Genomic DNA, 144179 nt, shown 5'->3' with positions numbered 1-144179 from the left:
TTACTGTATAAAGCGGAATGTCACGGAATTTGTCACCTTTTTGATGAATTAATAGAAAGCAGGTCAGTACAAATCAAATCGAATCACAAAAAGACTATTTAAATATGAATCCTGCGTGTCTCTAAATGAATGGCGCAGACGCGTGATTTGATTTACCACAAACACACACTGGAGTACGTGTGGCGCTTGCACTGTTTCCAGCCTAAGCCGCATCATTATATGAGGACATGATTGCATAAACGTCATCTCCAGAGTTGCTTAGTCACTTCATGAGCTTTTTAATGCTTAAACTGAGAAAAGCTATAGTCATATCATAAACGCACAGAAACTCAAAGATCTCCACCCAAACCCATCAAAATAAAAGTTTGGTTTTCATAGGGCACTAAAAATTTATTTTTTGTTAAACTGTAAATAAATTAAATAAGTTTGATGATTTCAATTAATTAGAAATGATTACTAAACGATTACTTTTTGATTATTACTAAAATGTAATTTAACCATTAAAATATAGACCTTTGGTTTTACAAAATGTTTACAGAATGCTGCTTGGTGCTCCCTGCACTTTTTAAGTTATTATTATTATTAATAGTTCTCAGATTTAAAGATATGTTTAAAATCATTTAAAGAAAGTATTTGTCAAAACCCTTTGTTATTCTTAATTTTGACATTAATTTACATTTTTACACCAGACATAGGCTATATATCGGTTCACAATATCGGCTATCGGTCTACTTGATCTGTAATAATCGGTATCGGCCCTGAAAATCACATATCGGTCGACCCCTATTCATGCTCCCTCCAAACCATTCTTTCACAATTTGACACCGATGAATCTTGGCTTTGTCATTCTGGAATATGGCCATGTGTCTTCCTACATGGTTGTTTGAGAAATGAAAAGCTACACACTCCATTAATTAGGGTTAAAAGAACTGTTGCCAAACAAATAGCATTCTAGAAACATAATCACAATAACCACAGCAATAACGATCCAATCATAGACTCTTATTTGCCTATTCAAATCCAAACAGTGACTTTTTTTGGCCGGGCAGTGTGTATATAGATAGCTTTGTAAGAGTTTTGTAAACACAAAATATTGTTAAAATAACAAGATTGTAGCAGTGCTAGATTTCAGTTTCAGCACATATTTTCTCTATGCAGAAGAAACTAGAGGTTGTTTATTCCTCACTGAGATTTGGGAGCTGTGATTCTCTGTTCTGCTCTTTAATTAGCGAAGGAAAGCTTGACGCATTCACCCAGCTACCCTGACACTCTGTGCTGCTTGTCTTTCAAAAGACCAGTCCTGAGCTAGTGTTGAACGACAGCTCGTGATTCCTGGACCTCTGAAGGAGGAACCTTCAACGCATATACAGACTTACAGAGACATATGGGGTACATTTCTTTTTTTCTGTTTTCACTGGGTCCTCTTGACAGACTACAGCGGGGATAAAGTGTCTCTCCCCAGGATCACGACAGAAATCAAACCAATTAAACATGATCAAACCGCTTTTATTGAAAAAAATGATCCTGATTAATTGCTTTAATTAGCTGTGGATTTCCAAAAATGTCAAATAAGACCCATAAAAACACCTTTCAATCAGAGCAGCTCTCTCGTTTCCCATTGGAATGCAGCAAACAAGTTACATGGTTCACTTTTAAGGTTATTTTTGGAGCTTGACAGCATCAGGCTATAGGTCCAAGAAGCAAAGCCATAAATGTTATTTAATAGATATAACAATCCATTTAGTTAGTAACAGGGGGATTGTTTGAATGCAAAACCACGGCCAGTGTTCAAAATGCATGAGAGAGTAAGCAATCTGTTGGAGAGAGACAAATCCATTTTATTTAGTAATTAGCATGTTAAATATGACCATTTAAATTGCACTTAAGTTCATTTCTGCTGCTATATGGTCTAGAAAGTAGAACTATTAAGTTATAGGCAGTGGCTCAGTGGTTCATGTAGGTTGTCTACAAACCGAAAGGTTGGTGGTTCTATCCAAGTGTCGAGGTGTCCATGAGCAAGACACCTAACCCCAACTGCTCCCGACGAGCTGGATGGCGCCTTGCATGGCTGACACCGCCATCGGTGTGTGTGTGTGAGTGAGTGAATGGGTGAATGTGAGGCAATATGTAAAGCGCTTTGGTGGCCATTGGGTCAGTGAAAGCGCTATATAAATGCAGTCCATTTACCATTTTAATTGCGGTAATAGTGGCAAGTCTTAGTGGTAGTTACTGTATTGAAGTAGTAGGCCTATTGGTGGTGTAGAGGATGTATTAAATAATGGCATGTATAATTATAAAAATAAAAGCTACACTTGTTTGCTGACCTCAAAACATTCAAATGATCATATTAATGAGCCAGGCCTGCTTTGAATTTATGTATCTATAATTATAATGTTTGGTGAAAACACACAGAAACACCTATAAGCCACCATGAAATATAGTTTGCAAGCAATGTAACTTTCATAATATGGTAATACTTATAAATTAAAGTCAACCATTTTATTTTATCAAGAATAATTTGCACTGCTGAATAGGCTAGTTCACAATAAGATCAATATATAAGAAAGCAAAGAAAGTCTGTTTTGATTTCATGTCAACTTTAAATTAAAACATGCAAGTTTGCCCACTGAAAGCGTTGATTATTTCATTAGTTCATAGTTCACCTGTAACATCAGGTTCCACAGAAGATGAAGACAAGGATGAGATAACACAAGATTTAATATAATATTAAGAACAAACAGCCAACAAGCGAGACAGTGTGCTATGCACAAACAATAACCGACCAGGAGTGCAGGTGAGGGAAAAACTTAAGAAGGAACACAAACAGAATAATTGATCACACACAGCTGACACATATGAACTGATGATAACGGTAACCAAGGTGACAAATGAGTGGTGGGAATCTGACCAAAGGCACATGACATATGAAAACAAACTTAAAGTCCATGAAAACTAAACACACTGAACATACTGTGACATCACCATGATTGACCAAAAAAATAAATAAATTCAAAAAAGCTAACAACCCAATCTTAAGATATGCCTGTTATTACACTCTTATCCAACAATAACAGCTGCTACAATCAATAGAAAATTCTTTTGAGGGTAAAGCACAAAAAAATGATGTGGCACAATTGTTTGGTGAATTCGCCCTGTTATTTCTCTCTTTAGTTGGTCCTCAATGGAGAGAGTGTTTTATATTGTCAGTTGAGGTTCACTTCCAGAACAAAGAGTTACTGTGGTTGACACACTCAGCCTGATGGTAATGAAATTCAGGAAAAATCATCTCTGAAAACACTGTATCATCTTCACTATACTTGTAGCTTAACAGTAGGCACCTGAAAATGTTTTATTTTTTTATAGAATACAGCTATTTGACTGTGAGATGTCAGCCTATCTGCCTCGTGGCATTGGCAGGCATGTTGTGATGTATCAGTGGCAAGGTCTGGATAGACAATACACATTAAAAAAAGATCATAAGTACCTTTCCCTGATGCCACGCCGACTGAAAAAGCCCAAACAGATCTTCGTTGGCAAAGGCAGCCTCCATATGTTTAAATAAACCCTCAGAAAAGTGTTTTGTACAGATAGGGTCAGGCGGAAAGAAGACGGGGGAATCGGAGTACAAACTGTTCTAGAGAAGGCAACATGTATTGTTGTTTTAAAATACTCCAAGATACATCAAACACAAACAGAAAAATCTCTCCCTCAAAATCTGTACCAAAAATGCAAAACTATAATAACCTCACTTCAGATTGAATGAACGGCCGGTAAACTGCAGTGTTTTGCTGGCTGGTTATTAAACTCAACCAAACGCGTCTTATATTTGAGATTAATCTGATATAGACAACATAAAAGTAATCTTACAACTTACATCTGCACAAAAGGACGCGAATGAGCAACTTGACCGTGCTAGTCTGATGTGTAGCTAACTCTTGTTGTGGATGCGCTCTTCCTTTAACAGCACATTTATAAACTAAAGCACAGAGAATTTACAACATTCTATTACAATCGTGTTCTCATTATAATGATAGATTGACGCTGCACATCTTGCAATTAACTGTAGTGTGCGCTTTCAAATCCAGTTTCACTTTATTTCCCCGGTCTGGCAGGCGTGCTGTCTAACACTAACAAATCAGACCTCAGGAACCGCCCCAAAAGTAGCAATAACCAATCAGAAAAACAGAGAAATATTCTTCAGGACGATCATCGTTTTCATGATCAATTGTCGCGTATGAGTACTCGAGTACTCTTGGCCATCCCTAAATCTAAATAGTAGCGCAGTCTGAATGAAAGGTTATCATGTAACCACTTGTTCAATTAAACCTATATAACCTATATTATTCAACCTATAATCACTCTTAGAAGAAAAGGTTCTGTCAGACACTTCAGAACCTTTTAGGGGTTCCCATCATGAGATAATTTTATGGATTTAGTTTTAATTAGGCCTAATTAATTTTGTTTGAATTAATTTTTTTGGAAAAAATATCACTGGAAGAAAATGAAATAACCTGTTAAAGGTGCAGGAATTGATTTCTTAGGGCGTTTTTACACCTGAAAGTCCACACCAAGGTCCGAACCAAAGTTCATGTTTTGATACATTTTGTACATTCGGTAAGTTTTGGTTTGGTTTCACATTGCATTTATGCAACGCACAAAAGAACTTTACATTAGAGGTCGACCGATAGTGGATTTTACCGATATTTAGGTTTGACCATAAATGCCGATAACCGATAATTCAACCGATATTTTTTTAAATGGATCCTGGATTAAAAACAAACATAACACTCACAAGTAAAACAGTGCTGAACTGAAATGTGCTAAATTAAATAAATATATAAATATGATATGAATATATTAAAATAAGAAGTTCTACAGAACGAACTCTATATAGAATATAATTTAAAGTTTCGTTAGCTATAACCTAGAAACATACGTAAATTTCATAGGTAACACTTTGCAAGTCGCATTTGTTAACAAGGATGTATTAGCTAGCTTTCATGAACTATATGCATTATGCAATACAATTGAACCTTTATCATTCATGTTAGTTCATAGTACATTAACTAAGGTAATAACAGATAAAATAAGAATTAAAACTCTTTATTAAACACTGAGTAAAATTAAAATTTAATAAAGACCTAATTACGTATACATAATATATCCTATGTATAGTCTCTCACTTTATTTGCTTCTATTTTCGAACACTTGATGATTATCTAATCAAAATAAAAAGATGTATTATAGTGATAAAAAAATAACTTAAATCGAACGCGTTTCTGATTTGTTTATGTTTCTGTCGGCTAACTTACATGTACATATCAATGTTGAGAAAGCAATCACGTCACTTGTTTTAAATATGCAACTCCGTCGGCTAATGAATGCATAAAAGTGACCAGCTGGATATAAAATAATGCAAATAGATGGTAACAATTGCAACATAAAACATTTGGGTCAGGTCTGCGTGTGTTTTTGTCACATTGTTTAAACCACTTGACTGAGGTAGAGTCCTCTCAGCCTCGACGGCAAACATGCTTCTGTTCTTTCTCTGCTGATGCAGCATCTAGTCAACAAATGAATTACTTTATAAAGATATGGCAATATACTTTAGTGTTATGTATTCATACCGTTTCACTGTCGGCGTTTTAAATGCGCGTCTGAAGTGTCCGCGCTCTCTGTGCTGCGTGTTCTCTCCTTGCTGCACGCAGCCTCACGTGCTAATGTAAACAACTCAGCCAGTGATAGTTTGTTATTTGTCCTCTAGAGGCCGCTCTCGCTCTGTATAATGCCAGCAGTCTCTTCTCAGCGCTCTCGTACTGTGTAATGACTCCGCACAGTTCTCAGCCGCTCCACAACGGACGCAACCCTGAAAAACTATCGGTGTGGATTTTTACCGATAACGATAGTTACACCAATCAACTATCGGTGCCGATTAATCGGCAAACCGATGATCGATCTCTTCTTTACATGACATACTTGCGTCCTGTCGTCATTATGTGGGCTGGATCTTGACATTGATTGGTTTGTAAACGGACTGCGTCTGACGTCAGCATGTTGTCAATTCGGCGGTTAACTTTGACAAGAATGAATGAACAGACTCATATCATTGCCACTACTGTTATTATTACGGCATTACTACCTGCTACAGCACCAACTATACTCGATAAGGGTGTCACTGATCGAAATTAATTCACAAACTCAAAAATCGAAATAAAAAATGGAATCGTTGATACTGCCACGCCCCCATGTCGCGCCCGTGATGGAAAGTTAGGATGGTTTTACTGACTCTATTGTTCAATCTCGTTCATCAAAATTAACTAATCTTTTTTCTAGTCATTTCAGGGGCTTTAAATTTTATACTTTTAACAGGCAAATTCCCCGAACACATCCAACGCAATCTTGATCATATTCTGAATTAAGAAATCATTATAATGCAGTCAAAAGTAATTTACAGGGAACACTAAAACTTGACCTTCCGAGTCTTTTGTTCATTTGTCGCGTGACAGAGGCAATGAACGGATCGTTCATGAACGACTCATCACGGCGCGGGAAAAAAACACACGTGTTGAAAGGCTGTGAGTCCTCTAACTTGGATTCTATGCCCGAGCCCGAACTTGGCCGATATTTCCCGTCACTATCCTCGGGCCGGGCTCTTGATCTATAGACGTGCACTCCCAACGCAATAGAGTGCGGCGCGGGACTAGATTTGATGGCCGAGTGCGAGCGCGGGCTGTAATGCACTCACTCTGTGTGTGCGGGAGAATAAAAAGACTCCCGCAAACTAGAAATATCTATGAATAAAACATATAAAACTAATACATTTTTGTCATCTGTTGCAGAAAAGCAACAAGAACAACTAAAACAAAATAGAAACGATTTACAGGCCAGAGTTTCTATTTATAACATGTTTGCAGCGTTGAGGGATTTAGCCAATCACAGACATATGTGTGAATTTCTTGAACTAATGACCAATCAGAAGCATTTAAGATAGATTCTCCTCACCGCTCAAAACGGACTTTTTGTTCAGTGCTGAATTCTGTAAGCTGGCAAATCCTCTAATTATATCAAACAAAGTGTAGGCTATATATTATGAAAGGTTCATTGTGCAGTCAGCTTCACTGATAATAACAGAGATGTGTGAGATTGCGATGAACTGATGTCAGCTTTTTAGGAGCAAAAGCAACCTGTGCTTAAAAAAAAAATCGAGAATCGAATCGAACCGTGACCTTAGAATCGAAAATGTAATTGAATCGAGGATTTGGAGAATCGTGACACCCCTAATACTCGAGGTTAGTTCAAATTCGCTAAATGAACGTCCTCGTTGTGCGAAAATTTTATCGTCGCCGGCAGGAAAAGAAGGAGAAGACTGCAAGCAATCCTGCGAGAACCACTGAAACTTCCAGTAAACGGTCTGAAAAACGAACCAAACCTTTGTTCAGTTTGATCCGGAAGGAAACTACCTCTTTTCGTTTGACCAAATTTCGTCTGTTTGGTCCGGACCGTGGTCCGGGGGAGGTTTCACACCTGTAATTTTAATTCGGATCAAACTGAAAAGTCTGAAAATCCGGACCAAACAAGGAAGGTGTTAAAGGGCCCTTAGAAATGCTGATGATACGTGTAAATCAAACCAAACAAACACACTTATTTCTTAATTGCTTCGCCCCTAAAATGCCCGAATACACAATGCAAGAGTAGCACCACGAGGCATGCGTGTGTTGCTGACGCAGTAGCCGGTGTTCTGACATAGAACCTGGAAGAGCACCTTTAACAGGTTATTTCAAAGCTTAAACAAAGGTCTTAAAGCTCGTCTGGCCATTCATAACCCTTCTTTATTTGATTCAAGACAGAACCTCCATGTCACGGGTACCACTCCACCTTGTGGTAATGCCCAAAAAAAGATGTCATGTTCACAACCAGCGTGCAAATCCAAAAGCATGGATTAAACTGATGAAAAAGCAACGACTAATTACAAAGTAAACAAGTCACCCACTCAAATAAATATCACAACTTTTTTAAATACAACTTGTAAGGAGTGAGCTGTTTTTAACAACCTCCTCAACTCAGTTAAAATACAGCTGCACCTCCAAACCTACAACATCATGACACCATCAGTGTTCTCCTAGGATATATGATGACTTCACTAATGGTCTGACTCTGAAAAGGTGACTAATCTGAAATATGCAGTTTTTGCTGTTTTATTACTGTACAGTATATTGGTTATTTTTGAAGTAATTAAAAAATGTTTAATAATGTATTACCTTGATGACTTTGATATGACTTGATTTGAATAAAAAGTATGTAAATACATACATAAAACTGTTCCATATCATTTTCACAAGGAAACATTAAATGTAAATATCATTATGTATTTATGTTTACATTAATCTGTACAGGGGACTCGCACCAAACAAGTCGACCGCATGCAAATCTTTTCACACGGTACTGTATGGTGATTTGCATATATTATCATATCATGATGCCGGTCTTTCTGCACTATTCATTTGCCTGAAAACTTCTTGGTAATATAATTCTTTTTTCAGAACTCAAATAGTATGACTAACTTGTTTTTGTAGTTCTTGCAGTGCAAGTGAAGCATGTCTTTTAATTACATTTGCAGGCTGGGAAATTACAAGTGCCAGTTCTAATCAATGCCAAATACTGCCCATTTAAAATCGTCCTGTTACTCTCATCGCCTACCACTTTGTCACCTTCAAAATTAATATGATTTTATTTCAAGTGCAAAAGATGAGTGCCTGTAGTGTAACGAACACACAAGCTATAAACACATTCTCTTAGGTTATATTTTATAATTATTGCACATATAGGGATCCAAAAGACTGAGACCCCAAGTGAGAATGCAACATTAATACAACATTCATTATAAATTATATCATTTTCAAACATATAAATATAAGTAAAATGATATCCATATAAAATGTCTTTCTTTTCTATAACCAATTAAATTAAAAAATATATATCTTTATTATTCAGTATCCATTTTCTCCACAGTTCATCTTTTATAGCGTACTTTGTTACTCTGTAGCTTTGAAAAACAATGACTTTCCAGACATTTTTCTTGAAGTAATTAAAAGTAGATTTAGACAAGCATTTGTTTTTTTTAAACAGAAATTTCCAATAAACAAAGCCTTGTGACTCACTTACGAAACTGAATAGGTATGACAACACATGCTTAGGTTCTGCTCCCCTATTATGCTCATGCATGCATAATTAATAAAAGACTGATTTAAAATGTAGATCAAACCTGAAAAATCACAGTTTATTTCACAGTTTCTTGGTTGTCATTTTCACCACACAGCACTGCAGGCAAGATTTAAACATGGCTCTCAGTTAGACAGATACACTGAGTAATTGCCCTGCTCCTTTCCTAATGTATGTGACTTTTTAAATCAGTTATCAGGTAATTACAATACCTCCTTATCAGCAAAATGGATTTCTACCCCATTAGCGCTCCACTAACTGCATGTATCTTAAGTTTGCCATGGCAGAGACGATTTATATCATCACAACACCTGCTAAATGAGTCTTCCTGCCTCATAAAGCCATTTTCCATTAAAAACATCTTTTCATTCATATTTCAGAGTGTACACACATGTTTATCTAAGACATTATCTAAATGAGGGCATACCATAGACTTCTTTTATATATATATATATATATATATATATATATATATATAAAGCCAATTAATTACTGAAGACTAACCCAAACTAAACCCCTAAGAGAAATCTTTTTTAAAAGTGCAAAACTTTTTCAAAAGGTTTTTCAACTGGTTTGCTTCAAGACACAGATGGTGATCCAACATTCTGAATTGTTAAACAATATATATGAAGACTTCAGAAGCAAAAGCCTCTAAGTCTGTCTAAAGTTTTTGTTTAATATTAACATATTTATCAGGCTCCTATGTATAGGTTTCTACCCAAGTAACGACATTTCTAAATGGGCTGAGACTGGGATTTAGTGAGTATGAAATGAAAGTATTTGATGAGCGTATAGCCTACTATTTGCGGACAGCATTCACTCAATAATCCATACAATGTACTGTTGCATTCTATTTGCATTTAGCAAAGTTTTCCCCTTTAGAGTTTTGAGTCAGACATTATTTAGCAGCTTTATGCAGTTGTATTTCAGATGGTTTACATTTACATTTATTCATTTAGCTGACGCTTTTATCCAATGGACTTACAATTGCTATATATGTCAGAGGTCGCACGCCTGTGGAGCAACAAGGGGTTAAGTGTCTTGCTCAGGGACACATTGGTGTCTCACAGCGGATTCGAACCCGGGTCTCTCAAACCAAAGGCATGTGTCTTATCCACTGCGCCACCACAGATGGTTGAATCTGTGAAATATGAATCCATTTTCCTATGATTGACTGTAAAATAGCACACGTAGCTGCATTTACCACATGCCACATTTTCATCACTCTTTCCTCGAAGCTTTCCAAACAAATATTAGCATTGAGCCAACTACACTTGGAAGATCATTGCTCTGTTTCAAAACCTAATGGACTGCCTACAGAGTGAGCATTTCAATGCGTCAAAGGGACAAAAGCTGCTACAGAAGGTAAGAAATCTTAATTATGCCTACAAAGATACCTTGCAAATTTCTACAGTAGTATTGCAAATATCCTTGGCAGAGAAAGCAATCCCAAAATGCAACAAGAAATGCGACAAGCTTTTCTGATAGAAGATATATGGAAAATAATATATATTTCAACTGATATTATTTTTGAGTAGTTAAAAATGATTGTGAGTACATTTGCATTCATCCAACACTCACTTAATCTTTAACAACATTAATAATTTAATTTACAATATTATTAAAAAAAATGTTTATATGTATAAATTCACGTATAGAATTTAAAACAATTGGTTTCATGTTTAGGTTGTCTACAGTGTCTTATTGTCACGTTGGTTGAAGCAGAGGAGGAAGCAGGATCCTCGTGCAGCAGTCTTTTATTTAATAAGCTCAAAACTTCACAAATACAGACTACTCATACTCAAGAACAAGACTCAGACTCAGAGACAAAACAACCAACATAGTACAACGTTAACAACTGACAAAGACTGAACTAGACAGGGCTTAAATACACAAATAAACCGGAGAGCTAACAAGATAAGACGAGACACACCTGAACAGGACTAACTAATCAATATGTAACTGTAGAAACAAACAGGCAGGGGCGGAGGAAGACTAAACTGAACTAATAAACAGATAACCAGACACCGACAAGAACAGAAATCAAAACAGACTGCCAATGTTACACTTATGTTATTAATTTAAAAATATATATTTTACTAATAATAGTATGCAGTATTATTTTATATTAGGATATATTATATTATATCAAATTGTTGACCTAGCAACATGCAAACATTAAGCTATTGAAATCAATCGATAGTGAATATTAGTAGCTATTTTCTGAAAAGTTCTGAATTGATCGCTTATGAGTTTCCATGACTCTTAGGATGCTGCTTTGGTAGGGAGCTGCCGATGTGAGCAATGGCGCAGCTCACTAGTTTTCAGAACAGAGCTTGTCTATGTTTATTTAATCACTTTTTTAATGATTTACTCATTCAGCAAATTGCTTCTCATCTGTTAATATCCAGCGGTGGTTTTGTTTTAACACAGCCGAGCGCAACATCAACACTCAACAGGCAGGGGACGCCGGGGCCTTGGAGTTGAGTAAATTACCACCATATGAGATACAAAAAAAAACTGCATTACAGAAGATCTGGGCATACCAAAGGGACCAATAAATGGTCTTGATCTCAACTGCCGTCTGCAATGAACTCTGAGATTTGCCTCAGAGACGCCGCCTCCGGCCCTCTGGAGGAGGAAGTTTGGCAGCGCTTCCGTAACAAGCTTCAGCGTGAGCGGAGCCACAAACCATCCCTAAAAAAGGTATGCTTTTCTTGCTTCTTCGAAAGCCATCTAGAACGCTGTCAGATGAAGTTTACATAATGACTTGTCTGCACTATAGGGTAGGGGCCAAGGCCAAATTACATTCAGGCCACTGAGTTTCTCCCACTTAACATAGTTATCCCTAACAGCATCTGTTCTAATTCATTTTACATAGAAATAAGGTGCTAAGACTGCTTCAATTGAGGCTAAACGTACAATAAGAACACAAGAGCCCCATCTTGTTAGCATGCACACAACGCACAAAACCAAAGCCTTCCAATATGCGTGCAGTGGTAAAAATGCTTAGAATTTAATCATTAGTGATGGGCACATTAAAAACACTGCTTCAGAAACCGTGTAGTATTTACCAAGTTCATACTGTTTCAAAAGAACTGGGATTTTGTGCACCTACAAAATAAGTGCTACAAAAAAGATTGTATGAGTTTTTATATGGAAACATGTATTATTTACTGATATCAGTTACGGTCCTGGACTTCTAGGGGCCACCCTAGGCAAAACTTTGTCCGAGGGCCCCGTCGGTGCGTTCATAAAAACCCCAAAATGACCCCAAACCCTCAAATCTGTTTTTTCAGAGCAGTTTCACTGTCAACCAACACTACAAATAATAATATCCTACTATACAGAAATTGAATAAAGTAATCAAAATTTAAAAAAAAAAACATTTCATAGTCTTCATTGAATTAAATGTACATTGATTCTTATTAAAGTTACTAATGTTGTTCAGAGAAGAGCAGTGAATGATTCCCTCATTTTCTTTTGTTGTTTGGTTAAAATGAAATGACAGAGAGAGTCACATGAGGGTGAGTAAATATTGACAGAACAAATGAAAATTCAGTTGTTTTTTAACCCTTTCATTCATCTTCGGAATGAACTTTCACTTTATAAATTTAACTATATTGACACAATGAAATGAAGGTGTGAAATAAAGGTGAAGAATTGTGCTGAATTGGCTTTTTTTAAACCAATAAATTAATAAAAAAAAAATTAAATTGAATAAGCAACAAAAATATTATATTTTTCAGTGCGCCTACACACGTTCTCTACTTTGTGCCCAGAGAGAAAATTTAATTTTGGATTATTGTAAAGGCCACATGGGAAAAAGGATAAATGTGGAAAAAGCTCGAGGTCAGGTTTATCCTTATTGTCTTTCTTCAGCCCGACTCCTCAGACGGAATGCCCTTGTGCACTGTTCTGTAAACAGCGACTATAACAGCAGACAGCTTTGGTGTCCATCAGATGAGGTGCACACAGGCAGCGCTCTGCCTCGGGCTTAAGTTGGGCGAATGAGGCACAACTGGTCTGAAAGGTAGGATGGCAGCATTCAAGATCTGGAGGACACTAATGGGGCGAGCCAGCTGAGTCTGTGACAAGTGCACCGGCACCTGCGGCGATAGAGCGTCACATCACATCACCACGGGTGACTGACACGTCACCTTCACCAAATCCAGGGGACCTAGATAGGAAAGAGACGGCTCTGCAGGGCACAGACACGCAAATGTCCCACTCGCCATTTGCCTCTTTTTGAATTTTTATCTCTATATCTCGCTCTCTTTGACTCACTGTCTCTCTTGCATTCGAAAATGTCTGCTGGGGGGAGGGGGGGATCATCTTTTGGAATTCACGGCAGCCCAACGTTGCTTGTCACAGCGAGGGTGGTATCAGGGATCAAACCCCGTTGTGGTGCTAAAAGAGACATTGAATTAATGTCTGATGTCTATCGCACATCACTGGCCCTCAATTGTATTTTATTCCTAAAACCGGTACAGGGAAACTATTTTTCTGTGTCTCAAAGCAGTTTATAGTGTATGTCTCACATCTCTCATGTCCCTCGGCCTCGTCCTGCTCGCTACAGTGTACTTTTTCAATGAAAAATTCTGACTTACAGCTATCGCAAGTAACAGATCATGGGTTGTGAATGTAGCGTAAATTTAAATTTATATTAAATAAATAAATATTAATATATTAAATTATAAAATTTTATGTGTGACTAATTAATAATGAAATGTATAAATAAATGCAATTAAAAAAGTAGGGGTTATATATATATATATATATATATATATATATATATATATATATATATATATACCGGTATTCATTGTATCAAAGCTATGTGTGACAAATGGAGAGTTAATATCACAAAAGTGGTTTTCATTAAATCTGACAAAAAATTAGGACAGCATCTAACACACTGAATCAAGGGATTAAACAGGCAACATAAAAAAACATCATAACTCTTCAAAATAATCCAATACTGGACCAAGTAATTTCTTCTTCAATTTTTGACAATTTTCATTCCATGTGAATATTGCCACCTATTGGGATGTTTTGTAATCATGGTTTGTTTTTGTTTGTACAATTTCTATACCAGATAATGACTGTACTAAGATACACTTTCTTGCAATTAACACATGAAGCAATACGCAGGAGAACAGGAAATAGAAAGAACAACTAAAAACTTTTCACAGTAAAAAAAAGGCCAAAACCAAAAGACACATAGGGACCCATAACGGTCACTAAAAACTCCACAACGACATTACATGGTGGGAGGCTACAAACTATTTTTCATTTACTGGGTTTCACTGGGGAAAAAACAGAAACAAGAAACAGTCAAAGATGCAATAGGAACTCTTTTTGGAGGTGGAAAGAAGTTTTACCAAAGTTCTGACATTTATCTGTTGTACTTCTTCACTGTACTGAAATCACAGTTAGATATCTTATATTAACAGCGAGCTGTCAGACCTCTGGCTCCCCTCTGTTAAACCCCAACTTTGCATGGCTACGTATTTCACAGTAAATGTCATTTTCCATTTTTCTACAGCCATTACTGATGTCCATATGCCAAACGCTAACAGAGGCTTGACTGCAGACAGCTGTGCCGGCTAAGCGACGGCTGCCAAACACACTGACAGGGCTTTGGAGGAGGAGGAGGGGGGGGGCTCAAGGTTCAAATACAACTTTAAGCGGTGGAATGAAACACGTTAACAGACACCATAATGACCTCCAGTCCTGCTCTGTGATACATTCAGAAGTCTTTCTCTTTATAATTCATATCATTTATGCATATTTCATGAGGTTTGTAATGGGAATTGCATCCATACTTAATATTCTTTGACTAATCCCTGGGTGCAGAGGACCCGTATGCATGCATTTTACCATGAAACAGATGAGGTCTGCATTCACAGTCATTGAGTTTGGATGACAAAAGCTGGACATTTTTCAGGTTAGACTATCTCTGACTGTGCTGCCTGCCATACAATATAAAATAATAGAATCGGGATGACTGTCTTAGTTTACACCATGATTTTCTTGGCACTCCCTTAAGCCCGGAACACACCAAACCGACGCCAAAGAACTAGCCCTGATGAAAGCCGACTGTGTTGTCGCCTCGCGTCGGGGGAAAAAGCTGGACTTGAACACACAGAGAGAACTACAGACGACTGTCAGAATGCGTGCTCTGTGCCTGCGTGTAAATGAGACAACTGTCTATTTCTGCAGATATATTCATCTATATTCGTCATTCAAAAAGGGAAACCGACGCTGCAGGCTGCAGATACACAAACCATAAACAAAGCAGTGTGTGCCTACTGTTTTGAATATCAATCCTGCTAAACACTTTCTTTATTCCACTCCGCTCATGTTAATATTAAAATATTCGCCAAGGAACGCTCAGGTAAGATGACGTAACATTAGCACAGCCTTCTATCTGTACCGTTTTGACTTCTTTGCTCGCTGTTTTTCTATTATTCTCGTTCACTAAGCTGAACAGCCAATCAGAGTTCCCTCTTTCACCGACGGGCCCAAAAAAACCCGACGGAGTCAGACTAGAGCCAACGGTGCTAAACACACCGGGAAAACTACGTCGGCCGACGCTCAAAAACGGTCCAACGTTGCCCAACGGCTTGGTGTGTCCCGGGCTTTAGACAACTACGCAATTTACTAAGACTGTTGTATGTATCTCTTGTGGCAAGAAGCCTCCGAAGAACTGCAGCAGACGTTCAGACAACTGGAAGTGGCTGCTGTCCAGAAGAGCGGCAGAGACACATTAGTAACCTACACACCGGGTGTGGCGGAGCTCAAGTGAGCAAGTGATTAATACAGACCTCTACTGTGACAGATTCCCCAGGAAATCTGTTCGACCCTGGATTCTGTCATGTTTCCAAACCAAAGGTTATTTATCTCCGAGTGGTCAAGAAGAGGAGTAAGTGTGGGTGAAAACATATGTTACTCACTGTCTTGGATGGATTTTATATTAAGCAGTAAACTAGAAGATTTGCCAAAAAGAGAGCAAAGAGATAATGGATGGGTGAATCTTTTAAAACCCTACCAAGAACATGCTCATACTTTACCCAAAAAATCAAAAAGATCATCATTTCAATATCTACAATAACATGACTTTTTTTTTCTCTTAACTCTTTCCCCAACAACGTTTACTAAAAAAGTTGTCAGCCAGCACCAGCATTTTTGATAATATTCGCCAAACTTTCATGCCCCTCAGAATATTTTGTTTTATGACTATTTAAACATTCAACATAGCCTCTGTTTTAAAACCAAAAAATCCATTATCTATTTTATTTAATCAACACTTGACTTGAATGTGGGTAAGTTTAATTAAAAAGCTGAGAAAGTCGCATTTTTGTCAAGGTCATTTTTTCTCTTAGTGGGTTCAACATTTTTCTTGGTAATGCTATTGAATGTTTGATCACCTTCGCTTACTTGTGCAACCTTTTATCTTCTTTTTCGCTTGTTTTTGGATCTGGAGATTTCAGAAGATCTGTAACAGCGCTCCGTAACATAACAGTGGAAACACAAATTGCTAGAAAACCTTGTCAATGGCGGGGAAAGGGTTAAAGAAAATGCCTATTTATAGATTATTCATATTTTTACAAAAATGCCAAAATGATAAATCTAATTTATTACTGTAATGCGAGTACAAGCTGAATTATGTATTATTTCAAATAGGAGTTTAGTAGTATTTGTTTAACTACCTTTAATTTCGGTTCATTAAAAAATAAACATGCATTGCAGTATTTTTTAAATAAAAAACAGTACTGTATTACAGTAATGAGAAGCTAATGTGAACAATTGGAAATACAAAAAATATATTTAAAACTCAAAAATAAAATATCTGTACACATTAGTTATTTTTGTTAGGGTTTATTTTATGTATTAATGATAATGTGAGAGGGAAATGCATTTGCCTTTTAAATGTCACAATGTAAACAAATAAAAAAAGCAAATAAACAGCAACAGTCTGTGCTTTAATAGCTGTGGTGATAAAAACATGCTACCTTTTTTATTATGCAAAGTATTAATATCACCTGGACAAGTTTTTGTGAGATTCAATTTGTTGTGATGCTGTTTAGCAAAGATTAGCCCCCACGTAGTATAAAGGTATCGATTGCAACAGGCAACACCATCTGCACAGGATGATATAAATTAGTGCATGTGGGCTGAAGGAGTGCAACAAATGTGTTTTTCACATGCAGGTTTTCCAGATGAAATGCAGTTTCAATCATTTTGAAATAGTTACTGATTCAGACACGGGCTAATGAGCCTAAATGATCCATTCAGCGACATCAATAACATTAAACACTTATTGCAGGAAAAAAGTCAATATCCTTTCTTTTGTGGTGCCTGAAATAAATGGCCCAAAGTGCACAAATGTTGATTTAAATAAACCGAGGTCTTGGTCATACAGTGAGCTCTCCCGGTAACCAAGCAACCGCTGAAATACGTCTTTGAATTATAATAAGCTAAATTAGCAGTCCTACTTCCAGAGCTCTGTAGGGCAGCCATGCTGCTCACAGCGAGGGTTAATGCGATCCCACTGAGGGAATGTCTACAGCCTGCCTACAGGAGGAGCCCGACTCCATTTAAAACCCACACAGGAACGTTTCAACCTGCAGCTAATAAGCAGTACGGTTTAAGGGACCTCTGTAATACCACTTCAATCAAGTTCTTATTCCCCTGCTGCTAATCTTAGCTGGACTTGTTATTCCTCTGTAATGAGGTGATCAGTTAGGAACACGTTCCATTGTTTGTCTGCCATATAATCTGTTTACTGTTGTTCTGCTCACAAAAAACTGCCCCCCACCCCCCCTTCTGCTGACACTGGGAAAACTCTCGGCAGTCGCATGCAATCCCATAACACACCAGGGCTTTCAAGTGCCAACAAAGCCTAATGACTATTAAAGGCTAATCTGTAGGCATTGTTTTGGACACAGGCAGTGATTGTGGCTATTGGCTGAGTTGCATTCGCAATTGGCATTTAAAAATAAGCAGCTTCTTTTGTTTGGCATAAAAAAACATTATTGAAAGACCCTGTCCTTTTCTGTACATGACGTGAATACATTTTATTTTTATATAAAGTTTTAGGGCCTCATTCAACTCGAGCAGTACAAATTACGTGTAAATTTGTAAAATCTTCATAATGTCATATTAAATGAAATGCAAGATGTAAGAATGGTAAACAGATGTTTGCATAGAACTTAAGAGTATAAAAGCAACTGTTTGCCTGTAGGTTTACTGATTAAACGAATTAAACTATTAATAGTAAATGTTTTGACTGATCTTAAAATACGAAGATGCCGTCACTAAAATCACCTTATAAGAGCTCTATGTTAAATATTCCCTTTATTACATTTCAATTGTGTAATATGTAGAATATACAAAAAATTATAATTAAATTACTAACAAACAAACTGTATTATGATCTCTTATAAGACAATACCACTCTTGTAATATTCACTCTTTGTCACACAAAGACCTCATAGAATGATGAAACACATCATGAGTAAAAAATTGACTAAATGATTATTTTAAGTAGAGGAACAAACTCATCCAGTGACATCATAAGACAAGTTACCTTGTTAAAAAAAATTAGGCTAAGTCTTGGAAATATTTTTTTCATTACTTTAAAAACAAGATTAAAAGTTATACAAGATTTAACTAGACAAGATTAAAAAATATGTTGTACAATCAATTTGATTATTCTTAATCTAAGGCAGCAACTGAACTTACGTTAAGCTGAATTTGGTGGAATTCATTATTGCACTGATGCACTGATGTGAAAATATTGACCGATACCAACAACCGATAATTCTTTATATTTGAAAGCCGATAACCGATATATTGGCCATCATGGCCGATAAATCTAAATCCAAATTTTTTGAGAGCCTGATTACAAAAACAAGTCTCATCATTAAAAGCCATGTCCCAGGCACACAATGTTGCACTTAACTGTATTTTTCATTTTTTGAAGTGATTCCACTAGTCATATTTCAATCAATTAAAACAGTGCGCATCGGAAGTGTCTTAGCTGAAGGAAATAATCCATTATTTATCAGCTTTAATATATCAGCCAAATTATCTCAGGCCGATAACGATAACATTAAAAATTAACATCGGCCGATACCGATTTGGTGGATATATTGTGCATCCCTAGAATTCATTTAGTGTAAACATGACAACAAATTGTAAACAAAACTGGCAAAGAGTCAAACATGGCAACCATAATTATCCATACCCCAGTGCATGCTGGGAAAGAAGAAGGCAAATGGGACTGAATCACAAAACCATTTTTATAGGCCTATTTAATATAAAAAGCATTAGCCCAGTTTGCATGTATGCAATGTACATTTGTCAGCTTTAAAAAAAATACATTGTGAAAGAAAAGCTACAGCATTATTTACTTAAAGGTGCACTGTGTACTTTTTAGCGGCATCTAAGGGTGAGGTTGAGAATTGCAACCAACAGAAGTTACGGTGGCCGTCAGGAAAAGATGTCGTGGTGTATGTAGATAGAAATGGCTCATTCTAAGGTAATAAAAAGATAACAGTTTATTATGTAAGGTATACACCACTGTAACCATAGTTATGTATATGATATTGCATTTCTTTCAACAGGTCCTCCTAAACATTACACAATGCAGCTTTAATCTAATAATTATTTTTTTTACAGTGTAGAAATTTGTTCTGCTCATGTTTCATGAAGTTTTGTATTGTGATTTGATCACAATTTAATATGTATTGTTAGATGACATCTGGAGATACGTGAGGCGAACGCTATAACGGATGTTATCAAGAAAAGCACATCTTGACTCAGGGGAGCCTTCTTTCACAGACCAAAAAAAAAGAAAACAAGACAACTCATTTCTTATCTCTAGTAAAAAAGCATAACCATTGTTGTTGTTTTTTGTGGGCTACTGCTTGCAAAGAAGGACATGGATGTACCCCTGCGAGAAGCAGCTTTACAGGAAATGTGTTCCTTCGTGAGAATGATCAGTCAATAAGCCTCAAAGGAAGTTTATTTGATGTGGAGCCAAAGACAGAAGGGGTCTGGCACAGAGACGAACAATATGACAACGTAAAAACAGAACTTGTGACGTTTAATACTTGTAACTCTTTTTTTATTATTAAATTTGTACTGTAGAATGTGCTGGCATCTGAAGTGCATTGCATGATGTCATATTTATGAATGCATAGGCTTTCTTTACTCCCTACTAGCTTATGATGACTCCCCTGCTTCCTCTCATACCAGAAAGGGAGACATATTGCACATTTGATCAAGCGCTTCAATTTATCTTATTTGGATGGCAAAATTTAATTGAAAATTAAACTGCTCAATTATTGCGTTTATCTCAAATAATTGCTATTAGATAGAACAACCACGACCATACAATGAATTAATAATCGAGACAGGCCTAGGATACACTATATGCATATTCAATTAATAATCTGCCATTTTGGAAATACAAAGTCGATAATTGAGAGTGAAAAGTCTACTTAAAAACATGTCCCACTCTCAAATGTACTGCCACAAGGTCGAATAATAGGCCAACTGTGCTATTCTAATTGAAGGCCTTTACCACCACTACCTGTAATCTAACAAGAAAACTGCTGAATCGGATTCATGCGTCACTGTACATCCACAGTTGTGATAAAATGGTGCACACAAACTCATCGGATTGAAAGGACATAAATAGATGGGCAGAGTGCAAATCACCAGAGATCAATTAGAAATCACACACTGTCACAAAAATCGACCTTGTTGTGGGTGACCACTTTGTTGGCACATTGATGCTTGATTTTCATTCATTTTTCAGAGGGCGTAAAAAAAACAAAACAAAGGTTGCCACTCTAAAGAGCAATTCACTGAAAAATGATGGACCAATTTTGAATGGTTTTCCTGCCTCCTGAGTCAGAAAATGACCAGCGGTGAAACAGAAATAACATCTTGAAAAACTATTTGGGCAAAGCTGACTTAGGTGAAGATAAGCAAAATTGTATTTACTGAATTCAAATGTGTGGCAAAACACACATTCTTGATTAGAACAAACACACAAAAAAATTCTAGTAAACACTGTTGATGTTTTTTTAAACATGACTGTGAACCTTTAACAGTCAAACTGACAAAAATGTACATACCGGTATTTATATTTTATGTACTTTTGAATTTGAACAGTTATAAATGTTGTGGTGGTAACAAAGTAGTAAAAAAGTACTGCAACATTATGACATAGCTGTGACACAATAAAATAATTCACAAGTTCAAAACCAGGCAAAATTGCATTAAGTTAAAAAAACATTCATTACGTTCATAAATAAATAGCTGAATGTATTTTAATGTAATTTTATCTGATAAGTATTTTTAAAGTTGGTTAATGTTTATAAGTTAAAATAAAATTGGTATCAGTATAACTTCTATGCAGAACACATTAGCCTACCTTACAACTGAAGGCTCACGTTCAGGATAACGATGTCGTACCTTATAAAATTATGTTATTCTTGTGAAGTTGTGTCGTTTGGTTCCTGTCCAACTGTCAAAGCCAATAGCGCGAATTAGTAGCGGAAGATGAATGATATCACGATAAAACTGGTTTATTGAGCAGCGCCCTCTGTTGGTCAAAATAAACAACACACTGAAGTAGCCTACTGTTTTTTGTTTAGTTTTTGAAAATGCTTTACAATAAGGTCTCATTTGTTAATTTTAGTAAATTGAACCTTATTGTAAAATGTTACCTCTTTTATTGCAACAAACCCACTTATTACATGGCTACCTACCAAATAAATCAATAATTTGACACTAAATATTGATTTAAAAAGGAGTTTATTGATTTAAAAACGATTGTATTGCTCCAGAGTGAACATAACTGTGTCCATGGCAACGCTCTGTTTTTCATGGCAACGGTGTGTTAGAATTCAACCGAGCCATGTAATAAAACGTATTATAGTATCTTATAAGAAGTCTATTACACAATAGAAGATTTACAAGCAACTCAATTCTTTATAGAATTCAAAACATCTTTCAACATCTTTTATTTTCATTTAAAAATGTAAAATTTGTCAAGGAACAGTAATAAAATAAGTATAAACTTGATATGAAAAGGGTCTGTTTTCAAAGAGTCACCGAAAAACAAATGTTTAGCTCATGCAGAAGTTTGTGGATGAATTCATTTTAACAAAATTCCAAAAGTCTATCCAAAACACTTTGAAATAAATACACTGAAGTAGGCCTACTGTTCCAATTCTCAACTACTTCTTGACGTCACCTTTGGCTGGACTTTATGAATCCCTTTCTGAGCTCAGCAGTGAAGCCTTTAATCTGATAGAGATTTGACACTCCAGCCAAAGTCATTTTGTTGTTCTCATGGTGACGTTTAGCTTTGGCTGTGCTGACTGTGTCTACGGCCACACTACTGTCCAAACAGCAGCATGTGATTGAGTCCCTGTTCCTATCACCAAATTACAGTATTTTGAATTATGGAGGAATATCAAAGAAACCCTGTTTCAAATGGTTGCTTCAGGCACAGTGCACTTAAAGGTACAATGTAACTTTTATTTCTTTTTTCCAAATTAACAAATTAATACATCATCTATCTTTCTTCCAATACGTTTTCGTCTTAACCTGATTCATGGTTACACTACTTCTCATAAAACATTCACTTCTAGGCTTAAGAGATATAACCCGTTTAGATGAAAAGCAAGCTAGCGGAAGACGTAACTCTTTACCCATTAATAGACATGGTACTTCCTTGAAAATAAATTCCAACACAGCGCTATAATGCTGGAACTATAATGAAATGACCCTTCACAATAGTTAATGCTTTACAATGAACTCTGTTAAGGCAATTTATCTGTTCAATAAAATAACTTACTCATATGTTGAGTAATACAAATAACATCTCCGCGTCGCTTCAAAAACCCTCAGTTCTCACATCTCCGAAAAGCCATTCAATTTTGATTCTTGATCAACAGCCCCTAGCGGGATTTATGGTGAGTTCTATTATAGCCAACGAACCGACTCGGACCTCGGATATGACGTCACGTTGTTTGCAGTCACGTCCGAGTCGGAGAAAAAAATGGACGCCACCCGGAAAGCTGTTGTAATGGTAGCACTGGCCGAGGACCAGGCGCTCCAAAATAAGTATGTGCTTCACCTACAGAACACCGAGGAAGAACTCCAGGAAGAGGCCATAAGACGCAGAAGGTATGCTTATATTTCAGTATGTTTGGTCAAGTTTGAGCGACTACACTCAAATAGTTATTATGACTACACCTTTTTAAAACATTTGAACTTGAAAATGTTCACTTTATTTTATGTTTTTCATGTTAATCTTCTGTTAGCAACGTTAGTAATTGCACTCACAACAACCAATTCCCATACCTACAGGGGACGCAGTAATACGAGTGATTATAATCGTCATTTAAAATACCTAAGCTGTTCAAAAACAATGAAAACAATTCATACTTACAAGTCACACACGGCGCAGCCATCTTGAATTCCGAAACTGAATTCTTGCTCGGTGTCCTCACGGTTGACCGACGTCCGAGAGGAGAAATCCGAGGAAAGGGGGCGTGTTGCTATGCAACGTCTGTCTTCCGATTCGGATCTCCGAGACGGATAAATAATAGAACGCAACATTAAACCAGGGTCTCCAGCATAGCTAACAAAGATGCTAAAGACCGCAGCCTCTAGTGTCAATCTCTAGTGCACCTCTTGAGATCAGGGGAGTGAGGTTTATGCGAACAGCTCTTACTGGCCTAAGTCCCTTACAGAAGCACAAAAAACAACCAAAACAATGTTCTTACGCAAAATGCCTGCAGTTTTGTTTTTTAACTGCTAGAGGGCCAAAAGTTACTAAGGCTATTTTCAGACTGCCAGAAAAAAATCAGATTTTTTAAATATCCAAATTTTATCCAAATGGGTTTTTAAAAGGCTGGTGAGTGTGATTATATGCACTTTCATTTTTCCTGCATCTGTTTTAAAAGCCTTGTCGCATACATGGGTATGCCTACGTCATTACCAAAGCAACCCATGCAGATGGGTTGGTTATGTCTGGACCATAGACTGTAGAAAAACACAAAAGGTGCATCCCAAATCGCATACTTGTGAACTATTCTACGTCATTTTGTAGTATTCATAGATGCCACCTACGTCACTACCAAATAGAACGGCGCCATATTTACGACCGATCTTGCCCGGTATGGCCGCCCAAACTGCCCATTTGAATGGAAGAGAGAGACAGAGATACCTGGAGAAAATTTTAATTTAAGGTTCCGATCCATATTTGTTACACCCAGTTTTCTTTTGTCCATTATTATCTTGCCCCAATTTGCCTTCCATAATACTGTATCAGGTCCTTCTCAAAACATTAGCATATTGTGATAGATTTCATTATTTTCCATAATGTAATGATAAAAATTAAACTTTCATATATTATAGATTCATTGCACACCAACTGAAATATTTCAGGTCTTTTATTGTTTTAATACTGATGATTTTGGCATACAGCTCATGAAACCCCAAAATTCCTATCTCAAAAAATTAGCATATTTCATCAGACCAATAAAAGAAGTGTTTTTAATACAAAAAAGTCAACCTTCAAATAATTATGTTCAGTTATGCACTCAATACTTGGTCGGGAATCCTTTTGCAGAAATGACTGCTTCAATGCGGCGTGGCATGGAGGTAATCAGCCTGTGGCACTGCTGAGGTGTTATGGAGGCCCAGGATGCTTCGATAGCGGCCTTAAGCTCATCCAGAGTGTTGGGTCTTGCGTCTCTCAACTTTCTCTTCACAATATCCCACAGATTCTCTATGGGGTTCAGGTCAGGAGAGTTGGCAGGCCAATTGAGCACAGTAATACCATGGTCAGTAAACCATTTACCAGTGGTTTTGGCACTGTGAGCAGGTGCCAGGTCGTGCTGAAAAATGAAATCTTCATCTCCATAAACTTTTTCAGCAGATGGAAGCATGAAGTGCTCCAAAATCTCCTGATAGCTAGTTGCATTGACCCTGCCCTTGATAAAACACAGTGGACCAACACCAGCAGCTGACATGGCACCCCAGACCATCACTGACTGTGGGTACTTGACACTGGACTTCAGGCATTTTGGCATTTCCTTCTCCCCATTCTTCCTCCAGACTCTGGCATCTTGATTTCCGAATGACATGCAAAATTTGCTTTCATCCGAAAAAAGTACTTAGGACCACTGAGCAACAGTCCTGTGCTGCTTCTCTGTAACCCAGGTCAGGCGCTTCTGCCGCTGTTTCTGGTTCAAAAGTGGCTTGACCTGGGGAATGCGGCACCTGTAGCCCATTTCCTGCACACGCCTGTGCACGGTGGCTCTGGATGTTTCTACTCCAGACTCAGTCCACTACTTCCGCAGGTCCCCCAAGGTCTGGAATCGGTCCTTCTCCACAATCTTCCTCAGGGTCCGTTTTTTGCCACACTTTTTCCTTCCCACAGACTTCTCACTGAGGTGCCTTGATACAGCACTCTGGGAACAGCCTATTTGTTCAGAAATTTCTTTCTGTGTCTTAACCTCTTGCTTGAGGGTGTCAATGATGGCCTTCTGGACAGCAGTCAGGTCGGCAGTCTTACCCATGATTGTGGTTTTGGTGAAACAGGCTGGTTTTTCTTAAAAGCCTCAGGAATCTTTTGCAGGTGTTTAGAGTTAATAAGTTGATTCAGATGATTAGGTAAATAGCTCGTTTAGAGACCCTTTTCATGATATGCTAATTTTTTGAGATAGGAATTTTGGGTTTTCATGAGCTGTATGCCAAAATCATCAGTATTAAAACAATAAAAGACCTGAAATATTTCAGTTGGTGTGCAATGAATCTAAAATATATGAAAGTTTAATTTTTATCATTACATTATGGAAAATAATTAACTTTATCACAATATGCAAATTTTTTGAGAAGGACCTGTATATATATATATATATATATAACATCCATTGATATGCATCGGTACTCTTGAAAGCCTTCAAGCGATCCCCACTGTATGGGGAGGGGTTATGCACAAGATATATATATATATATATATATATATATCAAGATATATATATATATATATATATATATATATATATATATATCAAGATATATATATATATATATATATATATATATATATATATATATATACTGTATATATCTTGTGCATAACCCCTCCCCATACAGTGGGGATCGCTTGAAGGCTTTCAAGAGTACCGATGCATATCAATATGCTGTGGCTGGATGGGTAAAAGACGTAAAAGTGGGGCACCTGGCCACCAAGGATTTATATTTAATCATGGGAAATGTAGGTATTTTTAAAAAAAATTCAAAGGTATGATTTTTGTGGTAGTTTGCTCTGACTAGGTCGCGAGTTGTTAGCTAGCTAAGTGGCTAACAGCTGGTAGCTTGCCAGCTGTTAGCCACGGCTCACGGCTAGCTGTCATTAATCTGGATTAGGCCTGTCGCGATAGTCAATAAATCAATTAATCGCACGATAAAAAAAATGAGCTCGATAATTTCCATTTGCATGCTTTTTTGTTATCCTCTTCTCTCTCTCTCTTCCAAAGAGACTGGATGACAACTCTGTTTAAGACATAACCGACATATTTTACGTGAATACTCACCAAAACGGACATTTAAACATAATGTTGTGTGTATTTGTCCATTCAGACACGAAACAGAGCTCAATCCATTACACAAGCACAGTATAGGGGTCTATGGCTGCACGGTTCGGGTCGGGTGTGTGCGCAAAAGAAAGAGACCATCGGTCGTAAAGATGGCGGCGCAAAGCTACAGTGACGTCATGTGACCCAAACGAATAAATAGTGCGAGTAGTGCGTTCACACTGAAAATTCTAAAAAGAAAAAGTGCACTTTAATGGCGCTTTTCCACTGCATGGTACGGTACGGTTCGGTTCGGTACGGCACGCTTTGGCGCTTTGGCACGGCTCACTTGTGGCGCTTTTCCACTGCATGGTACGGTACGGGTCGCTTCGACTCGCTTTAAATGGTACCATCTCTGTTGAGGTTCCAAGCGCACCGTACCGATACTAAAATGTGACGTGGAAGAACTGTAGATCACTGATTGGTCAGACAGACAGAATCGTCACTACCAGCGTCATTGTATTTGCGAGACATCAAACCCGCTAGATTTAAATAGCCAGTAACAGCCTCCAATGTTTTAAAACTACTTGCTTGACTTGCTTGAAGAAACAAGAAAGAAGCGAAAGAAGCGCAGATGTTCCTCTTGTTAGTTGCCGAGGAGCGGATAAACTATAACGATCAGTCATAATCCCACCCACTTTGAAGCGGTACTAACTGCAGTGGAAAAGCAACTGAGCTAAAGCGAACCGAGCCGTGCCGTGCCGAGCCGAGTCGTACCACGCAGTGGAAAAGCGAAGCGAGCCGAGCCGTGCCGCGCCGAGCCGAACCGTACTGAGCCTTACCATGCAGTGGAAAAGTGCCATAAGTACCCGGATAATGCACTTATTTCACCGAAAAAACGAAGTGTGGAACGTTGGACACTTCATGCACTCAGCTATCGCAGCTTATGTAGCTTACGTACAATTATGTAACGGAGGGGGAGGGGCTATCAGACTCCAATGTTGAAAGACAAAATAAACGTAGAAAGTTCCAACACTACATGGTTGAGTACATAAGTGCATAAGAACATAGTGCATAAGTGCATAGTGTATAGTGCGTCATTTGGGACGCAGCTATAATCTTATTTGGTCACTTGCAATTATTCAGATTTGCCTGCAGTCTGAACATAGTGTACCTTTAAAACTTTTTAAAACTTGAACTGAGGGGGCACAAATCAGATCCGAGGGGTCAATGTCCCCTTTTGCATGTTATATTGATCAGTGGCGTTCATGTTTTTTGAAGCACTCGGAAGGGAAGGTGGGATCTCTTGCTTTCAAAGCTTGCTATTGCTAGCCTCTCCAGAATTGCCTACCCTACCTATAAACGATTAAATACAAATCAGGCAGGAGTTTGGAGCTGTGGCACAAAGATAGATTTGTTGGAAACCGCTGTGATTAGGTGAAGATGTGATGCATGGGCTCAGTTAATGCAATTAATCTTAAAGGGGCTTGTTTTTGTAAAAAACAGACAAACAAAAAAACACCAGTTCATCATTAATAAAATATATAGTATTTAATTATGTAAAGATATATTTCATATATATATTTATATAAATATATAAATATGGGAATCATTAGTGTGTGGATTTGAAATAATTTCATTGGCCCATTGCTTTGAGTGGATGTTGCTTTTTTAACATGTTATGCAGTAAATTTGAATATTTAAAAAACTGTCAGTTTGTGTATGTGTGCATATTGTTTTTGACCAATTTTGGTCTGTTTTCACACAAAGCTATTATAAGGCTTCATAAAACTTGGAATATAGTCCATGAGTCATATGTCATACTTTTGTAGGTAAGGTGCTTTTGTGCACTTTGAAGCTTGAAACCTTCAGTTGTCATTCATTGTAATTGCTTGGAAAAGAGCAACCAGTACAATTCTTTAGAATTTGTTCCAATTGTGTTCCTCAGAAAAAAAATGGGATCAAAATGATGACAGAATTTTCATTTTAACCCCTTATGTGTATGAGGAAAAAGAGGGACTGAATAAAACAGCCATCTTGAACCAAGCCTGTCATTTTACTGCTTAATTTCTTATGATATATGTGATATTCTTATAATAATCTTAATAGGATAATTGTGCCACATCCAACAGTAGTTTCAGTTCTGATTATCTAAATTAATTTAGAAATGGCATTTTAATAACAACAGTTCATGGTAAATTTACCAGCACTGTCTATTATTTGATGTAGGAGCGCCAGAGACTATAATCTCTGTGTATGGAGCGCCATCAAGTGGCCATATTTAAAACACACACTATGCAGTAACTGAGCTGTTGAATCCGATTTCTTGTGCAAAGCTCTGGGCACAGGTTGATGGAGGTGTTAATAGGTCTCTGCTGCACGGTAAAGCTGTTTATTTGGTATGCAGGCTCTTGTTAAGTTAGACTACATCATGGCCTTTGCTGGAAGAACAAAGTTCAATTAAGGCCAGTGTTGCTGCTCACACAGGTCTTGCCAAAGAGACCAACATACGCATTAAGCTGCCAGTGACAATCAACACAAGATAGGAGATGTAGCCAGAGATGAAAGAAATAAAGTATTTTAGAACAGTCCATACAGTATATTTGCAGTTTTGTGCTTGTGGAAACCACAGTTGTTACAAAACAAATGGTTCAGTGAATATTGCATGAGAACGACTCGATGCCTGAGAGTGTGAAAGGCAGGACAGACAGCTGACAAAATGTTTTTACTTTTTATGAAGTGCTCTACTCATCAACTGCACTCACAATATGACAACTTTGTCTTTATTTGTATATGTACATATGATGAAAGTGATATTTTCAATTTCATTACAATATTCTAAAAATTAAAAAGAACAATTATTTACAAAGAAATACATCTATTTATTATTTATAAACACAATAACACTATATTTACAGCATAAACAGTTTGTCATAAACATCATAAAACATCATCAAAATGCACCGAATGATGTCTGCAGATATTTGAATATGGCAAAATCTATTGTACATAAAGTGTTTTGTCGTTTTTCTGTACAGCACGCCAATATATATCATTCACTGACTCTGTCCTCGTGTCTTTGGAGCTCAGGTAGCCAAGAATGGAGTTAACAGCCCAGAGACTGACCCCTAGGCAGAAACAGAGATGTGGGGTTTTCCATGCCGATGTGGTGAGCTGGGTGTGAATCAAGAAGACGACAACTGCCAAAGTCCCCTATATGGATACACATTCATACGTGTTTAAAGTCACCATGAAATCAAAATTGACAATTCTTTCTTTCTATTTTTTACAGAATGTTGGAGAGTTTATTATTAAAGTCCCCCTGTAGTAAATAATTGTATCCTTTAAAACAAATCTTTGATCACCAAAATTATATATTTAATTGCTTTTTTCCTGTGAAAAATTTCTTCATGCCTTAAAGTAGCTTGAATGTAACTCTATGGCCTTGCCTCATTTAGTATACGCGCAACCATAATTATTTAAATTAGCCCCGCCTCCATTCACTCGCACCAGCTCAGAGATCCACTCGGTCAACTTTTACTCAAGTTACTGTAGTAAACGCTGCACAAATGTATCGCTCTTTACAACGTCGGACACATAATGGTTATTAAGATGATTAGCATTTTGCTTGACTACGTTATCAAACGGATAATAATGTGTTGCTAATGTTACACAAACCATGTTCCTGTTCGCCATCTCAGTCTGCCTTCTAAAAATCAATCAGCATCCTTAGAAACGCTTTGAACATCATAGATTGTCAGTGGAGAAAGGCATATAGTTCATCATAACATCATATACATAATTCACCCGTTATATTGCTAAATGTCCAAGATTTTTCATATCAACAGAAAAATATACCTGGATAACCTGACTTCTCTTGAGACTCCCCTGCTTCGCCGCATAATTAATGATATGCTAAAGCCCGTCCACACGTTGGTAACGTGAAGGTAAATTTCACTTCAGTTTTAAGGAGAAAAATACTGATCATTGCTGTTGACTGATGAATTTGCACAAGGTTTGTCTTAAAGCATATTAAAAACACCACATAGACATATAGAAACATTAAAAACGTAGTTTTCACCAAAGGGTAATGATTTAACATTAAAAAAAAATTATTCATTTGCACTCGAAATCTTTAATCACAAACGTTAACCTCCCCTCCCCCTCGAAACGATTTCTGACTCTGTTCTCTTCATCACATATGTCTCGGCCGGTAGACTAAATATCCTCCACTGCAAACTGGCATTCAGATCTGCATCCATTTAGTTTGCAACTCCCAAAGATCCAATCAATTTCCGAAGGACAAAATGGTAACCCTTTACAATAAGGTTTCATTTGGTAACATTGGTTAATTGTATTAACTAACCATGAGCAATACATTTATTACTGTATTTGTAAATCTTTTTTAATGTTAGTTAATAAAAATCCACTTCTTAATTGTTTGTTTATGTTGGTTCACAGTGCATTAACTAATGTTAAAGACCCCCTGTGGTGAAAATCAAGCTTTTAATGTTGTTTATATGTCTATGTGGTGTTTTTAAAATGCTTTAAGACAAACCATGTGCAAATTCATAAGTCAACACCATTGCTGAGTATTTTCTCCATAAAACTGCAGTGAACAAAGACAGTCTCAAAAACATGGTTTGAAATCGCTGGTGTTTCTGACGTCATAAACTACCTTGTAACCAATCAAGTCAACGTGTGATCGTCAACCAGTGGATCTCTGAGCTGGTGTGAGTTAGAGGAGGTGGGGCTAATTTGCATATTCATAGAACTGCATAAACTTAATGAAGCAAGGGTGTAGAGTTACATTCAAACTATTTTAAGGCATGAATAAAAAAAATTTTTTTGATGATCAAAGTTGAGTTTTAAGAGATAAATTTATTGACTACAGGGGGACTTATACATTATTAAATCCAAAAGTTGTATTTGTCATAGTAAATGTTGAAATTAACATTAACAAAGATTATTACATAGCTGTAGAAGTGCAGTTCATTATTAGTTCATGTTAACTAATGTAGTCAACTAATTAATCAAAATCAAATCCCGCCCTACACTTTTCTCATCCCAGAAGCCATTTCACTCGGATATAGAGTACGTCACATCAGGGAAGAAAATACTATCGCAATTTAAATCCAAACCTTAACAAGTCCGCAATATGTTTAGAAATCATTCTAATATGCTGATTTGGTGCTCAAGAACATTGGTTATCAATGTTGAAAACAGCTGTGCTGCTCAGTATTTTTGTAAAAAACATAATAGATTTTTAGCAGAACTTTGAAATAGATTTGTTTTTGTAAGATTATAACTGTCCTTCCTATCACTTTTGATCGATTGAATGCATCCTTGATTAATAAAAGTATTCATTTCTTTTAAACTTTTGAATGTTATAGTGTATTTTTGAAGAATAAATTATTTGTCTGATTTTATTATTAATAAAACACACCTGGCAATATATACTGAACTGTAAAAATGTACTTAATGTTAAAAAATATATATATGACAGAATTAAGCTGACTGCATTAAATTGCACCAACACCGGTCATTTTAAGTTTTATATGAAGTACAAATATTTCACTTTTTGCAGTTGTTACAATTTGCTTAATCGTGTGAAATCATCTTGGAGCAAATTTAAGTCCTAATGTTAACAAGTCTGCAAAATGTTCAGACAATATGACTTACCACAGCTCGGCAGCGGAAGAACGATACTTCATTGGTTGCCATTTGTTTCTGAGTGGTAAAAGAAACAAAGCTGTCTCCAACCATCATGGCTCCAAATGCACGTGTGAGATGAAGATTATCCTCAGATCCACTAATCTACAATGAATTGATACACAAAGGATTAATATCTATGGATAATAGCACCTATGAACTTTAGCTTCCTAACAACATGAACTTTGTGCTATACTTGATGACATCACTGTTATCTCCAGAGCTGCTTTACAGATTTTCGGAACTCATTTCATATTTTATGAACTTTACCCAGTTATTGAACGCAACTGAATCAATACTGAACTGACCTCAGCTAAATAATGTCACTATTTTCTTTTTAGAGCTGCTTTACAGCAGAATTGAACACTGTTTGCGTCGCAAAATCATTATGTTAATGTTTATCACTTTGAAACAATCTGTATTATATAAAGCACTATATGAATAAAGGTGACTTGACTTGACTTCAATCAAACATAAAACCTCCATCAAACATAGTCCAAGGTTTTTTACCTGTGACCCAAGTAGCCATCCTGGAAAAACCAACCAGATGAGGCCAAAAATGAAGTTGGCAAAAAAATCCATTTGAAAGAAAAACCTCTGGGGCTTACTGAGCCGTTCAGACCGTTTCAAAGAGCCTTGCAACTGATTGTGATCCAAGATCAAAAGAATCAAACTGCTTAGAAGAAAGAACAAGAGCACCGCCACATCCACCATGGGAAGCTGGAGAGTATGAAAGAACAGAAAAAGTCAAGAGCACTGCATTTTACATTTGTCTTCAGATGCATACCATACCAAAGTGACTTGTTATAATTAAATGCTCACATTAGGTTTTCATTTACATACCTGTCTATGATCTCTTCCTTGAATGCGTCCCTCTCTGCAGACTCCCAACAATGAAAGGAAAGCCTGTATAAAAGACATTTAAAAAATTTATTTAATTCATTTTTGGAAAATTAAGTTAAATGTAACAATAAATACTAAATTGATGCACCATTTAAATATATACACTACAGTTCAAAAGTTTGGGTTGCATTTGCTTAATCGGAAAAACAGTAAGAATAGTAATACTTGAAATATTATTACAATGTAAGAAAACTGTTTTCTATTTTAATATAGTTTGAAATGTTTTCAGTATTCTTTGATGAATAGAAAGTTCAAAAGAATTTATTTGAAATATAATTGTTTTAATAACTGCCCTTACAATCCCTTTTGATCAATATAATGCATCGTTGATGAATAAAAGTATTGAAACTAAGTATTAGGCCTAATTTATAAAAAATAAAATAAAAACTTAGGCTACTGACCCCAAACATTTGAAGGCTAATGTATGAAGAATACATTATTTGTCTGATTTTGTTATAAACATAACACACCTGGCAATATATACTACAAAAATACACTGTAAAAAATGTTTACTATAATTACATAATATGGCATATGACGGAATTAACCTGACTGAATTAAATTACACCAACAAAGGTAAATCTAAGTGTTAGGCTATATCAAGTACAAATATCTCATTAAGACAACAACTACTTGCATCCACTTTTGCAGTTGTTACAATTTTAAAGGGGCATCCTCCCCTAACCCTTAAAATATATGTTGGTTTAATCTAATATATAGAGGGAATGCATTAACGTCACTTTCCCGCTGGAACACGCCCCCTCAGCCGGACTGAGTGGCAGAAGAACAGCTGCGTGACTGGATTTAATAGGGGAAACTGCGAAAACGCAAGTAAAACAAACGATTATCAGTTTAAACTAAAGATTGGACTCAATATAGTGTTCCTTACAACTTACTAAAGATCAGTGATCCATGGATATTAACATGCAGCCAGGAATCGTGTTTCCTGACATTTATATGTGCCTTATTTCGACACCAGGGAAATACATACAGCAAATTTGCCTGTGAATGCTTTACATAAATACAAAATAGGCAGGTCTAAATCCAGGTGATCACTTATCAATGTTATATATATCATCATATCTTCTAGAGACTTAAAACTTGTATAGTTTTTTGTCAGTGTTTATTTAAAAATGTCAAATTATACAGAATATACAGTGGTAAATATTTGATTGATGAGTTGTCACTGCAATATATAACAATACAATATATAGAAAATGATTTTACCACTAAATTCAGCATATTGACACAAAAAGGATAACTGCAAATCCACCTTTCGCTGCCTGGAGTCCAGTTGTTTCTATGAATTGCAGCGATCTATTTGCTTCTCTGTTCTGTAGCTTTAGGTAGTCTGTAAAAATATTCCTCATATTTCTTGTCAAATCTAGTTGTACAGTCAGTCTCAAAGCTCTTTCCCGTTTTAGACGCGTTTTGTGTGTTTTTCCACAGCATTCACACTGAAAACCAATGCTGCCGCTCAGTCTTTTTGCCACTTGTGGGCGTAACTGCAGTAACTCCGGCCAACGGTGACGTCACGTGCATTCCCTCTATAGTCATCATACCACATTAGGTAGCCTATAGCCTATTTTTAGATTAGGCTTGTCAGGGTTTGTTTTACTAGCCATGTGCTTGTGTTTTTGTCATGTTTGGTGTGAGCACATGGCTTGTCATGTATGTTTCCTTGTGCCATGTGCTTTCCTGTCAATTGTCTAGCCCCTCCCATCTTGTTACCTGATTATTGATTAATTTGCCTCACCTGTCCTCCCTCGTTACCCTCTTTTGTTTGCTTCCGTTATTCACCGTTATACGCGTCTGCCAAGAATTTATTATGCACCTGCCACTCAACCCAAAATGCAGCGTTTATCCCCTGTAGCTTGTGGGCAAGATTGGTACGCACAATAGGTCAGTATTCACCATTAACAAAACGCTTTTCACCAGCCTATAAGATGGCAAACAAGAGCAGTATTTTACAGTCTGTTTGCACACGTGCATCAAATTGAGTGTCTGGTAGATTTAAACAGTGAGAGATCTTGAGGCAGGTGCGATGCTAGGTTGTGGCTGGCGCGACGCTGAGTAGGTGTGAAGACTTGCTCCTCGAATTAAAACGATAAAATATAAAGTACCCTAAGGTGGCAAATAGGTAGGCTAAATAAGAGTAGAAGTAAATGCGGGATGCATGTCTATTTGATCATATGCATCAGTCGGAGTGTCTGGTAGCAGTAAGTTGAAAAAAGTTTAGTTAATGGTGACTACTGACCAATTGTGCATACCGTTCTTGCCCGCAAGCTACAGGGGATATGCCCTGCATTTTGTTTAAAAAACACCTTCTATATTGAGTAAGGTCCCAGGCAGGCGCATATATCCGTGACGGGTCGAGTGCCAGCTGCCCCTAGCGGTGACGGGTTGACTGACAGCAGCCCCTGCCACGCAGAGATTTTACCCCCTCTCCAAGGCTACCTGAGGCTGACAAACAATATTTTTCTTAAAAATGTATATTGAGCTTGTACATTGCACTTACCACAAGTCTTGATATGGAATGAGCAGAAAGTGGATGGTTGTTGTTTTTAAAGAAAATGAACTTAACATTACTGGCAACCCACACACACACGAGTGAGCGCGTTACTTCAAACTGCGCGCTTCCGTCACTGACGCTTTCCTGCAACACACGAGCGTAAAGCTTTACAAAAATATTACCATAGTAACAATGATTTCAGCAAAGATGCACAATAAGTGACTTAATTGTAATACAATTGAACGAAAAAAATCTGGACTGCCAAGCGGCGTACACAGAAACTGTTCTTGTGTTTAGACAAGGAGCGTTGCGTTTTTACAACGCGTGTCAATTAATGACGCGTCTGCGTTCTGTTTCATTAATTGTTTTGCGTGAACTTGCCCTTATGACTTCAACTATTAATTTGTTCCAGTTTCAAAACTGCAGTAGGTATTTTATTGGATATTAACTACCATGGCATTCTAAAGAAAACATATGTTTGCCATTTTGCAGGAATTTTCATACAAAACGATTACTTAATGTTCGCTTATTAACATTTACAAACACATTAGGCTACTGTATATACTTAGGCTACATGATTTCACTCACACCGCAAGTAAAGACCCACCTCTGAAGAAAAAGCCAAACTGGAACAAATCCGATACGCAATGCTGAGTACCAGTCCTACCACAAGTTCGGCTGAAATAACTTGACTTCCAATTACTTTCACCCTGCTATTTTTCATGTTTGGTTCACTGTCCGAGTTGAGGTGTTAAAACAATGTTTTCAGTGCGACGAGGAACTGCATTTGTAGCCCACTGGCTTCTAAAGCCCTCACATGCCCTTACGTCAGCATGCCCTTACAAAACCTAATTATGAAACTCAAAGGAGGGCTTCCTCAGTTCTCTTAACACGGTGCTGATGGCTGGCGACTTCATGTTCTTCTGGCTGCAGACACTTAGGCTGTGTTACGTAAATATCAACGAGAATAAAAACGTGCCCGCGAGCTGCATTTAAGCCAGGACAACATCAGATAAGGAAGATTGAATTTCACGAGATTTTAGATTCTATAACATCGCCTTGTATTAGACTGTTAAACCATAAAAGATATACGTTTCACAATTAATTGCAATGTTTCCTCAGACTACTATGGATAAATAAATAAGCTAAATAAATAAAATCCACACATTCATAAATAAATAAATAAATAAATAAATAAATAAATTATACGATCGATATATAAGTAGCCTAAGTAATAAGTCATAATGCTTTGACAGGTCTGGCCCTTCCTGATTGTGTAATGTATAAGGTTAAACACCCTTAAGTAGCCTATCACATTTTTTGGCAACCCTTCACTCATTGGAAACCAATAAAGCAGCTTAAAGCCATGCAAACATTCATCACATGATCTTTCCTTTAAAACATTTTTTTGAACATGTAAACATATACCTCTTGGATACGAGCCAGTGAGAATTAGGCTATCTTACACGCTGGGATACTGCAGATCAAATTATCTTAATTCACTTTTTTTATTTCCAAATAATTAACAGGTATAACATTCTTCTTCTTCTTTTTAAATACAATTTGACTTTAAAATGTAACAATATGATATTATTATATTGTTTGTGGTTAAATCTGCCATTCATTGGTATTGGTCAGTTTCAGAGATTGAGAACAGGAATGACCTACATAAGCCTTTCAGATCATGCAGTGCTGACCACCTGTAGGCGTTCTGACAGATTTTTAGCCTTCACAGATGTAGTATGTGGTGCATAACACATAGTTGGTGTTGATTGACAGGAAGCACCATATCATCAGCAGAAAGAGGAATCATTAAAGCTGCCAATGAGAAGAAACGTCTGTTTTCTCTAAAACAAAAAGCTTTTGTTTGAAAAATATGCTCCCTAAAAAAAACTGATCTATTTAAATAATTGGGAAAGAATATATTAACTTCAGTGATAATCAAATAATATTAACAACAAAAATCTTTATTCATATATCAGCACATGACCAAGGCCAGTAGAATTTACATATATATATATATAAAATAATGCATATATATATATATATATATATTGCTCAAGTCTAGCTGTGGTCCACACCCATCTGGATGAATCATACTTTCTCTCTGTACTATTTTACTTTTGTTCCTGGACAAACCGATTTTGTGCAATAGGTTTAGGTCACACTGATGGAAACAAATGCGGAACAGTGAAAGGGAGGTGCAGCGTCCAGTCACATGATCTTGTCATTTAGAAACTGTGAGACTAGATTTAATCTTTAACATACATATTAAGTATATACAGCCTTTTTAAGAGAAATTATTGTATTTACATCATGGATCATTCAGACAGATAAACATAACAGTTACACACTGAATTGTTAATTAAAAGAAAATTTCCTATTTTTCATATTTCCCATTCATTGGGGGTCATTCAAAATTATTATTTACTATTTTTATTACAACCCAATAAACTCCTTGAATCCACTCAAATTATTGTTGTGTATTCCAAGTTCTAGTGCGACAAATCTCCCACACACACATAGCATAAATGGGCATTTTAAGGATCAAGAATGGTGAAGGTTCGGCCAGTCCTGAAATAGTTCTCAATTTCCTCCAGAGTTCGGCCTTTAGTTTCTGGCACACATTTAGCAGTGAAAATTATATTCACTACAGAGACGACACAGAAGAACAGGAAAGGTGCAAAAAGTCCATAGGCTTCCTATATGAAAAGATGTGAAAAGTTTACCTTTTACAGTTATACTGTTAAAAATTTAAAATCAGATAAGAAACAAAGAACCATGTATAATATGAGTAAATTACCAAGAGCAGCTTGTATTATCTTTTAATGACATTGAACAAGAATGTTGTTAAGTTCAAATAAGTATCAGATAAAAGAATGAATAAAAATATATTTTATGTGTGTAAAATTTATCTCACCACCACATGCATGAAGAGTTGCGTCAGAACAAAGGCTGTGATCCAGCTAATACCAACACACAAACCAGATGCTACACCACGCGCACCCAAGGGTAAGATCTCTGACATTAGCAGCCATGTGATTGGGCCCCAACCCATAGCATAACCTGCATGGCAAAGTAATCAGTAATGTTATGCTGCATGTTACAAATGCATGTTCCTACATAAGGAAATAGAACTAGAACTAATTATATGGGCCAATTCACACTGGAGCAACAGATGCCACACATGCAGACAATCCAAGACCATGACATTCCATGAAATGAATGTTCAAACAGCAAAAACAAGCGGCGACCAAATCGACATGGGTATCACACCAAACCGGATGAAGTGTCTGTTGCCGTTGGTTGGCATTTGTCGGTTCACTGTGAATTGGCATTAAAAGTAAAAACTTATAATTTTGAAAATGATGTAATTCAGTTCCATTGCCAAAACGGTGGCTTCTCTGAAAAAAAGTCCCTTTTAAGCCATTTCAAAATTATAATGTTGAACTATAACATCTCTAACTAAAGTGTCATAATAATCAATGGGTTCATTATCTGTGATCAACAAAAAGATTATACAGTAAGTAGAAGCACAACTGGTTACACTGTATGAACAAACTACCTTAAACTAAGCAAACTCACCAAATATGATGACCATAGTGCTAATGAGAGGAATTACAGTCATTGGATCGAAGGCAGGGCCCATTGAGCCTCCATAGGCGCTCTTCAAACCCTCTGTTAAAGTAAGATTGCCATGGCTGCATGGTGTTCTGTGGGTGTACATGGTCATTGAAAGCGTGGCTATATACATCAAAAATCCTAAAGAAAGAAAATAAGATATTTTATTCATTGGTCTGTTTCCAATTAATTAAATTGACCAAGTATAATACTTTATTTTATTCTACACAAACCTGAAGTGAAGAGCAAAGCTTTTCGACCAGCTTTGTCCATCAAACTTGCTGCAATAGTGACGGAGACCAATCTTACAGCTCCCACTAATGCTGCATCATATTTCGGTTCCTGAATGACAATTTTGTTTTAAACTTTTTTTTGTGAGTAAATCTCTTTCATGTTTTTTTTCATGGTAATAAATGGGTAAATATACTCTATGTGACATACCAGTGAAATAGCTGTCATGTGAAAGATGGGCTCCAAATATACCAGAATTGGGGTTATACCAGTCATCTGCTGCAGAAATCTCATGAAGACTGAGATTAGGATTGGTTTATAGTATAAAGGGGTTTTGAGATCACTCCATTATGCGCCCTGTTGGTGAAAAGATGCAAGTAATTTAAAACTGTATTTTTCTATAATGCATATTTTTTTATTTCTTTACAAGCATAAGTTTTAAATCAAACAATGATTGTCAGACCCCCTTTTGAAGAACATTAAATCTTTCAATTCAGTCATAGAAAGCAGCTTTTATACCTTAAAGGATTAGTTCAATTCAGAATAAAAATTTTGTGATAATTTACTCACCCGCTCGTCATCCAAGATGTTTGTGTCTTTCTTTCTTCAGTCGAAAAGAAATTAAGGTTTTTGAGGAAAACATTGCAGGGTTTTTCTCGGTTTGAAGGTCCAAATTGTAGTTTCAATGCAGCTTCAAAGGCTCTACAATCCCAGCCGAAAAATAAGGGTCTTATCTAGTGAAACGATTGGTCATTTAAAAAAAAAAAAAAAAAAAAATTTATATATACTTTTTAACCACAAATGCTCGTCTTGCACTAGCTGTGATGCGCCACGCATTATGTAATCATGTTGAAAGGTCACGCGTGAGATAGGCGGAAGTACCGACCTAGTGTTTACAAAGCGAACGTGCAAAGTCTCAAACGCCATTTACAAAAAAAAACCTACCCTACCTTTTTGGACCAGAAACCGGAACACGCGTGACCTTAACGTAATTACGTATGCGTGGCGCATCGCAGAGCTAGTACCAGATGAGCATTTGAGGTTAAAAAAGTATATTATTATTATTATTTTTTTTTTTTTTAATGACCGATCGTTTCGCTAGATAAGACCCTTATTCCTTGTCTGAGATCAAGTAGAGCCTTTTAAGCTGCATTGAAAATGCAATTTGGACCTTTAAACAGTTGGACCCCATTGAAGTCCACTATATGGAGAAAGATCCTGGAACGTTTTCCTCAAAAACCTTCATTTCTTTTTGACTGAAGAAAAAAAGACATGAACATCTTGGATGACGTGGGGGTGAGTAAATTATCAGGAAATTTTAATTCCGAAGTGAACTAATCCTGTAAGATGTCTTATTATTGAAGTTTCTGATTAATCAAAAGGAACAATATGAATGACCCCATTCTCCCTAATTAACTCTATTTACATGTCCTTTAATTTTCTTTTCCACCCTGATAACATGATGTAATCGACTGCAATGTGTGCTCTACCTGAGAGCTGATACTGCGCTCGATCTTACTGAACTCAGTCAAGTAATCAGAATTGGGGCCCCTGAGCCATTCTAGCGATTTAACTGCTTTTGCTCTGTTTCCTTTCATGGTAAGGTAACGTGGGGAGGTTGGCATGAAGCAAAGCAAAATCATCATGATAATCACAGGGACCTCCCCAGCCACAGCCAACCATCTCCACGGCAAAATCAAGCCTGGAGAGAGACCATAAAACAGCATAATTCATAAAGGACGTACAGGACAGTGCTATGAAATCCTTGAAAGTGTTGGAGAAAGTGTGTTTCATCATACAGCCAAAACAACCCCGAGAAATATGAGCTCTCTTACCAAGAGCGTATAGCGCTAGACTTCCAAAGACAGCTGTGATCTGAGGACATGAACCCAGCGCACCTCTCACAGATGGGTGTGAAATCTCTGACACATACACCTGTTTGAAAAAAACATCAGCTGATGTCAATGAGACCCATAAAGACATTTCATTAATTAAAATTCCATATGTAACAGTTAAACTCTAATGTCTTATATTTAAAATGATCATGACATGGATTTTTTTTAAATTATTTTTATATGTTCCTTGAGGTTCACTCATAATGTTAATAAAGAATTTTCCACAAAAAAGAACAAATATGTGGAAAATAGATTATTTCCAGCTCTCATTCTGACCCTCTGTTTGAAATGATCCGTTTTTAAGGGGCGTCTCCTTTAAGGCTTGTCAGTTTAAGGCTATACTGTTTTGATTGGCTAACGGCATTGCATATAGGAAACAGGATAGGAAACTATTTCACCCAAGTAAGTGTTTTTAAACATTATCCATATGAAACCGTCATTTACAGACAGAGCATTATGAAATGATTTACTAACGATTTGTGATGCAGCCGCTATCAGATCCAGAACAGTGGATGCTGCTGCTTTATCAAAAGTGTCTTTGCAAACTCTCCATTACGCTGTGCCTCGTTTACAAAACAATCTGCAGTCAAACGCTCTGAACGCTTTGCTAGTTTAACGACGGGAAAAATGGTCGGCGGACCCTGCGCATGGTCTAAAACTGTTGTCCTTACTCTCTTAATGAGTAATGGGTGTGTTTTGGGTGTAACGTGCAATAAACAAATCAGAGTCTCATCTCCCATTCCCTTTAAAAGCCAGTTGCGCTCGCGCCATGGCGGATTCGCTATTTACATGGGGGAATTTCCAAGAAGACCATCCACGGGACAAAGTGTACGCGCGTTGTGGACCCGTCTATAAGCGCACATTACTAACACGCTCTTTAAATTACAAAAAACATATTGCGCCATTGACTTTAGAACATGTTTTTGTTGGTTAATGGTGCAGTCTATTTCAGTTGCCTCAAAATAGCAACGAGCCAACAATGCACCTGATCACACCTCGTTTTCAGACCAGCACGCCCATGGGCGAACAAATGGGCGCAAATGGATTTGCTATTTAAACAACGTGGCGCAGGATTTGAAAAGGATAACTGCGTCGGGCTGAAACTAGCAGAAAAACTTTTACTTCATGCCTGGCGCTGCATTGGCACCAGGTGTATGATAGGGCCCATAATCCTCCGACGCAATCTGGGAAACCATTAAAAATAAACCATCTTGTTTATGATTCTGAGGTCCTTTTGAAGTCTGTACAGAGACACAAACAAACTTTTTACACAGGATGCGTCAAAGCGAACGTTCTTTCACTCTTCCATTTATCCTGTTGGCATCACACTCAAGTGCCTGGACAATGTCAGAAACTGAATGTGCATCTGTGTACTGTATCCAGTGTAGACAGAGTCAGTGATTATAATGTGTTCTATTTGCATTTGACGTGACGTGACGTTCACATCCAGTGTCGGCAAACGACTGAACGTCAGTGGGCGGGGCCTATGGTGCGATGATTTATAACTATTCATTGATGTCTTGCTCTGGAGGCAGTCATATGCAAATGTATTTGTCTGTTTGACGTCACAAATCCCACAATATCCAAACGAACCAGTTTCGGATCTGTTTTAAATAAATGCTTTGTTTATAATGAGGAGGTCATTTTAAGCTAAGAAACTTGCAGGATGTTACACAGCCGTCTTATGTGTCAAAAGATCAAAGCAAATTGGATTTGTCATGTCATGACCCCTTTAACAACATGTGGTCATACAAACATCCAATCAGTAAGCAGTCTCTACAACCGATTCATTAAAAAAAGCCATTTATTTGTGAATCAATGGTTGCACTGTGTTTTTGAGTGAAGCCAGGAGACATGTTAAATATTTCATGTCTGAGTATTATTTCTTGCTACCCAGTAATTTTATCTCATCAGATTCAAATCAGACTGCACACACTTACTAAAAAACACAAACAAAAACAATTTTTACATTTTAAATTTTACTGTGGCACTGTAGATTTACTAGAGGTGTGTTCATCAATTAGATTAACAAGATGGACTAAAACAGATAACTTACAGGAATGGAGCCAGAGGTGATACCACCAGCGATTCCAGTCAGAAATCTACCCCATAATAACATCCAGAAATTTTGTGCGGACCCCATCACAAGGAGACCTGCAGCAGATGGTACTCCAGACAACATGATGCTCATCTTTCTCCCAACTCGGTCATTGAGCACCATGGCACTAAGACCCCCTACGGCTGCTCCAAGGGTGAAAATTGACTAAACGAAAGAAGAGAAACTAGCTAGACAGGATTCTGTATTCTCTGTATGTACCTGAAAACATCTTCTATATACATAAATTAACTTACACCAAACCATGATATCTGATGGATGTCCATTTGGAGCCGAGGGTCATCACCCTTTTGAAGCTGGGGGATGACAGGGGAGGGGAACACTAAGGCAAATCCAAAATTGAAATTGCCCAAAACAGCTGAAAACACAGCAAGGTAGAGCCTTCCATGTCTGAAAAGTACAAACAATCAAATGAATACAATACATTGTTTTTTTAACAATATATAAAACAAAACAAAACAAAACAAAAAAAGTCACCTAATTTGGGTGGGGTTGTTTCTTATTAATCTGGTGGTTTCATCCGGACAGTCTGCCATCTCTCCTCCGTCTCACTCTGCAGACTGAATCACTTTAATTCTTGAATGGGTATTACTGAAAGTAAGTGAAAGCAAAAGCATATTTTGCAATACTGGGATTTCTTTAGGTATGGGTGGACAACGAATTAAGGAAGCAAACGTCAGAACTTCCTCTCAACACAGATAAGAGTACAGTGTTACACAACCAGAACTTTTCCGTGTGCAGCCACAAGGTCATTCAGAAAGAGAACTTTTCAATGTAGACCAATTTGGCGCCAGAACCTGCTACTGTCAGATTTGGTATAGCGATGTGGATTTTGATTCATCTCAGTGACTCGAATCATTTGAATCAGTTCACAAACACTCGCTTCAATGATTCATTCAAAATTGTTTAAAAATCCACTAGCCTATATATATTTAAATTAATTAAAATGAAAAATCATTCTGACGACCGAAATAAGTCTTATTAATCCTATTAAAAATGTGTGTGTCTACCACTACAAAAGAAACTCTGAGAACATAGAGCAAGCATCATAAACACTTTCCTCACATATGACAACGTAACGCAACCTTGACTACATGATAACCTGATCGATATAGACCTTATTCCTCGTTCCCAGTACTTCAATTCTTAAGTTTGTTTAGTTTATTTACTTATTTAATAATTTGTTTTTCATAAACGTGCTTATCTTATCGACCAAATAGAATCAGTAAAGTTAAACAAATTCAAACCATTGTGCATTGACATTAACCCCATTTTCTTTGCCCTTTTCTCCTTTTTGTTTTAAGTGACTTTATATGAAATACTAAAACATGAAGAAACAACAAATGAACTTAAAAGGGAATTATTCCCATCCTCTCCTCGGGTCATTTTGACCCGTAATTCATCTTTGTTTGAGTTTTAGAAATTTAGTGTTCACTGGAGTGGTCCAAGACATTAGGAGATTTGTCGCTCTTGAACTTGGAATACACAAAACTAATTTGAGTGGATTCGAGGAGTTTATGTGGTTGTAATAAAAATAGTAACAAATTATTCATGGGTCATTTTGAATGATGCCCAATGAATGGGGAATGTGAAAAATGGGGAATTTTCTTCTAATTTGTCAAAAATATATAAAAAAGCTTATACGATCCAGAACAAACACACACACACACACACACACCCACACACACACTCACACACACACACAAATGAATGCATGAAAACACACACACACACACACACACACACACACACAAATGAAGGCATGAAAACACACACACACGCACACACACACACACACACACACACACACACACACACACACACACACACACAATTAAAGTGAATGGGCAGGTCATATAGCCTAAACATGGGCAAATAAAAATCAATCAGTCAGGACTGCAGTATGAAGTGGAAATGCAGAACAATCCCAAATAACAAAATATCTCAAACAATTGCCTTAAAAAATAGATAAAATTATTTTAAAAAAGAAGCAAACGATGTAAGACTTCTGGACAAAAAAATAATAATAAGGAGAGAAGGATTTGTTACAAGTATTTATTTTTTGATATGTGGAATATATATTTTTTCTCACCTGATTAGGTATATCTCCAAACTAAGTTCAATTTGACTACTTTCATTAAACACATTTTTATTTTTGCCACACAGCAACCTTCCCGCTTCCACTGGTTGCTAAGGTTACATTACTGTCCGATAGCAAACCTCCAGCTGCTTTTAGCCAATCCTAGTGCAGGAGGCGGGACTTGTGGGTAAAAAAAACACGCAAGTCGGACGTACGTACGCCGCGCACGCGCCCTGTACTCTCTCTCCCTTTATGTCTCGCGCCGTGGCCGCCTCCCGGTTTTGAGCAACACGGAACAACAAATGTGAAAAATTCAAGCACAAACACTGTTTTTAGTTCCCACACGCCCGTCTATCTGACTATTCCCATCGCCCCGTTAATGAGCCATGGCGGCGACCTTCGGCAAGATCGTCGTGGGGATTTTTGTGGAGATAAAGCGCAGCGATGGTGAGTTCATATTTGGGTCGCTTGTAACCGTCCGTTAAAGTCGTTGCCCCGGTTCGGCTAACGGATGCTAACGTTACCTCACAAATACACATGACAGAAACGACAGTTTAGGTGGTTGAGCCTGGTATAAATCGATATATGGCGTTAAGTTTGGTCTGTTGCTGCTGGTTGCCGGGTAGTTAACGAGCTTGTGTCAATCAACAGTGCAACTGTCGGTTGACGTTAGGTTAGCCACCTGCTAAACCGGGTGGAGTTTGTTTAGTTATTCGTAATGTGTGCGATTGTATTTGATTTGAGCTCAACAACTGGCTTACATGGTGTAGATTATTGGGGAATTATTTATGTCTTATATTGGTAACGTTAGGGAATATAATCATGGAAGTCCTGGTGATTCTGGATTTATGTGGGTTAGCCATCTTAAGTCGTTTGCAAATGAATGTTTCGTTTTACAGATTGGGTGTAAATAAGTGTGGAGAGAGGGAGGTTGCTGGGTTTACACAAACCAGCTGGTTTGGCTTGGTAGTTTTGAGCCTTAAACTCACTGTAAGTTTTGATTCAGCTCACTTAAGTTCACATCAGTCACTGATTTGAAGTTATGATGACATCTGAGAGTTTACATATTCATAATAATATGGACGGATGACTCAGTAAGTGTCATGATTTGAAGATGACAAGCAAGTTCCCTCTAATTTATGTAATGTGGGCTCATAGATTGATCTCATCCTACTGGCCAAAAGAAATGCTGACAGCAGAATCTTGGGACTGGTTGCATTATAGACAGACAGATGATTAGTGACTGATTATATATATATATATATATATATATATATATATATATATATATATATATATATATATATATATTACCAATATTCACAGTTCAATCTCTTATAAATAGAACCAAAAAAAAGGCTTTTGCATGTGAAGAAGCCTATTTAATGTATTGTTTGGATATCTACTCAACTTTTTAAATAACAGCAATTTATTTTAAGGTTAAAAATGTGGCCAAAGACAGATAAAAACTATTTTTCCCCTTTACAACTTTGCATAGATAACAACAATAGTAATAATACTACTGTTGCAATATTTTAATATTAATTTTATTAATTATTAATTTATATTTAATATTAATTTAATGTTGTGTCAAAACCAAACACAAATTGTTCTGAATATTTGTTATGAACGCTTAAAAAACAATCTGTATCTTATTAGTCATAAAAAGACAATACATTTAAGATGTTTAATTAAGATTAAGACAGTAAATCTGCAATGACAATCAAATTAATTTCTGCTGATGTCTCAGTACAGAAATGTAGATAGATTTAGTAAAAACTAGTTGTTTGTGTCTTGTGAGCATTCAGTGGCATTTCATTTGTAATAGCATCAAATACAATGTTGAAGACTGTCAGACCAGATTATGGTTTTATCTCTTTGAGAAGGCTGTGTTATATTTAACTTCAGTTTGTAGCAAAGAAACAAATGAGCCTGGATCTGTTGACCTGTTAAACAAACCACTCCTGTCTCTTTGGGAAGTTTTGTGTGTTGCGTAATAGAGATGACTGTTGACATGCTCTCTGAAGACGAGCAGTGCTTGTGACATTTTAAACAGAGGAGGTCTCTAGTGCCTTTTACTTAAAGCAGGGTCTTGACTTTTCTTTTGGCCTGATGTTGCAAGCTGGGGTTTAAATAGCTTGTTTTATGGCAGGATAATATGTGCTTTTTCCTGCTGATGCGGCTGTTGAATAATTGCAGGGATGGAGACGTGCGAGTAGGAATCGCTCTGAATAAAAGATACGGAAACATGGCTGTTTGTTTTCGGTGATGCCCTGAGACTTTTCAGTAGTTGATAAGCACAACTTCTGATGCAGGTTTTTGCGTTCATGCCATCTTGTACATGACCTCTTCAAGATCCACTCAAACTTGTTTAAAATTTCAAAACATATGAATGAATGTTTTTCATTTGTCTTTCTCACTTAGAGCTGTTGGATTTCTTACAGGGCGAATACACCAGGCCATGGTGACCTCTTTGAATGAAGATAATGACAGTGTTACTGTGGAATGGATAGAAAATGGAGACACCAAAGGGAAAGAGGTAAGTCTAGTAGCCTCTCAGCTGCCTTTGTTATTAATTATGGATGGAACAACATTCTGGTGTTGTTAGGGTGCAGTTCGCCCTCAGTCAATGACCACGTGCTGTTCCTTTTACATATGAATTCTAAAATCATACCCTGGCCTTTTTTAATATTAGGACATTCTGTATGCTTTGGTATGATCAGTGTTATTTTAGTTGTGAGATGCTATTATAGTTTTTATTAATATTTTGAATCAGTTTTTATTTTTCAGTTTTTTATATTTTATTTTAGTTAACATATATTTTATTTCAAAAATGTATTTTTAGGGTTTCAGTTTTTAGCTAACTATAATAACCCTGTTTTGGATAGAAGTGATCCGAAAAAAATGTTTTATTCTTGTAATTTTCACTTTTTGTTTTTGTAACAGATTGATTTGGAGTGCATATTCTCACTAAATCCAGATGTTGCTGCAGAGGAAGAGATTTCCTTGAGCCCTGTTACACCACCGCCTCCTACACCCAGCTCTGTGAAAGTCAACAAAATCCCTAAGGTTTGTACAAGATCACAGTTAAATGTTGAGTTTACACTCTAATTTTTCGCATCTTTTTAACCTTTTTGTATGCTTTTGTTTGTGTGCAGAATCGTAGAACTATTGCACCGGGAAGAAGTGAAATCCCATCCAGGGACAACAGAGGTAGTTTTGCTATATGACTCTTGATTAGGGCTGCACAATAAATCAAAATAATTTCTGAATTTCAGTATCCCCATGTGCGATTATTAATCGGCTAAAGACTGTGATTTAATTAAATATTTAGTGTGCATGTGCTGGGTGCTTCAAAATGAAGGGGTGACACGTGCATGTGTCAGGCTCAGTGTGCTCAGTCTGCGCCTGTGTAGTTTTCAAAGATTGCACACTCCACAAGCACTCTATCTTGACAGGGTACTCTTGTATAACAGAATTCTAATATTCAGTCCTATGATTATTCTTTGAACCTTTAGACAAAATATTTGTAAAAATCGAAATAAATATAAAAGTTTGCATATGTTTTTTGTTAAGTATAATTGTTGATGCATCAGGCTTTTATAGAAAAGAATATGGAGCCCATATTTGAGGGAAAAAATACTTTAGTTTTATTTAGAGGCCAAGAAATGTGCAATTTGGAAAGGTTTTTTATATGGGCAAATAGGAATATGAAATTCTGATAACTTGTAATGTAAATCAATGTGATCTTTATAACAGTATAGCAGACTACTACATAAAATGCATATACATAATTTGTCACACCTTATTTTTTCCAATAATATGTCTTAGTAAGATGATATTAAAATTTTTAGTTTTATGATCAATGCTGTGTAGTTTTTATTGTGGGGGGTAAAACAACCTGGTGTGTACAATAGGTTTTTCAGGAAAGTTTTAATCATATTGAGAATTAGGGTGACCACAGTCCCGAAATTGGGAGCTTACAATACCACAATAGGTAATATAATACTAAAATACTAAGGTATATAATACTAAAATGCGATTGGTGTTTAAAAATCAATTTTCGCAGCCGTCATGTTCTAGCTAGAGCGGGAAAAATCCCAACCATACGTAGATAAGTATTTTGCTTATGTTGACTGGACAGAGCAAAAGAATCAGTGTGGACCTCATGAAAGTCGTTAAATACAGCTACACCAGCCGGGACTTCATCTAGACACATTCTGGATAAGAAAATCAAACCTGCCAGATCCAACTAAAAAAAAGTTAAAAATGCATTAAATCCGTTAAAAAAACGCCTTTAATTTTTGCATAGATTAATAAAGTAAAATATACTAGATGCTATGAGGAAATGTATTTTTTATAAAATGAGATTTTACCTACTAATGTAAATCAATATTTACATAGTATTATTTTTATTTAAATTTTAAACTTTATTTTTATAGTTATCACTCTTGGTTTGAACGATTTTTAATAGTAGAAAATGTATCTCTCACTCACGTGTTCCCGCATTGTCCCACAAAATCACATCTACTGTCCTGCAACAGAGCAATAACCAGGTGGTCACCCCATTAGCTGTAGAAATATGATATGGCAGGCTTTATAGTGTTAAAGTCGGCATGAAATTTACATTCACCCTATCTATTTTCTAAATACATTTTATTGCTCTTATTGTGAATGATTAAAAAAAAAGTAAAATCAACACAATTTTGACCTCAGCTACTTGTCTCAGCATACTACCATACTACGCCGGCTGGGCTGTTTCTCAAAATGTGGAAAGCTGTCTACCCGAGTGCCATTTTTGTGCATCATAGCCATGTTTGAGTGTTTTCAGACATAGTTTGACTGTGATTTGCTGACTCTTATGTGTTCTGTTGTAAAGTTGGCTCGACTCGGGCACGGCCGGCCCAACAGCAGCAGCAGCAGCCAGAATCAGCACCCCCTCCACCTGCACAGCAACCCTCTCAGCCCACACAGAGCCAGACCCAAAGTCAGCTAATTCAGCAACAGAACGGTAATATGACACTCCTCAGTGCTTTTCAGTCCGTTCATGTCAACCCCCTTTTCCCCATAGGAAAACTCTGAAAGCCAAACTGAGGCCTCCTGCAGAGGATGCATGTCATGCATAAAGACAAAGCATCCTTTTGGAGTCTTTATTTTGCAGTAAACCTAACCTTGATCATCTGTTTGTATCTTGGCTCAAATCTCGTGGGGTGTGGTTTGGACACCCCAGCCGGCCCTCTGAATATCTGTGACCGGGCAGCCTTGACATGACTCTAAACTGTCCTGATTAATCCTCTTGCTTTGAATTTATGAAGCTTACTAGAGTCTGTCTGCCGAATTAATCTGGAATCAAAATGCTCAACCTGTTTTCTGTGTGTCGCACGATACTGCACATCCTTTGGGGAGAACTACAAGCTTTCTTGACTGATTTGCTTGTTTATTGCAGAGGATGAGGGCAAAATTGATTCACAGATGTGTTGTGATTCTTTCTCAAACAATTCTGAATTGATCTGATCCGTGCAGTGTCTATTGTCAGGTTATTTCAGCCATATTTTAGTATATTTATGCCCCTATGCTGTTGATACAAAATTGAGATGCTTAGAGAATAATTTTGGAATTAGATCATAACTCTCGGAATTTCTATTAAGTCAAATCATCAGGTGTATAAAAATTCCTACCCTTAGTTTAGTGTTGCAATATGAGTCATTGTTCAAATTGCACACTGTTTTTGCGTAGATGAAATTAGAGTCTGAATGAATATTAATGACTGTTATGTGGCCTAATCTTTTATTCCATGTTTTACTGATACTATTGTTTGCAAGTAATAGCAGTCATTTCAGATATGTTGTAGACAGCAAGAGCGCATAGATAAATGACTTTGGAAAAGGCCTGCTCATAGAATAGAACTCTTTAAGATGGAGAGGGCTGTTGGCGCTACCATGTGCCAGCTGCCAGAGGCTCTGGCTTGCCTCTATAGCCACTCTGTCTACACAAATACACACTTATATTAGAGGGAGATACAGTGGGAGGAGGGGGCGGGTTGTAAGAGAGGAAGCAATTGTTGCCTTTTTTAAAATGGAGTTGTGCTCTCTAACAGCAAGGAGGAAGTCAAACTGTGTGAAGGAAGTGGAAAAATTGCAGGAGAAGAGGGAGCGGCGCAGGATACAGCAACAGGAACTGAGAGAGAAGCGAGCACAGGTGAGACTTCTCATCTTTCTGTCATTATATCTCTCTGCCTTGCCTCTAAGCTTCTAATTGTAATGTGTTTCTCAGGTTTGACTAATAGATTAGTTCACCTAATTGTGTTCCTATTGTGAATGTGCTTTTGTTTTGAAGGAGACTGATACAACGGTTCCAAACTATGAAATACTTCAGATGATCAGAGACTTCAGAGCAAGTTTGGACTATCGACCACTAACCACGACAGATTTGGTAGGTATTATAAAGAAATATCTGGGTATCTATTTTATATCTATTTAACTTTTTTTTAATAATAATTGAGCTTAAATGAAATTGAATACAAAAAATACCAAATATTACCATCTTTAAATTATTTAATTTATTATTCATTGTTTTATTTTTATTATGATGATTATTTATTCCGCAAATTTTCTCTATTTGAGTTTGGGGTGGAATACTACCCGGACAAGCTGTATTTGAGATTCACATTTTAATGATGATGATTATTATAACAGTAATACTAAAAACAAAATTACTATGTTCCATATCATTATGAAAATCTATTAATAAGAAAAAAACTATAACCTGCCATAATTTATAATTCAGTTTTGGATGTTAAGTACAACATTTTACTTTGAGAAGTAAAACGTATTTCATGTTTCGACAGATTGAAGAGCACAGAATATGTGTTTGTGTTAGAAAACGACCCCTCAATAAAAAAGGTAATGCCTCAGAAAGGACAATTGGCGTACTAATTTTTAAAAAAATGAAATATACCTTTTTTTTATTTTTGATTGACTTATGTATTTTGTAATTTATTTCTCATTTGTGTTGTAGAGTTGACAGTAAAGGACTTAGATGTGATCACTATTCCAAGTAAAGATGTTGTCATGGTTCATGAACCAAAACAGAAGGTGGACCTGACTCGATACCTAGAGAACCAAACATTCCGCTTCGATTATGCCTTTGATGACAGCACAACAAATGAAATGGTTTACAGGTAGAGGATCATTCATTGCTCATTAAACAAGAATATTTCTCTAAAAAGGAAGCCAGGAATTGATCATTGTCAGAGGAAAATAACTTCTATCTGCTCTCTCCAAAGGTTTACTGCAAGACCTCTTGTGGAAACCATATTTGATAGAGGAATGGCCACATGCTTTGCTTATGGCCAAACAGGAAGTGGAAAAACTCATGTAAGAAGTGTTTATTTAATATAATTGGGAGATTTTCAAAAATCCTGTTTGGATAGTTTATTAGTTTTTGTACTTAAAAAAAATACCACAATACCTGTACTGCTCATTTTATATATATATATTTGTATAATTGGACGTAAAGCTCATCGATTGCTTTTTGTTTTAGACCATGGGTGGAGATTTTTCAGGAAAGAACCAGGATTGCTCTAAAGGAATCTATGCATTAACTGGTAATTGATGTTTATTTGGACCTGTAATTTATTTAATCTTATTTCATTCAAACAACTCATTTATATATGTGTCGTACACACAGCTCGAGATGTTTTTCTCATGCTGAAGAAACCAAACTATAAGAAGCTGGATCTTCAGGTTTACGCAACGTTCTTTGAAATTTACAGTGGAAAGGCAAGTGGCTCTGAGTTACATTCGCTTTCTGTTAATTGAAGATGTGGTGTACCATTTGAAGAATTTTACGCATTTGCTAATGACTGGATTATTTTCATTTCTTCATTTCACAAAATATGTCCATTCATTGATTTTGTTTTTGATTATCAGGAGTGTTATTTTAGAGAGCTGATGACTTATGGCTGTGATGTGATCTATAGCCTATTTCTTAAAAAGGACAATTCGTTGACAAAGTCTTTGTCGTCTTAGGTATTTGATCTGTTGAATCGGAAGGCTAAGCTGCGTGTGCTAGAAGATGGAAAGCAGCAGGTGCAAGTGGTTGGGCTTCAGGAACGTGAGGTCAAATGCACTGAGGACGTTCTCAAACTCATTGAAATGGGAAACAGCTGCAGGTAATACTCGTGGGTAAAGCAATTAACATGTACACTGAATTATTTGCTGCTGTATAAAATATGCACATCTCTAAATCGTTTCCAAAAAATGATTCATGATCTTCGGTGTGTAATTGGTCCTGAATTTCCTTCCTATTTATAATTTCAGGACATCAGGTCAGACCTCAGCCAATGCCCACTCATCCCGTAGCCACGCCGTCTTTCAAATCATACTACGAAGGAAGGGCAAGATGCATGGCAAATTCTCACTGATTGATCTGGCGGGTAACGAGCGTGGAGCGGACACGTCCAGCGCTGATCGGCAGACTCGTTTAGAGGGAGCCGAAATCAACAAGAGTCTGTTGGCTCTAAAGGTCAGTGCCTTAAAAATACCACCCCAAGGCAAACTCTTGAGCATGGGTTGGCAACCTTTTGGTCAAGAGGTGCCATTTTGAATTTTCAAGTTAATCATTGTGATCTTGCATGTCCCAAATATTAGGAATGTATCAGAGCTCTGGGCCGTAATAAGCCTCACACCCCATTCAGAGCGAGCAAGCTAACACAGGTCCTCAGAGACTCATTTATCGGTGAGAACTCCAGGACATGCATGGTAAGTTTGATTAAGCCCTCTTTCTCATACATTGGGATTTGGCTAAGTTTACTTTTGCCTGGTTGCACAGCTCAAATTGTGACTGTTGCCTGCTCAGATCGCCACCATCTCTCCTGGTATGGCCTCTTGTGAGAACACGCTGAACACTCTGAGATATGCCAACAGGTGAGGAAATTGCACTGTTGTGCGTTCATGAAAAATAACACTCTCGCCAATGAAGCTTTTAGCTGTTTTTTTCTTTTTCAACTGTTTTGAAGATATTTTAAATATCACTGAACATGTTGCCTTTAGTGTCTTTAAAAAAGTATTTTTGTATTTACCGATGATTTAACATGCTGATGGGAAAAAGTCTTGTCATAACTTGTCTCTCCTGATTGGCTATGCTCTTCTCTTTCTCTCTTGCTGTTTTTCTCTGTTCTTTCTTGACTGTCTTCAGAGTAAAGGAGTTTGGGATTAGCCCCTCTGACATTCCCTTCTCTCAAGGGGGAGGAAGTCGCTCTGAACCGTCTCCTACCTATGAGTATGAGCACATGTCTATGCAGCTTCCCACCTTGTTCTCAGTCAGACACACTGCAGCAGTGTTGGGGAGTAACTAAAAAAAAAGAAGGAAAAAAAAGCATTTTTTTCCATCTCAAGTAGTGAAAAATTGCAAACAACTATACAAATCCCTAAATCATTTTTTTTTTTTTTTATATTGTATTCCAGTCTTATAACTAAAACTCAAAACCATAATTAGTTGATCACTCAAATGACATTTCATTTTATTGAATCACTGTGTTCTGTGTAGGGATGTCAAAAGTATCACAACCTCAAAATTGGTACCAAGTATTGTCAGTTAACTGGTATTGCTATCGACGACAACTACTATAATTTTGTTTCATGAGAACCTTAGATCAGATTGTTCATTTCAGTGACTACTTCAAAAAAAATGATTTACCGATTCAATTGACCCGCTCAGTAGTATCTACATAGAATTTTACAGCTTGTTTGTATCGATATATTTAGTTAAATGCTGTTTATCAATGTTTTGTGTAAATGAGGGTGATTTATTAGTTGTTAGTGTAATTTTTTTTTACAGTAAATACTTGTCAGAAATAATACTGTTCTGATTCAAAATAATATAATATAATAGATGTATTATAATTAAAGTAATTTAATTATAAATACAATCTTAAGTTTATTACATTACGAGTGTAGCTTGTCTGGCAATTTCAAAGTAGCTATCCCAGCACTGCTCAGTAGATAACCAACATCCCATGTTGGCTTGTAACTGATGCATGGAAAATAAATATTCATGCACAGCAATGTGTATAACCACAGTCTGTTTCAATTTTAGACACATTGGCTGCACTCACGTCTCCCACACTAATGGTTGTGCTTGGTGTAAACATTTTTCATTTCCCCTTTGATGATCTGCTGTCATTTAATTTCTCTAACCCTGGGAATGTCTGGCATTTCTGTGGTGCTTTTGTCCTTCCTTCTCCTTTAGTAATAACACCTATATTAATGTTAATGCACATAAACACTGTACACAATTAGAAAAAATTAGATGACACCATAAACAGTTGGCGTTAACTGGACAAATGGCTACAAGTTGTATGACACAATACAATAAAAAAAACTATTGTTCCTGTTTGTAGATTTTGTCATACCATGCTTGTTAAAAGTATAAAGCTTTAAACTTTTTGTACTAAATAATGTAAGGTTCTGTTTTAAATAAGTAAGAGTACACAGTGTGACTTCAGGTTACACTTTGTTAACTGTTCTCTGTAGTAAGTACCCAGATTATATTGAAGCTTTTCGGACCTGTGCATGGTGTCATTTAGGTCAGCATGATTGCTCTAAAAACATCATCATAAATGCTGTCAATCTGTGCGTTCAGAGTGAAGGAGCTGACCGTGGATCCTAATGCTGTGATGGAGGGAATCCGCCCCAATGTCAACGCCGTCAATGCCATCAACCAGCTGGATCTCATGGATGAGGATTGGGAGTTGGGTAACTCCCCTCAGAGAGATGACCTCAAACTGCTCTGTGAACAGAATGTAAAAACACATCTTTTCTTATTACTTACTTCACTTTAAAAATGCATGCTTGATGACAATATGATAACTGCTTATGCGCCAGAGAAACAAGTGCGCAGCCATGTTTAGAATTTATTTCTTTGAACTTCCGTTTTTGTGGTTGCTGTATATTTCTGTGGAATTGCTGTCCAAGAGTAATTAGCTGGTGAAGTGGATTTACTGTAGTTACCAAAAGTTATCATGAGCTCCATAATGTTTGAAGCAGATTTCGTAACAAATGTCAGTTGACCGGTAAGATTTTAAAACGAGCTGTTCATTCATAAATCCGTAAAATCTTATCTCCATGCTGTGGAAATTCAAACCGGAAGACAGAACACAACGAGCACAGAAAGGGGGTGGGGCTAAAAGGACTATAGGTGATAAACCCTGCCATCTCAACTAAAAAGATTCAATTACACCTCAAATAATTTTTATTTCAATTTTAGTATATTTTTTTTATGAGTTTATAATGGCTGTATTTGTCATCAATGTATTCATGCTTTATAAAGATAAATATTGCTAATCATTTGTAAGCATAAAACAAACCATAAACAGGAAAATTAGACAGCCAATCGATTGGTTGCCTCAGTCTCCTTTTAGATGCTGTGGATCATACTCTTCATTATTGGTGGGATTAAATCTTGTGTTTGAATATTGACAGGAAGAGGAAGTCTCCCCACAGCTATTCACGTTCCATGAGGCAGTGTCTCAGCTGGTGGAGATGGAGGAGCAGGTTTTGGAGGACCACAGGGCTGTGTTTCAGGTGTTTCTTTTGTTTTTAACTGTGCTTTCACTCTATAGCTTTTTAGGCTATTTTATGTCAGCATTTGGTTTGCTGTGCTTGCTTTTTTCTGTTTATTTATACTCCGATAAGCTTCTGCCCCAAAACTGAAAAAGGGAAATGCTAATGATGATGTTCATACTGTGTGTGCTGACAGGAGTCCATCAGGTGGCTTGAGGACGAGAAGGTTCTCCTGGAGATGACTGAGGAGGTGGACTATGATGTGGACACCTACTCCTCTCAGCTCGAGCAGATTCTTGACCAGAAGATTGAGATCTTTATTGAGCTCCGAGGTAATGCGTCCTCTACAATGAATTTTTAGTTTTTCCTTTAATCAGAAGAGTTTGATGTTTTCCAGATGCAATGGAGTATTAATGGATGTGTGTCTGCTTGCATAATCAGATAAAGTGAGGTCATTCCGTTCTACGCTCCAAGAAGAGGAGCAAGCCAGCAAGCAGATTAACCCCAAGCGGCCCCGCGCGCTGTAACCTGGAACTTGCTTGCGGAGGAACAACAAATACAAGAGTCTTGTAGGCTTCATGATAGTATTCAGAAGTATTCTGAAGAAACTCTTTCCTACTTTCACATGTGAAATAACGCATTAGGAGATTCTCTTACAAATCAGCAGAGGATAAAGAAGGGGATTTTGCTCATCATTAAACCCCTTGATGAATGATTAAGATTCTGAGGAAAGTTTAAGATTTTTTTTTATTATTATTATTAGTATCGATTTTATTTATTTACTTTTTCATTGTAGGTTAAGGGTACAGATTTGTATCAGCTGATACTCACATTTTCTACCCTTTTTTTTTGTACCACTAAAATCCTTCCTTCGAAGTTGTTCTTAATTGTATGCATGAACACTCAGCAACTGATTATCACTCCGTTTCCAGCATGACTGACTTGGTTCATCTGCACTTTAAATAACCTTGTTTTTTGGGGGTCCGTTTACCGTACTCGGCACAGTGAAGGTTTCTTTTGATTGGCTGTTGCAGCATTTTACTCCGTTTCACATTGACATTTCCTGAAGGCATACTAATTGAAGTTTAAGATGTTCTCAAAGTAGCATTTAATGCACTGGGGGGAAAAATGTTGAGGTTATGTGAATGAATGTGAGAATATTCACCAGTCGTGTCAGTTCGTTGGTTTCTCAAAGACCGCTATTCCTTTTCCACATGATATTCTCTTTGCCGTCTCTCTCATCTGTTTATCTGTAGAATGCTTTTGTGCCATATCATGTTTCCTTGTGCAAAGGAAGTTAATAGTCCACCAAAACACTCATCCCTTGGTGTTTTACTTTGAAAACTTCCCAACATTCTCACATTGCCTATTAAAATGTGTAAGTGTATTAAATTACAGCAAGGTTTTCATAACAAATAGGGAATACCACTTATTCGCTGCTGATGTTTTCAGTGTTGGCCTCACCTCAACTCGGTGGCTAAATAAAGAATTATTCAACAAAATTCTGCCTTTTTATTCTGATTCCTTACTTTCCTTTTGATTACTGTTTTTAAGAGTACTTAAACTGATTTCTTGCCTTTGTAAAAATAGTTTTATTCAAGAGATTGGGACGACTTTGTCCAATAAGGTTGAGAACGAAAGTGACTCAAGGCTAGTAAGTAGTGTAAAGATTAAGTTCATTGTTAAAATTAAAAGGCATAGATAAATGCATGGATAAATTGATAGATACCATCAGAGAGACGGGCTCTGATACCATTTCACTGGATGCAGTTAAGACGTTATTGTCCTAGGGGGCGCTGTTTTATAATTTGGTCCTGTTCCAGTGAGCTTAAAGGAAAGAAAGTTTCTTTTTGTAATTTAGTTTTTGTACATAAACAAACAGAACAATAAGGACATTATGAAAAGCAATAATAGACCAAACTGTATACGTACCGTCACATTTCACTATTAGTTTCTATTACCCTTTCATTTCAAGTTTTGTACGCATTGCTGACAACTAAAGTTATAAGAAACCTAACTAACACTTTTTTAGTTCTGTACGAATTAATGCCTGTTCATTTTTTAATTCCACATTTAAATAATGAAATTTAAAAATGAACAGATCTGATTAACGTAATTTAAATTATATTTTTCTTTTATTTTGAAATGCCTACTTCCGGAAGGTGTTTTCGTTTCTTTATTGAAGCGTTTTTCACGCCTATGCGTCTCATCCACGCCGTTTGCGCTGCCGTCGGTTAACGATCCTTCACCAAAGCCTCTCCCCCTTCATGCGAACGGTTGCTCGTCTTGGCATTTCCTCATCATTTATCATTTATTTAAGAATTCAACTTTTATCATCACACGGGCATCTCCAGGGTAATGCTGCGAGGAGAGAAGACATCTTCACCACGTAAACAAAGGTAACGTTACTGTTGTTCACAACTTTACGCTGCCTCTAAAAATGTGTTAAATGTAATTACAATTATAAAAATATATCACATTTCTAATATTTCCTGACACGTTTGACAGATCGCCATCAAGTTGACGACGTCACTCATACTGTTATCAAGCTGACGTCATCATCCAGTAGAAGGATTTTAATGGGCCGTTACAGATCTCATAAATATAGTCAACTGGTGAGTACTTCATAAAACATACAAGACAGATCAATGCCACATTGCATGGGTTTGGTTTTATTAGATCCCAATGAATCATTTCTCTTATCTTTCTGTCTTGCCCTTTTTCTTTAGTATCAGGTCTATTTTGGGGTGGCATGTAATGTTGAGTTCAGCCGAATTTTATTAATCACACTGACTCTAAAATGTGTTTACTGTTTAATTATTTATATCACATTTATAACATTGCCTGAAATAAAAATGTATGTAAAATTTGATAGGGAATTTGACTATATAAAAGCAGTAAATTTTGGCAGTTTGCTGGTCTGGTGCATTCAGGTGTGTGTTAATACAATGCCAAGGAGGAAAGACAACAGCAATGATCTTAGAGAAGCAATTGTTGCTGCCCATCAATCTGGGAAGGGTTATAAGACCATTTCTAAACCATTTGAAGTCCATCCTTCTACAGTGAGGATTATTCACAAGTGGAAAACATTCAACACAGTTGACAATCCTCCCAGGAGTGGACTTCCCAGCAAATTCACCCCGAGGTCAATGCTCAGAGAAATCACAAAACACCCAAGAGCTATATCTCAAACTCTACAGGCCTCAATTAACATGTTAAATGTTAAAGTTCATGACAGAGCAATTAGAAAAAGACTTGACAAGTTTGGCATCTTTGAAAGGATTGCCAAGAGAAACCCTCCAATTTCCTTTGGACAGACGAGATTTAGTTTAGTTTTCGCCATATTTGGCGAAAACTAAACGCAGCATATCAGCACAAACACCTCATACCAACTGTCAAGCACTGTAGTGGAGGGGTGATGATTTGAGATTGTTTTGCAGCCACAGGACCTGCTGTGCACCTCGCAGTCATTCTGTCGACCATGAACTCCTCTATATAATGTATATAAATTATTTTTGAGATCCGTTTTAAAGGTCTGGAGTGAGCAGACAGCACTGAGGTTTTGTGTGGGAGTTTGTTTAGGAGCTAAAGTGCTGAATGCCCTACCACCATCAGTAGATAAAAACTGATGAGATTAAACTTAAAAAACTAAAAAAGATTAAACTTAGGTACTGCAAGCAAGTTCTCAGAACTCGATCTCAGAGTATGGGCAGAGACATGAGGGTGTATTAATTCTGAAAATTAAGCAGGTGCTAAACCACAACAAGCCTTGAAAACTAGGACAAGCATTTTAAACTGAAAGTGAAAGATAACAGGGAGCCAATCAGCTGTACAATGAGAGTGATGTGAGCTGTTTTTTTTGTTAAATTTAAGGGCATGAGCAGCTGAGTTTTGAATTAGTTGCAAACAATCAAGGGCTTTAGTGGGGAGGCCGTAAAACAAAGAGTTACAATAGTCCAGACGTGAGATTATAAAAGCATGGACAACAGTTTCAGCATCTCTGAGATTAATCTGATTGATGTATAAATGAAGGATAAACCATAACACTGTCAATATGAATTGAGAAGTCATGTTGGGAGGAGACCATGGATTTAGGGCCTACTAACAGGATTTTTTTTCTTCTTTTTTTTCAGTATTCAGTTTTAAGAAGTTTTGAGCCATTATACTTTGAGATTATATAGCCAAGATGTAATTGAAGGGTGAGGAAAAACAGAATTAGGCTGAGCAGTCAGATATATTTGTGTATCATCAGCATAACTGTGGAACTTAAGACCATGACGCCAGATGATTTGACCCAGAGAAAGCATGTAGATTAAAAATAGAAGTGGACCAAGAACAGATCCTTGATGCACTCCACGGGAAACAGTGAAAGAACAAGATTTGTCTGTTAATGCTAATCAATTGTTGCATGTCTGAAAGATATGAGCTTAGCCACTGGAGAACAGTTCCAGTAATACCGATACTAGTTAGATGAGATAGGAGTACAGAAGGGCAAACCGTATCAAAAGCTGCACTCAGGTCCAAGAGGACCAGAAGGCTGAGGACACCAGTATCAGAGGCGAGGAGTAGTCATTCACTACTCTTAGAAGAGAAGTCTTCGTACTGTGGAGAGGACAAAAGCCAGACTGAAATGGTTCATGCAGATTGTTTTTGTCCTAATGGATATCTCTGTTGTCCCTGAGTAATACATTTAACTATAGATCTTTTTAGATCTTAGTGCACTTGTTCTTTTTTTGGAAATCATTTACTAAATAGCAGTTAACTATTACTCCACCCCACAAAAACATTTGGTTAAATATCAGTTCCTGTTTTCCAGTGATGTCAGAGTTGTTCCATATTAATTTCTTCATGCAAATGGTTGTGTTCCCATAGATCTAATCCCATAAACTCATTGTGGATTAGGCACTCACCACATCCACACAGATCCTCAGAGAAGCATGAGCTCACACAAGAGACCTGTACGGGCTCAGCCCGATTCTGAAACCAGTTCCTCTGTGGCCCGTGACCTGACCGTGGCAGGTGGAGAAGAGTGCTCCGGTTTCCTGACCAAGCTGATGGAGCTTCCCATATCCCGTCTGTCCCGGCAGCAGCTGAAACGGCTGGAGGATCATCAGTACAGCAGTGCGGGACGGTCCCTCATGGAGTCCTTAATGCAGGGATACTGGTGCTGGCTGGTGAGCAAAGTGCCTCTCTGGATGGCTCCGAACCTCATCACTATAGTGGGACTTGCTACCAATATTATCACCACTCTGATACTGGTATACTACTGCCCTACTGCCACCGAACAGGTATGCTTTACTTAAATTATCACTGTTTCAGTATGTTGCATTATTGGTTTAGATGAATCAACTACAAATCACCTCCTAATTAATTTTATTTTCACCTACTAACAGTGGTATAATGCAGACTATCATCATATAGTTCAGTTTAAAGGAGTTTAGCAGAATTTTTAGCAGTTATTTTAATTATTATTAATTATTTTAATATAAGTTTGTCTAATTATTAATATTTAGCAGCATTTGCAGTGGTCACCATTAGGTCTTAGTAATTTTTGTTGATTTTAATATCAGTTATGAATATTTAGTAGGTGTTACAGTAGTCACCAGTAGCTTTTGGGCTTTTTTGTTTTAATATCAGTTTTAGTCTTAATTCTTAATATTTACTAGTGATTGCAGTTGTCATTATCAGGACAGTGTCTTTTTGTTTATTTTAAAGTAGATTTTAATCTAATTATCAATATTTAGTAGCTGTTGCAGTGGTCCCCATTTGTTGTTGTTGTTCAGTCTACTAATGAATATTAAGTAGCTTTTATTGTAGTCAGCTTAAGAATGTGGACTTTTTCAATTTATTTCAACCGGTTTTATTTTAATTATAAGTATTGAACAACACGCTAATATTACATTATTGCATTAGGAAATGTTTTTTGTAATATAGTTTTTAGTCTAATAATTATGAATATTGAATAATTATTGCTGTGGTCATCATTAGGATATTGTCTTTTTGTTGATTTTAATATCAGTTCAGTCCACTTATGAATATTTAGAAGCTATTGTTGTAGTCACCATAAGAATATGGTATTTTTAGTTTGTTTAGATCGATTTTAATCGACTATGATTTAGTGGCTATTTCAGTGGTTACCATTAGGACATGACCATTTTGATGATTTATAATCAGTTTTACTTAATTATGAATATTTAACTTCTGTTACAGTGGTCACCATTAGAACACTGTCTTTCTTTTTTGTCCTTCTATGTCAGTTTTAGTTTCATTATACATTTTTAATTGTTTTAGGGGTCACAATTAGGACATGAAACTTTTGTTAGGTCAGTTTACTCAGTTTAATTCCACGTATGAATATTTAATAGCTATTGAAATAGCCACTAATAGGATGTGGTCTTTTAATATCAGTTCTAATGTAATTATGAATATGAAGTAGTGATTGCAATAAAGTCTTGGCTTTACATCTTTCCCTGCCTCACATGTAGTGTATGAAGGCCATAATTTATTATATTCTGAGCTCTACTGAGGAGATAATTGCTGTGGTCTTTTTAATCAGCGTGATAAGATACTGTGTATTGTCAGACTGGAACAGTCTCTGATTATCAGATATAACGGTCTTATGAGTCCTGCTGCTATGGAAAACAACCACATTGCTAAAGTCTGCAATACGACACACTCTCTCCTCTCTCCATGTACCATTCGAATTTATTAGGGATAAAAGAGCAACTTAATGTCCACCTTTGTGGCTTATAGAATGAAGTTGAATGTTGGTCATTGGCTCACAAAATCTGTGAAAAGCATCCAAGTCGACAGCAATTTAAGCCCGTTTTATTTAAATTTGTCTGTCTTTTTCAGGCACCAACGTGGGCATATTTAGCCTGTGCTTTGGGTCTGTTCATCTACCAATCGCTGGATGCCATAGATGGGAAGCAGGCACGACGGACCAATAGCAGCACGCCACTCGGCGAGCTGTTTGACCACGGCTGTGACTCCCTTTCTACAGGTCGGCTCACGTTTGTGTATCCAAATACAGTCGGCTACTATTATAATAAATTTCTTTGCATTACTAAAATAACATCTTAATTTAAAAAAAAAAAAAACTTTGCTAATTCTTTTACATCAGATATTTCTATTAGATCCAGTTCAATTCACATTTATTTGAATAGCGCTTTTCACATATCACATTACATATCGTCTCAAAGCAGCTTTACAGAAAATGCATGTTTCTACATTACAAATAAGAGTAATCTGTTATCAGAGGTGACCGTTTCAATGTAATGTCCATATGACAGAAAGGTACAGTTCTAAGATTATACAAATCATGGCGTTAGCTAATATTATGTATTAATTTAAGCAGAAACAGTGAGTATGTTAAGGCAATGATTCCATGGATCTGATCTACACTGCTTTGTTTTGTACAATGTACAATCTGTTATACAATGTTAAAGTAAGTTTTTGGTCATATTTTTGGGTAAGATTTCTGTGCATCCCTAAATAGATGACCATATGTACATGTCTTACTGGAGCCTGTATTATTTTTTTCTGTCTTTCTCTAAATGCAGTGTTTGTGATCCTGGGCACATGTATAGCAGTTCAGATGGGTACTCACCCTGACTGGATGTTTTTCTGTTGTTTTGTGGGCATGTTCATGTTTTATTGTGCCCACTGGCAGACGTATGTTTCTGGAACACTGCGCTTTGGCATGTGAGTGAAAACTCGCCTTTTAATCATAATAGCTCCTGTACTTTACTTTCAGTCCACAAAGATTTAGATTAGGGGACACTATTCACTGTTACCTAGTTGCTTATAAGCATGCATTTTACTAGAATATTGGCTGTTTATTTGTACTTGTAAAGCACATAATATGCCTTTTTCTGCATGATCATATTCTACACCCCTTAATCCTACCCCATACCTAAACTACAACAACTTACTATCAATAAGCAGTAATTAGGAGTTTATTGAGGGGAAAACTCCTAGTTAATAGTGAAAATGTGTTCCCTAATCTAAAGTGTTACCCAAATATTATATTTGAATGGTCTGGTCTACTCATGGGAAACCGTCAGTTTTCAGACTGCTGTTGTACTGTTATTTAAAGCACTACAGATAGAAAGAATGAGATTAAAACATAACTAACTTTCTTTCTTCTTTTAATCTCTCTTTGCTCTCTGCTTGTGCAGAATTGATGTGACTGAAGTACAAATCTTCATTATAATCATGTACTTACTGGCTGCCATTGGAGGAACTGCTTTGTGGCAATCTGTGGTAATTTAATTCTTTCACATTTTTGTCAGTTGATTAAAGCATATGCTCAAGGACAAATGTGCTTAATCTATATATCATGATCAGGAGATCTCTAGCATGCTGCATGTGTTGAGATGCAGAATCCCCTACATTTTAAACATTTATGGCCCGGTCACACCAAGAATGATAGACTATAGTGTCCACGCCAGCGGATGATATCATTCTGTTTATTAGCACATGCTGAAGTATATGCTGCTATATATAATGAAACAGGACATCAAAGATTTGTTTTTAATCTTTCAGATCCCTGTGATGAATATCCAGGCTAAAATAATACCAGCCCTTTTCACTCTTCTGGGTGCCATTTTCTCCTGCACAAACTACTTCCGGGTTATTTTCACTGGTGGAATGGGCAAAAATGGATCAACTATTGCGGTAAGTTAAAGCTAAAGTGTGTGGAAAAAAATGCAAAAATGACATGTCTTTTAATAATTTTCTGTTATTTAATTAAATTTTAATTCTTTTTAATTCTACAAGTAACCTGTTTTTATTTAATTAACATTTGATAATTATTAATTTTTTGAAATGGTATATATCAGGCATTTGCATTGTTTCTTATAAATGCATGAGTTGCACTAAATAAAAAATAAAAAAGATGCTTGTTACTCTATGAAGTCTAAATTAGTGGCACAACCTTTTTTCTTTTTTTTTTATTAGGGAACAAGCGTTTTGTCTCCATCCTTCCATATTGGAGTGGTCATCACACTTGCTCTAATGATCTATAAGAAGTCATCGGTGCAGCTCTTTGAGAGACATCCCTGTCTATACATCTTAGCTTTTGGGTTTGTCTCGGCCAAAATCACCAACAGACTGGTGGTAAGTTTATGGCATCAGTATACTGTATTTATTTCAGCTTCACTAAATAAGTACTATAATAAATTGCTCCTTACACATGAATACTACTGGCAGATCATTGATATACCTCTACCCAGGGCTCGACATTAACACCCGCCAAATGCTGGTTTATTACAGCAGTGGTGTGTACGCAGTCACTCCAACTAGCCCCTTTGGCGGGTTGAATTTGATATGTAATATAGAAATGTTTTATTTGTAGTCTTTTAAAAAGGCAACATTAACAATAAACAAAGTGCAATGTACTGTTGTCAAAAATATCAATACTGAAATATCTGAAACCCTTCCAATACTAATTTTCCACTGAATAGATACACAATGGCAGATGCGTTTTCTCGCGCTCTCATCTCTCAGATGACACACAAACCCGCCTCCACTTAGTCACTCGTTTCTAAGATTTCATTTGTTCCAGCTTAAACAGTCAAACGCACACAATGCCATAATGTCTAAATGCCATTCTTGGCAAGTATTCATGTAAACACAGTCATTTATATATTTAAGTGAACGTAAACAGTTGAGAAAGAAAACGCATGCGTAACCGTATAATGGATCCTTGTGTCAGGTCTTAAACTGACAGCAGCCTAATATCCTTGCTGCCAAATTATGAGATAATATTAAAAATATCTATATGGCCATTTTTCCCCATTGTATCGATGCTAAAATTGTGGCTTGTAACTTTGGAAAACCACTAGCCACACTGGCTGGTGAGCAAAAAAGTTAATGTCAGGCCCTGCCTCTTCCTGAACTTTTGGACTTAGCTTGCTTTTTATAAATGGTAGGAAGAATTATGCCTTGAGCTGCACGCAAGCATAAAATTGCTGTTAGTAAGATTTTCTGCACATTTTTAGCATAAATAATTGACATTGTTGTCTGTAGTTCATATCTTTTAAATATCTGTCAGCCTCGAGCTGCATTAGTATCAGTTAATGTAAATGTCACTAAAATCACATCTGGTTTGTTTTCCAGGTTGCTCATATGACAAAAAGTGAAATGCCGCGTAATGACCTGGCCTTCACCGGACCAGCGCTGCTGTTTCTGAATCAGTACTTCAACAGTTTCATTAATGAGTACTGTCTTCTGTGGGTCGCTCTGGTACGTCCAGGATCTGTCTGAAAACATTGATTCTCCTTGCTCTTTTGAAATAAAGAGCTCAGTGTAGTATGCAGACATACTTTAATTTTCATATCGCAAAGCGACTTCCATGGTCTCCTGAGACTGGTTATTGAAACTAAGTTGGAAAACAAGGTCATTCAGATACCATCAATTAAAATCAGATTTTAAAAAAAAAAACATGAAATTTAATTTGACACTATTTACTTTCTTAATAAATGTCTCCCGGATGACATAATTAAATAACTTTACACAAAACATTGATTTGAGTTTAAATATTTTATTAGCTCACCAAACGCAAAACTTCCACCTCTCATTGAACATCCTGTTCCACCTAGGAATATGTCTGAATACTGAAGCAAAAATTTGAGTGCCCCTATTATGCTTTTTCAGATATTGCCTTTCATGTAGTGTTAAATATAGCTGTTTGTGAATCTAAAGGGTCTGCAAAATTTCTAAGATCAAAGTGCATGACAAATGGAGTTATTGTCTCCAGAAGAAAGATCTGATTCTGATCTGCCTGAAACGAGTCTTAAGGAAATCTGGTCTCACTTCCTGTTACATATGTATGTAACAATGTATTAAATTTGCATAATGCCAGCCCATGGTCTTCATTGGCTCCCCGCATATAATGTCTACTTTGACCCGCCCCCAAACACTGTAGTTGTAGCTGAGCCTGGTAGATCATGGCTCTTTAACTTTAGGAAGCGAAGTTTTTCATCTTGCAGTATCAAAATGCATTTGCCATGCTTGAACGTTTTCCTTTTTGTTCGTAGGTGCTGTCAGCGTTTGATCTGGTGCGGTACTGCGTGAGTGTCTGTAACCAGATCGCCACACACTTAAACATCCGTGTCTTCAGCATCCAGCCTCCATCTCCATCCAGAGTTCAGGCAGACAGCAAAAATCACCATTAACCCCTGCTCCTCAAACACCTCCAGTAGGTCACGCACTTCAGTGAATGTAAAACACAACTCACAGAGACCGAGCCCAAATGGCTGCAGTTACAAACTTTGTTCTCATAATAAAGAGAGCATTTTTGAAGGCTGAAAGGGAATGTTAAAAGAATAGGCATCCAACGGTTATAACACCATTCAGTTTTCAGTATTGCAATGTTAGATGACCAGTTTTGTTTTGCCATAGTTAGTTTGTAAGTCGAAGAATAGAAGATCTGCCACAGAGGCCACAACTATGAATGTCCAAAGTTGTTATATATTTTAATGTTTGTTTGTTTTTGGTTTTGGTTTTTTTGCCCAGCAGTGTATAATTTATTATGTTTACGACCAACGATACATCTGAATGTAATTATGTAATAATTACAGAATGCCATAGGTATTAATTGTGAAATTTGTGGCCATTCACTTCTAAATGAAATTTGAACCAATTTAAACTTACACACCAGTACACATCACTGTTGCCAATACAAAGCTGTGCTGATGTCTGAGAGGAGCAGAGAGCTTTCAGAGAGGTAAGAGTAACATTAACATGAAAAACAAGCCACAGGTGTTTCCATCAATATTGCAGAAACATCAAGATTTTCACATAATGCTAATTCAGCGTCTCTGATGTCATTCGGTTAACTCATTTATACAGTATGTATAGATACAGTTTTTCTTTCTATGCATGTTTCTTTGTGTTTGTTGTGTTTTGGAGGGAATTATTATTACTTGGGTATGCCCATGTCACTAAATAATAAAAACTGTATTAGAAACAGTATTTTGATAGTGCCATATTTTCCTAATAATAACTGGGGCCAAGAAAGACATCTAGAATGGTTATGAGCTACACTGTACATATGTGAGCCTTTAATAATAGATTATTAAAACCTAATAATCATGTTTGTGGTCTAAATACTTTAGTTAATGTGATAACCTGTGCTAAATTATTTTTGTGCCTTTTATTTGTCACTGTCGTTATACTCCTATGCACAGTAAAAGTTGGACTCAGCGATTTTTATATTTTTTTAGCCTCGTGTAAATCGCATTTTGTTTGTAAGTAAATTATGTTCACAGCATCCAACTCAACAAAGATGCAATTTCATATTCCTGCTTGTTTCATTGAGTTCTTATAGCTAAATCAGTAATTATATATATATTTTTTTTACCTTCATTCCAATTTGTTTCAGCGGAAACTGGATTTTTGAGACCTTTATTTTGCAAAGCAATGGAGGTAAACCCTGCAGTTCTGTATCGGATGCTTCCAAGGGCAGAATATGAACAGAGTGGCCAAGCTCAATGTAAATTTCTCAAAGCGCGTTATTGTTTTGCATCTACCTCTGAGCAGTTGCTTGTACATGTTATTTTAGTTTATCGGTACGAGTCTTTGATTGAAAATGTTTTAATCCTGTTGTGAATCTTATGTCAGTGGGTTTCTGTGTATTTGTGCTTCTCCCTTTTTTAAGCATCATCCGTTCACCGGGGCCGCGCTGAGGTCAACCAAAGTTGCAAGACACATAGTTGAAGAAATTGATGTCTGTCGCTGCAACTGCATTTGCATATTTGTATTAATTTGTACTTTGACCAGGATTTTGTTGTTTTGTTGATTTACTGCAAAATACCTTTCTTTTCAATAGATTAATGGTCATGAAATAAAGAGTGTTATTTATGTTAGCAGATTTCTTGATCACTGCCTCAGTTTGTTTTAGTATAATTTTTATACTAGCAAAAACATGCCATGGTTTTTGTACTATAGTAGTACTGTGGTATTCTTTGAAGTACCTTGAAATGCAATGCAAATGTTTTTTGAGCATCACAGTGTGAAAATAAATGGTAAAACATTAAAATCACGTGAATATAAAAACAGCTAGTGGGAAGTATGTCTTCTGTGAGGGCTGTAGTGATATGGCAAGTAACATAGCAAGATTGTAATGTGCGTAGTGCAGATTTAAGGCTCGTTAACGCCAACGACGATAACTATAACCGTAACCATAAAGACATAGTTTTAAAAGTGGTTCTAAATATAAAATAATATCAGAGTTCACACCACAACTACAACAGTAACGGCACAGAGAAACGGTATGGCTGGAATCACTTTTAGAAAGATTTCTTTTCCAAATGAGTGATGAACGTTAAAAACATTAACAACCAATCAGAATCCGTCCTGGATTCAGCGAGCATTTAAAGAGGCAGACGACATATCCGTAGCGCGCGCTTATAGAACGATACCGTCTGCTGGTGTCAACGCTAGTCGTCGTTATAGCTATCTTTATAGTTGTCGTTATTTGTGTGAACGGGCCTTTATTCTAAATAACCAGTTAATATTCTCTTTATTAAGTCATGCATGTATTTGGAATTTCATAACCACTTGGGAATTTTAAAACTCCCAACTGTGTATTCGCCTACTCTGCTTTTTGTAAATGAACAGTGTTTATCTTTCAGCTAGTCATTCAGTATTTCACAAATGAATCTTCTGCATTGTGGATCAGTTATTGCCCCTAACCAGCCTATAGTGTTCTGTGAGGCCTTTCTCACCACAGTGGCTCTTTCCAAGTGGAAGACTTTTTAATACAAAATAAAATCCCTGCACTACAATACTATAAAACTGTTTATAAAATAACCTTCAACAAAACTTAAATTATTTTTTACTGTATTTTTCATCAAATAGATTAAGCAGAGACTTCTTTCACAAATATTAAATTTGTTTAATTATTCCAAACTTAAGACCGTCCTACATGTGCTATATTCAGTGTGGTTTACATACTGGCCTGCAGAGGTGACCGTGTGCAGAGGAAACAGTTAGTCTGTGTCAGTGTTCATTTCTCTGAGTGCAGAAAGTGAAATCACGCTGAATGAGTGTCAGCTGACTTTGGTCACAGGACTTTAGGGAGAGCATCTCACAAAAACACACCCGATCAGTGCAAGACTTCAGATTCCACAGGCACTAACCCACATGTTTCTTCTTTATGTTTCTGTTTTTGTGCACAATAATTTCTGTGTAATTCAGCTTCATCAGATGATGTTCATCTCCTTTTCATTTGGTAATGCTGAGCCTCAGTCGACCTGCCGTCCCCTGATTTCTTGTGTTTGTGTATCCTGTCCTCAATGTGTGTAACTTTCTCTGTTTATCTGTTGGGTTGATTTGATCTTTAAGCTCCATGTTTCATGTGTTAGTGATTCTTCTTCATGTTGGTGACCTCAGTAAGTGAATTTCCTCTGACCGGCCCTATGTGAGGGCAGTATGTGGTGGTTTCAGCGGGGGCTTTGTGCTCTACCGGTGGCTCTGGTTACCTGGTCATCTTCTACGTTCCTCATCTCTTATGCCACAGCGGTCGTGTTGGGCCATGCTGACTTGCTCTTTCCATACATTAGGTAAGATCCTGAAAGATTACTTCTTTTTCAGTTTTATTTGTACCAGATGTCTATGAGGAGTCATTCGTCATTTTAAGGGATAGTTCACTAAAAAAAGAAAATGATGTAATCATTGACTTTCTTCTGCTGATATTTTGAAGAATGTCAGTAACCAAACAGTCAATAGTGTTGACTTCCATAATATGGGGAAAAAATCTATGGAAGTCAATGGCTACCGTAAACTGTCTGGTTGTCAACATTCTTCAAAATATCTTCTTTTGTGTACAGCAGAAGAAATAAATTCATAGATGTTTGGAACAACTGGAGGGTCAGTAAATGACTGACAAAAATGTACATTGGCTGAACTGTCCCTTTAAGATTTAAAAATGGTCAGTGAGAAACATTTTAATGGAGAGCAACCTTATTGAATGAATTAGGGTTGTCAAGTATCTGTACTTCAGTACCAAGTCTATACGAAAATGTTACAATTACAGCCTTTTAATGTATTATTTACTAATTTCATTTAGTTAATATACATTATTTTCAAGTTGTTAAATGTTTTAAAAAGATTATTAAAACAAAACAGTTACATTTGTTTTTTCTACAAAAAAAATATGGACAAACCCAATCCTTGATTGCAAGGTTTTAACTATATTTTTTAACCCAACGGTTGGGTTTGTACTTATTTACAACCTAGCATTTTTTTAAAAGAAAAATTAGTACCAAAAAAGAAACCCATGAAATGTGGCTGGTATTAGTACTTACTACTGAAATGTTGGTAACGTGACAATCCTAGAATGAATACCTGGAATGTATAGAGTGAAAAACTTTGCATTTTATAGTATTGGGTGTATTCACTATTACTATATACTATATAGTATAGTATTCACTTTTAAGAGTTTGATGGCTGTACATCAGAAACATTCTGTGAAACCACCTTTTCCTTTCAGATTTAGTTGACTGATTCAAAATCTGTTTTTATTTCCATCTGTCATACTTTGCATTTCTCACTTTGCTTGTAGTGACACAGGCACTGAGGTTCCTGAACGCTGTGTGTTTGGCTTTATGCTGTCAATCTCAGCTTTCTTAGGTAATGCCGTGATTCTTTCTACTAGAGTTCTGAATTTTTGCTTCAAAATGCTACCAAAGGGTTTTAGTTCAATAATGATAACTTGTTTTTGTTTTAGTTTTTACCTTTTGAAATAACTTTCAATAGTGTTCCTATAGTTGAAGTGTTGTTGTTTGCAGCGCAATATGTGACCAGAAGGGTAAAAATGATGGTTAGTTTTGTCGTTTACTGGTTAGATTAACTTTCTGCCTGCTTTTAATCAGACACAGAGATAAAGTAGTGCGTAAGATTACATTTATTTTAATGAATGAATTATATTTATTTGAAATCATTGAATCATTATTACTTAAAAACCAAAACCCCATCGTCACTGAGAAATATAATGTAGCGATACAGTAGCAAAGCTATTTTGTTACACTTTATTTTGATGGTCCACTTTAGACATTCTACTAACTAGAACTTGTCAAATAACTCTCATTATAGTATGTGTATGTGAACAGTGATTAAACTACCTGTGCATTAAACGGTTTTATTGCACATCTTCCAGTCAATCAGCATCGAGTATTCAGACAGACCATGGAATAAATAACTTTTAATATATCTTTATGCATTTTATTTTATGTTTTAGTATAGTACAGTCCAATGAGTATAGGCTATAAGAGAGAGCAGGGATAATTGTAATATTTTTAGGTTATTACTAATTTATTCAGAAAATGATCCACCTAAAACTTTGAAATGTTGCCTCAAACATCTTTGACATATTAACGATTATAACTTAATGGAGTCGGATAAAAATAAACTAGAATTTATTAAGGGAGATGTATTCATTGCACCCATGCTTTGTAAATGAAAAATCTCAACAAAATGATTACAAAATTAAATGTTTTGTTTAAAAATGGAGACAAAATGATTAGTATTACAACTTTTTTGTAATACTCCAACCAAATCAGGCCACATAAAACATACAGTATGTAACTTCTAAAGGGGAGATAACTTGAGAATTATGTATGTTTGATTTATTTTAGTCAAAAACTAAAAAAACAAAGATATTTTAAAAAAAAATGTCAGTGTGGATATTTTGGGAGGATGTAGAGAACTCTCTCCCATTTGTTTGTTTGCAGGATTGGGCACCATGTATGTACGATATAAACAAGTTCAGGCTTTAATTTCGGCCTCCGAGTCGGGTTTACAGCTGCTGAACTTCACAGGTCTCCGTATGGGCATCTTCAGCACTGTAGGGATGTGTGTTGTGGCCAACTTCCAGGTGAAACCCACACTTTTGATTCTATGATCTGTTTGTTTAATATTTTTTTCTCTGAAATTTTCAGTGTAATGTTTTTTTTTATTCTTTCAGAAAACAGATATGATATCCATCCACCTTTTCGGGGCGGGGTTGACCTTCGGCCCTGGGACATTGTATATCCTGGTTCAGACCGGCATGTCATACCGCATGCAGCCGCGTTTCCATGGCAGAAAAATTCTATGGGCACGCATGGCTGTGGGAATGTGGACGCTCATTAGCATAATTACACGTATCCTTTTCCTCAATATATGATTTTCTATATTTATTATTAGCCAGTTGTGCCAGTACTTATACCTGTTCTGCTTCTTTGACTAAATCTGTCAGTTTTCATATCCTCTGTAATAATGTATGATGACCTGCCTGGTGTGGATGTCACTAATAAGTTACACTGGGAGAGAGTAAGACAAATGATGTGCTTTACTTTTAATATTTCAAATATAATTCCCCTATCACAATAAAACACAAATTGTATGAGGCATAAAACAATTTTTGTTTGGTTCCGGTTTCCGACTGACCCTGTCAATTTATGTGCGACCCAAATTTATTTTATGAGCTTGGGGAAGAAATAATACAAATTAAATAAATACACAAATCAAAAACTTTGAGGCGAACTATACTTTATGTTTTTGTACAGCACCGTATTTGTATAGCCTGTTGTCCTCCAGCAATGCTAACAAACGAGGCAGCCACGGGCGTTCACACATCTTTGTTGTCATGTAGATGCTCTGCTGCGCTCGTGACAGGGCGCATGAACTGAACGAGATAGAGCCCCGGTCGCGCGCACGCACTCTCTCTGCGGAGCCAGGCGAAATAGGCTTCACTTCACCATCTCAAAACTAAGCACTGTGTTGCTCTCTCTCCCTCGCAAATATTAATGAAAATAAATCGACACGATGGCAAGGTCGGAAGACTAAAGTTTAATGTGGAGCATTCGGAGATTTATTTTTTCGGGAATTACTGCTGGGTGGGAATTGTGCTAAAATACGTTGCCTTAACTTCTCTGAAAAACGTTCCACACATTCAGCTGACATATAAACCACACTTTAAATAAACGAAAAAACTATCCAGTGATGAAATGTTTTCTGTGATGACACAAATCTTGTGGGATGTCCTAACACAACGCGCACACGTCCGATAATGACACGTCTAATTCGCGAACTAATGACTCATTTGAACCGATTCGTTTTAATCAATGGTTAAAACAACTGATCTTTCCAACACTGAACTCACGAGAAGTCTGAATCGGTGTATAACTAATCGGTAACACTTTACAATGAGGCAACCCCGTTTGACCCCGCGCACACATTTAAAATCAGCGTGTGTGTGTAACATGCTGGGACACACAAGGTGGTAGAGTACATGTACATATAGGCTATGTTATGAAAAAATAGAATAGCTTATCAATCGCTACTGTAAATAAATTTTTTTAAAAAATAATAATTTCCTTCCTATCCCTTGCTGCCACTGAAAAAAAAAGTCCCTACCGACCCATGACCTCATCTGACAACCAACCGGAACCAAACTTTTTTTTTTTTTACGCCTGATGACGCTTCAGAGCGGTGTCTTCGAAATCCTGGTGAGAAATATAATAATAAATGCATCTCTAGCACAGTGAAGAATAGAGGAAGAGGAGTCATTGTGTGGGAGCCTTTTTAGCTGCTGGTATTGGTGAGCTACTTCACTGTGAAGTTATTTAATGCTTTGGAGTACAGGAGAATATTGTAGAATGGCTTGCTTCCAAGAAATGAAAAGTTATCTAAAGAGGAATGATCAGATGTTATTTTTCAACAAAACAGTGCTCCTGCCCAAATTGCAAAGACAACCAAGAAGTGGCTTGAGAACAAGCCCATCAGACTCATGTTTTGGCCTGGTTAGAGTCTAGACTTGAACCGTATAGTGAATATTTGGTCGCTCACATTAAACTCAAAAGAACTGGGTCGGGAGACATTTTTCAACTACTCATGAACTGTCTATTTGAAGGCGTTAAAATTGGAACAACACTGTTGAACAACTTCCTGTTCAAAGCTGTCTGCAAGTTTACCCACACAGCTTAAACAGGAAGAAAAGGGGAAGGCTACTCCATGCCAAGTTCATTTATCTACAGTAAGCCTACAGTATTTGGGCAATTCTTGTTCATTTCCTGATCAGTGATTAAAATGGTTAGTACCATTAAAAGACCACTAAATATTTTGCAATATTTTTTCTTCAGGAGTGTATAAAACTGCAACTCTGCAGCATTGCTAATGTATATTGGTAAACTGTACTGTATTTTAGGGTTTTATACCGCACCAGGTCAGTGCTTCAGCAGAGTGGTCTCTGGCATTCTCCTTCATCTGCTTTTTCTTCACGTACATGCGTGATTTCCAGGTATGATCACCAGTTCATAAGTCTTTTTATGTCATTTGTGAAGTCATCTTCTCATACAATTTAAACACATACACACAAATTCTGTATATTTTTGTCTATATATAATCGTAGTTTAGCATAAAGTTTGAACAAACTGTGTTTTTGACCAGAAAATCACTCTGAGGGTTCAGCCTGTACTTCAGAGTAACCATCTCTACGATTATCCTCACTATGAAGAGCGAGAGCATGTGCATCATGAAGAACGCTCTCCTCTACTGGCTGGTACCATTTAAAGGGTAACTAAACACTAAGACAACTTTTTTTAGTTAATGATCTGTAAGAATGGAGCTTCATAAATGCTGTTCATTGATTCCAGTAAATTTTTTGACATTTGGGTTTAAAGTGTTCTAATTCTACAATATAAGGTTTAAAAACGTCTGAGTGCTGCCCTCTTCAGGTTGAACGGTGGCTACTGCAGTTTAAATTTCCTATTGGTGGTTGCGGTGGTTCGTGACGCAGCGGTTGTTGGTGACGTAGGCAGGTTCCATACAAAGAGATGCATCTCAGGTGCACGCCCCCCTCCGCTGGGCTCTGCCCACTTTTCCAGCATTTTTCAAATATTGCCAGTGGGTGGAGTCAGGCTCTGACCAGGAGTTTAGTTACCCTTTAAAGGAGAACTCCGGGCAATTTTTAAGTTAATCTTGATCATTAGAGCTTTGTGAGTACTGACTATAGAAAAAAAAAAACGAACCGGATTGGTGATTGCTACGCGGAGCTGCGACCGTGAATGCCCAGAGCTCCCACCCAGCTAAAACGGCAGCTATGGGGGCATGGACATAAAGAGCATTTTTGAGCCTATTAACAGACACAAAATGCAATTAAAATGTCTGTCCAACATGAACAGGGACCCTACATGTGAACAAGATGCGTTTAGCAACTTAGCCATTGTTTCAACTCACCTAAATAGTCTTTTAGACGGCAAGCTGTAGTCTCGCGCTGCAGTCCCGTGCTGTAGCCGGAAAAGGTCAACAATGTCCAGGTGGGAGGAGCGTTGATCATGTGCGACGAGTCTTCGTACATGGAATGGCATTTTTCTTCAAACGGCCCCGCTGTGTTGAGTGTGTGTAGTCATCCTTGTCAAAGTGTTCACTGCAAATGCGGTAATCTTTAGCGCGTAGTACTTCTACGGGAGTTTGGACATCAAGTTGAAGTACAACTAGCCACAACTGCAGAATCTCGAGGTCATGGAAAGGAAGACGATGAAAATTTAAGCTCTTATATTTTCGCATTCGGTTGCCACAATTCGGAAAGGCACAAACACGAACCATTTCTTCTTCACTTGTAAGCAACTCTGATCATAACTCGTCGCACATGATCAACGCTCCTCCCACCTGGATATTGTTTACCTTTTCCGGCTACAGCACGGGACTGCAGCGCGAGACTACAGCTTGCCGTCTAAAAGACTATTTAGGTGAGTTGAAACAATGGCTAAGTTGCTAAACGCATCTTGTTCACATGTAGGGTCCCTGTTCATGTTGGACAGACATTTTAATTGCATTTTGTGTCTGTTAAGAGGCTCAAAAACGCTCTTTATGTCCATGCCCCCATAGCTGCCGTTTTAGCTGAGTGGGAGCTCTGGGCATTCGCGGTCGCAGCTCCGCGTAGCAAGCACCAATCCGGTTCGTTTTTTTTTCAATAGTCAGTACTCACAAAGGTCTAACGATCAAGATTAACTTAAAAATTGCCCGGAGTTCTCCTTTAACAGACACTCTGCCACCTTGCGTCTGACATCGAACACTGCAGCCCACATTCAGTGGAGGTCTTCTTCACAAATCTGAATATTCCCAGAGAAACGTTGCATGTTCACAAGAAGCTTCTATAATGTTACATTTTCTTGCCATGCTTTTATGTAATATTTTGAAAATATCAAGGGGACTTTTTCCATGTATAAATATTTGACAAGTTTTATCAGCATAGTTACATCACAAATGTTAATAATGCGAAATAATCACTTTAAAGTGAGTGTTTTTTTCTTTTTAATTTTAGAATAAACACATTGCAAATTTTGACATCTTTCAGTGCTTTTACATTCATTTGTGATGATCTATATGGAGATGAAATGTTCAATTTAATTTCATAGACTGAATCTTTGGTTTTCATTTAAAATGCAGTTAGAAATGTATGTTTTTCAATTCAGCATGTGTCCACTGGCTCAGTTTCTGTAACATTGAACCTTCTAGTCAAAACATTTCTAGCTAAAACAAGCCTTACATACATAAATACAGCAGCTTATCACAAAATAATTACCCCCCAAACAGCTGTAAAAGTCTGACAAACCACACACGAGAACATAAATAAAAAATAATCGGACATTTAATTCTATCTACATACCTTAAAATTATTTTACTACAAACTGATGTATTTCACACAAGATTTACAAGCCGGTACTTTGGTGAGTGCTTCCACTAGTGTTTCTTGGCTTTCTCTCTCATCTTTTTCTGGTATTCAGCAATCTTTTTGTCAAAAAATCCTGGAAGAAAAGGAAAGAAAACTAGTAAGTTAATAGTTTTATCATTAAATATTTTATTACCATTCAAGATCATTTTATATTTGAACCATCCTCTTCTCAAGCAAAATAACCTTTTTCACCTTATTGCCTCCACAGTTCATTCATAGTCTCGCAGTTAGAGCTGCACGATGAATCATTAAAAGATCTCGATTCAAACACCCATGCAAGCTCATTCTTAAAATGGCAACAATTCGCCTGTGTCTATTAAAAATTTGACAAAACCACATCAGAACATTCAAATCTGTTTTTGCGCTGCCGCTGAGCCAGAGAATGTATAGGTATGACCCATGTATTAGTATGAAACAGCTTCACAGTCTTTTCAACCACACAGTATCGTTATTTCTGTTACAAATATTCATATTATCACAGAAGTACTGGGATAAACGTTTGTAGTTCGGACATAAACACTGATGTCTACGAAAACGATAAATTTACAGCAAATCACCTTTTGAAAGTAACTTGGCACTTCAAATACTGATTGTATCCATTAGGCTACATTGTTTCACCAGTAGGTGGCGACAAGTGACTGTTAAAAAATGTATTCGTCACTAAATCATTCATTCAAGAGATTCGTTCAAAAAGGCTGATTCTTCCAGTATTGAAACAAGTGAAGTATTTACTAGGTGTGGAACGGTACATGTATTCGTATTGAACCGAATCGGTACGGGCGTCACGGTTCGGTGCACGAATTTACACGTAGAATACACGGTATAAAAATAAATAAAACTCTAAATAGCGATAAAATTCGCTCAATTGGCGTTTGGACTGAACGCAGCATAAAGAACAGACTGCGATGTCAATATTGCAATGCTGAAGTGTGTGTGTGCGCGCGCGAGAGAGGGAGAGGCGCGGGCACGATCGAACTGTGTGTGTGTGTGAGAGAGAGAGAGGTGCGGGCGCGATCGAACTGTGTGTGTGTGAGAGAGAGAGAGAGAGAGAGAGAGAGAGGCGCGGGCGCGATCGAACTGTGTGCGTGTGTGTGTGTGTGTGTGTGAGAGAGAGGCGCGGGCGCGATCGAACTGTGTGTGTGTGTGTGTGTGTGTGAGAGAGAGAGAGGCGCGGGCGCGATCGAACAGTGGAAACAAAAACATACTCCGTAAACATATCATTCAAACTGCAAAGTGTTTACATATATTTGTGTACACTCGCAATAAAACATAACATTGTGTTTTTGTCACACTCTCTTGTCAAACTGTAACCTACAACTGTCACCAACCAAAATCGCACACACACACACACACACACACACACACACACACACACACACACACACACACACACACACACACACGCACACACACACACACACACACAGAGTTTTACTTTTAAATTACACATTCTACATTGATTAAAAAAGAAAATCAAATGTGGTTTTTAATGGTAGCCTAGTATTATTTTATACGGAAATCAATTATTTATAATTCAGTTGAGAATAAAGTTAGTGTTAATTAAAATTAAGAAAAACAAATATATTGATCTGAAATATAGCAAATTATTTTTAAATTCATTCAAACATACCAAACATATCGCAAGTTCTTTTTGTCTTTTTATTAATTTAATTAATAAACTAATTCAATTATATAAAACTATTGTCAGTGCACTACAAATAAACTGGTTCAATGCCTTTATTAATAAAACTTATTTAAAAAATACAAGGCTTAAGACATTCATAAAAATGCCTTCTACATTTTTGTTTTGCTTTTCACTCCATTGTACCGAAATCGTACCGAACCGTGATGACTGAACCGAGGTATGAACCGAACCGTGACTTCTGTGTACCGTGTCATTGAATCATTCATTCAACCCATTTTAATTAATAATTAATTCAGATTAATTAAACATTTTAAATAGAATGCAGCAATTAACATTTTGTCAGGACCTCTAGAAAATTACATATTTTTTTTAGTTGTCTGTTCAGAATCGTGGGAGAATCATGATCTCTGTTTCAAATAGTGATGTTCAATTTATCCAGAATCGCGCAGCTCTACGTGCGACAAATTTTCCTTGTGGACTCTTAATTAATAGGTCATAAAAAGTATAATAATTATAATAATAATAATTTCAAAAGAACTATCAATAAAATGTCATGCATGTCAAACTACTAATTTACTGATTTACCCTTACTGAAGCCAAAGGGGTCTCACCTGTGCCGTCCTGAGAGACGGGTCTCTGTTCCATTTCCTGAACGAAGAGGTCAAACATCTGCGTCTGTACGAACTTCTTTACAAACCGTCGCGTGCCCTTGGATTCTATAGCTTTACAGAAATTTGTTTGCTGAAACTCGCCCCGCTTGTCTTTGCCATTCCGCACAATGTATTTAGCAAAGTGGCCGACAGTCTTGATAAAGAAAGGCAGGAAAGCTTCTGGGACCACTCGGTTCAACTCCTCAAGACCTGAAGTGATGAATGACACAAATACATAGACTATTAGTTTTAAATAACCGTGTGAGAAAAATAAACCAGATTTATACATTGTTATGAGTGGATTATATGCAGTTTCTAGTGTGCAATTGCAATGATTTACATAGGGATAACCATAAAGCAACATTTTGTCATCTCTTGCGACTGTGTGAGTATGCAACTATAAGTTTAATCCTTTTGGTGTCCGCTATTTTCAGAAGTAAAATTAGAGTCTGGAAATTTCCAATAAGCAAAGACAACAGAGGTGCTGCGTTTTGTTTTTCGCTCGTAACATTTTGTCACATTTTTGTCATAACAAAATCACAGGTTGTGGATTACGTTTTTAGACTTATTTACAAAAGGCTTATTTGGGATAACTTAAGGTGATGATACACCTGGCAATATGATACACAGGGCAACTTTTTGAGCAATGTTGCTGGGCAATCTTGCCGAGCGATTGTTGCTTGGGCACTTTCCCATTGAAATTACGCAACAGTGTATATAGTGTATTTATAGTGGTTTATAGAACCACTATAAAACCAAACCAATCTCTGTTACCTTAAATTATATGTTTATCTCTGTAAAGCTGCTTTGAAACAATCTACATTGTTAAAAGCGCTTTATAAATGAGGATGACTTGACTTGACTAACAGATTTCTATCAGGATAATTTAGATCGGTTGTGGGCCCTGTGTCTCATCTGGCTGCCCGTTGACGGCAACATTGCTCAAAAAGTTGCCCTGTATATAATCACCTTTAGGCTTGTTTGATGTGTTAAGTAACTTATTTTGAGCTTATTTGTTACACTTGGGTGCTGGGTTTTCTAGTGAGATCTGGCAACACTCTTTAGACCGTAATGTATTTGGTAAGATTTTGTAATTCATGTCTGTAGCACAAACGATGTGGGTCAAATTTACGCGCCACCATCCACGCTGATTTGTTTATTGCGTCTGTCACATGACAAGCGAACGAAGAACTCGTCTGAAATCGAACACTTCCCTTCTATATAGTATGCGGAAAACAGTACGGCAACTGAGCGTTATATCCTAATACATAGGCTGTGCACGAAATTGTATACTCTCTTGAGTAGGTACTTATTTTAAGTAATTACTTCACAACCGCTAAAAAAGTATGAATATGTGTAGTATGAATGTAATCTGGACATACTACATCCTCCATGTTGTCCACATAAGCATGTGACCTACCAGCTTCAGTTACGTCGCTTCACTGCCATTCATAAATCCTCTCCCATGGCCTTATGGAATAGTAAAGTGTTCACTGTATGCACACTTCAGAATCTCGCTGGAAGAAGTACATTAGGTCATCCGGGTACTTTTTTGCTTACTCTTTTATGAGTGAATTCGAACATACTGCTCTTGTCACATACTGTTTTTTGCCTGCTATATAGTAGGGAAGTATATGATTTCGGACGCACCGTTAGGGTTGAACTAATCACACATGTTTTTCATAATTTATCTTTAGCTGCTTTATAATGATTTCCTAACTTGAAATATGATCAAAGATTGCGTATTTGGACATGTTCAGAGAAATTTTATATTGAAAATATAACATAAATGAATGAAATTACTTGAATAAAGATCAGTTTATTTGGCTGAATGAGATTCAAAAATCAAGTTAGTAAAATCATCCAGTCTTCCCATCGCATGTACGAGTGTTTGAGCACTTGAACGGTCCACTAGATTTCCAATTTTCATCTGAGCTAATGGTCAATGTCTTATTAGGGTTTCATCCAAATACTTATCTGACAAAGTCGGCATGAAACAAATGTTGTGAGTCTTTTCTTCCCTATTGTGATGTAAATCAGAAAAAAATGTAGGGTGGGACTTATGTCCATCGGGAATTGATTGGATCATTGAATGGTTGTGGTTTGCTATTGCTGTGATGTCATGTTAGTGACAGGTCCACCCGTCCTTACACCAGTAAGAGGGAGGGGAAGTTATTTTGATTAAAGATTATGAAGGCACATGAATGAATAATAATAATAAAGATGTGCACAGATAAATCATTTATAATAAATAATGCAATATTCTATAAAAAATAAGAATTGTCAATTTTGGAAACAGAAAAGTTGCTTACTTGATTTCTCATTTTTGGCACTGAGGGCCTGCTTGATTTCCTCTTTGAGTTTGTGAGGTAATATTGTGTCCTCATCTCCCATCTGTTTGGAGAAACATTTCAGACACAGTCACCCACACTATATTCATCAGTCACATTTCATGGCAACAAAATAAAAGATGTCCTCTATGATGTACACATGAACTTACACACTTGATAAATGTCTCCTTCCTGCCTTCTGATAAGTCAACAACAAGCAGCTGGGTGAGTAGATGAATTCAGATGTCAGCTTGCAGGATTGGAAATGTAATGTTTTACCAGTGTTAGGAGTCTGGTCACTCACCTCAGTCTGGTCAGTGACCTGATCTGCAAAGCGTTTCTGGACACCCAGCAAATATGGTGTGGGTGCCATGATGACGTCAATTAGGATCTCTGGAACGATGGAAATGAGCGTGTGCTGCCAGATGAATGGATGCAGGAGAACAGCAACTGCATGGATGACCTGAGACAATGTCCTGCAGACATATCGTATGGGTTTGATCAATGTTATACATATAAATCAAAGCAATACCTAAAACTTGTGTGTGCATGTATGTTTGTTTTTGTACCCAAGCTCCTCGGCGATGAAGATGATCCTCCGCTCAAGTACAGCAGCAGCAAAGACCTTGAGTACCGCCTCATCAGACAGGCATCTGAACAATGTGCTGAAATCTACATGCTCCAGCCAGGAGTCTGTCGGACGAGTCAAACTGATGATCTATAGAGAGATCAATTTATACTTTATTATAGGTAGATGTTTTATATATAACTGCACTTACTTAAAAGTATATTTTTCAAAAATAAACTTAAGTGAGTGTGCAGTTATATTTTTTATTTATAAAGTATTCTCCCTTAACTTGCACCTCCAAATGGTGTTTCCTTCAATACTTTAAAGTTTTTGTTTTTATTATAAAAACCGTGTTGAGGGATAACTTAAAGTAGTGATGCAACTAAATTAAGCATTTTTTGTGACATTGTATTTGTGACTTGAGGCAAAAAGAATCAGATTCGTCTTCAGCAAATTTGTTTTGATGGTTTACCCCAATGAACTGGTACAAAATGATCTACTGATTCATTTGAATCATTGCTAAACAATGTTTTCAATACAGTTATATCAATTGGGTTAGTTTAGTTGTATACAGGTATCGTGTTAACTGTTCACATTTGATGTTTTCAGCCTAACTGTTTTTGTTCTGCTAAATACAAAGTTGATTATTTTTTAAATAAACCATAGTCTAATGTTTGTCTGATATGCTTAATTTAAAGAAAATTGCTTTAATGAAGCTAACTACCTTTTCAAATGATGAGTACTCTGAATATTTTCAAGTTAGTATCTTGCAGATGGATGGAATGAGATAGATAGATACATAGATAGATATATATAGATAGATAGATAGATAGATAGATAGATAGATAGATAGATAGATAGATAGATAGATAGATAGATAGATAAAATGACTTGAATGGAATGTTACATAGAAAATGTGCTGGAGGAGAAATTCAAGCATAACCAAGTCAAGTTTGTACAAGGCATGAGGGCATGCCTGCATGAAACAACTCATCTTTAACCCGTTCCCCTGAGCTATTACTTCACTTACTCTCATTTCCTGCAGCTTTGACAGAGCAGAGGAGGTGTGTGTTTGTGGATAGCATGTCTCTGCCTGCCTCTTTGCTTGTTTGGAATTAGAGATGCATTACTTTACTCCTCTTTTAATGTACTGTAATTAACGCTCAATGGTTTATAATTACTGGGAAAAAACATGGAAAACCAACTTTTATTCTCTTGCACAATTTTACACCCTCATTTAATTTCAACTTCCTTTTTGGTTGGAAATGCAAATACCAAATTTTTGAAACAAATACGAAAAGTTTTTCAGTCTTTGCTGTTGACTCAACTGCTGTAAATACAGCGGAAATGGAAAGTGTAGCAGCAGCTGGTTTGCCCAACTTCGCCTCGATATATAATTTCTTGCAAATAAACATATTTGTTGTGTGAGTCATTGTTCAGTCAACGATTTCAGGACTAAAAGTGTGGCAAGAAATAGTGTTTGTGTACAATAGAGTGCAGCAGTGATTCCATATTTTTGTAGGCCAACGCTGAAGTTAGCATCACCCTGGTTTCCTCGACAAAAAACCAATTGGATTTTTCCATTTGCTTTTGGGATACTGCAAGAAAATAAGGTCTGTCACAAACAAAAGCTTCTGATTCTTGCACATTTTATTCATTGTGATAATTTTCACAATGAATTTTAAAGCATGAATACAATTGGAAGAAGTCAAACATTAAACGTAGGCTATAAACCAGGGATGGGCAACTCCGGTCCTCGAGGGCCACTGTCCTGCAGAGTTTAGCTCCAACCCTAATTAAACACACCTGAACAAGCTAATCAATGTTTTCAGGATTACTAAAAAATAATTTTTGTCAGGGTTGGAGCTAAACTCTGCAGGACAGTGGCCCTCGAGGACCGGAGTTGCCCATCCCTGCTATAAACTAACTAAACCACAGTCACATGACTTCAACGCCATCACTAAGCATCCGCCGACTCTTCCAGTCTTAGTTAAAAAACATTTTCCCTGAAAATGTTCGAGTTTATAACAGTTTGCAAGAGCACGATTATAAACACGTAACAACAAGGCTGTAAAAGTGAATGAGTTTTCCTGTTCGGCTGATGACGTTTAATTTTCCTGACAGCCTCTGTAGTCCCATTTATCCACTTGTTACCAACTGCCTTTTTCAAGACACGTAAATGCTTTTAAAAAAAAACATTAATTATATGGTATTACTGATGTAATTTATATCGTAGAATGAACCGTGAAAATATCTTGAGCTTGTGTTCACCACAGACCTTATTTCAAGCATTTAACCAAAAGAAATGGATGAATATACGCAAGGATACCTTTCTATCCAGCTATTTTTCTATGCAAGAACATCCCATCGGAAACATGCAGGATGGGCATGACTATATAGGGTTTCTTGAGACTAGTAGCCATTCAGACAAATTGTAGTTTTATCTCTAGTCCTCACCTCAGTGCCTCTTTCTGGAATAAAGCTTTTGATATTAACAGTGTGTCCAGGGGCAGGAAAAGCCGCCTCCCTCAGGCTCTGCATAAATGGGTAAATCATTGCCATGGAGATCTTTCTGCGTTGCTCCACCTCATCAAAAATCTAAAATATTAGGCAGACAGATTAAACAATGCAGAGAATGCAGAATTCTAGAAAAAGACAAAAAAATATAATATCACTGAGAGAAATCAGTTGTCACTGAAAAAAAACAGGTGAAAAACTGAAACATACACTACGTTTGGGGTCATTATGATTTAAAAAAAAAATACATGAACCTAATTAAAAGTGACAGAAATATTTTGTAACTTTATCAATTTCGTTACTATTTTACAAAAACAGTACGCAGTTAGACTGTTTTCAACTGATAATAATAAGAAACAAAATATTTTTACATTTATTGAGCACTAAAATCCTCATTAAAAATTCAGCTTTTCCATCACAGGAATAAATTAAATTTTAAAACTATCAAATTGTAATAATATTTCACAATATTATTGTTTTAGTGTATTTATGATCCAATATATATATATATACAAAATATATGCTTTACAAAAACCCAAATTTTGAATGTCCAATTCTTTAAGATCACATTAGCTTGTCTTTGATGTTTGTCCTGAACAAACTAATTTCCAGTCATGAGAGAGCATTCACCTCGAAAAAAGTACCTGCACAAAGTTCAACTTAAACAAACAAAACATTCGTTAAGCTCAATGAACAACTCAACATGTTGACAACCCATTTTCAGACTCTGAATTGATACATAGTCAGAACAACAAATGGCAAATTTCTAAAATACAGATCAAAACAATATAGTACAAAGACATTTACATTGACTGTGCAGTAAATTATGCTGTCTTACCTTGGAAAAGAGTCCGAAGCAGGCTACATTACTGATGATACAGTAGGCCTCAGGCAGGCGAGCACCCTTCCCATAAGGCTAAACAAGAAAAGACCAACAACAAGTGAAGTGAGAACACACTTAAATTGCAAATGACATTTCTTGACCTTATTTGTACGTCTTCTCATGCATTACACACAAAAAAATGGTGATTTCCCTGTTGCTATGTTGCTAGAGTGATGTGGGTGGTTGTTAGCAGCTTGTTATGCAGATTTAATACTAACAGGGTTACACGGATTTGTTCAAATCACTTACTGTAAGTATGAGAAAGTATTATAAATAAGACCAGTCAACATTTACCAGCAGCCTCCTACAGTATCCGTTCTTCCTCGACCCATCAACATCTGTAAGCACGAAAGAGAATGTTTCACTGTGAAATAGAGAAAAGGAGAGAAAATGAAAGATGCAGTTTCGGCATGCTGGGAGAAATAATGTGTGTTGTCACAGTACCTGGGATATTCTGTTAGGGGTGCCCAGTTAACACCCTCAGGAAAGCAAAAGAGTGTTAGCGCCTTTAACGTCTTCTCCTCCTCCTCCCTCTGAAATCGCACCATTCCATCCTTCTGCGCTCATTACAAAGTGAAAAACACTAAATTAATATGCATCAGGGACAGAAAATGAAAGGATTTCCCACGTCTACATGATCATCTCTTTCATTAATTCATATAGATCTGATTAATATCAGAATGACAATGAATGAGCTATTTAAACATATTATTTTCACACATTTCTGCCTGACGTTGTCATTTAATCTTAAAATATATATATATATATATATATATATATATATAGTAATGTCTAATGGCAGTGTCTACACTATAATATATATATTTTTTAAAGAGCTAGCCCTATATTAAATAAAGAAGGGTGTGTGTGTGTGTGTCTGGTATATAAATATATACAATAAAAATAGATATATGGTCTTTTTTTATTTAAACATTCCATAATATAATTCCCATTAGGTTATGAAATGTTATTTCTGAAAACATTTAAAATGTCCCGTTAATGTTTTTCTGGTTATGTGAACGTTAAGGGAATATTCAATTTTATAATTTTGCAAACATGTTATATTTGAATGTCCTGAACATTCAGAAACATTGAAAAAAAAACATTAGACAACAGTCCAACTGAAAAGTTTTAAACAAAAATGTTCCATGAACGATGTATAAATAATTTTCTGTGCTAACATTTTGAGAACATTATTAATGACCACATAAATTTGAAGGAACGTTCTATTAATGTTACTGGAAGAATGTTTGATCATAACTTTGCGAAAACCTTGCCAGAACGTTAACCAAAGTTCTGGGAACATTCCCTGTTAGCTGGGAATGTGGATCATGATCTGTTGTAACATTCCTCATTTGTATGATTTAAATCTTTAGAAAAACAATAAATGTAATACAAACATAACAAATGTATCGAATTGTTATTGAATGGAAATAGTTGCTACTACAATGCTGTGAAAGTACTGAAGAGTAAGAAAGCTCAGAAAAGTTCCAAGAAATGCACTGATAACTAATCACGGTTGCTTATTCACTTTCTTAACCAGAGGGGTTAGATTTAACAGCTGATGTGTGAATTGTTCTTTCAGGCATTATATACATGTGTCTGCATGCAGAGCACTCGGTTTGTCTGAGTCACCTTAGGGAACTGATAGATGATCTGTGGCTCATATATCCCATCTATGGTCTTCTTAGGCCGAACCACCACCAGATATTCAAAGAAGAATTGCCCACTAGCGTAGCGCTGCTCCTTTGCCTTTTCTTCCACGGGAGAGAGCTCTGTGCTAGCAGGTAGATCTGGTTCCTTACTAGTTCCTGCAAAAACAAACGTACGTTAGCTTCGGTGATGTATTTACTGAGACTGTTTTCATGTCAACGCAGAGAAAATACTACAGAAACCAACTGTTTATAAGTGTCCGATTTCTGAACGATCAAAAAAAATGCAGCTCTTCAGAAACAGCACTTGAAACGCTGAACCAAACAAATTAAGAGATGAGAATGAAGGAGGTCTTCTGTGACTTTCCTCAACATTTCCTTTTGAGCCTGCTTTTTGGCAGCCTCCCCCAACAGAGAGCAAACAAAGCTGACAGGAATACCTTAGGAGTCCACTAAGTCAGAAAGTCTTGTTCCAGCTTGATTTGCCTCACCATAGAAACCCCCAATGTGCCTTTCTATACACAACAGAACAATAACTGCAGCTCGTAACTGAAAAGACAAGAAGTGCACTAAGGAACAGATGCAAATTGTGTGCTCTGACTGACTTTGTGAACTTCCTCGTGACTTCATAAATTAATTTCAAATGAAGAACACATTGCAAGCAAATCAAGTCAAAACTAGTTCGAAAGACTTTAATTATTTGAGCCATTTTGCCCTACTTACACTACGAGACCAGAGAATGAGTCATGGTGAAATGTTTTGACAAGGTTAACTACTCTTACATGCAATATAAAGCCAATGACCACAGCTAAAGATAACAACGTTTGTTGTGCATTCATTAAAACTGCTTTTTGGCACTTAAAACATTCATAGAGTAAGATTCAACTAAATGTATACAAATAAAAGGAGCAAGATATGTGTTTGTAAAGATTATAAAGCAATACATAAATAACATTTCCTCACTGTCTTTGTTGACTTTCCCACGGAAAGACGTAAATAAGGTACTGAACCTCTTCATGGCTCCCATGTCTTGTTGATCTTCACCTGGAAGAAAGACACCTGAGAAACGACAGTACAAAACACAACAATTAATCAATTGCAAACACACAAAATTGTTCAGGAAAGCTCAGATATGTACCCAGAAATGCACTGATAACTAACCACATTTGCTTATTCACTTTTTAAGCCAAATATGTTAGTCTTCCCAGCTGCAGTGTAAATTGTAATTTCAACAAATGTAATTTATTCTTTCCCACATTACTCTTTTTAGAAGTTCTTCACCAGAAGATAGATAGATAGATAGATAGATAGATAGATAGATAGATAGATAGATAGATAGATAGATAGATAGATAGATAAAAGCAAGAGAAAATAGGATAAAAAAGGCTATAGAAAAATGTGGCAACCTTCTATCGGACCATTATGTGGATTAAAAGAACATAATTTAAACAATTCTTAAAATTTTCATTATACAGAATCACTAAAACATAGTTTGATTGAACTTACTCCGGTGTTTACGCAAGTTTGCCTTCGTTCCTCTTCTTTTGACATTAATTCCGTTCATTTTCGAATTTCTTTGCGTAAATATTTATGTCGTGGTCTCACGGCAGTCTTTCCCACGGACGGTGTAAGAACACGGTGGCTAATGTTACTACTGAGTGAGTGAGCGGCACGAAGCCTGCATGTGTGCTTGCTGTTGATTCGTGAATTGCGAATCAATTGTTCTTTTTTAAAAACGGATGTTCATTCGAACCTATTCGCAAAGCATTCGTGAATCCCACGACTGTAAGAGAGACGTACAAACAAGACTAATTTAACGTAATCGGAAACATAGTGATAAGTAGCTTAATTTAAACAAATACCAGGAAGAAAAAAAAAAGAATACCGCGCGGGGATGTATGTGTAAAAGCTACAGAAAACTCAAACTAAAGTGTGAATCATTTTAAGATTTATTGAACTGAACTGTTTGAACGAACCGATTCAGTGAACTGATGTCAAGGGCAGATCGGAATCACTGACGATTCAAGAGTTCTGAAATTTAGTGGGAGTTGCTTCTTTTCTCTGCTCTTAATAGGTTGATTATACAGTTCTTTAAAGTGTATAAATGTGCAGTGTTTTTTCTCAAACTGTTTCTTATAAACATATAGGCCTACTGAGTCTGACTATAGTACATTCAAAATTATTTTATAATTTTCTTAGTCCTTATGAAATATCATTAGCCTATATTTTATGTGGAGGATCATTTTAACATTTAACTGGGCGACATTGGTGTGACATAATGACAGCGGTCATCATTCAAATGACATTTGCTGCCTTCTTGCCCAGATTTTCCTTTCAGTGAGTCTTTTACTTGGTTAAATAAAGGTTGCTAACTAAGTTAATAATAGGCTACTTGTCTTATCTGATGGCTTCATTTAGATTGATACTTTGGTATAGTAATCCACAAAAAAAACATTCTTAGAGGCATGTTTTTCCATCCCCTCATTAGGAGTTGTAGACTCATTTTATGTACTATTGACCACAAGTGCTTATAAAGAGCCTTAATGAACATCAGTTCTGAAAACAGATTTATTGCACATATCAAAAGTAGGCAGATCCCTTTACCCCAAAATGACAAGATGAAACAAATGCATTTGCATGAAAGTCAAACAACTTCAAAAGGTGAAAGTTTTACCTTTATTGGTCTCAAGTCCTCCATCTGAGAAACTTCGTCTCTTATCTATTTCGACACCATCTTCTTCTTCAGACCTTTCTGTTGGCATACAGACAGACCGCCGAACTTTGTGCTAGTGTCTACAAGTGTGTTAATTCATCTGTACGCTTCTCTTTTAGCCTTGCAGTCTATTTACAAAGCAAAGAGCATTTAGGTAAAGAAAGGTGTGTAAACTGAGCGACTCACGTTCACGTCGATCGCCTCTGAAAGAAGAAAATAATCTCCTCCTGAAAGGATTTTCCCCTTCATCCAGTCTAGCTATAATATTCAAACGAACAAATGAAAAGATCAGGAGTCTTTTCTTGACCTTGTAATGCGAGAATATTTGGAGCACCTTATACTCCTCATACCACATGTTATGAAAAAAATGAAGAATATTATGATTTATTAAAATGTATTTAAATTCATAAACTCTACTTACTCTTAGAACGCACAGAGGAGAACATCCATCTATTGGATGTCATTGTGTCACCTATACAAAAGAAAAACGTACACATCATAGTCATCAAGTTCCTTCCTCATTACCACAGTGCAATAGCTATTTATTATCTCAATTAAAATTTGTTTCAATTTGGCTAACAATATTTCATAGAGAACCGTGCCTTATGTTAATGTCGTCGTTCCTTAAATGTGAGAAACTTCCATTGTATTTTCCCAAGGACTAAGGTCATAGTCCTTTGGGTCCTTCAGTAAATATTAACTTTTAGTGCAGGTTTGCAGAGATCACAGACATGATTAACCTCATACCTAAACCCATCGCAACGACAAAAGATATTCCATTTTCCTATTTTATGAAAAGCTCACTTCAAATGCATCATGAACATGCACCGGTTGTAGACGAGAAAGCTTAACAAAATGAAATGACATTAAAGTTTTACCAGCTTTTTCTACTGCAACCCTTTCACACTTCTAGACCATGTTACCACAGGAAGAACCAGACTTGTGGTGGTGGCTTTATGTTATAGCGCTTTCTGTATACATGCATGCTATGAAGCCGCTTGCACTTCTTAAAACAATCTGCATAAGAGTAGTTTTTAATTTTGTTTGTACACCAATGCAATGTAACAGAAAAATCAGAAAAACCTACTTTGGGGGAAATACATCAGTAAAAACCTGTTAAATTGTTAATTGTCAGTGAAAATAATTTTGCATTTAATCAGGCAATAAATGTAAGTTTACTGAAATACTCTAAAAATTAATTACTTTTTACTTATACATTCAATCAGAGGTGGACAGTAACAAAGTACATTTACTGTACTCACTACATTTGAAAGACAAATGTCGTACTTTTTACTCCACTACATTTCTGTCAAGGTCCTTGAGTAGAAAATAGTAACGTCGGTCAGGGGATGATTTTGGTTGCAGGGGTTGCATTTTGGTCAGAAAATAAAGTCGAGTTGACTTCAGAACCCGACTGATGTTGGTTTCTGATGTCAACACGGTTTTCAAATCAACATTGGGTTTGGTCTTCTAAATGCAAATTGTGTCGTTGTTTTGGAGCACACTAGCTTATAGATAACAGTAAGGAGACTTATGGCACTATTTGAGTGAACAGCCATTTGGGTGTCCAAAAGCATTGTGGACTTATTCAATCTCACATTCAATCCCACGACTGGAACTGTGTTCTAGAAATAAATTTGATATTAATATGAAGGGCGATTTCAGACACAACCAATATCTGATTATCTGAAACGTGAATGCTATTGCTAGTCTTCTCGACTAGATGTCATCTTTTTTTTTTTACCTTGATGTTACAACAGGCTCCCTGTCAATTGATCAAAAGGGACAGTAAAGACATACATTAATGTTAGAAAATATTTATATTTCAAACTAATGTTGTTTATTCGAACTTTCATTAAAGAATCCTGAAAAAAGAAAATATATCACATTTCACCACATCAGCATATTAGAATGATTTTTGAAGAATCACGTGACACTGAATACTGGAGAAATTATGATTATATTATATGCAGCAATAAATTACATTTTTAAATATATTAAAGCAAACTAATATTTCACAATGTTACAATTTTTACTGTATTTTTGTTCAGATACATCTAAACTTTTGAACAGTGGTATATAATTTATCATCAATATTGTTAATATTGATTTTAAAAATGTATAAAAATATACAGTCACAAAACTGCCTGAAACATTGTCACTGCAATAATATTAATGTTAAAAATGTAATTGACTAATTCATAAATAGTTCATTAGCTTTGAATAACGTTCTGTCCTGGTGAAGCTCGAGTTTATTTCCAAAAAGAATCCCCATCCTCTCCCATACATGTATTGCCATGTTTTCATGCAAGACGTGGTCGTTAGTATACTCAGGGTCTTTTTATAGTTTACTGTATTCCCCACAGGATGACCTCAGGTCAGCAGTAGGTCTTCCTGTTGCCCCAATGACTCCGTCTCAGCGGTTATGTGGGAATATTTTGAGGATGCACTTCATGACTTTTATATGTGGCGGTTGTTCAAACATAGTGTAGATTTGGACTTTAGATTTATCTTATTTCAGAATCAGATAGCGCCGCTGTTGTTGTGTGCCATAATTTCAGTGTAGTTCAGGAATGTTTCTCTATTCACCTTTTTGTCCAAGATCTCCTATTATAATTGAACTTTGTCAAATCTCTTTTGGCCTAATAATGATGCTTGGATAAATTAAGGTGTCAGAGAATCCTGGTTTTCTCTCCATTATGGCTCAGAGCTGAATATACAGGGGTTGTGCTGATTGCTGGGAAAGCGATCCTATCCTCTTCCTTGACTCCTCCTTTAAACACCAATCAATCATTCACTCATCCACTCATTCTCTCTCTCTCATTATTCAAAATTAAAGGCCATTCATCATGTAAAGAATGTGGTGGGACAGTAGATGACATTTGAACTTTTCACACTACACAGCTGTTTTCATCCTTCCCCAGCTAACAGGGAAAGTTCTCAGAACTTTGGCAAGGATCTCTAAAAATTCTGAACAAACATTCTTCCTGTAACGTTAATAGAATGTTTGTTAAAAGTTATCTGGTATTTAATAACTTTCTCAAAACGTTAGCACAAAAACCCTACTCATACAGTATGTTCATGGAACGTTTTTCTGAAACATTTTAGTTGGACATTCGTTACAGATGGTTTCAGAGAACATTCAGAAATAACGTTTTCATGAATTCATAGCATTACATTCTTAGAAGATATATTTGTCAGCTATTCAAAATTGATCAAAAACCACCTCTATACCTTTTGTCCAGTTGTTTGTCTCTTTATCAACGTAAAAATCCGATTGCACCGCAATAATTATAAGATCTGACCTCAGATCAGGCTGACCAAACATTCAAATCATCTTGTGAAAGGTAATGTTTACTCAAGAATACTTACCATGCAGCTTTCTGGTGTAGTCTTGATTTAAATGATTCCCCTGCCCACCATAGCAGCCATAGGCAAGGCAAGGCAAGGCAAGAACTATGACAACAGTTTGAAATCCTTTGCAGTCATTGGCTCTAAATTCCAGAGGGGCTGGGACCCCCAAACCTTAAATGGCCCGTTTACCTGATGGCCCATTTTACCTATTATCACCCTATATGATTAATTTATGAAATTCACCTGTGCAAAATAGTCTAATATCATATGTAGTCATAGAGACAGAGCGCAACGCATCATAAAATGAAGACCACGCCCACCGGGGGGAGAAACAATCTAACCGTCTCCACTGACGTTGCATTGCGAGAGGCTGCCTCCTTGTCAAAAGACAGAAAAATGCCCTAAAGCTGCTGTGTGACAAGCTAAAACAAACAAGCTTAAAAACCCAGAAATAAATTTTTATAAGCTTCCAAATCGTAAAAGCCAGCCTTTTAGGAGACAAAAGTGGATACAGGCAAGACGTGAAGCATCAGCAGGAAGAATAGGTAAATTGTGGAATCCTGACACTCAGTATGGCTACGTGTGCACAGTATATCTCCTCTCAGGTTCACATAGGGTGGTGAAATAAGCAATCGACATGGTTAAAATTATGATATTTTTTCGCGTTCCAGTGGGCGTAGTTCTCAGAGTAGCCTAGTTCGAGAGCTATTGCGCTCTGTCTCAATTGATCCACTTTTATGTCCTTTTTTGGGGACGACAGCTTATAAAAAATTATATCTGGGGTATTTAGCTTGTTTGCTGTACACCTTGTCACACAGCAGCTTTTAAATAAATACGCTGTCTCGTATTTTTTTTTTGCCGCGACAAATCAATCACTCCTTTAGGCTACGACTGGCTGCCTGCACATTCATTCACTGAGCTCGCGGCTGCTGCAACTTGCTATCTCTTCACGACTCAACCTCCACGGACAGTTTTTAATGTTTTAGCAGACGTTAACTAGGCTACTCAAGATTTGCTTTAGTATAATTTTCGGGACAATTAGGGCCGGATTCGGGATTCGGGACAACAGCTTAGATTTCGGGACTGTCCCGAATTTTTCGGGACTTCTGGTCACCCTATCTTAACAAATGTAACATTTATTTTTTCCACAGTTTCGTCTGTTGCACTGTAGGTTATACAAAAAAAGTGAATTATTAAAATTAAAATGTATTTTTTAATTTAAATTGGAAAAAAGCTTGCAGAAAAAGTGGATCATCCTCAAACTTAATCCGGATTTCTGAACATGCGCAAGGCGAGTTACTAGAATACCAGTGTAAATTCTAGCCTGTTTACAAAACAGACTAGTAGGCTACAGACTGGTACGATTTAGGTCTGACTACATAGGCTAATTGCCTTAGTCCGACTGATATCGAGTTTTTAGAGTGCATGTAAATGTACATACATATTTTACTCGGCACAGAACTAAACCGACACAAACTGAATTGGAATTTGAGAAGTGCTTTAGATGGACTGTGGTACAGCGGTAGCTACAGACAAGCATCGACACGTGTGCGGTACACACCCTAACAAGCAGGGCATTAGCCTATTTAATTATACTTTCTCCTTTCTGCTGGAGGGATGTTGTTCAGCACGGCAATGACAAAGGCATGTAACATTTGGCGCTGTGTGTAAAGATCCTGCTTGTAACAGGACATAATTCTTACATTAGCCTACACCCCAGGCTCTTTTTCTTTTGGCACACGTCATAAAATGACCAGGGCAGTTTATTCTTTTACAATAACCTCTGACTTTTCAGATCTAGAAGGGGGACTACCATTTTGTACACAAATTCCCTAAACAATACCAACACAGAACCTATATTGCCCCAACCTCTAGAGGGCAATATAAGTAGGCCTAGCCTACTATATGAAAGTTACTGAATGTTTATTTCTTCTTTTCCATGGTTTTTTTGAATACTGTAAAGTAACAAACCCTCATAGATATGAAGCAAGAACATTGTTGAAAAATGTTAATGGGATCATGCAACAATGTAAATGATCCAGTGAGCTTCCAGTACATCAACGCTAAAATGTGTTCTTAAAGGGATAGTTCACCCAAAAATAAAAGTCTGTCTTTACTCACCCTCAAGTCGTCCTAAACCTCCATGAAGTTCTTTTTCTGTTGAACATAGAAAGATATTATGAAGAATGTGGGTAACCAAATAGTTTCTAGACCCCCCTGATTTTAAATCGTATGGGGGGGATATAAATGGGGACCAGGAACTGTCTGGTTACCCACATTCTTCAAAATATCTTCTTTTGTGTTCAGCACAAGAAAGAAATTCATACAGATTTAGAACAACTTGAGGGTGAATAAATAATTTCAGAATTTTCATTTTTGGGTGAACTATCCCTTTAAGAGGAAGTTGTTGAATATGAGCTGTTCTCGCCATAGGAAATTCAAAAAATCTTGTGGTATAAGTAAAACTCAGTTTTAAATCTTTATATATATATATATATATATATACATCTATATGTATATGTTTTAATAAATCCGTTGCATCAGTCACTTTGTTTGTTTGACTTTACTTGTTCTTCCTGTAACTCAGGAAACTCTTTCAGCAGACTGTTTCTCCATAAATGCAACATAGGCAAATATTTAATTTTGCATGTGAAATTTTCATAAATTGTCTTTAATCTGAGTTTTTGTGCAGATAAAAACTTTTTCAGACTGCCAAGAACACACACACACACACACACACACACACACACACACACACACACACACACACACACACACACACACACACACACACACACACACACACACACACTAAACAACATTTGAAGTGGATCAAGACCTTTCATAAAAGTTATACATGAATTAGAAAAATACCTGTTCTTGCTAAGGACAACTTTGATGAACTTTTTTGATCCACTTTAAATGTTGACTACTGTATATATATGAACACTTACTGCCTCTACATTTTTTGGTATTTCAGTAGAGGTCTGCTATGCATTTCCATTTAATGTTTCCTGTTTATTAATTTCAAACACATCTTTCTAACTTAAAATAGCTTTCATGCTGTGAACTGACGTCTAACAGGTGTTTCTACGAAATGAAAGCAAGCATTGTGGGACATCAAAGGATATCACGCTCATGTGGCTTGTAGGACAGAAACACAATGTGTTCAAGGTGACTTACCTTGCAAACTCGCTCCTGTGCCTCCGATTTGTAGCTTGAGAAGGTTGGAAATCCTCGGTTAGATTTGATTAAATATTTACCACATCACCTCAGTGTGTTAGCAAACAGGTCCACAGAAAAATACGTTTCATGCTGTTCTACCAGCTGAACCAGTTTCTTCTATTTCAATTTTTTTCTTTTATTTACTTTCTCTAGACCCACCTGGAACTAGTCATCTCAATACAAGCCTTTGTCCTCTCTCAGTCACTATACAACTGCTTTGTGTGTGTGTGTTTGCGTGGTGTATGAGTCTTGAATCACTTTGCCGCTTCTGCTTTCATTTAGAGGAAGTGTTCTTACAACAGAAGAACCGAAGCGGACTGACTTACAGCAGTGAGGGGATTTCCTTGTTTCAAACACTGATGCTTATCAGGCCTTTCTGCTACAGGTGTATCATTTACAGAAATAATGTTTTACCACATAAAGTTTGTCCACTGAGTCTGAGATTATAAAAAAATATTGCCATCACTGAAAGGTGATCATTTGTGATTTTAATTGCAATTTTAAAATGAGCACATCTTCATGAGCACACAGACTTGTTTACAAAGCTGAGCAAGTGCAGTTTTTATGTGACATCTGCTAAATCATTCGTTATCACATGTAGCTTACTAAGAGTTTCCGTGCACACCCATTTAATGACAGTAAATAATTCAATCTTAAAAATGAAAATATATCACTTTTGAATACAAACATTCAAAATAAATCTCTTAAAAATATGAGATATACTGAAATAAGTTAAAATGTCAGGATGAACTTCAAGCAGCTTTATTTTACTTTTTATTATAGGTTTTCATTAATAATTTGAATTATCTTTTTACATTTTTAGTTTTCACAATTTTAGTTTAATTTGTAGTAATTTCATTATATGCCTTTGTGATTCTAATGGTTAGGTTTAATTTATTCTTGTTTCAGTTTTACTTTTTATTTATTTCCAGTTAATAATTTTAGTGCTTCAACTTAAACATTTCATTTTATTACCAAGGCAACATTTAAAATTTTTGTAAATATTGCAAATTTTTTGAGTACATATTTTACGTCAAAGGGGTTTGACTGGCAAACAAGTTTGGGAATCCCTGCTCTAAATAAACAATATTTAAAAATAAAAAATTATAAAGACAATCAGATAAAATGATTACGATTAAATATTCATATGGTGGTACTAGCCTCATCTGTAAAGAGTGCAGTTTCCTTCAGCTCAGGGTGAAAGTATGGAGTAACAATATGGTGTCTGAGTGCGTTACGGTGTCTTTTCTGCTCCTGAAGTTCTTGCCTGCAGGTTGGACAAACAAAACATCTATGCATCACCTGCTTTGAGCTTCTAAAACCAAAACCGTTCAAACAGAATAACTTTTTACCTGTTTTGATTAACCCTGTTTTTCCACACTGACTTTTGCTTCGTTTTACTGCCACTGTTAAAGCAGAAGTTGAAAGCAAACCGTACAAGTCTACTTAGTCACCACACACTTTCCCACGTTCAGTCGCATTTGATCTGTGCTCTATTCCTATCTATGAATTTTAACCCATTGGCTTAGCAAATTTACCCACTAAAATGTTGAGTGATAAGCATGTTTTTATAATAACTCTCATTCTGGTCTAGATTTACAGAAATTACATTTGTAGATAAGATGAGTGAATACTGAACAATACAACTTACAACAAAACTTTCTGTTCTGTCTTTTCCTGTAGCTTGTGGGGATGTTGAGCCGCTCGCACTGCTTGAGTATAGAGAGACACCACATCAGCTGGAACAGGAACAAAAACCAGTGACAGAGCTTATCAGAGATAAAAATCATATATTTACTTTTTTATTGCCATTTAATATTGCAGAGCCACCAGCATCTTTAACACTCCAAACTCATAATTTAAACAAAATTGTGGATTATTTTTGATGATTATTATTTTTGATATAAAAATTAATTTTAAAATATTGTAATTCAATAATCCGTGCATCGATGGGTTAAACCATAAATGAATGATTAAATAATCATTTACTGACTCTCATGTTGTTCCAAACCTGTATGAAGTTCTTTCTTCTGTTGAACATAAATAAAGACAGTTGCTGGTCCCCATTGACTTCCATAGTATAGAGAAAAAATACTATGGAAGTCAATGGGGACCAGGAACTATTTGGATATCAGCATTCTTCAAAATATTTTCTTTTGTGTTAAACAGAAGAAGGAAGCTCAAACAGGTTTAGAACAAATTAGGGTTGAATAAATGATGTTGGGTGGACTATACCTTTAACCTCTTTTTTAAACAATAAATATTATTTTATAATAAAATATTTAGAATGTATGTTCTAATAAATAAATGTTCTCACCTGAAAGAGGCTTTATCTCCATTTCAACCTGAGGATCTACAGCATCAGACAGGGACTAAAACAAGCATAAAGTTTAAATGTATTTAAGCCAGACTAGCATACAGACATGTGAATTTCAGTAATTAATTTAAGAATATGACGTTGGATCTTGTCTGACCAGTACACGCTGCAGTAGATCATTCTGATGAACCTTTTCCTCTGCTGTCCGAAGGTCCTTCAACTGCATCTTCTCCCATTCATTCTCTCTCTGTAGCAGCTGCTCCAAATATGCCTGTTTGATTAAACCCACAGAGCAAATATATTTACAGTATATATATGAAATATATTTCAAAATAGCCAAAACTATATTTTTTAAATATATTTTTTATATATTGTCAGTTTAAATATATTAAAATTGTTCAATATATATATATATATATATATATATATAAACATTTTGCATTTACCCTGAATGTATTTTAAGATTGGAAATGGTATTTTCTTGACCCTTAAAGTACATTTTATAAAATATTTTGGCATTTGAAGGTTTGACCAAAACCGATTTTATTTAGCCACACTGTTTTCAACATATTTAGGTCAGTTTTTTATTTCTACCATCTGGGAAAATAGTAATGTATAAATAGGTATGGTTATAAATGTTTAAATCAAACCACTGCGTACATTGTTTTTTAAAATTACATTTAGTAACTGGTCAGTTGACGAACAAAGTAGGTTGAAGGGAAGTGAAAAGAGAACACCACTGAGGTCTGGTAATATTGTGGTTTTAACGACACACTATATTAACACAGGAAGGTTAAAAAGGGTTAACTTTGTGACAGGAATTCGAGCACCTTGACTTTGTCTTGTAGTTTCCTGCGCAGTGGTTCAGTGACAGGTGGGTGCTGGGTAATCTGACGCACCAGCAGCACGTCAGGGCACTCCAAAACCGGTTGAATGCGGATGGAACAAGACTTCAAGGATTTCTCCTTTAACTCGAGACTACAACCGAGAGTGGTCCCAAAAGGGGGGCCTGGAGTCTTCTTCTAAGCACCAGAGATGGAAACAAATCATCAAGGCATCATAAATGATTCAAACTAAACTGCATATTTAAACACATAGGCATTTCCAAATAGGTTTGGGAGCTGAAAAAAAGGGATATTTAATATGGATTTGTTTTGACAATATAAAACATACTGGTTGTTTGTGCCAAAGTTAACACTGAAAGAAGATGTCTTCTTCCATCTAAGATGGAACACCTAAAGATTACGAATTACCTCAGATGCAGGGAATGACTCCCATTTCCTGGATTTGAGGTTGGTGGGAATGATGTCATCATCTTGGTTGGATGAGAGCCAATGAGTGCTGATCTCTGGGCAGGGCCTTAGTAGTGTGATGCCAAATGATTCTGAAGAGATATCAATGCAGAAGAACAATAATTGAGATATTTTACTTGCTGCGTTAATGCAAACTTGCTTTAAACAACATTTCAAATGGATTGATGTTAAAAATACAGGCTCTACAGGCAACATCATGCACAGGAAGAATGGAAACTGTCCTCACGTGGTGGGTCTGGTAGTGGGTCAGTGAGAACGGCGATAGAAGAGTCACAGTAAGCCTTCTGTAGGAGATCTTCCATATCTTGTGCTCTCAGCAGCTCTGAGGCTGAACCGTTCTCATGTACCACAAACAACCTCAAAATGACACCCGAAGAAAAAGTAACAAGTCGGTTTTTCATTCTTCACTTGAAATGCAAATAAAATGCAATGTAATTTGTTTAAGTAAATACACTACTGTTCAAAAGTTTGAATACGGTAAGACTCAAAACAACTCTCGTATGCTCAACAAGGCTGCATTTATTTAAACAAAATATAGTAAAAACCGTAATATTGTGAAATATTACCTCCAATATTACCAAAATATATTTTTGAATGTAATTTATTCCTGTGATGGCAAAGCTGAATTTTCAGCATCATTACACCAGTCTTCAGTGTCACATGATCCGTCAGAAATCATTCTAATAGGCTGATTTGATTTGATTACATTCTTATTAACTTTAAGGAAAAGGGTACTTAATATTTTTGTGGAATGTGTGAATACTTTTTCAGTATTCTTTGATGAAGGTTCAAAAGAACAGCGTTTATTTGAAATAGAAATGTATTTGAAATGATAAATGTCTTTACTGTCACTTTGGGCCAATTTAAAGCATCCTTGCTGAATAAAAGTGATCATTTCTTTTCAAAAAAATCTTACTGTTTTAAATATATTTTTCTTGTGGCCTAAACATTTGTACGGTACTGTTTATGGACACAGAGAAAAGCCAATGATCGCACAACAGATCTGTGAGTGACAACATAAGCATTACATAAAATAACTACATTGGGGTCCTTCATTTCAGAGTCACACTCAGGACCTTCGGGTCCAAATGGGCCGGAAGGGTGGGATTCATATTTATTAAAAGAAAATCATATTTTTTTTTTACTTGTTTTTTATAATATTTTTTCTTTTCTTTGTTGGTGTTTTGAGAATTTTATGATTTATAATTAATATTTATGCAATAAATATGACCCATTTCCCCCCAATTGAATATAATAGAAAATTATTTAAAAAAAAATTTTTTTTTTTAAAGCTGTATTTCATTTTAGAGTCAAGCCTAGACCTCATGAAAGCAATTTTTGAAATGAGATGGATGCCATCTGGCCATCTGGTGGACAAACTGAGCATTTTAAAAATGCAAAACACATAGGTAATCTGAATTTATTGGTTTGTTTATGTACAAAAGTGTGTTTGTGTGTGTCTGTGTGTGGATGTGTCTGTTTTGCACTCTTGATGTTTTATAGATTCACCCCTTCACTGTTGTATACTTTTTTTCTGGATCGTGGCTGATTTGTAGATTGTACGCACAAAAAAACTCGGTATTTTCACATTTTTGCCAATTTGCCATTGATTTCCTATCCGGGTCCATTTGGACCCGAAGGTCCTGAGTGTGACAATTTTTTTTACAACCACTTAGATTATTCAAATCCTGTCCCCAATTTTTTTGGATGTTCATATACCAAGTACCAAAAAATTCACCAAATTTCAGACCATTCCGATGAAGCTATGATTTAAAAAAAAAAAATTATTTAAATGCGTCGGGTCCATTTGGACCGAAAGACCCCAGAGGGAAAAGTCAACATTAGATAAAATAACAAATACCCAATTCTGACTGGTCGGTACGTCACTGCATTCTACAGCCAATATTTTTCTAAAATTACCTCAAACTGTAGTTCCTGATTTCCAACACAGCTGTTCTAGTTTCATGTCTAGTCTTTAGCCATTAATAATCTCTTAAGAAAATCTGCTGATCTTTAATGGGGTAGTTCACCAAAAAAATGAAAATCCTGTCGTAATTTACACACTCTCAAGTTGCTCTAAACCTGTATGAAGTTCCAAAATTTATGTTGGTAACCAAACAGTTGCTGGTCCACATTGTTTTCCATAGTATAGGAATGGAGACCATAAAATGTTTGGTTACCAATGTAATTTTTGGGTGGACTATCCCTTTAATTTGAAGTGACCTTGGGTGTGTTTTCTGAGGGACTTACCTGGGTGGATGTGTTCTAGAGCCAGCATTCTGTTGGAGCTCGGTTTCTGTCTCTCTCATTTCTGATCTGTTACTCGTGACGGTGATCTGACTATCTGCATGCACCTGTGCACAGCATTAACATGTTCTGGGTTTTTATTTAGAATGACTAGGATACAAGAGTCTGTTAAAAATATAAAAAATTGTTTCCCATTATTAAAAATGAAGCTGAAATAAAGAAAAAAAAACATAAATAGTAGATGAAATACTTTAACTTGAAAACCTTAATGAAAGTTAAAAATGTTGTCTTGGCAAGAACTAAAATGACTAAAACTGATTTAAAATAAATTACAATACTATAGAGGGAATGCATTAACGTCACTTTCCCGCCGGAACACGCCCCCTCAGCCGGACTGAGTGGCAGAAGAACAGCTGCGTGACTGGATTTAATAGGGGAAACTGCGAAAACGCAAGTAAAACAAACGATTATCAGTTTAAACTAAAGATTGGACTCAATATAGTGTTCCTTACAACTTACTAAAGATCAGTGATCCATGGATATTGACATGCAGCCAGGAATCGTGTTTCCTGACATTTATATGTGCCTGATTTTGACACCGGGGAAATACATAACGTTACAGCAAATTTGCCTGTGAACGCTTTATATAAATACAATATAGGCAGGTCTAAATCCAGGTTATCACTTATATCAATGTTATATATATCATATCGTCTAGACTTAAAACTTGTATAGTTTTTTGTCAGTGTTTATTTAAAAATGTCAAATTATACAGAATATACAGTGGTAAATATTTGATTGATGAGTTGTCACTGCAATATATAACAATACAATATATAGAGAATGATTTTACCACTAAATTCAGCATATTGACACAAAAATGATAACTGCAAATCCACCTTTCCCTGCCTGTTGTCCAGTTGTTTCTATGAATTGCAGCGATCTATTTGCTTCTCTGTTCTGTAGCTTTCGGCAGTCTGTAAAAATATACCTCAGATTTCTTGTCAAATGTAGTTGTACAGTCAATCGCAAAGCTCGTTCCCGTTTTAGATGTGTTTTTTGTGTTTTTCACGGCATTCACGCTGAAAACCAATGCTGTCGCTCAGTCTTTTTGCCACTCAGTTCGCGTGGCCTCAATCACTCCAGCTGACGGTGACGTCATGCGCATTCCCTCTATATAGAATACTAGAAAAGCGCATAACAAAATTTAAAAATAAAAGCCAACTCAAAATATTTAACACCTTGTCACTTTTTTTGATGTGTTTTCCATGATCATGCGTAACCTAAAATGATTAATATCGTATCAAATAAAAAATGTGAGACATTTGCCCCACGGTTTCCTGACTAAAATGCATGTTTGAGCTGTGAAAGCAACTTGCACTGGCACATCTTAAAATATGTCAGTGCCATTGTTTTGTCTCAAGATGCATACCAGTAATGTCTTATATTGGGCATGTTTATAAAAGCTACTTAAATGCCCTAACTAATCTAAGGCCTAATCCTGTTTAAATCTAAGCCCTGCCTGTGAAACCGGGCTTTTATGTTTACTATAAGTATTAATATGACATTATCATGGAAAGTACTTGAAAGTAGTTCCCCTTGGGGTCCGTCACGTGACAGAGGACATCTGCTCCGTGGTTCATTACATATTGGCCTGGTGGGTCTTTCTCCGGTCCCCCTTTAGGCTGATGAGATGTGTACACTGCTCCACCATCCTTATCAATATGGAGGACACCACCATCACGAGGAGAAATCTACATTAAAGTGACAGAGAGAGGATTTACAAATGATGTTCACACATATATATAATCTCACAGATATTCTTCCATCCATCTTCTTACTTTATATGATCCATTAGCAGTTGCGCTGATTGAAGAGCCATCCCCGAAAAAAACATCACATGTTCTTCTCTCACAGTTCATTATTACCGTTGCAAAATCAGCTTTCTCCACCCTAACCAGGGTTTCTCCTGAAATCAGATTTTAAACTCTTACTTACTGACGAGACTGTATGAACTATTTGTGATAGTACAGCATGACGACTCTTGCACCTGGGAGCAGTTGTTGTTGTTGTTGTTGTAGCTCCCCCTGCTGGTAGAAAGTGGTTATACGTGTTCCATCTGCGTGATCTACTATCATGGTTCCATCTTTCTTCAACACAGACAACATTTTGTCCTCTCTTGTGACCACAACCTATACATGAAACATTTGTATATACTGTATGAATACATACTGTATTCTATTGACACAGAAGATGTTAGTTTTAATTGACGTGGCACTCACTGTCCCACTAAAGGGATCTGTAGCATGATAGGCCAGTATCGGCTGTACTTGGACTTCCTTCCCTGCCACAGAGGCAACTCTAAGGCCAGAGGGGGTGGTGGTGGTCCAAGAGCCTCCAGTAATCTCAACAGAGTTTTTCGGTTTTTCATTTTCTATAGAGATGTGTTGCTTATCCTCTATATTTACCTTAGAATCAGCCTTGCCTGTGAACCACAAAAGACATTGTACAGTGTATGGTTTAAGAGGACATTTCATTCATGTACACCGTTCAAATGTTTGGGGTCAGTAATATTCTTTCTTTTTTAAAGCAATTGACACTTTTATTTAGCAAGGATGCATTAAATTTATCAAAAGTGACAGTAAAGACATTTATAAATAAACATACAAATAAATGCTGTTCTTTTTCAGCTTTCTGCTCATTACTATATAAAATGCATCATGGTTTACAGAAAACTATTAAGCCGCACAACTGTTTTCAACAATGATAATAATAAGAAATGTTTCTTGAGCAGCAAATCAGCATTTTAGAATGATTTCTGAAGGATCGTTTTACACTGAACACTGTTGTAATGATGCTGAATATTCAGCTTTGTCAACACAGAAATAAGTTACATTTTAAAATATATTAAAATATAAAACAGTTAGCTTAACTTGTAATCATATTTAACATTACTGTTTTTAATATTTTGATAAAATAAATGGCAACCACCAACCACAAACTTTTGAATGGTAGTGGATACATAGTGTGAATAAATAATTCAGTATCCATAGAGGTTTACAGTATTCGAAGAGGTGTGTACATGTGTTTGCTAATTGTTACCTTTCTTGTCTTTAGTGTCTTTGGTGTCCACTGTCAGCTCTTTGATAGGCTCTGCCTCCTTTAAGGTCCTGTGTAGAACCAGCACACACACTGGTCGAGAGTCTGGACTCATACTGACTGTTCCGTCGGCAAACAGGACCTGAAACATACACACATACTGTATATACTGTATACTTCCACTGAGGTCATGACTTCATTAGGAGAGTGCTTTTTGTGCTATATTATCTGTATTATATAGCAAAAAAGTGCATTTTGACGTGTAATCGTGTGTTTATGTGAAAACCTCAGTAGATCCATCTCTCTTGTGTTTGATGACAGTCCCTGTGCCCGTGATGACCCTGGAGACCTCAGTGTGTGTGCTGAAGTCTGGGGTCATGTCTGAACTAGACCCAGCATTATAAAATCTCTGTCGTATCAGAAGAGATCTGACACTACTAGATTCCCCATCTAAAAAAACACAGATATGACCTTACAGCGGCTCTCTGTGCTTAAAACAGGGTAGGCCTATTCTTCAATCTTAAAGGCAGGTTCTACATTTATAGACAGTTTACAAAATATATTTTCATGACAAGTCACAAAAGTTCCTTTTATTAAGTTATTTAAAATTGTATTTTATGATAAAAGAAAACTAATATAAATGCCTTCTTTTATTCATTATATTAAGAAATAATTTAGAGACATGAAAATGTACTGCATCGAAAGAACCTTATGGTGCAATTTTATGTACTCAAGCTTTTTATCTATAAAAATTGAAAATATCTCACCTGCTGAGTCCTCAAAATCAAAATGTAGGATAAGTCCATTGGGAAGAGATACATGTAGATTCAGAAATGGTGGAGGAGAGGAATCGTCCATCGGCTCACAACGTACCTCAGATACCTAGGAAACATTAGTAAGAGAGAAAATCGCTATTTAGTTATAATAATCAGCCTAAAATAAATTGCATGGTAAACTAACTTACACCTAACTAATGTAAATCCTTACTAACCAACATTTTTCCATTATTATTGTTTGTCCAATCACCTGTTCCTGTTGGTCTGTACAGAAGGCACTAGGCACAGTGAGCTGGAGAGCTTGAATTTTTGTTTTATTCGGGCTGCTCTGACAGCAGGAGAGTCGAATGCCATTGGCCAGTACAGCATAAAAAGAGCCATATTTCTCCGTCTCACAATCTGGTTTGACTCCTGGTTTAACTGAATTGGGCAAAACAATATGTGTAAATATTAAAAAATATATATAAGTGATTTTACATAATGAAATTGGCTAAATTACGTTACATTACATTTGCGACACTTACCTTGTTTAGTGAACATGTCAAAATCCTTTAGTTTGTCCTCTTTTTTTCTCTCTGAAATGTTTGTGTAGAACTGATGGCCATCCTTCTTCACACAAACCTTCACTTGTGTCATTCCTTAAGATGGAAACCAATCATATAATTAAGGTATAAAAGATCTAAAATAACAAAACTTACGTACAAGAAGCTCTAAAAAAAGCAAATGTATATTGTGCATGTATATTTGATTTCTCAAACCTTGTGTGAAGTGAAAACTCTCCACATCTATTTGTCCTCCATCACAGGGATAGAGAGACTGAACTTTGCCAGTGACCTGCACCAGTTTCCCATTTAAACTGTAGCCTGTGAATACCTATGTGAAATACACAAACATTTAGCCAATTAATTTCAAACTGAGCACCATCAATTCTAAACTATAAGCATTTTATGTGGTTATATATATTTTCAGACATCTGTTTTTCTCTCATTTGCTGGTTCTTCAGGCGCCTCTGGAACATCTCTAGTTTTGTCTTTAGTAGCTGAGCTAGGTGTTTTGGACATGTTGTCTCTACTCTTTCTTGAGGACACTGAAGTCTTCTTGTTCTCCTTTACAGAGTCAATTCTCTCTTCTACTTTTGGTGTTGCTTTTCCTCCTTTTTCTTTCTTTGTCTTTTTGGATTGCTCGTCCTCCCTTAATCTCTCCTGGTCCATTTTCCATGCCTAAAGTAAATACATCAGAAAAAAGGACCAGTGTAAGAATCATGAAATCTGAAAATGTGTATAACTAAAATATTTATATGTTACGATCAACATCTCAGCTCACTTTGAGAGAATCCTCTCTTATATATGGTTCTAAGGTGTCTGAGATTGGGGACTTCACTGGAGAGTCTAATAGAAAGAAATTACATTTTAAACATGCACATCATTATATCCATAGTAACATATTTGCATATACTGTATGATATGTTGATGTTATCTACATGATCCTGCTCATAGACGTGCCTGTATTTCTGTCAGCCTCTGAAGGGGTTTGGATGGGAGTTCTTTCCGCCTCTTTCTTCTCCTGCTCCATCTGCCATTTTTCCTCTTCCTGTCTGGTCCATTCACTGATTGAGTCTGCCACATATTCCAAATAATCCCTACAAGAATAATATAATATAATATAATATAATATAATATAATATAATATAATATAATATAATATAATATAATATAATATAATATAATATAATATAATATAATATAATATAATATAATGTAATATAATATAATATAATATAATAAAACTATTTTATATTATATCAAAATATAATTCTTTTTAAATATAATTATTTCACTGTTCTTAGTTCATTCCAGTACTGTCAACATATAGGAAAACATGAAATTCATAAGTAAATCTTTTACATTTTGATAATGTAAAAATGTTTATTAAAAAAAATGTTAAGCAAATAAATGTTGAAATAAATTGACTTGGGTAATTGTACCTGAAGCCCACATCTGTGTGAAGTGATGTATCCCAGAATTCCTTGCAACTCCTCTGAGGGCTCATGGGATTGTGGCAGATGATATATGTGGCATTGTCTCTGGCACAGTGAAATGTGTCCACACATCTATAAGTCTCAGATGCAGACTGGAGGACCTGAATATGAGAAGAGATTACTCATTTGTCTTTTTTATTATTATTAACATTCTCATAGATTTTCAAAATATTATATTGAAAGAATTATATATTATATTATAATTATATTGCAAAAAATATTATAAGCTGAGATTTGAAGGTGGGTACCTGGGGAAAAACAGAAGTACTGTGCTTCTCTACAAAGTTCCAGTGTCCCAGCTGACGAATCAAGGTCTTCTGGAGATCTGTGACAGTTACTTTATTATCCTATATAAGTTATTAGGGTATTAAAAACCAATCACTTGTTAATGATAGTGTCAAGATAAATGTTTAATTTACTTGTATAACGTTAAAATTTCAGCTTTTTTATTTCAAAACTTCAATCATACCGTTGGTTTGTCAGTCCCAGCATTGTTTTTTGCTGATCCTTTAAAAATAAAACAACTGATGTGTACAATTAAAGGCTTCAACGCTGCTTTAAAAATATAGGTTTGAAATTGAAGGGATTTGCAATGAATGAACTTGTGCTGGTTTCACACCTGGTGTCCTGCTGTTGCTCCAATACAGGTGTTTGGTGAATTCAACAGGGTTGCCCCATGGTGTGGGGTTTGAAAGGTTCGATTGAGATCTTTTAATACAGCCATTCTCATCCACTGTTGTCAAAAGCATGCTCTCAAACACAAACAGCTGGAGAAGCCTCTGTAGCTCAGACCAGCTCAGTGACTCTGGAGATACACATTAAGTCATTACATTAGGAAGAAAACTGGACTATAGGTCCAGTTAAAACAGCAAGTCATTGTCCTTGTTTCTCACCATCAGTGCAGAAGTGCATTAGCTCCTGTGATCTGGCCAGTCTAACAGTGGTGCTCTCAGACTGTCTGAACATCAGGTTGGTCCACACAAGGCTTTGCTTCATGATGTCTGCTTCAATTTTGACGACATCAAAACCATCCAGGATCTGCAACATATGAATAAGGATTTTATTTATATAACAGTTGTTTGCATTTACATACTGTTTATAGGTTAAATGTGCTTGTTTGAAACATGATCAATGTATCCAAGATGGCAAATGTACAGAATAAAACATTTGTGTGTGCTTTCAAGCATTTATGGGAAACAGTTTGCATATTCACATGCTTACAGGAAGCTGAAGGAGTCTCCTTGCTCTCTCATCATGGTGATTGAGCAAGAGAGGGTGTTTCTGATCTGCATTCATTGGGCTTTTCTGCATCCCAAGATCCTCCATGAGTTCCTGCCATCAAACAAACAGAGATTATGGCAACAATAGATTGATTTTGATTTAGAAACCCAGTGACTTTTGTTGTTGTACCATTGGTGTGAGCAGGCATTTTACCTTCTTGTCTTCTTCATCCTGTGGCAGACTCAACACAGATGAAAGCATATAACTGATTAGATCTTGGTCTATTCTCTCAAAGTGCTCCTCTGAATCAACTGATCCTGCATTGACTTCCTGTTCTGAGGCCACCACCTATCACACAGGAAGAGACGAGACAAATTTAGCAGCCAAATTTTAAAAGAACTTAACAGCTTGTTTACAGAAATGTCAATTTTTGTCTCTTTAGTCTGTTCACTCATGTTGCGAATACAGTTTAAGGATAACAGTCTTCTATCTCTTTAAATTAAAGGTTATATTGAATCCTACAAAGTTCCCTCACCTGCTCCAGCATGCAATGCAATAAAAGAGATACAGATGTGATTTCAGAAGGAATCCTGTCCAGTAGGTCACAGTAGTATCTCATATCAACCTCTGTGCTTTGAACAGGAGACTCTGGCTCTGCTGAGGAAACTCAAAGAGTCAGTTTAAGACGTCAGTTTTGGAGCACACACTGACACAACAGAGAACTATATATGTGATTGAGCACAGGATTTTGTGCTCTTATTTTGAATATATATTTTCCTAGTGTTAGTCCCGCTCATTTGCAGGGTCCGCTTCATCTGAATTATTTGCACACACACATTGGATTTGGCACAGCTTTTACACCGGATGCCCTTTCTGACTTCCATCACTGAGAATGCTGGGACAGTCACACACACTCATAGGGCCAATTTGGTTCAATCTACCTAACCTGCATGTCTTTGGACTGTGTAGGGAAAACTGGAGCACCCGGAAGAAACCCAAACTCACACAGGGAAAACATGCAAACTCCACACCGTCCTTTCTTAGCCAGTGCTAAGTTGGTCCCCGTGAGGAAACCAGTGTTTTGAAAATGAAAATATGCAGAAAGTTTTCTGTAATAGGCAGGTTTTGTGTAAGTGGATAGAATATACAGTTTGTACAGTATAAAAACCATTATGTCTATGGAAAGTCCCCATAAACATGAAAACACAACATATGAGTGTGTGTGTGTGTGTGTGTGTGTGTGTGTGTGTGTGTGTGTGTGTGTGTGTGTGTGTGTGTGCGTGCGTGCGTGCGTGCGTGCGTGCGTGCGTGCGTGCGTGCGTGCGTGCGTGCGTGCGTGCGTGTGTGTGTGTGTGTGTGTGTGTGTGTGTGTGTGTGTGTGTAAAGGATGTAATGGTAAAACCAAAGCTAAGAATCAGTGAAACATGTCTTGTACCAGGGTCTTCCTCTGGCACTACTTTCTTCCTTGGAGTTTGTACAACCTAAAACACAAACCATGATAAATATCAGCACCAAGAAACCAACATGCACATCCTGCCACAATACACTTCTGAAATTAAAGTCCCCCTGTGGTGAAAATCAAGCTTTTAATGTTGTTTATGTCAAGTCAACACCATTGCTGAGTATTTTCTCCTTAAAACAGCAGTGAACCAACGACAGTCCCAAAAAACATGGTTTGAAATCGAGTTTCTGACGTCACAAACTACCTGTTAACCAATCAAGACAACATGTGATCGTCAACCAGTGGATCTCTGAGCTGGTGTGAACAAGTGGAGGCGGGGTGAGGCGAGGGTGTAGAGTTACATTCAAGCTAATTTAAGGCATGAAGAATTTTTTTCAAGGATTTTTTTTTTTAAAGTAGTAATATTACTGATCAAAGATTAGTTTTATTGAGATAAAATGATTGACTACAGGGGAACTTTTTTTTTAAAATCACTGGCTAGTTTATTTAGCATATAATCAGCACTACTATTAGTAAAGGCAGTCGTGTACCTCAGTGGAGCTCTGCGGTCGGGACTGTGAGATGGATCTGCAGGCCAAAGGCACCTGGATCAACCTCATGCAGCTGAGATAATGGCTGTACTGTCTCCTCCAGTCCAGGCTGTCGTACACCAGACACGCCACACTCTCAAATAAAGCAGCTCCAAACGCCAGCTACAGACAGTAGTGGATGATAGTACTATAATGTAATATGTAAACTTCTGCAGACAAATGGCACTGACATATTTTAAGATATGTCAGTGCATGTTGCTTTCAGTTAAAACAGCTCAAACATGCATTTTAGTCTGGGACTAGCTTAAACCATGTCTGTGAAACTGAGGGTAAGCACACTAAATAAAAGCTGAATCACGTGTCTTATGTGCACCTTTACTTGAGAAGCATAATGACATCAGATATTTAGTTTTGTTTTCTGAAAAAAAATCAAAATTTAGTTTTTGCTTAAAACAACAACAACAAAAATATCTGCAAATGGGGTAAGAAAAATAATCTTGTTTTCCCTTCGAATTAAGTTTATTTTTTAACCTATCAGCAGATTTTTTTTTCTTGTTTTAAGCATAAACTCATTTCATTTGGATACATTTTTCAGAAAGTAAGATTTAATATCTTAAGTAATTTTGCTTCTCCAGTGTATCTTGATTTAAGAATGTTTAGAAATTTGTACTAAAAAACAAGACAAAATTTCTGAGTAAAGTGCAGTGTGGTATAAGAAATTGTACGTTCACCATTTCTTCAGCATTGTCTTTGTCCTGCGGCAGCAAATGGTTCTTCACGCTATAGTTCAACCTGGCCACATCACTGAGTCTGGATCCCATATTCCCACTGTTCAAGACTTGATCCAACTGCTCCCAGAACACATCTAGCTCCTGCTGCCTTCTTTGCTTAAGAATCTCAACTTCTGAACACAGGACAAGTTAAAAATTGGTGATTTTAAATCCTGATTTTGTATGTATACAAATGTAACTTCAGCCTTCTAATTTGAGTGCAAATACAACTACATCTCAAACATCAAATCCAGCAAATTCTGCATACACTATTTAATATAATTTGAAAGAAATAAATTCAATTAAATTCTTAGTAACTTGCCCTGATCTTCAGGTGATTGATGGTTCTCATCTGCCGCTGTTTCCGTTGTTGCCTCTGATTCGTCTTCTCTCTCTAAGTTCAGTTTTATAACATTGGACACATGGATACCCAGAGAGTCCAGTGCATAGATCAGATGAGGTTGGTAGAATCCCACTATCAGGATGTAGTGCTCTGGCCCGTCATCAGGCTCATCATCTGGACAGATATGTTTAAACTCCATATTAAAACACTATTTGCAACCCATATCACTTTCAAATCTGATCTATTTCCAGGATATTCAACCAGAAGCAATGTTTTTTTTGGTAACTGGATTCCTAGTTTTAACCTGTAAAGTAACTGTGATCAGGCCTCACCTATGTATTTGATTGTATTTTCCTCTTCCCCTCTGCGTTTGAGTTTGGTGTCTTTGGTTGGAACTGGAGGCTCAGCAGCTTTTTTCCCCTTTGCTGCTCCTTTACCCCCCTGATCCTTGCTGGCAGAATTCAGGCCCGCTTTAACATGAGCATTCTCCTCTACAGCCTTAAATATACACACTCTGTGTTACTGTTTATCAGAAAACATAGGTATGATAAAATGTTTGCATAGTATATTTGATTAGAATTTTGCAGAATAAATCTGTGTCATCACATATTACGTGTAAATGTAATTCTCCGCTGCATAATATAGTATTTTTTCCATAAATGATTGTTCACAATCTGGTTATCAGTCTTAAAAGCTTTCAGTTGTATACCATATTAGAAAAATAAAGTGTCAATCTGTTTATTATAAAGAGAAATAATAGAATAACCATGACATGAGTCAACATATATTGCAATACATGCTTCAGGTGATGGTGAAAAGCTCTCACCTTCTGCTCAGCAGCCCGTCTTGCAATGTCATTGTTTTTTATGGTCAGAAGTTGGAACTTTATTAATTTTGCCATCAGGTCCACAGTAATTTCCTCTCCATCATCCATCATAGACTTTGCAAGTTCAGTCACCTACAGAAGCACAAATTACAAATTACTGAAACCATAAATGGACAACATAATTTGACATTATTTTGTCATTTTAACTTTCTAACTGGTTAAAGGTCTCAAAAGACATTATGAAAATTATGATTATGAATCTAAAATAAAAATCTATACATTCTTTTGAATGCTATACTGAGATTACAATCTGTCATGGTAATAACAATACCCACCTCAAAAAACATGGGACCATCTTTAGTCTTCCTGGTCTTTGGATTTCCCAGTTCATTGATCTGTGTCACAGAAGATTGGTTTATTTACGACAACTGATTCTAATATTTCTTTTCTTTATTTCTTATTTCAATTATATTTCATCACTTCATTAATGAAATATAATTTGATCAGGAACCTTTTCCAGAGTGTCCTCCCAGGACAGCACGCTGAAAAGCTTGCGCAGGGGCCGTTGGACGGCCTGCAGGAGGGCGTTTATGAGCTGTTCGTCCTCGGCTCTCTCTGCCTGCACCATAGACAGACTGGCCCTCCAGTCATTCTAGTCACAGATGATTCAGATGAGGAAAAAAATACCTTTTTTTTGTCTGATGATGCAATTCTATATTCTGCAGTGTTTAAGCTGTGCACTGGCTGGTTGGCTATTGCTATAAGATTGAGCATTTCTTTGTTTAAAGGGATACACGAAAACAGATGGACATCTATCACTGAGAGCATCAGTCTCTATTCACTTTCATTGAACCTTTTTGAAATACAATGAAAGTGAATACGTGACTGTCATTCTGCCTAACAACATAATGGCGAGTAAATGATGAGAAAGGACAGAGTTGACGTTTTATAAGAAAAAGAACAGAAGAAGAAGAACAACAACAACATTAAGGTGAGCAAAGTTAAGTAACGTTAACGTTAGAAATTTCAAACACGTTTTAACATGACAGTTTATTAAGCGTCATTCATATGTAAACGTTACCTCCTCAAATACAACATCAGTAAGGGCCGTTTCCCAGCTTTTGTTAGCAACAGCTGTCCCAGTTGGAGTTACTCCAGACGGAGTAATACTTTTATTCCGTTTGGGGGGCATATCAACTTAAAATTCATTAAACTGACTAACGTTAATTACACTATGATGAATATAGCGCCTCTTGTCAAAAATACTGTAAATAAGTATTTCATTAGTTATTGTTCTATTATTTTTACAGTGTAAATTCTACCAAAAGTTTGCATGTCTGATCAAAGGTTTTAAAGCGTCGTTGTAACCTATGGAAACCAAACAGGCTTGCGTTTTCTACGCGACGCGAGTTTCGAAACGCCGAGCGTGCGCAGATGAAATATAGCCCACAACGTCACTGATATGCGCCAGCGATGAACATGGCGAGCAGTAAAAGAAGTGCGCTTCTCTCTTCACTAGCTGCTTATGGGGATGATTCAGAGCAGGATTCAGATCCAGACACAGATGATCAAGGTATAACATCTAATGAATGTTAGGAAAAGCATGTAAATACTGGGGGTTTGTAACACTGATGGCTTTGTTATTGTGGTTAGGTTACGTATACCCCGCTACAAATGACAGCGAATCCGATGAAATAGACAATATTTACATGTAAATAGCTTTTTTTGTGAAATATATTACTGTCATGAGCTGAACTACCTACTTCTTGATGGTTGGCTAGTAAGAAATTATTATTACGACGAACACTTGCCCGTGGAGTGCTGTAGAGGGCACTACGCATAAAGAGACTCGTTCCCTATTTTATTTACTTCATGAGAAAGAATTTTTTTTAAAGCTATGTTCTTCTGGTACTTTATGTAATATTTAGTGCTGGGCAACGATTAATCGGATTCGCATCCAAAATAAAAGTTTGTGTTTAACTTGCATATTATGTGTGTGTGTGTGTGTAGTACTGTGTATTATTATTTTGAAATACAGACATATATATGCATGTATATGTTAAAGAATTTTTTGCAGGCATATACTATATATATATATATATATATATATATATATACACACATATTTTATATATAAATATTTTTTTAAATGTATACATGTGTGTATTTATATATATATATATATATATATATATATATATATATATATATATACAAAATAATTATACACAGTACACACACACACACACACACACACACATATTATGTAAACACAAACTTTTATTTTGTCTGTGTGATTAATCGTTGCCCAGCACTAGTAATTTTATGCTTGTGACGTTCTTTGTTACGACTGTAAAACGACTGTAACTTGGTTTTAACCTATACTGTCATCAGAAAGATCTCATATCGTTACTTTTTGTTCTGCAGAATCAGAATCTCACGGTGGATTGGTGTCGGCTAGTTACGGAGAGGATGACGTGAGTCGTGTGGAAGAGGCAGATGAGAAGCCCTCGGAAAATGAGGAAAGTGATGAGGACAGCACTAGAAATTCGGTCAGTTTTCACCGTATCTTTTTCAGTATAGGTTTTTCTAGTGTCAGACCATTACATTCACATGGAATCCTATTCCTCAAAATGATCCTTCACATTTTTATATTTTATATACCTTTTTTATTATTATTTTTTTAACTAGAGGAGACTAGAGCCAATTGTAACAAAAGGAAATTGTGGCAAAAATTACTAACACACACACACACACACACACACACACACACACACACACACACACACACACACACACACACACACACACACACACACACATACACACACACACATACACACATATATATATATATATATATACATATAAAATGGATGAATAATTCCAATGTAGGCATACCATTTGTTCTTAATGCACATTATTCCTGACAAGTAATAGAATTAATGCCATATACAGGTTAGAAACTATTTCATAATACACAATAAAACACACTGACATGTTGTATTAAATTAAATATTTTGATCTAGTTTTTCTCATTATTAGTCATTAAGACATGGTTTCACAGACAGGGCTTAGGTTAAGCCAGGAGTAGGCCTTTGATAAATTAAGTACCTTTTATAAACTCACCTTAGAAGAAAAAAACGTTGCTTGTGTGCATCAGTCAGTCAGCATCAAGTCAGTGCAAATTGCTTTCAGTTAAGACAGTTCAAACATGCATTTTAGGACTAGGTTTAAGCCTTGTTGTGAAACTGACATATGTACTTGTGGCACATATATGCTTTTTATATTAAAATCTCAAAGTAAATTTACTATTGCCCCTCTTCTGTTAATTTTGATTTATTTCCCTCCAATTCAACTCTGATTATTACTGAATTCCCAGTTAGAACTGAATTCCCAGTCATTCTCTGAGAACCATGTTTGTAACTTTGCACACCTGAAGGGGGCGCTCTTGAATATGGTTTGGTAATATGGTTATGTGACTTTGGTGACCCTGTTTTTTTTTTTGTTTTCATAGGAAGAGGAGGAGTCGGACTCAGGGCGGACCCAAGATGATGTGAAGGTATTTGACCCTACCTAAATTCCCTATTCTGGGTATCAAACTCAAAACACACCCTTCCTAAATTTACTGCAGTGTTATGATTGGTCTCAAACCAAGAGAACACCGCATCACTCCATCTGAGGAACATGTGTGTTTGAACTTGCAGAGAAGGGTCGTATGAGTAGTACAGCATGTCCTTAAACATCAGGTTTATGCACACTGCAGGTACTTATGTTATACAATCATTTTGAAATTGTGTGTCAATTTAATATATCCTTGCTGAATAAAAGTATTCATTAAAAAAAAAAATTACATGGTGCTTTCATGATAGTTTTTGAAAACGCATTAATGTTGCTGTTTTATGAACAGTATTTCTTATTATTAGTTTGAATACCTAGAATCTAAATTCTAAAGTAACCTTAAAGGAATTCAGATGTGCAAAGCACTGCAGTGGCAAGTTATTTCATGCACTGAAATTACTTTTTCACAATAGTAGCCGGTGATGTTGCATCAATTTAGAGCCACACCCCAGAGAGAGAACACTGTTCTTCACAATCACTAAATGATATAAGACATGTTTTGTAATGAGCTGTTTAAATTATGATGGTTTAATAAGAACGTTTTCAAATGTAAGAGTTGTAGTGCTTTTTCTTTTTATGTGGGTTCAGTTCATCTTTGTCCTTGACTGTTTTTCACCCCAAAAATGACTATTCTCATTTACTCGCACTCTTGTTGTTCCAAACTCATATGGTGTTGTTTTTCATCAGGGCCCAAAAAGGGGAATAGTTTTGTTACAACTATTTTTCACAGAAAAAAAGAAAAGAAAATAAAGCAGCATTTGTGTTTGGAATGGCATGAAGGTAACAATTCCTTTTAAGCGCAGGCTATAATCTTCACTTGCTTAAGTGTCTTATAACTTTATTATTCAGACATTTTTTTGTCTTCAGTGTTGTTAAAGTGTATGCGGGGGCATGACAATGAAATAGCGAGGGGTATCTCCTTTAACCCGTAGTCCCATTTTTGGGCTAATCTAAATGAAAAAGACCCCTTTTTAGGCAGGCCCCCTGCCTCAGTGGAGATGGATGGGTCCTTTTTTTGTGTCTAGAATTGTTTTGCCTTAGTGAGTTTTCGAGTGAAAGGACTGTTGTTAGGATTTGCGCTTTTGGCTACTAGAGATTCATCTCTCAGTGAGTCAAATCTTTCTCTCTGTGCTGTCCTAGACACATTTTCTACTTGGGCGCTTTTACGAGACGATTCTTCCATCTGCACATGCTGTTGCTGAGTGACTGTATCTGAGATTGTGTAAAGGAGGACAGTGAATAGAGACCCGGTGTATTTTTCAGCCTAGTTTTACTACTCAGGGCTTTTGCACTTTGGTGCAGATTTCATCACGCCTTGGTTTTTAAGCTTCCCAGGAGAGACATTTTGTGTTTTAAAAGCTACAGCAAAGGATTAAACCTATTCTCTTTCGAATAGTTAGTAGTTTATAAAGATATGCGTTAATGAACACTTATATTACGATATATTTACGTAAAAATATTTGAAAATAAAAAACTGTTTATCCTTTGTCTCTTCTGTTGGAAGTTTTTGGAGCTTACACAAGGGGGTGCTAATACTTTTGTTAAATCAACAAGCAGTCACAGTTATTATTTGATGTTGATATTGCCAAAATGGCCAAATATCATCTGATTAAATGGTTTTAAAAATATATCACTTGGTTTATCATAATGTGGATGGATGTAGAAGCTTACTTGAAAGCGGTTACGAAATCAAATGTTTCATTGATTTTCAATATGTGTGTTTTACCCTTTCTTCTATTATAGGATGTCCTGGAAGTGGAGATTAAAGACCCCAATGAGCTTGTTGGTAAGTATCAAATTAATCAAGTATTCCCTCATCTTCAAGTAAAATATCTTTCCAAAGAGATGGTAGAAAGCATTGATGTGTGCTCCAGCCAACATGGTGCAAGAAAGTTGCTGAGGTGTGTGTTTATGTACTTTGGCCATACCCAGGAAATGAGTGATCCAGGTTGGATTGCTTCAGTTCTGTATAATGGCAACTCTGTGTGATATTAGTTTGATTATAGTGAGACCTCAGGATCGTTACTTTCTAAAGTCATCTATCATATATTTTGACGAAAATGAATAGCATTAGCAACTGAAGACGCAAAAAGCACTTCAATTTTAATGTTTGTTCATCAAAGTCATGATTTTTCCTTACATTTCTATGAGTGTATTTTTATTTTTCCACTTAAGGCCCAACATTAGACAATGTAATACATGCAGCCTGCACTAGAAGTTTGGGCCCCTAAACTTTTATGTATAAAAACTGTATTTATAATGCCACATATCTTTCTGATGCGCTCAGAGCCAGAATATTCAACTTTTACAATTGTTGGGAGTTACAGGAAACAAGACATTTGGACGAGTAACTGAACGTTCCACTTTGTCTTGTTTTTCTTCACATTAAAATGTGAAAAGATCAGAATAGACCGTAGAAAGGAAGGTCTTGCTGGAGACTCAAAGATTTGCTTTGTGGTTGGGAGACAGAAGATCTTTACATTCGGCTCTAATTTTCCCTCCTTCTCTTTTTTGGAGTCTTTCTGAGACGGTAGTTGGTGTATGGGCTTTGTGTGTGATGGTGCCACTTGTTTGGGTGAACACTGAGCTCTGAAGATGCCTGAGAAATGAGTCATGTACAGTTAACGCGTGATTACTCTGATGGAGAGGAAATGACAAATGGGGAGAGATCTACTGCTCAAAAATCAGCTAAAATCGCACTAAATCATATCTGGAATAAGAAAGCTGGCTTGAGAGCAACGGTGGGGGGTTTTAGGGGTTTTATAGAAGATCCCTGTCTTGCCAACATTCCTGTGCACACTTGCTGCCTGCTGCTACCACATTTACTCTAATCACACTGTAATTAAGACATGTGTGAATGCTTTATAAAACACAGCTTTCAGACCAACTACAGTTGACAGCCATAAATACAATCGCAAAGTAAATTGACAATATTATATCAAAGTGTTTACACTTTCTAAGAAAGTATTAGTTGTGTTTGCCTTTGTACTAGTTAGCTGCCATGGTGGTTGCTAATAGGTTTGGGAAGAAAATAAAATTCTCGATTTTAATCGATTCTCATTTTTATGAACCGAAATCGATTCTTAAATTCCGAAGAATCGATAATTTAGTCTATGCTGTTTTCAGAACATTGTAGCTCACCTACAGTACCATTCAATAAATCGCAATAAGCTTTGTTACTTTTGATGTGAAACAAAGTCTCAGATTTCAAATTCTGTCCATTTTATTTATGAAATTAAAACAATACCATTTTGGCACTCTTTAATATGGCGCGGAAGATCGCAGATCAAGCGAAGCATCAGCACGAACTTAAGTGCACGTGCCACGGACGGATCATCTCTTCCGCTTTACTACAACAGCGCGAAATAAACATGAATGAACATCAGAAGGTATGTTAAAAGAAACAGTACAACTTAGCGAAATCTGTATCATATCTCATGTAATCGCTTAATCAGGTTTCAACCATGGAAAGATGTCAATAAAATGGCTTATAAACAATATCCAGAATAATCAAAATCAAATTGAATAGGAATCAAATCGCAGGATTGTGAATTGAAGTTTAATTGAATCCTGAAATTTGTGTCAATACCCAGCCCTAGTTGCTAGGTTTCTTGGTGGTTGCTATATATATTGCAAGGAACATAAAATACATTGTTACTATATATAATCAGCCATCAATAGTTTTATATTTATCCATTATGTCGTTCACAATGCTTCATGGGAGTGTAGTTCTTTCCATCATTAAAGCCAGTAAGTAGATGGCCTCCTATCTTTGTCCTGTTGTACTTTTGTCCGATTTTGCTTTAAATCAAAGGTTATAATGTTGTTATTCACCTTAAAAGACCAGGGAAAAATACCAAGGTCACTGAATAACCCATAATTGCACTGTTGAACAGGTTCTTCTTAAATGTAAGCTTATGGGACTTATTTTTCCTTTTTTAACATCCGCCAGGTGAAAAATGGCAAATCTGATCATCTTGAGAAACTGCGCAATTTGAGGTTTCATTTATGTAGCAGTTATGAATCGACTTCTAATACTTATGGTTAGGAATTTAGAAACTCCTAATCCTAAGTATGAGGAATAATAATAGTGAATCTGTTTATTTTAAATGCTATCGGTGTGTTATATTCTTTCCTACCTCTTTCTCTTTAGAGTAGCTCTACAGGTGTGCATGACCTGTTTTGCCAAATGGTTGTTCTCAAATGTTCATTTTGCGTAAGGCAACTCTGATGAAAAATTATTTTACCTTTCCGAAATTCCGAATAGGTTTCCATCGCTAGAGGGCCTGTTTCTACATGTTTATGTCTGTGTGTCTATGCATTGCTTTGGGAAGTGTGCCACTTCTAGAGTGCTCCACCCAGCCCTTCCCTGCTTCTGTGTGTGTGTGTGTCTGTTATGTGTTTTAACAAACGGAGGCATGTTTTGGCCCACAGTCGTTGCCTCAGACCTGCCCAGAACAGCGGCCAGGGGGTGTGAGAGAGGCAGATGGGGGAGGGAGGGTGTGTGGGATTGAGAAGAGAAGAGGTGAGGTGAAAGGGAATTCGGCTGTAGCCTGTTCCAACCAGTATGGTTTGAATAGTGTTCACTGCTGCATGTGTACGCAACCACAAATTCCATTTCTTCGTAATTTGCTCCAGAGATGTCTGACAGACTGCTGATAGACACTTCTTGTTTGAAGGAATAAAGAAAAAATACAGAAATCAGTTCTTGCAAATGCTTGCGAAATTGTAGTAGATTAGTGTCATTTTAAAAATGTGAAAATGAAAAATTAGCTTGAGGTTAAAGTCATACGGAATCCAGAATATTTGTGTGTTTGGAAACTTTATACCGCTGATGGAAGAAGGATTTTCTTCATGATTTAGTTCTTTTATTTATTTATAGTTTTATCTCTAGTATGTGCTCACTTTTTAAGTTGGCAATAATTTTCGTTTGTATGAAATCTGTAAAAATCTAAATCAAAGAAAAATTTAACTGCACAACATACAAGCCTATTGAAATATATTTTATTTTAAAAATAAACCAAAGAAAAATTGTAACTTAAATTATTATAAATAAGCTTGCACTCTATATATATATATATATATATATAAAATACAGTATATACAGTATATACATCACTCAATATACCTTACCAACTTGCTAGATATAACATGCACAGCAATGCCCTGGCATCCTAGCAGAGAGTTTGAATGGGCAAGCACAACTATATTTTCTTGAAAAAATGTAGTTTGTGTTTATGAGCATATGATTGTCATTACTCTATTGCAGCGCACCTGTTTAAAGTAAATTGTAATATTCATGCATTTAATTCTTCAAATGAGTATTTTCTTCTTCTTTATAGCACAGTTTTCAGAGAAGGTTCGGAACATGTCTCCTGACGAGATCAGAATTCCTCCTGAACCTGCCGGGCGTTGTTCCAGTCATCTGCAGGTGAGATTGTTGCTCTGTTCTGTTTGAGATGTTCTTGACCTGCTGCCATTGGGTTCAATGAGAGTCCTTGTTTTTGATAGATGTTAGTCTCAGCTGCAATCAGATAGCTTGTCCGCTGACCATTCACAGGCTTATGCATATTGCACAAACAAATAACAAGACTGGGCCAAAAACAATTCTAATCTGATTGGTTGGCTGCTATGCAATTTCCGGGAGTCACACGCAAAGCTGTGTTAAAGATTGCTGCACTGATCACATGTTATTGAGGTCCTTTTAGTTATAAATTAGATCCCAAAGGACACTTACATTTGTGAAAAATTTGAACTTAACCAATGATTTTTTAACATCATTTTTAACAGATTTTTTTCAACACATCTTCCACTCCTTTTGTGGAAATTGTTGCATGATTATTTGAATGAGCGCTTATTGACTTTGATAATAGACTGCTGTATAATAATTTCAAATTTGTATGTAAACATGATGTATGTAAACAAATGTCAGTCAGATGGCCTCTTCTGTAACACTTTACAATAACGTCTCATTTGTTAACATGAACTACATTAGTTAACATGACTACAGAATTTTTAGGCTAGTCTTAGTTAAAGGTCAATTCATCGTACTAATAAATGTTTTAAAATAAAAGGGTGTTTCTGTTAAAATTAGTCAAAGCACTGTGAACTAACATGAACAATACTGTTTTTATTAACTAATATTAACAATTATGCATGCTGTAAAAAATATTTTGCTCGTTAGTTTAGGATGTATGCTGCAAAGTAGACTTTATGCCGATTGTATTCTCATGCTGAAATAGGGTTTAATTAAGTCATCATCCATATATACAAACAGTGTCTGCTACTTTTATTTGCATAAATACTTGAAGCTAAAGTCTGGATTATTATAGTTAACTAAAACTAAAACCATAAATTCCATTACTTCAAATAAAATAAACATTTTAAATGTTTTTTATTTTATTTTCAGCTGTTTGCCAAGACAACATTTCTCATTTTCATTTAGTTTAAAATAACTAAAATGACTTTTAAGTACTAAAATAACAAACAGAAATATAGTATAATGCAAAATATATAGACAAACAGTTTTATTATATAAAATGAATAAAACTGACAAAAATGCACAGCAAAATTACTAAACCTTTAACTAAAATTAAAATGAAAACATGAAATACAAAAATAAATACAAAATACTGGTTGAAAACTAATAATAGTATCTTAAATAAAGGGATAGTTCACCCAAAAATGAAAATACTTACCCTCATGTCATTCAAAACCCTTAAGACCTTTGTTCATCTTTGGAACACAAACTAAGATCATCATCATCTTCCGCTTATCCGGGGCCGGGTCGCGGGGGCAGCAGTCTAAGCAGAGATGCCCAGACTTCCCTCTCCCCAGACACCTCCCCCACGTCGCTCCTTCAGGCTGAGCCAGGCCGGGCCCCATGGAGGGAGGCTCGCCCCCCAGGCGCTCGCATTCGAGCCCCAACCCCGGGCCTGGCTCCAGGGTAGGGCCCCGGCTGCACCATGCCGGGCAACATCATGGTCCTTGTTTTTAATTCTAGCATAAAGGGTTTATGAACCGCTCTTAGTCTGACCTGTCACCTAGGACCTGTTTGTCTTGGGAGACCCTACCAGGGGCATATAGCCCGGGACAACATAGCTCCTAGGATCATTCCGGTACTCAAACCCCTCCACCACGGTAAGGTGGTAGTTCAAGGAGGGGACAAATAAAGATAATTGATTCAATCTAAAGAGCTTTCTGCCTCCATATACATACAGCAACTCAATTTCCACTTTCAAGCCCCAGAAAGGTAGTAAAGACAATGTTAACATAATCCATTTGACTACAGTGGTTCAACCTTAATTGTATGAAACTATGAGAATATTTTGTTCGCAGAAAATAAAACAAAACCTTTCTAGGCCTTGAAAAGTGGTAGTTGCGTTGCTGTATGTATATGGAGGCACTGAAAGCTCTTAGATTTCATCAAAAAATATCTTCATTTCTGTTCTGAAGATGAACAAATGTCTTACAGGTTTGGAACAACATTAGGGTGAGTAATTAATGACAGAAATTTCATTTTGGGTGAACTAACCCTTTAAATTAAAATTACACTGGCTAAAACAACATAGACTGTGCATGCAAATAAACAATATGATAGGTGCTTCTCATTCTTGGTGAATTCTGAATTTTCCAAAGAATTAGATTTTTTCTTTTTCGTATACCAGCTGAAAAACATTCTCTCAGCTGCTCTATTTTTGTTGGACTGCTCCACTTTGTCAACAGTCATAAAAGAGATCATATGAGTTCATTGTTTTATTTCTTGGCAATGTCTTTAAAACCACATGTTCAGATCCTGGCTGGCATGTTTTATCTCAGGGTGTGGCACTGGGAGGCTCAAGGGGGTGGAAGGTTGTGGGTGTCAGTCTTTCAGGTGTTTTGCCTCACCCGGGGGTAAGGACTGGGAGTTTGCCCTAAATCATGCAACTTGCATCCTGTCAGAACATGCACAGGGATTTAAACATTTGAGGTCAGTGATGTCAAAACCATGTTGATGCTGAGGTCACATTTGAACATATTTCTTTAGAATAATGTGATTTGTTAATATTTATTCATATCTCATTGTCAAATTCTTATTAATCATACCACTTCCTGTTGTCGCTCTGTCTCTCGTGAACTGTTGGGGCAGGTGTGCACGGGTGTGGTTTTCACACTTACAGCCTAGTACTGATAGATGGGCTGTGCTTTTCCACGTCATGATTAATATCCTGTCCTTGTGGCTATGCTTTTATCACTGCTCAGACATGATCCTCATTCCCTTATACACCTCATTTGGTCTTCCTGCTAACTTTCTTGTAGTACATTTTGTACAAATGAAGATCAGTGTCTTAACTGTCAACAAAGGACTTTTACTTTTATTTGTCTTCTTGGAATGTGAAGGAAAACTAAAAATGGCACATCTCCAAGTGCTTCTTGGAGTCCGGTTGTCAAAAATCACCCTCTAGTTCTAGAAACTCACAGTTGTACAAAGACTTTATTCATTCCTAGTGTCTCAAAACACTTTGAGAGAGGATACAGTACTTTACTTGTTTCGTAGTGCACATTTTACATAAACTTGCATTAAAAAATTTAAAATAGACAATTTGTTTATTTAGCAAGATCATGCATGCTCTTGATCTCAATAATGATAGGAAAAATAATTAGATAATGAGACTGTTGTACCTTTTCTGTTTGTAGGAAAAGATCTTTAAACTTTACGAGCGGAAGCTTCATGGAGACTTTGATACAAACAGCCATATTCAAATGAAGAAAGAGTTTCGCAACCCAAGGTCTGGAGATAACAAGTTTTAATGACCCACCAGACATAACCTGATGCATGCAGATTATATTTTGATAATTTTATTTGTTTGCAAACTAACCATGTGTTTGTTTATAGTATTTATGAGAAGCTAATCCAGTTCTGTGGAATTGATGAACTTGGAACCAATTATCCAAAGGTATGTAATGCAAACTTTTAATACCATGTAAACACACATTGCTGTTTTATAAACCTTTTTGTGTTTACTTCTCCATAGGACATGTTTGACCCCCATGGCTGGTCAGAGGATTCGTATTATGAGGCACTAGGTAAATTTTGCTTGAAATTAAATTTGACATTTCAACTCATGAATTAAATTGGTTACCATCTGTTAACCATTTGTGTGCTATTCTCTCCACAGCCAAAGCTCAGAAGGTGGAGATGGATAAGCTGGAAAAAGCCAAAAAGGAAAAGACCAAGGTTAAAACCTTGAGGCACTCCACTTATTCTTATTATTCTTATTATTATTTTTATTTTTTTTAATATTATAAAAGTTTTCTTTCTTCTATATGGGCCAAAACATCACTGACGGTTACAATGTTTTACTCATGTGTCTTTAGATTGAATTTGTGACGGGCACTAAAAAAGGCACCACTTCTAATGCAGCAGCTCTGGCCACAAACGCAACAACTGCCTCATCCACAGGTACAATGCATGATTGAGTGTTTGATGCAAAAAGAAGGGCTTTAAAAATGTAAAGTGATGAAATTGCAACATAAATGGGCAATGTTATTGTTGTATAATAACAGCCTATTATACTTATTATTATTATTATTAATAAAAATATATATTACCAAAAATATAATAAAAAAATAGTTTTTAGGTCAAACAAAGTCAGTATGGTCTTTTTTTTTTTGAAAGACCTCAAGGTTTTAAGGCTTTTACCATTTAAAAAAATAAATATTATGCTTTTTTTCAACTGTATTATTCAGCATTTATAAAAGAGTTTATATAAAATAAATGTACGCTCATGTCACTATTCGATACATATCACGGTACTGAAGTCACGATACGATATTATAGCGATACTGCAAGACATGATAAAATGTTCAAGCAACACTTAGTACGATTTTTTACCTTAAAATAATGTTTCCAAAATCGTTTCAGTGGTTCATCAAGTTGTGACATGGTGAAATGCACTAATGCCACAGCTTTGCGGTCCTTTATCTGATATATCCACGCTATGTAAGATTGCCAGATTGGGTCGCGTTTCTGTAGTTCTAATGAGACCTAAGAAAACTACTAATTTGACTTGCTTTATGGAAAGCGTTACAATTGCTCGTTTGTGATGTCGCAATACATCATACTTTCATAAAATCATGAATCATACTCTACCTTTTCTGTGGCCATTGTTGATTCCAAAGGCGGTGCTGGATAAACAGGGCATGCGTGCGACAGTAGGCTGTGGTAGGCTAAATTATTTACGACAGCGGTAATGGACAATTCCGCTTCCAACCTGTAGGGCGACCGCAGAAGAAAGTTACTTGGTGCTGCTTTAACAAAAAATTTACTGCTAAATTTGATACATTGTGTGTGTAAATGAATAGGCTCGGACTTGGTGCTGGAAACCCAAAGCACAGGACAATAGAGACACCAGAATAACAATAATCATGATTCTGAAGCTGAAAATACTGAATTATTTTAGATGAATATGCTTGTGCTCTGTCACTGATTAGATATATATATATTTTTTTTTTACTGGTAACAGAAGACATTTGGCATTATCAGGACCCATAAATATTCCCCCATTGGTTCAAACAAAGTATCGAAAAGCAATCATATTTGTTGTATTGAACAACAGTGATAAAATACATAAAATACACAACTTATGTTCATCATGTAGTATAATAAATGCCTCCAGAGGACACCAACGCTTTGGTGATTGTTGTTGTTACACTTTACAACATGATCAAATAATTTTTTAATATTGGCCTAACAAGATTTAATTGAGGCCAAACAAGATTTAATTAAAATCTCCACTTAATCTTTGATATTTGGCATCTTCTTTACGATAGACATGCTACACACTGTAATTTCTTGAACAAGAACATGTGGACATTAAAACATGCAAACTCCGAGCGAGGGTTTGAACTTTTATTTGAAATCACGATGAACAACAGTTTGCTTATTAAGAAACGTATTGATGTATTCTCCTGTGTTGGCTAAGGTTTATAAATTATTTAAGCATTCCCAGATGAACGTTATAGCAGCATTTACTGTGAACGGAGCCACTCTGAGATGCTGGAAGAAACTCGTAACTTGCTTGCATGTAAATAATTAAAGCGCCACGCTTCACCCTGAAACCCAGAGCGCATATATTTATTTAACCAAATCCCAGCCTTTGTGATTTCACAATAGCACTATGCTATATTATGATTTTTAAAGGTGCATTGTGTAATATTTAGGAGGATCTGTTGATCTATAAAGACCTTACATAATGAACCGTCATGTTTTTATTACCTTAGAATGAGCCATTTCTATCTACATACACCGTGGGTCCCCTTACATCGAAATAGCCATCTTGCGCTATTTCTACAGTATCCATAAATGGACAATGTTTCGTCACTATGTTGTTCTTCGTGCAAAGAAGCAAGCTAAAGTCAGCGAATAAAACACTGAAACAATGATGAACAAGTAACAATGATATTTGCAGTAACATAATTTTACTTAATTAAGTAAACATAATTTCTTAATTTATCTTTGTAAAGAAACCTCATTGCTTAACTGGCTACTTTCTGCTGTCTCAGACGACATATTTTCCTGTCGGCCACCGTAACTTCTGTTGGTTGCAATTTTCAACCTCACCACTAGATGCCGCTGAAAATCACACACTGCACCTTTAAATGGTTTTGATATATCATGCAGCCTTTGAAAAGGTCTAATAATGCCGTTCATGGATTCTCGTCCGTGGAATGCACAACTTCCATGTTTTGACAGTTAATCGACAAGGACAAATTGCAATCGAGGATTTTTTTAAATCAAGTACTCTAATTTTATTGAGAAATTGTGACAGCCCAACATATGTTGAATTATAATTCAGTCTTTGTTGGTTAGTTTTACTGCAAACAAACCTACCATTAATTCTAGTTGAATTAAACCTAAGTGCTATGACCCAGCAGATGCTCAGAAGAGGAAGAGCAAGTGGGATTCAGCAGTGCCAGTGACCCTGGCACAACCCGCCCTCCTCACCACCACTGCCACCCTCCCTGGAGTCGTCTCTGTGACCACAACAGCCAGCGGCACCAAGACCACTGTCATCTCTGCAGTGGGAACCATTCTTAAAAAAGCTAAGCAATGACATGAAAAAAAGTGTTGAAAATTAGTTTGCCAGATTGATAGTCAATGGCAGTTTCACATGGAAAAGTAACAGGTTCTGCTGTTTTACTTGAGCAACAGCCAGTTTTAACTGTCTTGCAACTGGAATAAATGGTCTTTATCTCATTTTCAGAAAGAGAATATTTTGGATATATCTTCATAACGGCATAATTGTTCCTGACGTTTGTGTTCAACTTTGACTAGCATTCATCCGACGGTTGATACTTTTTTTGTATTTAAACTTCTTGGTTGTCTATGCCCAGATGTTTTCCATTTATTTCATGTATGTAAAATTATCCTGCAGCTGTCATTCATTGCAAGTCATCTGCACTTAATGTCCAACATATGAAAACTCTTTCAAACTTGCAACAATTTGTCGAGTAATTTTGCATTTTATTTTTCCTTTTAGTAATCATTCATTGTTTGATAGATGACCAGTCAGGTTTGCCTTCTATCTGTTGCCATGTTCATGTTTTGAATAGGTCACATCTCACAGAACACCAATTAAACATCACTGGAGTATTCATACAGTTTTTTTTTATTACAACTGATCAGGACTAATTGACTATTATTGCATTTGTTGTGTAGACAGAAGGTGGTCTTATAATTTGGTGCAAGGTCATTTTTAAACTTTTTTTTGTCATTTCTGTCTTTTATTTAATTTTAGCAATGCAAGTAGGGTTTGTATTAAACATGTAAATATTAAAACAACCCTGTGGCTTCTCTGTAGCTCAGCAGTGTAAAAAATAAATGTTTTTTTGTATTCTTGCAAAGCTGTTGAATTTATAAAACTCTGCTGTGTTTAATCCAAATCTGGGAGGATCTGCCTCTGGGATGAAGAAACAGAAATGGGATGTCAGGTAGTGTTAAAGAACTTTTTGTGGATGAGGAATGTGTTTTTGGGTTCTGAAATTGAAAGATGGTGTGCATTTACTAGATGGATTACTGATTTATGTCTAAGCGATACCTTTTCCATTCTGAACTTGAGCCATCCAAGCTTCTGTTCAAGCTAAAAAATACTGTGCAATGAGATGATTTTCTGGCACTTTTCCTTGGTCATATTTAAAACCTTCTGCTTGAGAATGTGTGGGTACAGCCTAGTTAAAGATCTGGGGTGGATAATCAGAAGGTTGTGGGTGTAAACTTATGTCCCTTGATCTAGACACTTTACTCTAATGCTTTCTGTACACCTAAAGACTTTGAAAAGATTTAGAAAAGACTTTATAAGATTACCAGCTCACATCTAAAGACTTGGGTTCACAGTTTTTAGTCTCAGACTAAAGACTTGCGATAATATCAAACATGTTTGATGTGAAAGACTAGAGAAAGACTGGCATAAATCTTGTCGCCGACTGCAGATTATCACCTCACATTTAACGATCGAGAGGACGGGAGCGCGCCGAGAATCCAGTAAGATTCCTAAAGACTGCCGGTCTTTAGTCTGGGACTGTGAAAATCCTTTGGTGTACGCCCGGCATAAGTTGTGGTTACTTCAAAGCCCCTTTCACAGAGATTCCAGAAAATACAGTGATAATGTGTCCCGGGATTGTTCGATTTTGGTTCATTCACACTTCCAGTGATTTTCCGGAATCCGTGTGTGCGTTCACACACATCCCATAAAGGTCCTGTAAAGACACATGACATTGATGTGTCTCTGCAGCTTTTTAAGTTTGCTTATGATCTGAGTTCAGAACCAGCGTTGAGAACCACTGCTCTAAGTGGAGTATTCTTTCGGATAAAACCTTGTGCAAATGATCAAATTAGTATGTTACATTCAAACCTATGACATGTTAATTTCTTGTTAAACCGTAAAATGGTTAACTTGCACTACTATTCAATAGTTTGGGGTCTATTCTAATTTAAAAAAAATGTTTTTAGAGAAGTGACATGTTCACCAGGACTGCATTTATTTTGTCAATTTATTTTGACCAAAAATGTATGCACCTCTTGATGAAAATAAATGTGATGTTATTTCCATCAAGAGGTTCATATATTTTTGGTCTAAGATCTTGTATTGTATTCTTCATGCTCCCTCTAAACCATTCTTTCACAATTTCACCCTGATGAATCTTGGCTTGGTCATTCTGGAATATGGCCATGTGTCTTCCTACATGGTTGTTTAAAGGGGTAGTAAAACACGATTTCATTTTTCTAACTTTAGCTAGTGTGAAATGTTGCTGTTTGAGCATAAACAACATCTGCAAAGTTACAATGCTCAAAGTTCAAAGCAAAGGGAGATATTTGCTTTTAAAGTAAAGGACTACAATAAACGGCTGGTAGGGACTACATGACATTCCTCCCGGGTTAGTGACATCAGCAACCCTAAAATATACATAAAGCCCCGGGACACGCAGTTCATGTTGAGAAGAGGAGAAGTTGTTGTATAGGAGTACATTTGTGAGTCAGCTCAAACTTTAGCATCCTTCTTTTCACATGCAATAAAAAGTCACTATGTGTGTGTTACGTCCCCAGAGCACTGGGTACGTATTATAGTGATTATTTTCTGGCATTGCTGGTGGTTTGTGTGTTTGTATTTCTTCTAACAGGTAAGATGGCTTCTGTAACAGTTCCGGCAGCTGATTGGTGGTTCAACGGCTGATTGGATCTTGGAACTCCTCCCGCCCGTCAGTGGCTGCAGCTGGCTGGGCTCTTTAAAAAGCCTAGTTTGAATCAGTTCACTCTCTGCTCTGTTCTCTGCTTTCTGCTCCTGCTGTTGGTGTGGTTGGTATCCCTCTGTGGTTTTTTAGATAACTTTATTGTTCTCTATTGAGATTATGATTGGAACGTTTGACAATGTTTTAATCTGATTTGCTAGCTAGTAAATCTAGCTTTGTGTTCCACTTTTGGAACTTGTGAACAGCAGGACTGAGCATTTGATGTTTGTGTATTGTTATTGTTTGTTAACAACTTTTTCTTTATTGTTTATAGGGAGTTGGGGGAGTAGATTTAGAGCTACCCCGGGGTATACATCACCCGTAGGCATTATTCTCTGTCTAGAAACACCAGCTAGACCTGGGCGGACCACCATCTGTAAGTTTGGTTAGGGCGCCTTGATCGTGTGCCAGATAGGTGATGTTTATAATTAGAATAGGTTAGCGGTGGCAAATTACCGTGGCAAAAATAAAAGTTTAGTTTGTACGGTATCTGGAAATTGTGTCCTTTTCTCGCACCACGACTCCATAGCTCCTTTACTGGCATTTGTGGGCCCGAGCGGTGGTTTATCAAGTTCCCCTCCCTTTTTGGGGGCTGGAACGTAACAGTGTGCATCTCACAACAGTTCCTATACGAGTGATTTATAGATTATCCTGACAGAATAAGGTAATTCAAGATAGTTAACTCCACATCAGCAACATAAATTCATCAACTAACCATTCAGAGACGTCCTGTTGCATTCTACATGTCACTTCTTCTTGAGTCTGTCCATCTTTGTCTGACTCTGTTTTAACATTAAAGGCAGAACAGTTTCTGTCATTTTAGTGTGTCTGCATGAGGTAATCGCAGCTGCTAACACACAAGAGCTCTTGAAACCCCGCCCTCTGAGGCAGCTCATTTGCATTTAAGGGCCAGGCACAAAACGGTGCGTTTTTGCTAACCCTCAAAAAGTGACAACTTTAACATGCTATATAAAAATATCTGTGGGGTATTTTGTGCTAAAACTTCACACACACACTCTGGGGACATTTGAGATTTATTTTACATCTTGTGAAAAGGGCATTTTACCACCCCTTTAAGAAATGAAAAGCTACACACTCCGTCAATTAAGGTTAAAAGAAATTTTGACAAACATATAAAATGCTAGAAACATAATAATCACAGCAATAATGATCCAGTCATAGACAAGTAATTGCTTATTTAAATCCAAACTGTGATTTATAACCTCATCAAAACGTTTAATCCAGTCAATTCACATTTATTTATATAACGCTTTTTACAATACAGATTTTTTCAAAGTAGCTTTACAGATATGTGTCTTTAGGGATGCGTTGTGGTCGTGTCTAGGCATATTGCATTGTATTAAAAATGCTTTCTTCTCATTTCAATTGTTTAGCAGACATTCAGAAATATAATTAATTGCCTTTGTTTTTGCTAATTCTTAATACTTCCTGGCTGAAGAAAAGCAAATTCTGGTGGCAAATCTTACCCCACTCTCCTATTGGCCTGTCAAACTTTATTTCTGTTCAAATGCAAGGCTTTATGGTTGTAACAAAGGGTGTTTTTTTAATTATTATTTGACTTTTCATGGCCCCAGGTAAATGAGTTGACGCACAGGAGTAAGTTTGCCAGCTGAGATTGAGCGATGGGGATTGAGCGAGTGCTGTATGTGCTAACTGTGCTAACTGTGCGTCAGGTTGACTCAGATTGAAGACACACCCGGTACAGGCCCTGACTCCACTGATCTACAGTTGAATCCCACCAAGAAGGTTTACTCATGCAGTGCACATAATTCTAATGTTGTTACCAACTATTTAAACATGCATAGTGATTCATTGATTGAACTAGAACTTGACCATTTTTTTACCGTTACTGTAGTGAGAGCTAGTAATTTAATTCTACCCCCTAGTCATATGTTTTTGCCAATATTGTGAACCCATACATAGTACTTATTCAAATATAGGCCTATATTCATTTTCAAAAGGCAAGTAGAATATAGGGGGAGGGGTGTTGGATCATGAATATAGGCAGAATGAACACACAGATATTCACATATCTCACATATTGTACTATTGTTGCATTTTTTTTTGTTGGACGATCCCAGCATGCATCATGGCATTTAATAAATTACAGTTACTATTTTTAGTATTAGCTTGACACCTTTTTAAAAGTATATGGTGTTGGTTTTTAATGTTTGTGAAATAAGTCTCTTATTCTCACCAAGACTAATCGATCAAAAATACATTAAAAACAGTAATGTTGTGAAATGATATTTCCAATTTAAAAAGCAATTGATTAGCATCATTACTGCAGTCTTCATTGTCACATGATCCTTCTGAAATCATTATAATAGGCTATGCTGATTTGCTGCTCAAGAAACATTTATTATTATTATCAAGATTTGAATCCTTTGATGAACAAAATATATATAAAATTGAAATATTTTGTGATATAAATTTATTGTAAATGAAAATTATTTTTTCCTTTTAAAAAATCTTACTGACCTTGCACTTTTGAACGGTTATATATATCTGTGAAATCATGCATCTCACAAACAGGACGTAGGCCTACTGGACTTTTCCAATTTTGTGATGCGTAATAGGACAATAAACTTGTTTTCTTTTTTTTCTTCTTTTTTTTGCGGGGCCAAGTGTAGAATTTTGCTCTTTGGAGTCTGACTCTTCTGAGTTGCTACTTTTTTGTCTGCTTTCAATGACACAGCTAGCTAGCCGTTTTCATTTGTCCAGCCTGATTACAAATAACAAAAGAAAGTAATAAATTCTGAGGGAATCTTTTGTCATGTAAATGATGGAGACGCAAAGAAGTGGTTGCCAAAAATGTGCGTAATGCAGTCCAGGGCGTTTGTAAGTGCAAGGAAAATGTGAATTTATAAATGCATGAATGTTTGTGTGATATGTGAGCTGACTCGGAACCCGCCAATGATGCCCACAGATGTTTTAGGAGCTCCTGAGTTTTGACACTGACTGAAGCGACAGCGGTGAAGAAGTGAGTTAAATTTACTTTTGTAAATGAGTTAAATTTACTTTTGTAAGTCATGATCGTGTTGAATATAGTAAGTGTTATGTTTAAACTGTTTGCACAAGTTGTGTGCTTCATGGATCGTCGGATCCAGAGAGAAAAGTTTGTGACCGTTGAGGGGGAAACAATATTTGTGCTTGTGGAATGTGGTATAATAAATAAAACACATGCTCAAGGGCTGAAAGATACATATCCTGCTATGAAATATTATCGTGGTAACCACGAGTTACCTCTCTTTTACTATATTGTTAGGCTACTTCAGTAAAACTGTGTTAAATTGATATTAGTCACCAATGTCGTCAGCAATAGAAATGAAACAATGACAAATATTCTGAAAGGCTCTTACACTTAAGGCATGTGTGTGTTTTCTTTTAAAAATGCATGGATCCTATGTTGATGTTTTTTTTTTAATTATTATTTTTGGTTAGCAAGAGAGACCAACTTGATATGTTTGATAAACATTACCTTTAGCAGATATTATTTTTAGTGTTAAAATAGTAACAGTAACTGTAAACTATAAACTATGGTTACCATGATTTTTTTTTCGCGGGGAAGGGAAATCCTGAGAGGGATGCTCTTGACCTCCAAGGAGGAAAACAATATTTATTTTGGAAATTGTGTCCGAAATCGTTAGAAGATGCAGACATAAGACATGTTCCAAGGTTAATAAACAAGACTTACAAAATATTTGGTAGGTAATTAATTGCCCTTTTCAACTGATTAATTTGTATCTTTGTACCAATTTCTTTTGAATGCAAACATGATATGAATTCAGTGTTTATAAACAAAAGGAGTTCTGATTTTCCCTTCAGGCCATAAATTTTGCTTAATGTACTTTGATGTTTAAAAATAATAATATTCCAAGGGAAACATTCAAGCATGTGAGGAAATGCACTTGGAACTTTTCTTGATGTCCGGCAGTCAGAAATGGCAATAACAGCTTAGGTTTTCCACAGGTCATCCCCGAGGGACAGCTGTACCACACACATCCCTTTCTAACGTTTCACTGAGTGCCAGGCAGTCTGATTGTTACTTAGGGAAGGACACACCTTGTTTCTGACTCATTGTGTGTTTGGTGTTATGCATCTGCCCTGCGGGAATGTGGTTCCCATGATTTCTCGTTGCCATGGTTTGTCCATGTGCTTTTACTGTGTGTTTTCAGCTTGTGAATTTAGTAAGCCTTAGATTGAGTAATTGACACCTGGACTGTTTATGCATGATGCATAGTTCTATCGGTCTCAGCATTTATCTTTCCCTTTATATAATTTTCTATCTATCTATCTATCTATCTATCTATCTATCTATCTATCTATCTATCTATCTATCTATCTATCTATCTATCTATCTATCTATCTATCATCTATCTATCTATCTATCTATCTTTCTATCATTTTATCGAATATTGGAAGGGAGCGTGATCATATAATAATATAGGAAGAACTTATGAACTCACAATTTCAATTGGATGTATTATTGTTTGGTTTGCTAGATTTATCATGTCATTAAATAAATTACAGTTACTGTTTTAGGATTAGTTTGGTGTTTGTTGGCTTTATATTGTAGTTTTTTGTAATTGTTGTTGAGTTTTTTTTTTTATTAAGTTAGCTGTCATAATTTTTGAGATTTGTGTTTGTCTATCTGTCTGTCTGTCTACTCTCTCGCTGTCTCACTCTAAGCTGATCTGGACGAGGTCACTGACCTGGCCAGGTTGTAAATGGAAAACTGTTGCTTTGTTCCTGCTGCACAGGAATGCTTGTTTTCACCACTTACTCTCTGTCTCCCCGTTTCGAATGCTGTCCGTGTATGTCTCGCCTCCTCTCTCGCTGTCTGACTTTCTCTTTTACCTCTTGAATTAGGGGACATTTTTGTGGCAGTGACATTTGCAAGACTTCAAAGGCAATGCTCAGTAAGAGCTGTTGAGTTCATTTGAGTGTGTGAAGCCTATCGGATTGTTTTTCGAGCATGCCTCAGGGTTTAGTTGGTTGCTTTCAAAACTATCCACACCTTGAAGTGTGATAGGGAATGTGTTTGTGTGTGTACCACTGTATCCATGTGCAGAAATGAGTGCGGCAATGATTCTTTGTACCCGGCAGGCAATATATCTGCCTGCCACTCCCTGTGCAAAGTCAGGGCAGGGTTTCTTCACTCTTTCCCTCTATTGCTCTCTCACTCTCTTTTCCTCTCCCCCTTGGGGAGGAGCTCTGACCTGTCATTCTCAAGTCCACACAGGTGAGGGTGCTGCTAAAGGAATTTTCAGAGAGCAAGCAAGCAAAGGACAGGGAAAGGTGGAGCAACCTTGTTACCTCACAAAGGCAGAGAAAGAAAGGAAGGGTGTTGCCTGCAACCCACCTGAACAACTTGAGCAAAAGAGGAGGGACCAGACACACATTCACTCTTAAACACGAGTCGTATCTGGAGGAATATTCAGTCGATTTTGCACAACACAAAGAGGGATAGGAGGGGGACTTTTTCCTGCAAGCACAAGAGGATTGCCTGTTGCTTGGATTTGGGAAGACACAGGTGGAAAACAGGTTATTTTCCCCTTTTTGTTAATCATTGGACAACAGGGAGAGTATTAAGGATTTACTTTTAGAGAACTTTGCTGTTTCTGTGCGGACTCTGGGCTTGGATTGGGAAACAACAAACTAAGAGGTTTGTGAGATCAACAATCTTTTTGTAAAGCCTCACAGTCCTGCCAATATTTTGTAAGGGTCTTTTTTTATCTCTCTACTTCCCCTTTATTCTTTGCTTGCTTGTGTCTTTTTGTTTGCTGATGTTTGTGGCTGGCAATATGAAGAAGAGAAATCTTTGAATCAGTTTGTTTTAGTTCTTTGAAGTTTGCACACTACTGATCAGCTCTTTTTGTTCTTGATCTTTTCTTTAATCTTTTTCCAACTTAATTTTAATGTTGTTGTGCAATTGTGACCATCAAATCACATTTGTGTCTGGATATATGTATTGTATATATTGTGACCATGTTTGTTTATGGTATTATAATGTCATTATTGTTCTCAGATAACATTAATAGAATTAGTTTTTATCTTGGAAAGGATTTGCCTTGGATTTGCTGGTTGGAAAAGTTTCGATGACATATATCATAGTACACAAAATATCTAATATTTTTGTATTGGGTACTTCTGGGTTATGTTGTTTTCCTCTGTTAGCACAGCACAGATCTAGTTCACAATAGCATGTTAAGGTGTATTTAGGTCTCAGGCACAGTGATATTTATATGAGATTGAGTTTTCTCTCATCCTGGAGTGAAATTCCAGCGATGTTGGTCAAAATATGAACTCAGAGCAGATATACGTGAATGTAAAGTTGATTGATGTGCCAACACCAGTTTTTTGGGGGGTAAAATAACTGATTTGTGTATTTGGGGTTTTTCATAGATAAAAATGCCAAGGCTTTCAATTTAACATGATTATTTAGTATCATCATTTATATAAAAGTAAAAACATGTCATTAAATGACATTTAATCATGCTCCCTGACTTATATGTAAATATTTATTGATTTCCGTACCATTGGAGATATTGAACTTGAAGAACCACCTTGATGTTTTTTGGAGGTCTGCAGTCTTTGCAGCACCAGCTGCTACTACAGGCAACATGTTTTACTAAATTCACCACATTTAGAGAGAGCATGCAGCACGGGATGAGTACAGAGGTGTTAAGACGTGTTCAAGAACACCTAGAGAAAAACAGTGAGATGTGGTGCAACGTCTGTCTGATGCATAGAGTATGTGCTTTGGTGGCATGCAATTATGTGTCCTATTCTCCCCCTTAATTAGACTTTATTCAGCAAATATTGATATGATAGATATCAGTATCAATATAAAGTAATTAATTAAAAAGAAAATCAATTGAAAGTCCTAACACTCACTTATTTTCTTTTCATTGTAGAAAAAATAAATAAAAGACCAAAATGTAATGCACAAATATAAAAAGTTGTTCTCAAAATTCCTCTGTCTTTCTTCTCCCTGGATTCTGTGTCCATCTGTAGAGGATTTGAGTGGAATTCCTGAGGAACCATTGGTCTGTTTCTCCTCTTGACTGTCAGAGTTCAGATTTATGGGGGGTGAAATGGGCTCAACTTTCATTTGATGTTTTCAGGGAGAAAGGGAGTGGGTGAAAGGAGAGGGAAAGTGATATCAGCAGGTGGATCAGATTTCTGCTGCTGTTTTAGTGATTTAAGTGCCGGTATGACACCTGAAGTGCATGCTATTGCTCTTTCTGTAGAGTAGATATGGACAGCGTTCTGTAAAAATCTAATGGACATACATAAATATGGTGTAGATTTAAAGTAAATGTCCACTGCAGTGTGTCTGGTCATCAACGTCATCATTATGGAGTTTTTGCTGTTTTTGCTGTTTTTATGGTGTTTATCAAGGCACATGTCTTGCATGCATTGAATTTTTCAATTCACTTACGATCAGTTCTGTTGTGTATCTCCATGTGTGTGCTGTTTATTTGTGACATCTATCCACCATGTTTAACTTTATTTAATATGTACGATCTCGCTATTGTTTAATTTGTGTTTCAGACTGAAATGGGAGGATGGGCTCTGCGTCTTCCTGTGGGAATCTACATTCTCATGCTTGCTGTGACAGTCAGCCGTGCTAAAGAGGGTGGGAAAAGAACTCTTTAGCCCCTTAAACCTCAAATCTCAATTACAAACACTTTTACTTAGGAAGCAATTTCAAGTCAGTTAAAACACCAGATTACTTTCTGCTAACTGTAATCAGTAATGACAACATATATTGCATTGGATAATAAACCGTCAGCCCACATGTCATTTTTTTTTTAAAGAATTTTCAACCAAAAGAAAGTTTATTAGTTTGTTTAAATGATGAAACAATAGATGTACTTGGCGACTTTTTGGTTGTCAGTGGAACATCTCATAAGAGAACTGACTAAAAATGACTAGCTGCTTAAAAGTCATTGCAAAACTCTCTAGCAACATTTGTATGCTAATGCAGTGAAATTCTGAAGTGTTACCCAAATGTATTCAGTAACACAAAGAAGACCTTAATTACTGAGTTCAGAACATTTAAAACCAAATTTGAAGAAGATAGAATTATCTTTGTTATATGCAACAACAAAAAAATGCTTTTTTTTGTGTTGCATAGTGAACCACTGTACTGCTGCCAGGACCAAAACCTGCTCAGAATGTATTCAGATCGGCACAGGATGTGCATACTGCCCCGACGAGGTGAAAATTCAATGATCCTTATATGCTGTGGAATGAACGGATGTTGTATATGTGTTTGACATGTTTTCCTAAATAAATACTTATTAAATATGACATATTGATCCAGAGATCAGGTCTGTAGAATAGTTTTAGCTAAACTGAAATGTTAACCATTACAAAATGAATATAAATGTCCAAAACATCAATTTCACTGTTCAATCACAATTGATGAATGACATACAACAATCTTATTCAATGGTGATTTGAGGGAGCAGTTCTTCTCCAATTAGTTTTAATAACATTTAAAATTTTAGGGTTGGTAAAATTTGTAATGTTTTTGAAAGAAGTCTCTTATGTGCACTAAGGCTACATTTATTTGATAAAAAATACAGTAACAGTAATATTGTGAAATATTACAATTTAAAAAACATTTTTCTATTTTAATATATTTTAAAATGTAATTTATTCCTCTGACGGTAAAACTGAATTTTTAGCATCAATACTCCAGTCTTCAGTGTCACATGATCCTTCAGAAATCATTTTAATATGCTGATTTTGTGCTCACAAAAGATTTCTTCTTATTTCAGTCATGACATACGTGACATCAATTGGCTGAGAGCGTTACATTGAATGAACCAATCAGAATGTGAATAGTTTCATTGCTGAACTATTAATTTTTGTGGAAACCGTGATGCTTGTTTTCAGGATTTTTTGATGAATAGAAAGTTCAAAAGAACAGCATTTATTTAAAATAGAAATCTTTTGTAACATTATAAATATTTTTACTGTCACTTTTGATCAGATTAATGTGTCATTGCTGATCAAAAGTATTAATTTCTTTAAAAAAAAACTTACTGACCACAAACTTTTGAACAGTAGTGTATTTTATTTGACAGTAAACACCGTAACATTGTGTTTAGTTATTTGAATGTTTATAAAGCCTATTGTAGCTCTCTGTATGAAAAGTTATGTAATTGCTTTTATTTGTATCTTATTTTTCTCATCAGATCTTTGAGTATGAGCGTTGTGACCTGAAGGAAAACTTGGAGGCCCGTAAATGTGGTCGGATGGTAACAGTTGAGAGCACCAGGAAAATTGAAATGGTTTGTTTCATCAGACGCTACTGACCTTTCCCTCACTTTAGTTATATTTCCATATCATGGAATCATGTGTGTTTTTATGCATTCACGTGTCTTTATGTGTTTTTCAGAACGAGCAAATCAATCAGTCAAAACAATACTCTCAGGTGTCCCCTCAGCAAATGCGCATGACGCTTCTCCCCGGGGAGGAGAAGGAGGTGGAGATGGAAGTGTTTGAACCAGCCCGTGGCCCTCTGGACCTTTACATCCTCATGGACTTCTCCAACTCTATGTCTGACGATCTGGACAACCTGAAGAGAATGGGAGATAAGCTGGGTAAGTGAGAAAGGTGGAATCATATATTAAATTGTATTATATTGTCAACACATTTTAGTTTTTACATTTAAACATTTACATTTTTAACTTAATTTGCTCAACAATGGCTGTTGAATGGCTGTTGGAAAAAAGCACCTTTCAAAGCAAACCTATCAAACTATCAATCAATCAATATCAATAATCAATATCAAATCAATATATTTTACATTAGCTGTTGTTTTTTTTTTTTAATCTTGAACCATCAGTATTGCCATCAGTACAGGAACATCAGTATTGTATTTGTCACCATTTAGATGGTGGGTCAAGTTAAAAGCAGTTCAACTCCCTATTTGAATCTGTTCTGTTTCATTGCACTTTGTCTTACTGTTTTTGAACGCAAGAACATTTTTGAACTAATATCCCTGGAACAAACTATGATTGGGTGTACAACATTGTTTATTTTTGCAATGTTTCAATATTCATTAATTTTCTCAC

The 144179-nt window shown here is 36.5% G+C and overlaps 9 protein-coding genes across 24 annotated transcripts in view; 5 read left to right on the top strand and 4 right to left on the bottom strand.

Annotated features, from left to right (window-relative positions):
• Positions 1 to 28455: 28455 nt before the first annotated feature.
• Positions 28456 to 36855, bottom strand: LOC143732815 (uncharacterized). 2 transcript variants are annotated; one of them, XM_077224227.1, is made up of 6 exons: positions 36572 to 36855; positions 35971 to 36108; positions 33393 to 33455; positions 33060 to 33269; positions 32520 to 32654; positions 28456 to 30050 (listed from the first exon to the last, which is right to left on the bottom strand). In XM_077224227.1, exons 1-6 carry the CDS (start codon positions 36686 to 36688, stop codon positions 29838 to 29840), a joined length of 876 nt encoding a protein of 291 aa, XP_077080342.1. In that variant the 5' UTR covers positions 36689 to 36855; the 3' UTR covers positions 28456 to 29837. The 2 variants fall into 2 exon arrangements, with proteins under 2 accessions (XP_077080342.1, XP_077080343.1); XM_077224228.1 differs by lacking the exon at positions 35971 to 36108 and having other exon boundaries at positions 29770 to 30050; positions 36572 to 36800.
• Positions 36856 to 38368: 1513 nt separating this feature from the next.
• On the bottom strand, positions 38369 to 44423 carry slc2a6 (solute carrier family 2 member 6). Its single transcript, XM_077224226.1, is given in 10 exon segments — positions 38369 to 38666; positions 38885 to 39030; positions 39550 to 39726; positions 39819 to 39927; positions 40027 to 40173; positions 41307 to 41518; positions 41652 to 41751; positions 43768 to 43974; positions 44064 to 44217; positions 44305 to 44423. Coding segments are annotated over 10 exon segments (1473 nt in total). The 5' UTR covers positions 44364 to 44423; the 3' UTR covers positions 38369 to 38504.
• A 1682-nt stretch (positions 44424 to 46105) lies between these two features.
• Positions 46106 to 58973, top strand: kif2a (kinesin family member 2a). Of its 4 annotated transcripts, none has more exons than XM_077224209.1 (21): positions 46106 to 46354; positions 48352 to 48446; positions 48854 to 48976; positions 49066 to 49120; positions 50787 to 50918; positions 52005 to 52105; positions 52244 to 52339; positions 52755 to 52809; positions 52925 to 53087; positions 53193 to 53283; positions 53450 to 53513; positions 53597 to 53688; positions 53938 to 54080; positions 54229 to 54433; positions 54559 to 54669; positions 54767 to 54834; positions 55106 to 55189; positions 56552 to 56711; positions 57391 to 57492; positions 57668 to 57803; positions 57913 to 58973. In XM_077224209.1, exons 1-21 carry the CDS (start codon positions 46294 to 46296, stop codon positions 57996 to 57998), a joined length of 2223 nt encoding a protein of 740 aa, XP_077080324.1. In that variant the 5' UTR covers positions 46106 to 46293; the 3' UTR covers positions 57999 to 58973. The 4 variants fall into 4 exon arrangements, with proteins under 4 accessions (XP_077080324.1, XP_077080326.1, XP_077080327.1 ...); XM_077224210.1 differs by having other exon boundaries at positions 46218 to 46354; positions 48332 to 48446; XM_077224211.1 differs by lacking the exon at positions 55106 to 55189.
• Positions 58974 to 59622: 649 nt separating this feature from the next.
• On the top strand, positions 59623 to 70348 carry cept1a (choline/ethanolamine phosphotransferase 1a). 2 transcript variants are annotated; one of them, XM_077224338.1, is made up of 10 exons: positions 59623 to 59870; positions 59980 to 60086; positions 62344 to 62759; positions 64327 to 64474; positions 65034 to 65175; positions 65652 to 65736; positions 66019 to 66150; positions 66433 to 66591; positions 67594 to 67719; positions 68514 to 70348. In XM_077224338.1, exons 3-10 carry the CDS (start codon positions 62409 to 62411, stop codon positions 68649 to 68651), a joined length of 1281 nt encoding a protein of 426 aa, XP_077080453.1. In that variant the 5' UTR covers positions 59623 to 59870; positions 59980 to 60086; positions 62344 to 62408; the 3' UTR covers positions 68652 to 70348. The 2 variants fall into 2 exon arrangements, with proteins under 2 accessions (XP_077080453.1, XP_077080454.1); XM_077224339.1 differs by having other exon boundaries at positions 59636 to 59870; positions 62374 to 62759.
• Positions 70349 to 71586: 1238 nt separating this feature from the next.
• On the top strand, positions 71587 to 78635 carry dram2a (DNA-damage regulated autophagy modulator 2a). 3 transcript variants are annotated; one of them, XM_077224231.1, is made up of 9 exons: positions 71587 to 71776; positions 71872 to 72041; positions 73043 to 73110; positions 74211 to 74353; positions 74444 to 74621; positions 74717 to 74790; positions 76667 to 76759; positions 76909 to 77020; positions 78490 to 78630. In XM_077224231.1, exons 2-9 carry the CDS (start codon positions 71911 to 71913, stop codon positions 78498 to 78500), a joined length of 810 nt encoding a protein of 269 aa, XP_077080346.1. In that variant the 5' UTR covers positions 71587 to 71776; positions 71872 to 71910; the 3' UTR covers positions 78501 to 78630. The 3 variants fall into 3 exon arrangements, with proteins under 3 accessions (XP_077080346.1, XP_077080347.1, XP_077080345.1); XM_077224232.1 differs by having other exon boundaries at positions 71764 to 72041; positions 76909 to 77034; positions 78504 to 78635; XM_077224230.1 differs by having other exon boundaries at positions 71764 to 72041.
• Positions 78636 to 78757: 122 nt separating this feature from the next.
• On the bottom strand, positions 78758 to 99032 carry dennd2da (DENN/MADD domain containing 2Da). Of its 5 annotated transcripts, XM_077224217.1 has the most exons (17): positions 98892 to 99032; positions 98691 to 98724; positions 92575 to 92625; positions 92340 to 92411; positions 92115 to 92192; positions 90404 to 90499; positions 89424 to 89599; positions 88233 to 88345; positions 88083 to 88152; positions 87744 to 87821; positions 86846 to 86986; positions 84390 to 84538; positions 84125 to 84296; positions 83991 to 84041; positions 83803 to 83884; positions 81452 to 81700; positions 78758 to 79268 (listed from the first exon to the last, which is right to left on the bottom strand). In XM_077224217.1, the coding sequence occupies exons 3-17, from the start codon at positions 92615 to 92617 to the stop codon at positions 79204 to 79206; spliced, it is 1635 nt and encodes a 544-aa protein (XP_077080332.1). In that variant the 5' UTR covers positions 92618 to 92625; positions 98691 to 98724; positions 98892 to 99032; the 3' UTR covers positions 78758 to 79203. The 5 variants fall into 5 exon arrangements, 4 of the variants coding, with proteins under 4 accessions (XP_077080332.1, XP_077080334.1, XP_077080333.1 ...); XR_013201181.1 differs by having other exon boundaries at positions 83995 to 84041; positions 98691 to 99002; XM_077224219.1 differs by lacking the exons at positions 98691 to 98724; positions 98892 to 99032 and adding an exon at positions 92958 to 92977.
• A 166-nt stretch (positions 99033 to 99198) lies between these two features.
• On the bottom strand, positions 99199 to 117018 carry spag17 (sperm associated antigen 17). Its single transcript, XM_077224196.1, has 39 exons — positions 116756 to 117018; positions 116186 to 116326; positions 116010 to 116069; positions 115675 to 115806; positions 115181 to 115346; positions 114828 to 115022; positions 114461 to 114639; positions 113736 to 113897; positions 113179 to 113224; positions 112279 to 112397; positions 111957 to 112091; positions 111744 to 111854; positions 111416 to 111560; positions 111142 to 111327; positions 110992 to 111029; positions 110771 to 110869; positions 110469 to 110623; positions 109987 to 110123; positions 109808 to 109872; positions 109456 to 109704; positions 109243 to 109357; positions 109009 to 109122; positions 108735 to 108904; positions 108476 to 108590; positions 107995 to 108158; positions 107712 to 107850; positions 106892 to 107094; positions 106660 to 106801; positions 106451 to 106578; positions 106193 to 106363; positions 104613 to 104716; positions 102589 to 102719; positions 102303 to 102433; positions 101880 to 102071; positions 101207 to 101320; positions 101050 to 101104; positions 100384 to 100471; positions 100085 to 100138; positions 99199 to 99999 (listed from the first exon to the last, which is right to left on the bottom strand). The coding sequence occupies exons 1-39, from the start codon at positions 116864 to 116866 to the stop codon at positions 99876 to 99878; spliced, it is 5085 nt and encodes a 1694-aa protein (XP_077080311.1). The 5' UTR covers positions 116867 to 117018; the 3' UTR covers positions 99199 to 99875.
• Positions 117019 to 117114: 96 nt separating this feature from the next.
• Positions 117115 to 132180, top strand: sap30bp (SAP30 binding protein). Of its 2 annotated transcripts, none has more exons than XM_077224368.1 (11): positions 117115 to 117247; positions 118102 to 118226; positions 119192 to 119236; positions 121039 to 121081; positions 124638 to 124726; positions 127972 to 128063; positions 128171 to 128231; positions 128310 to 128361; positions 128454 to 128512; positions 128653 to 128737; positions 131212 to 132180. In XM_077224368.1, the coding sequence occupies exons 1-11, from the start codon at positions 117148 to 117150 to the stop codon at positions 131388 to 131390; spliced, it is 930 nt and encodes a 309-aa protein (XP_077080483.1). In that variant the 5' UTR covers positions 117115 to 117147; the 3' UTR covers positions 131391 to 132180. The 2 variants fall into 2 exon arrangements, with proteins under 2 accessions (XP_077080483.1, XP_077080482.1); XM_077224367.1 differs by having other exon boundaries at positions 131209 to 132180.
• A 7046-nt stretch (positions 132181 to 139226) lies between these two features.
• The window catches only part of itgb4 (integrin, beta 4), a 30288-nt gene continuing 25335 nt past the window's right edge, over positions 139227 to 144179 (top strand). The window contains exons 1-5 of one of the 4 annotated variants that reach the window (XM_077223122.1): positions 139227 to 139629; positions 141643 to 141727; positions 142229 to 142311; positions 143298 to 143393; positions 143501 to 143705. In XM_077223122.1, the coding sequence (XP_077079237.1) occupies positions 141649 to 141727; positions 142229 to 142311; positions 143298 to 143393; positions 143501 to 143705 (463 nt within the window). In that variant the 5' untranslated portion in view covers positions 139227 to 139629; positions 141643 to 141648. Of the gene's footprint in view, positions 139751 to 141642; positions 141728 to 142228; positions 142312 to 143297; positions 143394 to 143500; positions 143706 to 144179 lie in introns of all 4 variants that reach the window. The other 3 variants (XM_077223118.1, XM_077223121.1, XM_077223119.1) reach the window with 3 other exon arrangements.

This window comes from Siphateles boraxobius, unplaced genomic scaffold (assembly GCF_051911475.1).
Source record: "Siphateles boraxobius isolate OS27281-9 unplaced genomic scaffold, OSU_SipBor_1 9, whole genome shotgun sequence".
NCBI lineage: Eukaryota > Metazoa > Chordata > Actinopteri > Cypriniformes > Leuciscidae > Siphateles > Siphateles boraxobius.
Note: the sequence above shows the minus strand (reverse complement) of the source record. Positions and strands in the feature narration are given on the sequence as shown.

What these genes read in the sequence shown, in the direction of transcription:
- LOC143732815 (XM_077224227.1), bottom strand. Translation starts at nt 36,688, where the DNA reads ATGAAAAATAGCAGGGTGAAAGTAATTGGAAGTCAAGTTATTTCAGCC. An exon ending in ATTCCATATCAAGACTTGTG is followed by an intron (nt 33,456 to 35,970) that starts GTAAGTGCAATG and finishes TCTTTTATACAG; the next exon opens with GCTTTCCTTTCATTGTTGGG. An exon ending in GATGGCTACTTGGGTCACAG is followed by an intron (nt 32,655 to 33,059) that starts GTAAAAAACCTT and finishes AATTCATTGTAG; the next exon opens with ATTAGTGGATCTGAGGATAA.
- kif2a (XM_077224209.1), top strand. Translation starts at nt 46,294, where the DNA reads ATGGCGGCGACCTTCGGCAAGATCGTCGTGGGGATTTTTGTGGAGATA. An exon ending in GAAATGGGAAACAGCTGCAG is followed by an intron (nt 54,081 to 54,228) that starts GTAATACTCGTG and finishes TTATAATTTCAG; the next exon opens with GACATCAGGTCAGACCTCAG. An exon ending in ACTCTGAGATATGCCAACAG is followed by an intron (nt 54,835 to 55,105) that starts GTGAGGAAATTG and finishes GACTGTCTTCAG; the next exon opens with AGTAAAGGAGTTTGGGATTA.
- cept1a (XM_077224338.1), top strand. Translation starts at nt 62,409, where the DNA reads ATGAGCTCACACAAGAGACCTGTACGGGCTCAGCCCGATTCTGAAACC. An exon ending in AAAATGGATCAACTATTGCG is followed by an intron (nt 66,151 to 66,432) that starts GTAAGTTAAAGC and finishes TTTTTTTATTAG; the next exon opens with GGAACAAGCGTTTTGTCTCC. An exon ending in GTCTTCTGTGGGTCGCTCTG is followed by an intron (nt 67,720 to 68,513) that starts GTACGTCCAGGA and finishes TTTTGTTCGTAG; the next exon opens with GTGCTGTCAGCGTTTGATCT.
- dram2a (XM_077224232.1), top strand. Translation starts at nt 71,911, where the DNA reads ATGTGGTGGTTTCAGCGGGGGCTTTGTGCTCTACCGGTGGCTCTGGTT. An exon ending in TTGCTCTTTCCATACATTAG is followed by an intron (nt 72,042 to 73,042) that starts GTAAGATCCTGA and finishes CTTTGCTTGTAG; the next exon opens with TGACACAGGCACTGAGGTTC. An exon ending in GCTCATTAGCATAATTACAC is followed by an intron (nt 74,622 to 74,716) that starts GTATCCTTTTCC and finishes TAAATCTGTCAG; the next exon opens with TTTTCATATCCTCTGTAATA.
- dennd2da (XM_077224217.1), bottom strand. Translation starts at nt 92,617, where the DNA reads ATGACATCCAATAGATGGATGTTCTCCTCTGTGCGTTCTAAGA. An exon ending in AGGACTTGAGACCAATAAAG is followed by an intron (nt 90,500 to 92,114) that starts GTAAAACTTTCA and finishes GTCGTTTCTCAG; the next exon opens with GTGTCTTTCTTCCAGGTGAA. An exon ending in GCTTCGGACTCTTTTCCAAG is followed by an intron (nt 86,987 to 87,743) that starts GTAAGACAGCAT and finishes CTAATATTTTAG; the next exon opens with ATTTTTGATGAGGTGGAGCA.
- spag17 (XM_077224196.1), bottom strand. Translation starts at nt 116,866, where the DNA reads ATGCCCCCCAAACGGAATAAAAGTATTACTCCGTCTGGAGTAACTCCA. An exon ending in AATGCACTTCTGCACTGATG is followed by an intron (nt 111,328 to 111,415) that starts GTGAGAAACAAG and finishes GTGTATCTCCAG; the next exon opens with AGTCACTGAGCTGGTCTGAG. An exon ending in TGATTTTGAGGACTCAGCAG is followed by an intron (nt 108,159 to 108,475) that starts GTGAGATATTTT and finishes GTGTTTTTTTAG; the next exon opens with ATGGGGAATCTAGTAGTGTC.
- sap30bp (XM_077224367.1), top strand. Translation starts at nt 117,148, where the DNA reads ATGAACATGGCGAGCAGTAAAAGAAGTGCGCTTCTCTCTTCACTAGCT. An exon ending in GGACCCAAGATGATGTGAAG is followed by an intron (nt 119,237 to 121,038) that starts GTATTTGACCCT and finishes CTTCTATTATAG; the next exon opens with GATGTCCTGGAAGTGGAGAT. An exon ending in AGACCCCAATGAGCTTGTTG is followed by an intron (nt 121,082 to 124,637) that starts GTAAGTATCAAA and finishes TCTTCTTTATAG; the next exon opens with CACAGTTTTCAGAGAAGGTT.